Source organism: Chiloscyllium plagiosum, unplaced genomic scaffold (assembly GCF_037043375.1).
Source record: "Chiloscyllium plagiosum isolate Xiang-an unplaced genomic scaffold, Cpla_swu_hap1 HiC_scaffold_4, whole genome shotgun sequence".
NCBI lineage: Eukaryota > Metazoa > Chordata > Chondrichthyes > Orectolobiformes > Hemiscylliidae > Chiloscyllium > Chiloscyllium plagiosum.
This window is the reverse complement of record NW_028270142.1, coordinates 52347003-52491181: the sequence shown is the minus strand read 5'-3', so window position 1 is coordinate 52491181 and position 144179 is coordinate 52347003. Positions and strand designations below refer to the sequence as shown.

Here is a 144179-nt window from a genome sequence, read left to right as displayed (position 1 = left end):
TAACTTGATTTTCTCTGCACAGGTGATGCTTCCTCTCAATCTCCTTTGGTCCAAGGAGAACAATCCCAGATGCTTTAACCTGTTCTGGTAGACAGTATCCTCCATGTCTGTAACCATTATGGTAAATTTCCTATGCAACCTTTCAAAGACCTGACATCCTTAAAGTGTGGTGACCAGAACTGAATATTACTAGTTATTACCCTAATCACAGCTTGATAATGGCACAGCATAACTTCTCTGCCTTATATGTCTCTATTTATGCAACTAAAAGAAAAAAAAATAAGGTCAACACTTCTCATATTTCACGATTGAAACCTGGAATGCAATTGTGGAGTATAAGATCATAAGACACAAAATTTATAACAAAAGTTTACAGTGTGATGCAACTGAAACTATATATTGAGGAAGATCTGGATTGTTTGTTAAGTCTCTCATCTTTTAGAATGACCATGGTGATTTTAGTTCTTTCATATGTAAATCCCAGAGCATTTTTTTAAAGTTACATTTTCAACTGAACTTTAATCATAGGTGCCATGTCAGCCCAGATAATGCATTGAAGGTATGAGGTGCCTCTGTGAGGCTGTCTGTGCCCCAGTGTTCAGACTGATTCTATTTCTAGAAAAAGAGATTTACAGAATATTACATGGATTCATGTAAGTTTGTGGGGTGAATTTGTACTTGCAGAATTGCATTTTATTTTGCCCAACAACTGCATGAATCCATGTAAGATTCTGTAAATCTCTTTTCTTAGAAATAGAATCAGTCTGAACACTAAGGCACAGACTGCCTTACAGAGGGCACCTCACACCTTCAATGCATTATCTGGGCTGACACGGCACCTATTGTTAAAGTTCACTTGAGAATGTAACTTTAAAAAAAAGTTTACATATGTAAGAACTAAAAACCACATGGTCATTCTAAAAGATGACAGACTTAACAAACAATCCAGGTCTTTTTCAATATATAACTTCAGTTGTGTCACGCTGTAAACGTTTGCTATAAATTCTGTATCTTACGATCTTATATTCCACAACCACCCGATGAAGGAGCAGCGCTCCGAAAGCTAGTGCTTCCAAATAAACCTGTTGGACTATAACCTGGTGCCATGTGATTTTTAACTTTGTACACCCCAGTCCAACACTGGCACCTCCAGATTATGGAATGTAATTGAAACATATGTGCTGTTTGTAACCAATTTAAGTCATAATTCACAAGATAGCCCTCAAGATAGTATTGCATCAGTTCATTTTATGATTGCTTGATACTCTATTAGCTGGAATAGTAAAGTCTGTGGCCGGAATTAATCACAGTGATGGGAGTTTTGCCTGGTGCTAGTGAGCCGACTAAAAGGCGTACATTGCCATTTTTCTAGAAGATGCGCCCGCCAACAGATCCCCTGAATCAGGCATTTCACCGGAGAGCAGTGGGGTCAAGGACCATCGCATCTGAAGTCCCACTTTTTGTCAATCAGTCAGAGGTTAGGAGCATGACGTTGCTCACCCATGCCACCTTGATGACTGCTGCCAGTATAACACCCAGCTCGGGCCAGGATCATCACTGGACCAGGCACAAAGCATGATGACGTTGGTTGTTTGAATGGTTGTCCATTTAGAAATAGAATTAGAATTAGGTTTAACGTCACAGGTACTCAAGTTACAAAAGAACAGGAGTACATGAAAAATGTACAATGTTGCCAACTCACAGCACCATTTTAGATACAAATTACCTACGTACAAACCTTGGGTACAAAAATAGAGAAAGTAAAGAAAAAGTTACACTACATTACAGACATAGTTCAAGTTAGGAAAATAAGAAATAACGCTAAAAAAGTAGACATTACAGTATTTCTATGAAAGCTTCCATATGGTCTGACCAGGCTCCATTGGTTCCCAACAGTAGCCATCTTCGCTGTGGGCCACTGGCTGCTCCCACTTCAGGCCCACTGGCTACCCCCACTCCAGGTAAATACCACAATTAGTGCTGGGGCAGGAAAGCCATCTGTGGGTCATCCCACCATGGGGAGAAAGTGAGGACTGCAGATGCTGGAGATCAGAGCTGAAAATGTGTTGCTGGAAAAGCGCAGCAGGTCAGGCAGCATCCAAGGAACAGGAGAATCGACGTTTCGGGCATAAGCCCTTCTTCAGGAATGAAGAAGGGCTTATGCCCGAAACATCGATTCTCCTGTTCCTTGGATGCTGCCTGACCTGCTGCGCTTTTCCAGCAACACATTTTCATCCCACCATGGACTTAGTCAGGGCGAGAAGGTAGTGTGGTTTCCATTTGCTACTATTTTGTCTGATTCCATGCCTTACTGCCACTAAAACTACTTTGGGGAAGGACATCGAATTCTGCCCTGTGGTTCTCAATAAACAAATATGAATGCATGTATAATAATACATGGGAAAACCAGTGTTCCTGAAATGGCCAGGTATGTGTAACTGATGGACTAAGATCCCTCTTGGCTGCACAAACTGAGCACCGGAGATTCTATGGAGCACATCATAGGAAGCTGTATGGACTGTGAAAGGTGAACAATTATCATCATTTAACAACGTAATTGCAGTACAGACCAACCTCCAGTATCCTTCTTAATTATCCTCCTTATCCACCAGGATGGAGGGAGCAGTGCCTTCTTGAAGGTGTCATCATTTTGATGAAACAATAGGCCAATTTGCCTACTCAAGTAAATACGGGTGATCCCATGACACTAATTCTAAAAAGAACAATGCTTTTTGCTGTGCCATGATCAATATTTATCCTGTAACTAACTCTTGACCGACAGATGGGTTAGAAATTGGTAAGTTTTCCACTGATTTTTCTTGGGGCAAACTGAGCTTAACACTGACAAATTCAGCAGTGTGGTTGGATGTTCATGTCAACGTGTATGCTCAGGTCATTGCCAAATCATTAGGGCCATTTTTCCTGGACATTTTTCACCTGGCTCCTTACAAAGCTAATGTTTAAATTTGGTTGGTGACAGATGTATGGGTGAGTGGATGGAGCATGAGCCAAAACATCTCCATTTAGGATTCTTCAGCTACTCCTGTCATAGTCAGTATGGATTGGATTCTTAAAAACAAAATTCAGAATCAAATTACAAGGAAGCCTGGAATTCCACAGACCCTGTGTATTGCTGCCAGAGACATAGTCGGCCAATTTTTTTTTACTGAAAGTTAAAGGCTACCTGTGGATATAGGACAGGCAACAGAAAATACTACAGGGCGACGGACGAAGTGTGGAACTTCATTGTGTCTCCTGTTGGAACTGAATATGAACTATAACTAATTCCATCCTTACTTCAACCAATTATTCTTTGTGGTTCATTGTTGTGTATAAAATGGCTCTGGAGTGTTTGTTTTCTATGACTGTGCTTCCCACTTCATTGTGCAATGTTTTGGGTCATCCTGTTTATATGATGGTGCTATATAACTACATCTTTCTTTTCTATAGGAAGGGCTCATTATTGGAAATAGAATCCAATAACTTAATGAGAAGTGAATTTAGAATGATACAGCACAGAAAGTGGCTAGTTGGCTAATTGGGTAAAAAGTTGAAACTTTATTGCTGGAACAGCACAGCAGGTCAGGCAGCATCCAGGGAACAGGAGATTCGACGTTTCGGGCACAGGCTGCCCGAAACGTCGAATCTCCTGTTCCCTGGATGCTGCCTGACCTGCTGTGCTGTTCCAGCAATAAAGTTTCAACTTTGATCTCCAGCATCTGCAGACCTCACTTTCTCCCCTAATTGGGTAAAAACAATGACTGCAGATGCTGGAAACCAGATTCTGGATCAATGGTGCTGGAAGAGCACAGCAGTTCAGGCAGCATCCGAGGACCTTCAGCAAAATCGACGTTTCGGGCAAAAGCCCTGTTGGCATGTCCTGGGCTCTGCGAAAAAAACTATCAATTAGGCCCAACCCCCTCTGTTTTCCCCAGAGTCCTACATTTTTAATTTGTTTCCTTTCTATACATTTATCCATTGCCATTTTGGAAAATACTACCAAGATTGCTTTCACCAATCTTTCAGGTACAGCATTTCATATCACAACAAATTGCTGTGGAAAAAAATTCTCCTTATTTTACTACTGCCTCTGTCGCCTGTTTTATACTAACTATTTTCAAAATTTTAACAGAAAACTTTCGTGCATTACTAAGTCAGACAGAAAGAGATTGTGTTGTAGATTCTGCAACGAGAAATTGCTAGACTTTGTGTTCATTGAAATTAGGGTGAATAATTGTTTTATGATAGACATACAGGTCTGACTGCAGAGTTTTAATGTCATAGGTGTGGAAGCCACACAGGTTGGGAGTATACACTTCCAGATTCTCTGCCATATATCTGAGGAGTCATCTTGCATGTAAAGGTCCCTCCAGATGTTGTTGTAGATTAACTACCTGATTCAGCAGTGAAAAGTCCCTCTGCGAAAGACATTCGGGATGTTAAGGGAGCAATCTGGGTTAGCGGGAGCAACATCCTCCATGAAGAAAAATAATAAGATAAAAGGCCCTCTAGTGGAAAGACAGTTTTCAGTCTGTGCAAGATCGGTATAAGAACTGATGTCAACAATCCTCAAACCAAAGATCTACCGATCTTCGAAGTCCAAAGGGAACATGATCTGAAAGAATTATGAAATTTCTGGAACAGCTGAATTTGTAAAGTCAGAGGCATGTATAGAGATGGGGTTATGATAACTGAAATTAATTACATATACAAATATACAATTATTAACTGTGCGGGGGAAAATTGTAGGAAGATGTGTAAAATAATGGTTCTGAAAGGGTTAAAGTTGGATATTGCGTTGAGGCCCACCAACCTGATGATGTCACACAGTCTCAGGTGGAGAAATTAGGAGAATAGCACTGGATCTCAAAAGGTTTGGATATGTCACCTGTGTCTCCCAGTAGTCATGGCAACAATGTTCAACTAGTTAATGTAACTTTACAATTGCTATCATGCACTAAATGATATCTTGTTAGGATGTTCCTCTAACCCTATTACCAGTATCATATAGGGCCGCTGAGCTGCTATATTCATTTTGATTTGAAATAATTAACTCAACAATCACTTGCATATATGCAGCTCTTTTATTGTCATAAAGTTTACCAAGTGCTTTGCAGAGATGTTATTCACCAAAATCTGACATTTAGCCACATAAGAGGAAATAATAGAACAAAAACAAAGTAGGTTTTGAAGAGCACGTTAAAGGAGTATGGGGAGGTAAAGTAGCAGAGAGCATTAGGGACAGAATTACAGAGACCCCTTCTGAGTCTAGACAACAAAAGATGCAGACCCCCAAGGGTCAGTGGTGAAACAATTAAAACCAGGGATATGCCAGAAGCTAGAATTAGAGGAGCGCAGAGGTGTAAGGGTTGTAGAGCTGGAGGATATAGGAAGGAGTAAAACCATGGAACAATTTGAAGAAAAAGTTGAGAATTTTAACATAGAAGCATTGCTGGACTGGAGCCCATTGGAGGCCAGGGAATTCATTTTAATATAAGAGTGCCACACTGAGTAAAATCCAACTGCAGACACACATCTCATAGTCTTGCTAATAAAAACTGAAAATGCTGGAAATATATATCAGATCAGGCAGCATCTGTGGAGATGTTAACAGATTTGAGATTTCAAATCAAACATCCTTTCATCATGAGAAAGGGTGAACTGGAATCCTGTTCTTCTCTACATAGGTGCTGCCTGACTTGATGAGTATTTCCAGCGTTCTGTGTTTTTACTTCAGATTTTTAACATCTGTGTTATTTTGCTTTTGTGCTAGTTTTTATCCAGTACCAGGCACAGGTATGTGTCTGTCTTCTATACATTGCACACAGATAAAGGGCTACTATGAATGGAGTATGCCATATTTACTTTATTAAAAGATAATATTTGCAATGTAGTTGTTAAGGGTTAGAAAGTGGTGTTTTGTGAGATAAGGATAGATTAATTTAGTGAATAATCCAGGATTTGAGACCAGGGCAGACTGGAAGGATTTTTTGAGGAACCAGTATTCACCAAACAAAAAAAAGACTTAATGGCAAGGGACAGAGAGTGGTAGTAGTAAGTTGCTTTTCAATCTTGAGACATGACACCAGCAATGTTCCAGAGGGATTGGTTCTGGGTCCACTTTTGTTTGTCATTTATATAAATGATTTGGATGAGAATACAGAAAGACATGGTTAATAAGTTTGGGGACAAACCAAAATTGGTGGCACAGCAGACAGTGAAGAAAGGTTTCTCAAGGTTACAAAGGGATCTTGGTCAAATGGGTCAATGAGCTGAAAAATGGCAGATGGAGTTCAATCCGGATAGATGCGAGGTATTGCATTTTAATATAACAAACATGGACAGGACGTATACAATTAATGGTTGGGCCTTGGGTAGTGTTGTAGAACAGAGGAACCTAAGGGTGCAGGTACATAATTATTTGAAGTTTGTGTCACATATTGACAGGGTGGTTAAAAAGGCATTTGACACGCTTGCATTCATTGCTCATTCTTTTGAGTATAGGAATTAGGAAGTCATGTTGAGGTTGTACAGGACATTGCTGTGGCCTCTTCTAGAGTACTGTGACCAGTCCTGGTTGCCCTGTTATAGGAAAGATATTATTAAGCTGGAGAGAGTTCAGAGAGACTTACTAGAATGTAGCTGGGTAGAGTCATAGAGTCATAGAGATGTACATCATGGAAACAGACTCTTCGGTCCAACCTGTCCATGCCGACCAGATATCCCAACCCAATCTAGTCCCACCTGCCAGCACCCGGTCCATATCACTCCAAACCCTCCCTATTCATATACCAATTCAAATGCCTCTTAAATGTTGCAAATGTACCAGCCTCCACCACTTCCTCTGGCAGCTCATTCCATACACGTACCACTCTCTGTGTGAAAAGGTTGCTCCGTCGGTCTCTTTTATATCTTTCTCCTCTCACCCTAAACCTATGCCCTCTAGTTCTGGACTCCCCGACCTCAGTGAAAAGACTGCCTATTTATCCTATTCATGCCCCTCATAATTTTGTAAACCTCTACAAGGTCACCCCTCAGCCTTTGCCGCTCCAGGGAAAACAGCCCCAGCCTGTTCAGCCTCTCCCTATAGCTCAAATCCTCCAAACCTGGCAACATCCTTGTAAATCTTTTCTGAACCTTTTCAAGTTTCACAACATCTTTCCAATAGGAAGGAGACCAGAATTGCACGCAATATTCCAACAGTGGCCTAACCAATGTCCTGTACAGCCGCAACATGACCTCCCAACTCCTGTACTCAATACTCTGACTAATAAAGGAAAGCATACCAAATGCCTTTTTCACTATCCTATTTACCTGCGACTCCACTTTATGGAAGGTTTGAGTTATTAAGAAAGGCTAGCTGGGCTGGGACATTTTTCATTGAAGCATAGGACGTTAAGAGGCGATTATGTAGAGATTTATAAAATCATGAGGGGTTTATGTGAGGGGTATAGATAGAGTAATGGTAAGTGTCTTATCCCTAGTATGGGGGATTTCAAGATTAGGGGGCATATTTTTAAGGTGAGAGGAGAGAGATTTTAAAAAAGACATGAGCTTCAAATTTTTTACATAGCGGGTGGTTCGTGTGTGGAATGAACTTCCTGAGGAAGCGGTGGATGAGGGTGCAGTTACAATTTTTAAAAGGCACTTAGGCAAGTACATGAATGGGAAAGCTTGGAGGGATACGTGCCAGGAGCAGGCAGGTAGGTCTAGTTTAAGAATTAGAATTACAATCCCTTCAGTGTGGAAACAGGCCATTCGGTCCAACAAGTCCACACCGACCTTCTGAAGAGTAACCCACCCAGACCCATTTACCCCTGACTAATGCACCTAACCTACACATCCCTGAATACTATGGGCAATTTAGCATGGCCAATTCACATAACCTGCATATCTTTGGATTGTGGGAGGAAACCGCAGCACCCGGAGAAAACCCATGCTTTAGTTTGGCATTATGTTGGGCATGTACTGATTGGATTGAAGGGTCTGTTTCTGTGCAGTATGTCATTAAGACTCTATAACTGTGAATGCTGGAAATCAGAAGCAAAATCAGAAATTTGCTTGAAAAGCTCAGCAGATCTGGCAGCATCTGTGGAGAGAAAGCAGAGTTAATATTTCAGGTCAAGTGGTCCTTCTTCAGAACTCAGAAAGCCATGTTTTCAGCAATTTCTGATTTTGTTTGTGAGTCAGTATTCACCAATCTGTGCCAAGTGGGCACAACAGGCATACAAACAGGATGTGATTCCTGTCCAGATGGTTTAATTCTCCATCTAAATGTTATGTACACACCAGAGTTATCTTTGTGTGTGTGTTGTACATAGGAACTCAAGATAGACACCCACTTATACTTAACCAAACAGGGAGCCAGTGTAATGTCATTCACGGTATCTTAGTTCCATTCAGAGCATTCTCTGTTTGCAAACAAAGTGTCTTATATTGAACAGATTTGAGTCAAAAGCCACTATATCAATTTCTTTCTCAACTTACATCTTGCGACCTCAGGTCTGGCTCTGTACAAAGTGTCTGTTTGTTAACTGCAGCCTACCCAGGCAGGAGGCTGTTGTCTGTCACATGTGTGCATTGAAGTATATTGGCACAGAACTCAGTCGGACTCTGGGGTGAAGACAAAACAAGCCTGTACTTCTGGGGGCTTTACTTCTTTCATTGTGACTGTGGTGATCAGCAATGATAACTCATTCCCTGTATAGGTTACGTTCAATTGTTCTACATTGATGGACTGAGGAAGATCATTGTTATTGCTGGCTCTTTCCTGTCAGTCTATGGTTGGCAGAGATGCAAATTGACCTCATGGTGAAAAACAAATAGCTTCAATGCAAATAAAATAAGAATTGCCTCTAAAAATTGCAAAACAAAATGGCACTTTCCAGAACACAATAAGGGTGGGTTTGAAAACAGAACTATTAATCAAATACCCATTCCAAAAACTGTCTAATTTCATTTTGGATCAGTTTCTGAAATGGACAACTGATCATTGACACCAGTTTAATGCATAATCAGCCAATGTAGTTATTGGTGTTACTGTTGCTAGTCTGCATCTATCAAAACATTAGCCTTACAACAGCCTCATTTGAACTCTTACTTTCAATTTGTAATCAGCTGCTTTGCGGCCAAACACATGCAACACAACATTACAGTCAAATTCCTGAGCATCAGCTCTCTGAGCTCAACAGATATTATGGTATAGCAGAATTGACTGGTCAGTGGGGGGATGTTAGTAAAGTTACCACACTATATTCATGCAAGAGGTGTCCCTGAAATTTACCATTGAACCATAAACAAGAGTCCTTGTTGCCTCACCTACTACTTCACTTGTTGACCCATTGCCTGAGCGTAATGGTGAGTCAGGTAGTGAGGGTCGAAGTCAGCAGTGAAGACAGGGGACAGCAGCCAGCTGTGTTAGGGCAGCACAGGTGAGAGAGAGCAAGTACTTATCATTAAGTAATGTATGAATCCAGCACTTATTACCAGAAAAGTCAGATTCTAGACTGAAATCTGGCTTGATAGATCATATTTTGTTTATTTTGGCTTTAATGCAGCAATAGCTTAATGAAACACAAAAATGTAACACTGTGGATTTACGTTTAGCAAAAAAACAAAAGTTTATTATGAAAAAGAAATGAAAACAAAATAGAACAGACCAAACTATCTATTTATTACATAACTTTAAAGATTTCAGAACACAAGGTTAAACACAATCCCAGTAGTCCCAACAACACTCCTGTAAAGTACTCAAACCAGAGAGAATTTTATTCGCAGTCACATCTATTGGGCTTAGTTTAATTATTGCTTCCATTTCCCATCTAGAGAATCTGTTAGTGTCTTCCGAGAGTTTACACACAACTGATCTTTGACTTTCTCAGCTTCAAATTCAGGTCTTTACCCAAACACCAATGGCCTTGAACTTTTAAAGTAAACTCTTTACACTGCTTAAGCTCTTTCATAACAGGACTAAAACTACCTCATTTCTCAGGAACATTTGGTTTACACAGCCAGTTTCAGCCAAGTCTTCAGCAAACTGCCAACTAAAACTAAAAAAAAAACTTTCTTCCAAGCCATGGATGTTTCCTCAAGCCTGAAGAAATAATTCCAGAATATTCTATCTGAAAGCTTATGCCTTACTCTGTTTACTTTGATACACGTAAACTCTAACAAACCCCATTTCTCTCCAGGAAATCTCTCCCAAATATTATGACTTGACAGAAATCAACACGGCTGTAGAAATGTTAACAAGTTAATCACTAAAGCCTTTCAAGCATAAATAACCCACTTGCCACTAGTTATGATATTTGCAATATATATAATTCATACTTTGCAGGAAACATAGTCAAAATTTAGAGGAGTAACTCGGGTTCATTGCACTGATGAGACTGCCGGGAAAACTCGATCATCTTTCCAAAGGGTGCCCGGGCTATTGAAGTGGTAAACCGAAACTTAGGTGCACAATGTCAGGCCTCCCATAGAATTAATTCCCTCAGTAGGTTGGAAATCTGACTTGCTGAGAGCTGCCAGTCCATCAGAGACTAGCAGTTACCATTAGAAAGCATTGGCTGCTATCGGTAATGCTCTGAGGCTTTCAGCCAGGTTTGATCCCTGGAAGCAGATGAGCGCTGGGGGTTCATGGGCAGGAGGTCAGTACTTAGGCTGGGGTTGGAGGGGGTGAGGGCTGGTGCTGCAAAAGAGCAGCTGGGTGGCTTTCAATGGGTACCTCCTTTCGATGCCAGTTTCCTCCATCACTACATCCTCATAACACAGCCACATTGCAAGTATTATTGGTGAATTCAGGATTATATCATGTCCCATTCATAAATATCCCTAATGTGTGTATATTTCTACCCAGTTTATAGATAAATAGCATAGTCTGATGCTGCGTGAGGACTAGCTAACACCCAAAAACAAAATATCACAATGCTGGAAATTTGAAACAGAAATAGAAAGTATTGGAAAAACTCAGCCAGTCAGAATTTGTTAGGGAATTTTCAGGTCACTCAAGAGACCCATGTGAGCTCAAAAGAATCACTGAGCCATTCCTAAGTCAAGGTGGGCTCAGGAATAATGGCATTTTAACAGGCTCAATAATGAATTTAATTTGCCAACCGGCTGGTTGCCTGTGTAGAGCTCATTCCTGCCTCTGACTCCATGGAGTTCACGTTTCCTAATGGCAGGTATCGGCCACATGACCGTCTTTGTGAATTTGCTGGCCTCCCCTTTATCGAGGTCCCTCTGGTGGGTCACATCTGCAACTAATTCCAGAGTACATAAATTCATGAGTGCATTTGGAGAAGCAGAGACATGACTGTCAGGCTTAGTGTTGGCTGATATATTCATTTAGTTTAGTCACAGAGGAATGCTGGACTGTCGATATAGCCTTTCCCACATGGATGCATCATCCTGGAAGAGCTTGACAATGCTGAGAAAACACTTGTTCCTTGTGACTAAGATAAGTCACTGATTAGGGGAATGTAAATCTTAGGATTGTTATCACGGTAGGAACGTTTTAACCTCCATGCCCCATGCAATGCTTATTCAAATGCACTGACATGTAGAATTGGTCTGTCACTTAGTTTGGGTTAAAATGTATAAAATGCATCTTTGAACAAACCTCAATGCATTGGGAATGTAAAGAATATAATATAATCTTACATGTTACTCTCAATTTTGAAAACCAGGAATATTTTATATTAAAGAAAGTGGAAATGGAAAAGCCAGTTGTCTTGTTAACACTTAGCTATTGTCATTTCCCCTCAAATATCCTTGATTACAAACATATTGGGTGGGAGAAAAAAAACTCGTCAATCAAACCTACCCAAAACTGAATTGTTCAGACACCAAATTCCATCAAAGTAACTAAACTTCAAAAATGCTTAATTGTCTATGAAATGCCTTGAGGTGTTAAGAGTTTGCAGAAGGTAATACAGAAACTTTGGCATTTCCATCTTGTATGATAGCAACCAACTAATTTACCCACTATCAGCATCTTGGGAGTTACCATTGATTAGAAACTGGTCTAGCTATATAAATGCTATGGCTACAAGAGCAGGTCAGAGGTGAGGAATCCCGCAGCTACTAACTCATCTCCTGACTCCCCAAACGCCTGTCTACTATCTACAAGGCACAAGCCAGGAGTGTGTGGAATACTCCTCACTTGCCTAGATGAGTGCACATTCAACAACAGTCAAAACGCTTGACATATTCCAGGACAAAAGATATGCTTGATTGGCACCATATCCACAAACATTCACTCCCTGCATCACTGACATTCAGTAGCAACGATGTGTATCATGTAGAAGATGCACTGCAGAAATTGACCATGAGTCCTTAACCCACAGCAACTGCCATCTAGAAGGACAAAGGCGCTAGATACATGGGATGGACAATAGCTACAACTTTCCCTCCAAACCACTCACCATCCTGACTTGGAAATATGTCTCCTTTCCGTCAGTGTTGCTGAGTCACAATTCTGGATCTCCCTCCCTACTAGCATTGTGGATCTACATGCAGCACAAAGACTGCAGCATTTCAAGAAGGCAATTCAACATCAGCTTCTCAACAGCAACTAGGGATAGACAATAAATACCAGCCTATTCAGTGATGCCCACATCCCATGAAGGGATTAAAACATCTTGACATTGGTCAATCTGTGTCTTGTGGACTTGTTAATATATTTTGCTACTTTTAGTGATTTGTGTATCTATACCCAGAATACTCTACCCTATTCAGACAGTTATATTTCAACATTATTGTATCAGAAATGTCGCAGAGCTCTACAGGTCACTGAGTAAAACAGCATTATTTTAATTGCAGGCAGTCTGCATCTAATTTAATTTTCAGACAATTCATTTTAGAATTAGCCACATCCCCAGCTGTGTTTTACAGGTTATTTAATACAATCATCCTCACATCTCTCTATAAAGACCCCCAAAGTCTTCTCTGAAATGTAGCCAATTATCAAAAGAATGGTGAGCAGAGGGTTCTGGGTAATCCAAATTGGAGTACCTGGAAAAAATGGTAGTTGCAAGAACTGCTCCTTTTTTGAGGTATTTTCAGTGTTGGAACTGACTTTCTTGAATTCTAGGAGCAGAAATTAATGTTTTATAATGTGTGTATTGTTTTGGAACTTTTGGGGAAAAATATTAAAATGGCACTTTAAAAAGGAGGAAGAAAGATAAAGGGCAGTGATTCAAATGGAGAAAGAAACTTACATTGCTGTCTGACCCAGCAATAACCTGCACATCTGCTGTCTAGTTTCAAATATCTCTGGACAATGGAGTTTGGTCTAAGAATCTAAACAAACAGTGAAATTCACAGCTGACCTTGGAGAAACCTGTGTGTGGGAGCTCATAACAGGGGACCAGCTAAGTGGCTTTTTAAAGTGTAATCTTACTGGTTTTCTTTTGTAAATCTACAATAGTGAGTGGAGTGTTTTTTTCTTTGATTATATGTTGTTATTGAGATCTGTCTCTTGATTAAACTTTAAAAATATGAAAACATAGGTACTAAATTAGCCTGGAGCAGAGTTTTTAGAGCACCAAAACTGTGCTGTGTTCTGTAGATCAGTATATTGTTGAGGTGCAAAGATGGCCTTTAGTAGACTGATGTGCTCTTCTTGTTGGATATGGGAGATTAGGGAGAATTTCCATCTTACTAATGATTATGTCTGTAGTAAGTGTTTGGGTGCAAATCCAATTGAATCACATGGATTGGTTGGAGTGGCAGTTAGAGGCGATGAGGAATTTACAGGAGCTAGGGGGTGTGATGGATGACAGATGTAGGGAAGGAGATAAACCAAAGATACAGTCAGGTTGATGGATGTGCTCTAGGAGAGGGAGGCAGGTTGTGCAGGATTAAGTAAAAACAATGCCTGCAGATGCTGGAAACCAGATTCTAGATGAGAATGGTGCTGGAAAAGCACAGAAGTTCAGGTAGCATCTGAGGAGCAGTAAAATCAACGTTTCAGGCAAAAGCCCTTCATCAGGAATACAGGCAGAGAGCCTGAAGGGTGGAGAGATAAGTGAGAGGAGGGTGGTGGTCGGGAGAAAGTAGCATAGAGTACAATAGGTGAGTGGGGGAGGGGATGAAGGTGATGGGGAGGGTGGAGTGGGATAGGTGGAAAAAAAGATAGGCAGGTAGGACAGGTCATGGGGACAGTGCTGAGCTGGAAGTTTGGAACTGGGGTGAGGTGGGGGAAGGGGAAATAAGGAAACTGTTGAAGTCCACATTGATGCCCTGGGGTTGAGGTGTTCCGAGGCGGAAGATGAGGCGTTCTTCCTCCAGGCATCTGGTGGTGAGGGAGCGGCGGTGAAGGAGGCCCAGGACCTCCATGTCCTCGGCAGAGTGGGACGGGGAGTTGAAATGTTGGGCCACAGGGCAGTTTGGTTGATTGGTGCGGGTGTCCCAGAGATATTCCCTAAAGCGCTCTGCTAGGAGGCATCCAGTCTCCCAAATGTAGAGGAGACCGCATCGGGAGCAACGGATACAATAAATGATATTAGTGGATGTGCAGGTAAAACTTTGATGGATATGGAAGGCTCCTTTAGGGCCTTGGATGGAGGTGAGGGAGGAGGTGTGGGCGCAGGTTTTGCAATTCCTACGGTGGCAGGGGAAGGTGCCAGGATGGGAGGGTGGGTTGTATGGGGCATGGACCTGACCAGGTAGTCACGGAGGGAACGATCTTTGCAGATGGCGGAAAGGAGTGGGGAGGGAAATATATCCCTGGTGGTGGGGCCTTTTTGGAGGTGGCAGAAATGTCGGCGGATGATTTGGTTTATGCGAAGGTTGGTAGGGTGGAAGGTGAGCACCAGGGGCGTTCTGTCCTTGTTACGGTTGGAGGGGTGGGATCTGAGGGCGGAGGTGCAGGATGTGGACGAGATGCGTTGGAGGGCATCTTTAACCGTGTGGGAAGGGAAATTGCGGTCTCGAAAGAAGGAGGCCATCTGGTGTGTTCTGTGGTGGAACTGGTCCTCCTGGGAGCAGATACGGCAGAGGTGGAGGAATTGGGAATATGGGATGGCATTTTTGCAGGAGGTAGGGTGGGAAGAGGTATAATCCAGGTAGCTGTGGGAGTCGGTTGTGCAGGATTCCCCTGTGGCTATCCCCATCTCAAACAACTATGCTGTTTTGGATAATTGTAGGAGGTGAGGGAGTCTCAGGAATAGAGCACTGGCAGCCAAGTTTCTGGTACTGAGACTGGCTGTAATGTAATGAGGGATATGCCAGGTTCCAAGTGATTGATTGTGATAAGGGACTCTCTATTCCGAGGCACAGACTGACAATTCTGTGGCCGACAGTGAGACATCAGAATGGTGTGTTGCCTCCCTGATGCCAGGATCAAGGATACCTCAGAGAGGGTGCAGAACGTTCTCAAAGGGGGAGAGGGACCAGCAGGAACGAATGACATAGGAAGAAAAAAAGATGAGATTCTGAGGAGCGAAAATAGGAAGGTAGGCAGGAATTTAAAAAGGAGGTCCTCGAGAGTAGTAATATCTGGATTATTCCCAGTGCCTCGAGCTAGTGAGGGGAGGAATAGAAAGATAGAGCAGATGAATGCATGGCTGGTGCAGGGGAGAAGGATTCACATTTTTGGATCATTAGGATCTCGTCTGGTAGATGACACCAAAATTGGAGGTGTAGTGGACAGCGAAGAGGGATACCTCAGATTATAACAGGATCTGGACCAGATGGCCCAATGGGCTGAGAAGTGACAGATGGAGTTTAATTCAGATAAATGCGAGGTGCTGCATTTTGTGAAAGCAAATCTTAGCATGACTTATACAATAAATGGTAAGGTCCTAGGGAGTGTTGCTGAACAAAGAGACCTTGGAGTGCAGGTTCATTGCTCCTTGAAAGTGGAGTCGCAGGTAGATAGGATAGTGAAGAAGGCGTTTGGTATACTTTCCTTTATTGGTCAGAGTATTGAGCACAGGAGTTGGGAGGTCATGTTGCAGCCGTACAGGACGTTGGTTAGGCCACTGTTGGAATATTGCATGCAATTCTGGTCTCCTTCCTATTGGAAAGATGTTGTGAAACTTGAAAGGGTTCAGAAAAGATTTACAAGGATGTTGCCAAGGTTTGGAGGATCTGAGCTACAGGGAGAGGCTGAACAGGCTGGGGCTGTTTTCCCTGGAGCGTTGGAGGCTGAGGGGTGACCTTATTGAGGTTTACAAAATTATGAGGGGCATGGATAGGATAAATAGGCAGTCTTTTCGCTGGGGTCGGGGAGTCCAGAACTAGAGGGCATAGGTTTAGGGTGAGAGGGGAAAGATATAAAAGAGACCTAAGGGGCAACTTTTTCACGCAGAGAGTGGTACGTGTATGGAATGAGCTGCCAGAGGATGTGGTGGAGGCTGGTACAATTGCAACATTTAAGAGGCATTTGGATGGGTATATGAATAAGAAGGGTTTGGGAGGATATGGGCCGGGTGCTGGCAGGTGGGACTAGATTGGGTTAGGATATCTGGTCGGCATGGACGGGTTGGACCGAAGGGTCTGTTTCCATGCTGTACATCTCTATGACTTTAGAAGCGGCCTGTATAAGAAGGACGGGTTGCATCTTAATTGAAAGGGGACTAATATACTGGCAGGGAGATTTGCTAGAGCTGCTCGGGAGGATTTAAACTAGTAAGGTGGGTGTGGGGTGTGGGTTAGATTGTGAGGAAAGAGAGCAATTGAAGACTGGTACAATTGGGAAAAAGAGTAAGTCAAACAGACAGGGCAGGCAGGAACAAAACAGAAATGAGGTAGAACTGATAAATTAAACTACATTTATTTCAATGCAAGAGGCCTAACAGGTAAGGCAGATGATCTCGGGCATGGTTAGGAACATGGAACTGGGATATCACAGCAATTACGTGGCTCAGGGATGGATAGGACTGGCAGCTTAATGTTCCAGGGTATAGATGGAAAATTAAGAATTGAAAGGGGGGGCAAGACAGGAGCGGGAGTGGTGTTTTTGCTTAGGGATAACATTTCAGTTGTAGTTAGGGAGGATATTCCTGACAGTGCATCCAGGGAAGTTATTTGGGTGGAACTGAGAAATAAGAAAGGGATGATTACCTTATTGGGATTGCACTATAGACCCTCCCCCAACAGTCAGCAGGAAATTGAGAAACAAATTTGTAAGGAGGTCTCAGTTATCTGTAAGAATAATAGGATGATTATGGTAGGGGATTTTAACTTTCCAAACATAGACTGGGACTGCCATAGTGTTCAGGAAGGCTGGAGAGGAATTTGTTACGTGTGTACAAGAAAAGTTTCCGATTCCGTATGTGGATGTACCTATTAGAGAAGGTGCAAAACTTACCCTACTCTTGGGAAATAAGGCAGGGCAGGTGACTGAGATGTCAGTGGGTGAGCACTTTGGGGTCATTGACCAAAATTCTATTTGTTTCAAAGTAGTGATGGAAAAGGATAGACCACATCTAAAAGTTGAAGTTCTAAATTAGAGAAAGGCCAATTTATGTAGGCAAGAACATTTAAAGTTGATTGGGGCAGATGTTCACAGGTAAAGGGATGACTGGAAAATCGTAAACCTTCAAAAATGAGAGTCCAGAGACAATATCTTCCCATTAGGGTGAAGGGCAAAGCTGGTAGGTGCAGGGAATGCTGGGTGACTAGAGAAATTGAGGTTTTGGTCAAGAATAAGAAGAAAGCATATATCAGGTAAATACAGCAGAAATAGTGATTTCCTGGAAGAGTATAAAAATAGTAGGAGTGTACTTAAGAGGGAAATTAGGAGGGCACAAAGGGGACACTCCTTCAGGAAATAGGGTTAAGGAGGATCCAAAGGGATTCTATGAATTCATTAAGGACAAAAGAGTAACTAGGGGGAAAATAGGGTCCCTTAATGATCAGTAAGGCTGCCTATGTGTAGAACCACAGGAGGTGGAGTGATACTAAACCAATATTTTCATCAGTGCTTACTGTGGTGAAGGATTTGGAAGAAAAAGAACATGGGGAAATACATAGCACCACCTTGAAAAATGTCCATATAAAAGAGGATGAGGTGTTGGATGTCTTAAAACACATAAAGGTGGATAAGTCCATGGAACTTGATCAGGTGTACCCTAGAACTTTGTGGGTAGCTAAGGAAGTGATTGCTAGGCCTCTTGCTGAGATATTTGTATCATCGATAGCCACAAGTGAGGTGCTGGAAGACTGGAAGTTGGCTAATGTGGTGCAGCTATATAAGAAAGTTGGTAAGGACAAGCCAGGGAACTATAGACCAGTGACCCTGATGTCAGTGGTGGGCAAGTTGTTGGAGGGAATCCTGAAGGGCAGGATGTACATGTATTTGGAAAGGCAAGGACTAATTAGGGATAGTCAACATGGCTTTGTGCATGGAAACCCATGTCTCACGAACTTTATTGAGTTTTTTGAAAAAGTAACAGGGAAGATTGATGAGGACAGAGCAGTGGACGTGATCTATATGGACTTCAGTAAGGCGTTCCTCATGGTAGACTGGTTAGCATGGTTAGATCTCATGGAATACAGGGAGAACTAGCCATTTAGATACAGAACTGGCTTGAAGATAGAAGACAGAGGGTGGTGGTGGAAGGTTGCATTTCAGACTAGAGGCCTGTGACTAGTGCTGCGCCACAAGGATCGGTGCTCGCTCCACTGCTTTTCATCATTTATGTAAATGATTTGGATGTGAACATAGCAGGTCTAGTTAGATAAGTTTTCAGATGATACCAAAATTGGAGGAGTAGTGTACAGTGAAGAAGGTTGTTTCAGAGTACAACGGGATCTTGACCAGATGGGTCAGTGGGCTGAGGAGTGCCAGATGCAGTTTAATTTAGATAAATGTGATGTTGTACATTTTGGAAAGGCAAATCAGGCCAGAATTTATACACTTAATGGGAAGTCCTGGGGAGTGTGGCTCAACAAATGAATGTTCGAGTGCCGGCTTATAGTTCATTGAAAGTGGAGTCACAGGTAGAATAGTGAAGAAGGCATTTAGTATTTAATGGAAATTAATAATAGAATTGCTACAATCGCCATTTCACCTAACAAGTCTACACTGATCCTCCGAAGAGTAACCCACTATGACTCATTCCCCTACATTATTACTCTTATATTTCCCCTGACGAATGCACATAGTTTACACATCTGTGAACACTATGGGCAATTTAGCGTGGCTAATTCACCTAACCTGCACATCCTTTGGACTGTGGGAGGAAACTCGAGCACCCGGAGGAAACCCATGCAGGCACAGGGAGAACGTGGAAACTCCACACAGTCAATTGCCCGAGGCTGGAATCAAACCCGGGTCCCTGGCGCTGAGGCAGCAGTGCTTATAATTGCCTTTATAAGTCAGTGCATTAAGTATAGGAGTTGGGAGGTCATGTTTCGGCATTGGTTAGGCCACTATTGGAAAACAGCTTGCAATTCTGGTCTTCCTGTTATAGGAAGGATGTTTTGAAAATCTGCAAGTGTACAGAAAAGATTTACAAAGGCTGGGGCTGTTTTTCCCTGGAGCGTCAGAGGCTGAGGGGTGACCTTATAGAGGTTTAGAAAGGCATGAGGGGCATGGATAGGATAAGACGGCATAGATTTAAGGTTGGAGGAGAAATATTTAAAAGGGGCCTAAAGGATGGGTTGTAGAGGGTTTCCATGTGGAGGGTTGTGCATGTATGGAATGAACTGCCAGAGAAAATGGAGGTGGCTGGTACAATTGCAGTATTTAAAAGGCACCTGGATGTGTATATGAATAGGAAAGATTTAGAGGGATATCGGCCAAGTGCTGGCAAATGGGACTAGATATCTGGTCAGCATGGATGAGTTGGACCAAAGGATCCGTTTCTGTTCTATATTTTTCTATGACTCTAGATATAAAGAAATTGATTGGAAATATTTACGGTCGTAAATTTTGAGTGTAAAATTCCCTGGTAAAAATTTGAGAATGGAATGAAATGAGTTAAGCCTTCAGGAATTGGTAAGATATTTAGAAAAACAGAGAGCAGGCTGAAGAACTTTGACACGTAGAAGAGAGTGCAGTAGTGATTTCTGGAAAGTATGAAATATAACTATACATTCCTGGACTGGGTTTGCACTTTCATCAAATGCCTTGCTATTGATTATTGCAGAGAGCTTGTAGTTAACAGCTGAGGAAGAGTGGCAACAGATTTTTTAATTAAGGCATGAGCTGCAGCAATGCTGTAGGCACATTCATGCTAAAGGCAAGCCTCTCTCATCTTCAGCAGCTGAGGTTGCTTGAATCTGGCAGATCAGCAGCCTGAGAAACATCAAACAAATTTCAGCTTTGGTTCGCACTTGCATTCCCTCTGACTTGAACAAAGATGTACCAAAGCTGTACAGGGTCTGGCGTAAAGCAGGAAAATATAGATGCTTCGCAGGACATTGCAGAAGCGTGGCAGGAAATCACAAATACATTTGAGGAAATTGCTGGTGTGTTTCAGGAAATGTTAGGTGCAATGCAGGAAAATTGCAGCCTGCATTGTTGCACATGGAAGAGGAAGGTGTGATTTTCCTCTGTGTCTGATTCTCATATCTGATCTCAGGTAGATCATCAGGAAAGAAGATTAGGCTTTTCAACCAATGGGGTTTGGAGAAAGCAGCCTCCATCTTTTTGTCGGTACTGAGTGCTCAGAGAGATTATGGGGATAGAGATCCGGCCGTTTGAGAATTACACATAGGAAAGTAGAATGTGCTGTGGAAAAGGTTGAAATCTGTAGAAGGAGGAAGAGAGCTTCTTCAAGGAAGGCATCCTTGTAAGAGGATTCGCAGTAGGTTGAAATCCTGAAGAAGGGCTTATGCCCGAAACGTCGATTCTCCTGTTCCCTGGATGCTGCCTGACCTGCTGTGCTTTTCCAGCAACACATTTCCAGCCCTGTGCTGTGGAAAAGGAAGATTGAACTTGAGTGAGAGATGTTCATTGAATATAAGTTTTTTTTTGCCATTTCTTTGAAATATATAAAATGTACAACTCAGAAACAGGTTATTCAGCCCTGCTAGTCTGCCCCAATGTTTATATTCCATACAAATCTCCTCCTATTCTTCTTCATCTACCAGCCCTACCAGCCTACTGAACTATTCCTTTCTCCCCATGTATTTATTCAGCTTTCCTTAAGATAAATAACAGAGATGTATCTAAACCAGTACATTTGATAACCAGATCCACATTGTCACTCCTCTTTAGCAAAAGAGATGTTTCCTGATTTGGCCATTGGCTTCAGCAGTGGCTTTGTTATAATGTATTTATGGTTCCTACTTTTGGCATTGCCCACGTGTGAAAACGTATCCAAGTCAGGTGCTCTCTTGTTGAAGGATGATCATTGCCTGGCACTTAACTGCTGCCAGTGTTACTTGCCACTTGTCAGTCCAAGTCTTGATATGTCCTGGTCTTGCTACATTTGAACATGAACTATATTAGTATTTGAGGAATCAGGAATGGTGCTGAACATTGTGCAGTCATCCCTGCTTACTTACTTAACCCTACTTATGACCTTCTGAAAGAATGAAGGTCATTTATGAAGCAACTGAAGATGGTTGGGTCTCGTACACTACTTTGAACTCTTGCAGAGATATCCTGGCGCTGAGATGACTGACTTCTTAGAACCACAACAAATAACCATTTTCTTCTATGCTAGATATGACTATAACCAATGGAGAGATTCCCCTCCAATTACCAATGACTTAATTTTGTCAGGCCCACCAATGCTATGCTCAGTCAAATGCAGGCTTGATGTCAAGCGCTATCACTCTCTCTTCCCCTCTGGAATTTAGCTCTTTTGTCCATGTTTGAGCCAAGCCGGTAATGAGGTTAATTGTTGAGTGACCCTGCGGAATCCAAACTAAAAATCAGTGTGAGCTTGTTGCTAAGCAAGTGCTGATTGATAGCACTTTTGATCACACCTTCTATTTGGTGAATAAAAGCAGATTGATCTGCTGGTAATTGGCCAGGTTGGATTTGTTCTTTTTGTGTACAGGACAAACCTGGGGCAATTTTCTACATCACCAGGTAGATCCCTGTGTTATAGCAGTGTTAGAATAGCTTGACTAAGTTCTGGAGCACAAGTCCTCAGTACTGATGACAGGACGCTCTCTTTGCAGTTTCCAGTGCCTTCAACTGTTTCTTGATATGATGCTTGAGTTAATCAAATTGGCTGAAAACTGAGGACCCCTGAAAGAGTCATCTCTGTAACAAGTGCTTCAGCTTATTTTTGTGTGCTAATATGCTGGGCTCTCACACCATTGAAGATTGGGATATTTGTGGAGCATCCTTCTCCATAAGTGTGTTGCTTAATGGACTACCACTATGCTCTACTTAGACGTCACTGAACTGCAGACTCGGATCTGTTCTGTCGGTAGTGGAATCACTGAGCCATCATCTGCTACTTGTGCTGGCTCGCAGTTTGGGCCATTTGATCTATTTCTCTGCTACACATCTAGTGTCATTCTATTCAACCTAGCATTTCAGGAATGTTGTCTCCCGCACTGTATTGACAATAAATGAGTAGAGTCAGACTCCAAACTGTGGCTGGGTGAGACCAAACGTCATAAGATCTAAGGAAGGATCAACACCAGGGGCCAGACCACCAAAAGAGGATCTCCGAACAGCTGCTGGGGCTGACTCTGACATAACTGCTGGCTCCTCGAGGATCATAGCATTAAAAACGTACCGAATATTTTATATAGAAAGGAACCCCCATGCTCTCCACTCTAACCCTCACGCCAAATGGATCAAAGCATTCCCTGTGCTAATCAGGAAGCCAGATGGTTATAACTCCATCCAGAAGCAGAGTTTGAATTTCTTTTTAAATGTATAAAAAAACTTGCAGTACAGCATAGAAAGAATGACTTGCCTTTATCTAGTATTTTTCACAATTCTAGAAGGTTCCAAAGCACACTCCAGCTAACTAAGTAATTTTGAAATATTGTTCCTCTTCTAAGGTTGGAACCGTGGCCACATGCAGCAAAGTTTTACACATGGCAATTAGGTGAATAGTCACATAATCTGTTTTAGTGATTTAAGGTTAAATGTTGGTTCTCACACTCCCTGCTCTCCTTCAAAATATTACCATAGGATCATATCCATCACCTTTAAATGCTCATTCCCTCCGCTTCCAACATACAGTGTCAGCAGTGTGTACTACCTGTAAAATATAAAATAGCAACTCACCAAGACTCCTTTGTCAGAACCTTCAAGATCCATAATGTTTATCATCCAGAAGGACAAGTGCAGTAGATGTATGGGAGCACCACTACCCTTCAAGTTCTCCTTCAAGCCAAACACCATCTTGACCTGTAATTAAATTGGTGTATCTTCACTGACACAAAATCCTGGAGCTCTCTTCTTTTTTTATAAATATATTTTTATTGGAAAAAGATTTTTAAATATTACAACAAGTACAAAACAATACAATTCATAATAATACAAAAAAGGCAACATAATAAAAAAACCCAACCAACCCTCATGTACAAATGTATAAACATTTATAGAAAATTATAGAATTTTTAAAAAACCCAAACAGGCTATTTAACTAAATAAATAGATAATAAGCAACAACAAACTAATACATAGTAATAATTCAGCCCAGCCAAACAAAAGCTTCTCACATTCACAGTTTATCCTCCTTGGATATTGGACTCATGAAACACAATCGTTACGGCTATAAAAAAGCCCTTGTTAGTGTGGCAGATAAATCTGTATCAAGGTATTCCAAAAAGGGCTGCCATGTCTTATAAAAGCTCTCAGTTTTGTGGTGTACCACATTTATGAGAAAATCCAAGGAAATATGCTCCATAACAATCTTCTGCCAATCCAGCAGGCCCAGGGGGGTTTTCGGATATCCAACCTAGCAAGGTATTCTTTCTTGCACAGAATGTGAGAATATTGAAAAGATTTTTCTTATGCTTGTCTGCAGGTAATAGAATGGGCAGGCCCAGAAGGAGAGATATAGGGTCCTTCTCGACCCTTATACCCAAAATCCTCTCCATTGCACCCGCCACAGCACTCCAATATGTTTGAAGCCTATCGCAAGACCAGAGACAATGGGTAAGAGTGCCCTTGCAGATCTTGCACATGGAAATGTTGAAGATACCCCTGGTTTAAATTTTGACAAACAGTCCGGAGCCAGGTGGACCCTGTGGAGAATCTTCAACTGTAAACCATGGGTCCTATTGCAAATTGATATCTTCCTTGCATTCTCCCAAATATCCTCCCATGCCTCTAAGGAAACTTCAACACCCAGCTCTCTCCCACACCTTGTAGAGTCGATCAAACTCATCTGAGGGGGCACCCCCCCAATTGATGATATAAAGTACTGATGCAGAATGTACTCTTAACCCTTAGCACCCCCCTCTCTATGTCGGATTTGTAGGGATCAGTCAAAAGTGTAGTTTTTTAAAAATAAAATCTCTAACTTGAAAAAAATGAAAGCGGTCTCTATTAGATAACTCGTACTTCCGTACTAACTGATCGAAGGACATCATTACATCTCCCTCAAATAAACTGCCCATGCAAGACACACTCCTATGTGCCCAACATTTAAATCTTAAATCTATCATTCTTGGTTGAAAACCCGGCATATCCACTAAAGGTGTAAACAAAGATGTTTTGCCAATATTGCCTTCCCTCTGACAAATTACCCTCCATGCTTTAACAGTATTGGTGACTATTGGGTTGTGGCAATATTCCCTAACTGTCCTCATTTTGTCCAAAAACAACAAGCTAGTAAGGGGGCACCTTGTCTGGGAGGCTTCAATATCTAGCCATATTGAAAGAGGATCCCCACAAGCCCAATCACACACGTAGGATAAAAGCGAGCTTTGTTGGTAATTTTTAATGTCCAGAAGGTCCACTCCCTCCAATCTGTGAGGCAGTTGCAGTTTAACTAATTTAATGAGGGGCTGCTTACAATGCCAAATAAAGGAGCAGAACTAGCCGTTCAGCCTCCTGAATGTTTGCTCAATGAAAATCAGGGAGAGCATCTGTGTAGGGTATAGCAAACGGGAGAAAACATTCATATTAATTAGCACTATCCAACCTAACCAACAAGACCAGATGCACCTCCCATTTTTGAAGATCTTATTTAATTTTATCAAATAATTGAACAAAACTGGCTTTGTACAGCTGATCCAGAACTGGAGTAATGAATATGCCCAAATACACAAGACCCTGCTGTGACCAATTAAATAGGACTCGATATTCGCCTTCAAGACCTAGCACCGTCATAGGCATAACCTCTGATTTCGCAAAATTAATCTTCTACCACAAGAAAGCCTCAAACGCACGAATGCATTGTATCGGCGAGGCACTGAAACTGCTGGATTTGTCAAAAAAATTAGAACAACGTCCACGTACAATGAAATCTTATGTAAGTTTGATCCCACTTCTGCAGCTGATATATTGGGATCCCCATGAATGGCCTCCGCCAATGGTTCAATCACCAACATGAAAAACAGTGGCGAAAGGGGACAGCCACGCCGGCTGTCCCTAAAAATATTAAAATTGCTTGATTGTACCCAGTTGGTAATGACCACCACGAGAGGTATACTGTAGAGAACCTTTACCCCTTTTATGAAGACTTCGCCCAGACCAAACCGCTCTAGAGTATAGAAAAGGTATGGCCGTTCAAGTCGGTCAAAAGCCTTCTCTGCATGTAGAGAAATCACCAATCCCTGTATTGACTGTTGTTGACACACTTGAATTACATTAAGCAGCCTTCTAACATTATTGGAGGATCTGTCGCCCTCTATGAAGCCCATATGGTCCTCTTTAACAATAGAAGGTAACACAGTTTCCAGCCTTAATGCGAGAGTCTTAGAGAGGATTTTAATGTCCACGTTTAAGAGTGACATTGGCCTGTATGAACCACAGATTTCCAGGTCCTTGCCTTTTTAAAGAATAAGTCAAATATTGGCCTCTCTCAGAGATGGTGGGAGACAACATGACTGTATGAATCATTAAACATATTGAGCATCGAACCTGACAGTATACTTATAAATTCCTTCTAGAATTCACTGGGATGTCAGTCAGGACCGGGCACCTTTCCACTCTGAAACTGCCTCACAGCTTACTGTATTTCTTGCTCTGATAATTGGGCATTGAGAAAGGACTCTTGTTCAGGAGTCACACCCGGGAGCTTCCAATCCTTAAAAAAAAAAGATTCAATTTTGGTCTGCCCCTCCTCAAATTCCTCAGATTGGTATAAACTCAAGTAAAATCTCTGGAACGCCACATTAATCTTTTTGGAGTCACATGTTAGGTTCCCAGACCCTTCCCTAATCACCGTAATGGCTTGTGGGGCACTCCTTTTCCTGGCAAGGTATGCTAAGTATTTGCCTGGCCTGTCACCATGCACATATAACCTTTGCTTTGCAAAAACCACCTCCTTCTTTGCTGTTTATGTGAGCACGGAGTTTAATGCAGACCGCAGCACTGTAATCCTCTGTAGTTTGACTAATGTGGGTCTGTCAAAGAAAGCCTTCTCAGCTGCCTTCAACCGTGCTTCAAGAAGATGTTGCTGCTCACCCTTCTACCCCTTCCTACTGGCAGAATAGGAAATAACTAACCCCCTAGCATAGGCTTTGGCAGTTTCCGAAAGGATGGATAGACTAACAACTGAGCCTGAGTTAATGTCTAGGAATGCCCGAAATTCCCTTGAGAAATATTCCACAAACTTACTATCCTTGAAGGTAGAGGGATCCATGCGTCAGTGCCTCGAACCCACTATAACACCCTTCATCTTAACCATAAGGTACACTGGAGCATGATCAAAGAGGTAATATTACCAATTGCACAAGGTGCCACCAAATCCAGGGTTGCCATGGGGGCTCAGGAAAAAAATCAATCCTGGTGTGACATCTGTGCGAATTGGAGAAAAATGTAAAATCCATGCCTGACGGGTGGAGACACCTCCAGAAGTCCACCAACCCTAACTCCCCACACAGATCCACTAATTGTTTAGTTTGTACAGAGGGTATCGAGGGACCTTTGGTCAACCTGTCTACTGTGGGATCCATGAGACAGTTAAGATCTCCCCTATAATGATATGCCAGGACGCAAGACTGATCAGTTGAGAAAAAGCATCTACCAAAAATTTAAGGGGATGAGCTAGAGGGCAATAAACATTTAAAATACCATATTCTTCCCCATTTATCAAGGCTTTAAGAATTACAAACCTCCCATGTGTGTCTTTAACACATTCCAATAATTTAAATGGAAGATACTTCCTCACTAATATAGCCACTCCCCTACTTCTGGTATTAAATGCTGAAAAATAAACTCAGTCAAAGCCATTCTGCTGTAATTTCAGATGCTCCTTGTCATCCAAGTGTGTCTCCTGTAACAAAGCAATATCCACCTTCTCTTTTCTAAGACCTCAAGAGTACTTTCTTCCTTTTAATTGGTGAGTGACTTCACTTGATATTCCAGGTACACCATTTAATCAAGTCATTAGCCATAACCTTCTGCAATAACATTTAAATTCCAGAGAGGAGGAACCCGAACCACAAATCGCTGAGCCTTAGTGTCACATGATCCACCAAATATAAAAACTATATAAACTAAAACCATTACATTTAACAAACCTACAAAACTGTTAAAAATTAAAACAACAAAACCAAAAAATAAACCAACATATAAAGCGCCAATAGCACTGATAGGGGAACTCACCCCCTGTCCAGAGGGGGCAACTACCCATCCCAAACTGCCCATAAGTAGGCATCTAACCATCCTAGCCTCCTTCACTTCTCCCAGCTAGAGCAGCACCACAAATGCAAGCAGAAAAGAGTAAATGCACTAAAGGATACCAATATGAATAAAAAGAAATTTAAAAACAAGGAATAAATACCCCACCCATCCTTTGGTATATCCTAATTTAGAAATTGAAAATGTACATCTCAACCATCGCCAGACATAGTTTAACTCAAATTATTATCAATAGAGGAGAAAAAAACAAAGATAAAGCTCCAACTGGACGTCCTCTATTTCTTTTACAAAATGATAAAGACATACCCAAACAACACTATTTATATATACTAAAATTGTTCAAATTAGGTTAGTTTGTCCACAAAGTTTCTTGCCTTCTCCAATATGTCAAAGAGATGTATGGATCCATCTAAGGTGAATCGAAGCACCGCCAAATACCTCAGGGAGTACTGAATCCCAAGCTCCCTCAGGCTTCTCTTGACACTGTCGTAAGATTTTCATTCCTGGATCATCGTCGCTGAGAAATCCTGAAAGAACATGATCTTAGAGCCCTCGTAAATTAGGGCCTTCGGATCCTTCCCCGGACTCTGGAAGCCTCCATGACTCTCTCCTTATCCCGGTAATCATGGAACCGCACCAGGAGAGGGCGAGGATATTGACCCAGACCTGATCTCCGCGGTGCGACACGGTGAGCCCTTTCTATCTTTAATCCTCTCATGCCAGCCTCCAAGTCAAGGAATTTCAGCATCTAGTCCTCAACAAATTCCGCAGGCCGGTCACCTTCCTTACCCTCCGGCAGACCGATGATCCAAATGTTTTTTCTCCTGTCCCTGTTCTCAAGATCATCCACTTGGTCGCACAAATTACGGACCTGCATCTTCAGGGCTTGGATCCTATCCTTGGATGAACAGGCATTAGCTTCCACCACTGTGACCCTGTGCTCCACCTCATCCGTCCTCTTCTCCAGGTCTCCCAGCTGCTGCCCATGCTTCTACAGCATGAGAGAGATTGCAGCCAGCTTCTCTTCAATCTGTTTCCCCAGCTCATTCACCAGGTCCTGGAAAGTAATCGACTCCAAGGATCCTGCAGACCCGTCCTCAGACGCTCCTCCTCCCTTCTTTGGCATTTCTGGATGGCAGGAACCCCAGGTAAGTTAACTTTTAGAAGTTTCTTGGGACTCCATGATCTTTCCGGAATCCCAAGATATCGCGATGTCTGGGTTGGGTGAGTTGAAGGTTTATCCTGCTTGTGCTGCGATGTGGATATCTGCAGTGCGATCTTCTTAGATCGCCGCCATCTTGGATCCACCCAGGGGCTCTCTTCTTAACAGCACTGTGCCTGTACCCACACGGACTGCAGGATTTCAAGAAGGCAGCCTACCACCACCTAGAGGGCAATTAGAGATGGACAATAAATGCTGGCTTAACCAGCATTGTCTACGTACCATGAAACTATCAAATAAAAGTTTTCAAATTAATTAATAGTACTTGCTAACCTAACTGATCTTGCAATATCAGTCACATGGCAACTAGACACAACATTTAATAGATCATTAAATGTTGTGGCAACACTATAGAGCAGCGTATACTGATTCAATTGTTTTATATATATCTATCACTCACTGTTTCATTTGGAAATCCCCAGATGCTCGGAGATGCTGAAGCTCCTTTCTATTCAGTATTTCCTAAGAATATTTGAATGTTGGCCTGTTAGGTATTAATCGGGTAAAACGCAGCTGTGATTCCTCCACGTCTGAAATTTCTCCTACATCTGGACAACCAGTCAGTTCTCCCACTTAGACTTACAGATTAAGAGTGTTCAGTTAGGCATGGTAAGGAGAGCAGTCCCATATTGTGTAAAAGTCCTCTACAGAAGAAGAGAAAGATTGTTGAACATAACAACACAAATTAAGTTAGTCCCGATTCCTAGGCACCTTCTAGGTTAAAAACCAGGTCTAAAGACTGACTGAAGGCAAGTCCTCATAAGGTTTATTATACATTGGCTTGTAATAAGTCAAGGAGACCATAGTGTCATAAGTTCATTCATACTGTAGCCATTTTATCTGGGCTGGTTAGGAAGTTGACAAATTTCCAAAGAATTTCAGTTAGTTTCTTGGCTTCAATCCACCTTGCATGTTTGTGGAAAAAAATGATTAATACTGCATTGTTTGCAAACTGGCGTCTGAAAAAATTGGCATTATTCTTTCACACCAGACGTTGAGAGCGAGGGAGTGTTTCGCTATCGAGACATAGAGGCCTTTTTTGGTGGCAGGGTGTAATTGTTATATTTATTTCCAAGAGACCCACTTCCTCAGTAACTGGGAATTTACTGTTGAAAATATGTTGGACTGTCATGTTCAAGATGTCAAAGGATCTCCATCTCTGCCACATTAATAAGCTTAGAATAAAGGCCCATTTGACCCCTGTACATCAATGTGAGGAAATGCCAAGTGGATGGACCATGCGCTATAATCTGGCTAAAGATTGTGAAGACAATAAGCCAGACAGCAAGAATAAAGGAGAGAGGCTGATTGAGACAGCGACTGAAGTGTGTAAAAAAAAATCAAGGAAGAGGCAATAAATGGAAGAAAGGGAATTGTAATGCTTTTCTATGGAAATCAAAATTGACTCTTTAAGGGCAACATAATATATTTAACAAATTGCAAAAGCAATTTATTTACTGTAGTCATTCCATTATGTTGTTTGTTTTTTAGCCCTTGATGTTAATATTTTCCAGTTTTATTTAGATACTTTGCCAGTCAAAATGGTCAGTTGACCAAAATTCCTTCCATCAGACCTGTGGTCTCTCATTTGTTTATTGTACCAACCACAAAATTGAGTTATTAACACACATTTTCTACATTAAGTAGCTTGTGAACTGGTAAAGTGAAGAAATGTGTACATCCAGCAGTTCAGTTCACATCAATTTACTGAAAGCATGGTTTTAGAAAGTTTCCTGCGCTCACGTTAACAATCTTGGATATGTGTTCCACTCACTCGAACCTCGCCAGCAATGTTCTGGTCACTTCATTACAAACATTCATTCCTGTCCAGTTCAACCTACTGTGTCAGGTCTCAGCAGAATCTCGACATTCACAGAAAACGCCTACTGTCAGCCAAACCGTCTCAGAATTTCCCAGGGAAGCTCTGTGATGAATAGCTAATAAGTCCTGTTAACTCACATAGTTTGGCATCTTTCTTGACTAGAGTCTCTTGAGGCAGGAGTGGCAACTGAATTACAGCTCACGGGATGTGAAAACGTCGCCTTAGCAGTAGTGCAGTTCAAAAAGATATAGAAATCCTGTATATTTGAGAAAATTGGCCATAGAGCCCCACTTCGAACAGGTATATGTCCAAACAATGCAAACACAATCATGTTGTGTAATTGAGATGGGACTGGTTGCATGCCTAATGTCATACTGATAGTCCTATCTCTTTCAGTTGGAAAATGGTCCTCAGAAAGTGTATGCTACCCTTCACTGCAAAATTCCCCCCTTCAAGGTCTCTGAGATCCCCCAATCTACCGAACACTTCCCTGACTGGTATTTGAAATCAGGTCCTAAGTGTATGAGAGACACAACAGCAACAGGCTCTGAATGACAATCCTCTCTCTTGCACAGAACATTCATACCAGCAACGCTGAGGAATCTAGGGGTTTGTGGGAAGCTCAGTCATTGAATGTATTCATGACAGAGATCAATGAGTTTCTAGACATGACTGACATTGTGGAAATATGGAGACTGCCGAAAAATGGCATTGAGGTAGATACTCAGCCCTGAGCTGGTATAGAGAAGTGGGTTGGAGGTTATGATTTGATTTATTATTGTCACATGCACCTAAGGACAGTGAAAGGTTTTGTTTTGCATGTAGTACAGGTAGATCATAAAATACAAAGATCATAGTGTGATTGAACAGAGTGAGGAATACAAGTTGTGGTTGCAAAGAAGGTGCACAAAAAGCAAGATCAACATTAGATTTGAAATTTGAGAGGTCCATTCAAAAGTTTAATAACAGCAAGGAAGAAACTGTTTTTGAACCTGTTGGCGTGTGTGTTTAACTTTTGTATCTTCTGCTTGATGGAAGAAGTTTCAAGAGATTATAACCAGGGTGAGGGGTCTTTGATTATGTTGGCTGCCTTTCTGAGGTATTGAGAAGTCTGGATGGAGCCAATAGATGGAAGGTTGACTTGCATGATGGTCTGGGCTGTGTTCACAACTTTCTGTGGTTTGTTACAGTCCTGGGCAGAGCAGTTGCTGTAGTAGGCTGTGATGCATCCAGATAGAATGCTTCCTTTGGTCCATCTACAAGATTTGGTGAGAGTCCTTGTGGACATGCCAAAACCTGGAACAGGAATAGCTATTAGGCAAAGCTCAGAAAAAGCACTCATTCAGAATATTTCCTTTTATCACCTGCCTGCATCTATTAATGTTCCTGCCTCTCCTCTGTCTGCTCTCTTCCTTTTGTCATGCTAAAAGAATTCTTCACTGATCTACTTTTTCTCTGCGGCTGTGCTTTTCTTTTGAATATCGCTTTTAGCCCTGATGACTCTTTTAACATGTTTCTACATGAAATGCTGTTTGTAGGCATCATTTGTCTCTTCATTTCGCTTTCAAATCGTCAATCTATTTCTGGTCAGCCTTATTTATACTGCGGCTGACTGACTAAATGTTTGTCCTTGCTATACATGTTATTTTAAAAGTAGTACCAATCCTTTGAAAATTACAGCAGAGCCAGGTTAAATTCCAATCATGCCTTTCTGACACCCTGGCTGAGAGCTCATAGTTCCTCATGATGTAACCCTTCACAGAAAATAAATGTTCTCACAATAAAGGCCAACATTCCATTATCCTTCCCAATTGCTTTCTGCAAATGTGTCTTAGCATTTTGTGACTTATGAACATGAACACCCAAGTTCTTTTGGTCATCAACACTTCCAAATCTCTTACTTTTAAAGAAATATGCTTTACCATCTTTCCTGCTTCCAAAATAGTTAACCTTACACTTATCTATGTTTTATTCCATTTCTTCATTTTCTTGACCACTTACTCAACTTGGCCAAATCTCTTTGAGGCCACTTTGCATCATCCTCACAACACACCTTCCAACCCAGTTTTCTGTCATCTGCAAATTTGGAAATTTTACAATTGGCCTCCAAATCATCGAAGGACTGTCAATATCTGGAGCCCGCGAACTGATCTTTCCCATATGCCACTGGTCACAAACTACCAAGCCGAGAGTGACCTGTCTTTTTAGTCTGTCTTCTTTCCGTTCACCAATGCTCAATCCATGCCAGTATATTAACACTCATCCCAATTGCTCTACTTTTTTTCACTAACCACCTGTGTGCACCTTTAGGGAAGGCCTTCTGGAAATCCAAATACACCACAACCACTGGCTCCACCTTATAACACTCATTAAAAAAAAACTCAAATAGGTGTGCCAAATAGAATTTATCTTTGATAAGTTCCAGGCTGACAATGCCCAATCAGATAATTACTTTTTAAATACCAGGTGGCATATCATTTATTATGGAATCAAGAACCTTCCCTGCCTCACTTCCTCTCTCACTCTTTTCTTAAATAACGGCACCATTCAACCAGCAGGCACCGTTGCCGTATCTGTAGAATTGTGAAAGACCTTCAATGTTTCTTCCTCCGCCTCCGGGCCCACTTTTTCAACCAGGACACTTGCCCACCCACTGAGCACCCCTTATCCCGCCTCCAACACACCCTATCCACCTGGACACCAGTGACGGCATGTTATCCACCCTTGAACTCTTCGTTTCAAACTGTCACTATGACATTGACCGCCTCAACCTGTCCAGCCCCCTCACCCACTCTAACCTCCCGCCCTCACAATGCATAGCCCTCCACACTCTCTGTTCCAACCCCAACCTCACCATCAAACCCACAGACAAGGGGAGGGGGGTGCATTAGTAGTCTGGCGCACCAACATCTACACCACTGAAGCCAGAGGCCAACTCGCAGATACCTCCTCCTACTGCCCCTTGATCGCGTCCCCACCTCCCATCACCAAACCATCATCTCCCAGACCATCCACAACCTCATCACCTCTGGGGATTTCCCATCCACAGCCTCCAACCTCATTGTCTGTGCACCCCGCACTGCCCGATTCTATCTCCTACCGAAGATTCGCAAACCTGACTTCTGCGGTCGACACATTGTCTCAGCCTGCGCCTGTCCCACTGAACTCATCTCTTCCTACCCCAACACCGTCCTGTTCCCCCTTAATCCAGGAGCTCCCCACCTATATTCGTGACATCACCCATGACCTTCACCTCCTCCAAGATGTTCGGTTCCCCAGTCCCCAACACCTCATCTTCACCATGGACATCCAGTCACTGTACACATCGATCTGCCACGACAAAGGTCTCTAAGCCTTCCATTTCTTCCTCTTATGCCATCTGAACCAGTACCATTCTACCGATACCCTCATCCACCTTGCTGAACTGGTCCTCACCATCAACAACTTCTCCTTCCAATTCTCCCACTTCCTCCAAACCAAAGGGGTAGCCATGTGCGCCAGCATGGGACCCAGCTATGCCTGCCTGTTTGTCAGATACGAGGAACAGACCATCTTCCACAGTTACACCGGCACCAAACCCCTCCTGTTCCTCTGCTACATCGATGACTGTATCAGTGCTGCCTCATGCTGCCACAAGGAGGTTGAACAGGTCATCAACTTTACCAACACTTTCCACCCCAACCTCAAATTCACCTGGACCATCTCAGACACCTCCCTCCCCTTCCTGGACCTCTCCATTACCATTTCCAGCAACTGACTAGCCACAGGCATCTACTACAAGTCCACCGACTCCCACAGCTACCTAGACTACACCTCCTCCCATCCTACTTCCTGTAAAAATGCCATCCCTTATTCCCAATTCCTCCGCCTTTGTCGTATCTGTTCCCAGGATGACCATTTCCACCTCAGAAAGTCCCAAATGACCTCCTTTTTCGCAACTTCCCATCCCATGTGATTGACGATGCCCTCCAGCTCATCTCCTTCACTTCACGCACCACCTCCCTTGAACCCCACCCGTCCCAACGTTACAAAGACAAAACCCCTGGTCATCATCTTCCACTCCATCAACCTCCATATACATAGCATCAACATCCACCACTTCCGACACCTCCAAACAGATCCCACCACCAAAGATATATTTCCCTTCCTGCCCCTATCAGCGTTCCGGAGAGACCTTTCTCTCCGCGACTCCCTTATCAGGTCCACGCCCCCCACCAGCCCACACCCCACTCCAGGCACCTTTCCCTGCCACTGCAGGAAGTGCAAAACCTGTGCCCACACCACTCCGCTCACCTCCGTCCAAGGCCCCAAGGGATCCTTCCACATCCGTCGGAAATTTAGCTGCCCCTCTCCCAATGTCATCTACTGTATCTGTTGCATCCAGTGTGGTCTCCTCTATATCAGGGAGACAGGACACCTTCTTGCGAATCGTTTCAGAGAACATCTCTGGGACACCTGCACCCACCAACTCCACTGCCCCGTGGCTGAACACTTCAACTCCCCCTCCCACTCCATCAAGGACATACAGGTCCTGGGCCTCCTCCACCGCCAAACCATTACTACCCGACGCCTGGAGGAGGAATGCCTCATATTCCGCCTTAGGACCTTGCAACCACACAAGATAAATCATGGATTTCAACAGCTTCCTCATTTCCCCTCCCCCCACATTACCCCAGTCTGAAGCCTCCAATTTGGCTCCGCCCTCTGGACTTGTCCATCACTCCCCGCTCTGACCTATCATCTTATCCCTCACCTCCATCCACCTATCGCTTTCTCAGCTACCCACCCCACCACCCTCCCATTTATCCCTCAGCCCCGGCCAACTAGCCTCATTCCTGATGAAGGGCTTATGTCCGAAACATTGATTCTCCTGCTCCTCGGATGCTGCCTGACCTGTTGTGCTTTCCCAGCAACACACTCGACTCTGAATTGTGAAAAATGACTGCTAATACATCTACTATCTCTGTGGACACCTTTTTCAACACTCTGGGATGTAGAACATTGGCTTTGTTAATTTATCAGTCCCATTACTAATATTAACTTCTTTTGGTACCTCATTCCCACCAGACCCTTGGATACCTGTTATTTCTGGGTGATTTCTTGAACATTCCCCTGTAAAGACAGAATCAAAGCCATTATTTAGCCATTTCCTACCATTTCCCTATTTCTTATTCTAAGTTACCTGATCTCTGCCTATAATGGACTGATGCATATTTTAGCTAATCTTTTCTTTTGAATATACTTATAGAAACTATGATAATTTGTTTCTATGTTTATCACCAATTTAAAATCATCTTCCTTGTTTGTTGGTCTGCCTTTGCTGAATTCTAAAATGCTGTCAACTCTCTGACATTCTGCTTTTGTTTTGGCAAATATACAAACCTCCTCCATTTAGAGTCATAGAGATGTACAGCATGAAACAGACCCTTCAGCCCAACCCATCCATGTCAATCAGATATCCCAAACCAATCTAGTCCCACCTGCCAGCACCCACCCCATATCCCTCCAAACGCTTCTTATTCATTAACCCATCCAATTGCCTCTTAAATGTTGCAATTGTACCAGTCTCCACCACTTACTCTGGCAGCTCATTCTATTTACGAACCACCCTCTGAGTGAAAAAGTTGCCCCTTAGGTCTCTTTTATATCTTTCCCCTCTCACCCTAAACCTATGCCCTCTAGTTCTGGACTCCCCGACCCCAGGGAAAAGACTTTATCTATTCATCCTATCCATGCCCCTCATGATTTTATAAACCTCTATAAGGTCACCCCTCAGCCTCCGACACTCCAGGGAAAACAGCCCCAGCCTGTTCAGTCTCTCCCTGTAGCTCAGATCCTCCAACCCTGGCAACATCCTTGTAAATCTTTTCTGAACCCTTTCAAGTTTCACAACATCTTTCCAATAGGAAGGAGACCAGAACTGCACCTAATATTCCAATAGTGGCCTAAACAATGTCCTGTACAGCCGCAACATGACCTCCCAACTCTTGTACTCAATACTCTGACCAATAAAGGAAAGTATACCAAATGCCACCTTCACTATCCTATCCACCTGTGACTCTACTTTCAAGGAGCTATGAACCTGCACTCCGAGGTCTCTTGATTCAGCAATACTCCCCAAGACCTTACCATTAAATGTATAAATCCTGCTAAGATTTGTTTTCCCAAAATGCAGCACCTCACATTTATCTAAATTAAACTCCATCTGCCACTTCTCAGCCCATTGGCCCGTGTGATCTTCAGGAAGCATCTGAGATTTCTTGGTTATCTAAATCAATCTTTTTAATTCCACTAGCTTTAGCACCTCTTCTGTTAAATTGCAGAAAAACACAATTTTCCAGCTCCTTTCAGTTCTGAAGAAGAGTAATACTGGACTTGAAACATTAATTCTGTTTCTCTCTTCACAAGTGTTGCCAGTTGTCTTGGGCTTCTCCAGCACTTTCTGCTTTTACGTCTAATTGGTATTAGTCAACATTGCTGATGCCAAGTGGAAAAGGATACCCACACAAAGTCATAGGCCACAGAAAGGCTCAGTCATGATAAACAGAATATGCTTATTACCTATTACGTAATAGTTATGTTACAACTGGCCTCTCGTTAGATGTCAGATTCATTTAATGATTTGATGCACTTTACTGCTAATGAAACTTTCAAGGATCAACTAGCACTGCATTCACAGAACACCAACAGCTCAAAAACGGGTTAGATCGTCGCAGATGCAGCTTATTATATCTTGTTACGGGAACTTGTCACATGATGTCAGTTAACCCTTTCTTGAATACAACCTTTTAACTTTTTTTTGCCATGCTTGATTCACTTTTCCTGTTGGATTTTTATGTTTTAGAAGGCCCACATGTATTATTTTCACTGTAATATAACAGAATCAATTGTCTTGACATCTTACCTGGTGTTATCTTGATAATAACTTATAGGCAGCAGTCAACTAGCTTTAGAAGGGAAAGATCTCACTTGAACAACCAACTTGCTTTCTTTGAAGTCACGGTAAACCCTACAATAATTTGCATCTCACCTTTTAATAGGCTTTTCCTAAAGTTCAAAGCAGAAGGCTACAACTTAAGTTCGAATGTGTGGGGATCTAGGGTAAAATGTAGGTGTCAATGTAAAATTAGCTGCAAGGTATGAAACAATAAGTGACAAGTTCTAATAATTGGTTCAAAGAATTATATTGGGATGAGGTGAGGGTTTACTGGTTGGGTACCTGATGGGTCACTGCTGTTTCTAATAAATTGCCGGGGTTGAGAAATCCAAAGAAGAGAAAATGAGGTCTGCAGATGCTGGAGATCAGAGATGGAAATGTGTTGCTGGAGAAGCGCAGCAGGTCAGGCAGCATCGAGGGAACAGGAGAATCGACGTTTCGGGCATTAGCCCTTCTTCAGGAATGAGGAAAGTTTGTCCAACAGGCTAAGATAAAAGATAGGGAGGAGGGACTTGGGGGAGGGGCGTCGGAAATGTGATAGGTGGAAAAAGGTCAAGGTGAGGGTGATAGGACAGATTGGGGTGGGGGCGGAGAGGTCGGGAAGAAGATTGCAGGTTAGGGAGGCGGTGCTGAATTTGATGGATTTGACTGAGACAGGCTGGGGGGAGGGGAAATGAGGAAACTGGTGAAATCCGAGTTCATCCCTTGTGGTTGGAGGGTTCCTAGCCGGAAGATGAGGCGTTCTTCCTCCAACCGTCGTTTTGCTGTGGTCTGACGATGGAGGAGTCCAAAGACCTGCATATCCTTGGTGGAGTGGGAGGGGGAATTGAAATGTTGAGCTACAGGGTGGTTGGGCAAATAGATCAAATTTTCAGTTGTTACCAACATTGGTGGGACAGTAGAATTAAAGACAGCAGTCCAGCGATTACAGTGTGAACCAAACAAAATCCATCAATGGAGCAAACCTAGACTGACAAAATTAATAGACAAGTATAAAGATATTTGCAAATGTTACAGTTTGTGGTGCACTATTGGAGAAGAAAAATTATTGAGGTTCTCCACTTAAAGAGAGAGAGAGGCGAGGGAGAGAGAGTGCGTCCCCATAGTGCAGGAAGACATTGACTGGACAATGAGTGCTTCATGGGATTCATAATGTCACCTCTGCCACGTCCTGAATGCCACCATATTGATATCCAGCTGGAAGAGGCCAATGTACCATACAGGATTACACCCAGCGGCATGCTTCATTACTAGGACTGCAATAGAGGAGCTGTGCCATATTCAGTAAACCAACCTTTCAATTTCGATAGTTGTCTGTTGCATCCTGTACATCCTCGCTGTTGGCTAAATGTTGAGCATCTGAAGAGCTGGAGAAAGAGGAGGAGATGCAGCAGTCTAAACTGCCCTCTCCTGGCTGGCCTGTCCATTATCAACTCATTGTAACAAAAGCAAAAGCAACCCAATTTCCCCATTCACTAACCGGTATTGGCCTCTGTAGCCATCTGTTCCCATTACTTTGTGAGCATTTGTCTGGGAGTACTTCTGTCCTTGTACAAATGCAGAATATCTCTCCTTTTCATGATTTGGAGATGCCGGTGTTGGACTGGGGTGTACAAAGTTAAATATCACACAACACCAGGTTATAGTCCAACAAGTTTAATTGGAAGCACACTAGCTTTCGGAGCGACGCTCCTTCATCAGGTGATAGTGGAGGGCTCAAACCTAAGACACAAACTTTAGAGCAAAAATTTAGAGTGTGATGTAACTGAAATTATACATTGAAAAATACTTTGTCTGTTGAGCCTTTCATCTGTTTGAATACCATGATAGAGTTATAGAGTCATAGAGATGTACAGTATGGAAACAGACCTTTGGCCCAACCATGCCAACCAGATATCCCAACCTAATCTAGTCCCACCTGACAGCACCCTGCCCATATTCCTCCAAACCCTTCCTATTCATATACCAATCCAATTGCCTTTTAAATGTTGCAATTGTACCAGCCTCCATCACTTCCTCTGGCAGCTCATTCCATATACGTACCACCCTCTGTGTGAAAAGGTTAATGGAAATGAGATGCTTTGGTGAGAGAGAAAGAGTGAGAACACGGACCACAATGAGAAGTGAGCTGCAGAAACTGTTGGGAAATCTCAGCAGGTCTGTGGACAGAAAACAGAATTAATGTTAGGGTCCAGTGACTCTACTTCAAACTTTGGCAGTGCATTTGGCGGAGTGTAAGTCACTGTGCACTTAGTGAAAGTGAGAACACACGTGAACGATGAAGGTGTCCTGTGCTGTTTGACTGGGAAGGCGGAGTGCGGAGGCGGAGAAGTGAAACTATCATGGTATTCAAACAGACGAAAGACTCAACATTCAATCAAGGTATTTTTCAATGTATAATTTCAGTTACATCACACTGCAAATTTTTGCGATAAATTCTGTGCCTTAGGATTAAGCCTTCCACTATCACTTGATGAAGGAGCGACGCTCTGAAAGCTAGTGTGCTTCCAATTAAACCTGTTGGACTATAACCTGGTGTTGTGTGATTTTTTTTCTCCTTTTCATCTCCTCTACGAAGGTCACATGAGGAGCATGGAAAACTTTGGTATACATGGTCAACCAGAAATCTTTGTAGCACAGCACTATTCTGAATAAAAAGAAACAAAAACAGTTGCTGGGAAAGCTCAGCAAGTCTGGCAGCATCTGTGGAGAGAAAGCAGAGTCAATGTCTGAGCGCCAACTCACAGCTTCCTCCTCCTACCTCCCCCTGGAGCATGACCACACCACTGAGCATCAAGCCATTGTCTCCAACACCGTGACTAACCTCATTTCCTCTGGATGCCTCCCCCCCCCCCCCACAGCTTCCAACCTCATAGTCTCCCAACCCCAGACAGCCTGTTTCTACCTACTCCCCAAAATCCACAAGAAGGACTGTCCCGGCAGGCCCATTGTGTCAGCATGCTCCTGCCCCACTGAACTTATTTCCTCCTACCTTGACTCCATCCTCACTCCTCTGGTTCACTCCCTCCCCACCTACATCCAAGATTCCTCTGATGCCCTGCGACATATTGACAGCTTTCAATTCGCAAGCCCTAACCACTTTCTATTCACTATGGATGTGCAACCTCCATCCCACACCAAGATGGCTTGAAAGCTCTTTGCTTCTTTCTCGAAAAGAGTCCCGAACATTCTCCATCCACCACCACTCCCCTCCACCTGGCTGAACTTGTTCTGTCTCTCAAACTGTGACAATGGGCGTGCTGTTGTCGTCAACGTTTCAGGTCCACTGACCCTTCTTCAGAACTGATTGTAGCTGGGAAAGGTTTGGTATATATATGTTAAAGATGAGATGTGGGGGTGGGCAGAGAGTAAATGATAGGTTGAGATAGAGCTCGGAGAAAGAGAAATAGTTGGCCTGACTAAAGAATGAGTAAAGGTCAGTGTGGGAAATTTAATAGCTGCTAATGGGGACTGTTAGTGGCTGATAATGGTTTGTTTATGGTAGCAGCCCATGTGTGGGGCCTGGTGTGTGGGGCGTGGGGTAAGGACATGGAAGAAGGTGCTCAAGTCGCAAAATTATTGAACTTGAGATTGAGTCCTGATGGCTGAAAGGTTCCCAAGTGGAAAATGAGTTGCTGTTCTTCTAGTCTATGCTAAGGCTCCCTGGAGCACTGCAGAAAGCCTTAGACAGAGATGTTGGCTGGGGAACATAGTGGTGTGTTGAAGTGGCAGGTAAAATCATTCTGAATGATGCCAAAACTCCTGACACTGTGCTTCCCTTTAAGAGGTGAAGTCTAGCTTTAAGTAGTGCTAACGAGTGGGTCCTCTGCTAATTGCTGATAGTAAATAGACAGCACAAAGTTTGCATGTTGCTGATATTATACTAACCAGGCAAGGGATAAGCTTGCATTATGATCAAATATAGCCTCCTTTGGCTTTTAAATAGGGTATGGGGTGTCCAGATGCAGGGACAGATTTCAGCTCACATCTGCCTCCCACACCCCCTCTGGCCTGAACAGGCTATTGCAATCCTGTTTGACTGATCACATGGCTGGAATGTCTGGCCAATATTTGACAAGCATCTGACAACTTTCCCCATGGTATTGTCCATTAGCCCAGGCATTTGAGTGTTGGATAAGTGCATAGACCAATTTCAAAGTGGGATGTTCTGTTGGGGACCTCTTGTATTAAAAGGGACAATGTATCTCTGGAAAGAACATTGTCAAGTCACCTGATAAAGACATTGTCTGTTAACTACCAACCATTTTGCAGGAACTCAGGCAGTAAGTTCTGCTGGTTCTAATTTCCTTAGAGATTGAGATGAAGATACAGGTCTGGTTCTAGCTCTACTCTCGATCAAGGTGGAGACACGGCCCAGGTTTTCCGAGCTCTGCTTTACAGGATTGAGATGCGTGCCACCAATGCTCAACCACAGAAGAGGAATCTGTGAGATACATCAGCAGTTAGATCAAATGTCGAGAAGTTGCTACTGCATGTTGAAGAGTTCCATTCTCTTTGATTCACTGGTTATTATCATAATCCTCCAATAATTCAAACAAAACAAAAAACACAGTAAATGAGGAAGGCCCATGATAGGGTTAGAGAACCTGTCCCAATTTTGAAGTCCAGTGCCTTGACCCTTGAGATCAGTAGTCTCAATACAAATCACAAATTAGTACTATTCAATCACTTTCCACACTAGAGTCACCTAATACCATATCTCTCTCGAAATGATTAAAACCATGGTCTGAATTCTTAAAGAGTCTTAATTTCAGGCTAGTTACAAACAGAGACAAATTGTCACTGTGACAGGCATTGACTAGAAGTTTGTAGCAGTGGCAATTGTGAAGTTGCAATTTTGACACTAGTTGACTGCTGGATCCTGTTTGATCTCCTCAAACCTAACTAGAAAGTCAGTCAAGTTTTATCTATAATGTATCACTCAAAATTGTTGCTCCTTCTTGCTGCTACCACTGATTGAAGGTAAGAGTTTGTTGCTTGTTTTATATGTGTTATTGTACTAGAAAAGTTTCATCAGTTGGGATGAAGTTTGTTGTTCTGCTCCCAAGAAAACAAGAGATAGGAACAGGAGTGGCCCATTCAGCCCATCGAGCCTGCTCTGCTGTTCTGTCTGTTCATGGCTGACCAAGGGCTTCATCTCTACTTTCCTGCCTGCTCCCAGATTCCTTGATTCCCTGAGGCTGAAAAGATCTTAGCTCTTAAATATATTCAACAACGGAGAATCTACATGGGACAGAGAATCTCAGACTCACAACTCCTTAAGTGAAGCAAAAATTCCTCCTGTTTATCCTAAATAGATATTTTACAAACAGTGGTGAGGTTGCAAATATAAAGATTGTGCTGTGTATTGCTGCTGCATTTTCTCGAATTAGCCACTGAAAGGTACACAAAAACACTCTTGCCCTGACTACAGCCTCTCTGTCACTAGGTAGAAGTGAGGCCTAAATGCCAAATGTTATGTCGGTGCATACCATCCTAGTCCTATTTCCAAGCAGTGCAGCAGGGCTGGAAAGTGCATGCAGCTATATGTCAGATGAGAAGAGCCTCCTGTGAAGTCCCCTTCAGATCAATCATCTTGGTTCATACATGAAGGTTGAGGGGAAAGCCTCAACCACCTGATGAAGGAGCTGTCCTCTGAAAGTTAGTGCCTCCGGATAAACCTGTTGGACTATAACCCGGTATTGTGTGATTTTTAACTTTGTACACACCAGTCCAACACCGGCTCCTCCAAATCAATATTTTTCAAGGAAGTTTTTACTCAAAACTAGTTGCATGTTTTTAAATCGTCATCTGCACTCCAGCACACAGTTTAGTTCAACAATTCACCCCATCCAGCATTGTAACCATTGTAGGTGGCACAGTGGTTAGCACTGCTGCCTCACAGCGCTAGAGACCCGGGTTCAATTCTCACCTCAGGCTACTGTCTGTGTGGAGTTTGCACATTCTCCCCTTGTCTGCGTGGGTTTCCTCCCACAGTCCAAAGGTGTGCAGGTTAGGTGAATTGGCCATGCTAAATTGCCCATAGTGTTAGGTGAAGGGGTAAATGTAGGGGAATGGGTCTGGGTGGATTGCTCTTCGGAGGGTCGGTGTGGACTTGTTGGGCTGAAGGGCCTGTTTCCACACTGTAAGTAATCTAATCTCATATTTCTTCAGTTGGAGTATCAGTTTATCCTGTTTATGGTCAAACATATTGCTTATTCAATGGTGAACATGTATTTAAATGAAATATTTTCTGATGTTATTTGAGAAAAACTATTGTGCTTTCAGAAAGTTTAATTTACTTAAAAATATAACATTGTGTAGTATAACTTTCACAGTTCTACTGAATTTGTATATTTGCAGTGACATTGTCTCTATTTGTGTAAGTCTGACCTCTAGTGGCAATGCCCTTACACTGCAGCTTAGGGAGCTGAATTATTCTGACTGTTAAGGATTTTGAACAGTGACACTCTTCGTTTGTTATTGGTGGAGCAATAATGGACATTTTCTGTTCACATTTCAATTAAGTAGAGAGGAGAAAAAGCATCTTGTAACCTGCTGAGCTTGGTATTGATTGAAAGGGGGTGATGGTCACTAATATTACTAACCTACACAGTCATAACAACAAGATGCCTATGGATGAGAAAGACCATGTATTATTATCATTATAACATTATTATCCTGAACATTGTTTTGATGGTCAGTTTTACCTTTTCCGTTAATTATATAGGTGCATAGTTTTCCCCCTGTCCTGAGATGAAAATGCCATCTTTCTTATCTTGTTTCCAAGGATCAATTTCAAGCCTCTTCATTTGCATGATCTCCAGTGCCCAAGTATTTATCTCTCACAACCTGAGGTGAATGCAGCACCCACGTGATCTCTCCAGAGCATGGTACCGTTTGAGATCTTTCTTCCACTTACCATCGATTACTCTTCCCATGCAGTTCAGCTACATCCGGTTATTCCAGGATCTAATCCTTAGCCCATGTGGAGCTGTAGCTCACAATTCTGCCAGGCAAGAGGAAAATTATAGTGGCCCTTGTAATATTCCTGGTGTCACTGTACTGCTAAAGAATATTTACAGAATCTGCAGCAGTAAAAAAAAATATAAACTTTATTTAAGAAACATCTTACTGTGGCTTCATCGTGCCGTAAGGCAATAAGAGAACAAGATTATGTGATTATTTTCATCACCTCTGGTGATGATCTATACTGTGCATTATTAACATATTACACAGTCATTCTAAATCCTATTACTGCAATCTGAGCTGATGAACAACAGAAAACAACTACAATTGGCCTAGGTATGGTATCTGCTCTTGATCCTTCTTCATACCCAACAGGTTTGGTAAAAAGGAAACAATAAATGCATTTTCTTATTGACCAGTCAATAAAGGTATTAATGTGAGGTGGGTGTGGTGGATGATATTCCAAATGTATCTTAAATTTGGTTAATAAGTTAAATAAAAACTCAGTATAACCCAGCAGGGAGGGAACATTTGGAATATTGCATGAGGTTTTGATGCATTCACTTCTATGGAACATTCTCCTATGATCTTGGGTCACTTTGTAGGACATTCACCTCATGAGACAAAAGAAAGCTGGGTGCTCGTCATCCAACTCCAGAGATTTGAGCACAAAATATAAGTTGAGACTTCAGTCCAGTATTGAGGAAGGCTAAGTGCTGAAGGTGCTTTCTTTTGGGTTAGAAGTCCCGTCAGCCATCATGGGTGAAGCTAAAAGATCCTCATGGCATTATTGTTGATGAAAAGCAGGTGACTTTTCCCCAATGTCCTTGTCAATATTTATCCCCCAAACAACATTCCAAAATTCTCATTATCCACTCATTATCACATTGGTATTTGTAGGATCATTCTGTCCACAATTGGGCTGCTGCATTAACCACTTTACAACAATGAATAGGCTGCAAAAATTGATTTTTGAACATTCTGAAAGATGCTATTCAAATACATTTCACTCCTTAAGACATCAGATTAGATTACTTACTTCAGCCCAACAAGTCCACACCGACCCTCCGAAGAGCAACCCACCCAGACCTATTCCCCTACATTTACCCCTTCACCTAACACTGCATGGCCAATTCACTTAACCTGCACATATTTGGACAGTGGGAGGAAACCGGAGCACCCAGAGGAAACCCACGCTGACACGGGGAGAAGTGCAAATTCCATACAGACAGTGGCTCAAGGTGGGATTTGAACCTGAGTCTCTGGCACTGTGAGGCAGCAGTGCTAACCACTGTACCACCAAAGACAACATCGAGAAAACTGTGCCTTCTTTAAACTTATTGTGCAATGTCATCTTTAGTTAATAAAGGTATTTGTATTGCCAACATCATGTGGTTAGTGTCTGGAGTAAAGGCACCATTTAATCATCAGTAAACCCAGGGAAGCAAAATCCTGCAGATGCTGGAATGAATAAATGTAAACAGGAAGTGCTGGAAAACTTTGTGGGTTTTCCATGGAGAGAGAAACAAAGTTAATGTTTTGAACCGAGCGAGGCTTCATGTTGCTTCGAGCACCATTATGGGGAATAATGTTACACTGTCTCTTGCTCACTGAAGGAAGTTTTAAAATAAATCAAGACATATTAAAAAGAACAACTGCAAAGTCTATGGGCTTCACATTGTTATTTTGTCTGCCATTATCTCCTATAAACAAAATACTGTGTGGATATCCTCTGTTCCTTAAGGATGCTGTGACAATGTGAACAGTCAACACTAAGAATTTACAGGGACAAGGAACTGCAAATCTGATTATCAATCATTCTTGATCAAGATTTTTTCAGTCAACAAGCATATTTACCAAAGCTTCCCAGACTTTGAAAATATGTTTCATGACATTTTCACTAAAATTTAATGGACATGCTGCTGAAGTGTGGTGTTGACGACAAAAGTGTGACTTATCCAGAGCTTACACTGGGACCAAATAAAATACAGCAGGCTAGAAGAGGGTCATGCCTCAAGTGAAGAGAGGAATAGATTGAAGCCATGTTCTGTCCCCAAAGTTATTTAATCTGCACACAGAACAAATATTTGATGTATTTTATGGGGTGAAAACTGGAACATAAAGTTAAGAGCATAATTCTGAAATAAACATCAAAACAAAAATTACAGACCCGAGAAAGAAATATTGTCAGGTACCTTGCATTTCGTTGTTACTTTGATGTATTCCAACAATAAAGCCAGAGAAACAAAACAATGAGCCTGCATAGAAAATGCGGAGTTTTGGCCTGCCTCACAGTAGCAGGGCATTATACCAGATTGTAGTTAATAGGTTATGTGTAGCAACAATGATCTTGTCAGACAGCATTTAAAAAAATTAACAGTCCCATTGAAACTTTTGTAGCTCCTATCTCAGCCCACGCTGAGTTATTAAAGGGTTGTTGAATAAACTGCTCTGTCTGGTGATGCTTTAATTAATTGGGTAGAAAAAATACTCTGTAGGTGGATCATGAGACAAAAACATCTGCATTGTGATCAGTACTAAGTAATTTATCAGCAACCAGATGTTATTGCCTCATAAATTCTCCTTGCAGAGTATTTGTCACATAAAGAGGTAAATGAAATAGATCTCAGCTTATTGTGTTTTTGGTGTTCTGATAATCTATCTGAGCTGTAAATTGAGACTACAAGGATTGTGATTGATGGCACTGGGCTTTAATGTGCTTGCATAGCTTTATAGGGTGACCTCAGTCCCCCACAGACTGAAGTATTTAGTTGAATCTGGGAGATCAGTCAGACATTGGGCAGGAGTGCAGGATGGCAGAGCGATCTTGGGAATACAGTGACAGAGTCACAGCTCAAAGAGTCATAGAATTATAGAGATATATAGCACGAAAACTGATCCTTCAGTCCAACTTGTCCATGCCAACCAGGTAGATACAAATAAATTTATTCCTATTTGGCCCATATGAGCTGTACCCTTCCTATTCATACACCCATCCAGATGCCTCCAACATCTCCTCAAGCAGCTCATTCCATACATGCATCACCCTCTGCATGAAAAAGCTGCTCCTCAGATCCCTTTTAAATCTTTCCCCATACACTTTAAATCTATGCCCTCTAGTTTTGGACTCCCCGACCCTTGGCTATTCATGCTATCCATGTCCCCTCATGATTTTATAAACATCTAATTGGCCATTCCTCATCCTCTGACGCTCCAGGGAAAACAGCCCCAGCCTGTTCAGCCTCTCCCTATAGCTCAAATCCTCCAACTCTGGCAACATTCTTGTAAATCTTTTCTGCACTCTTTCAAGTTTCACAACATCTTTGCAGTATTGCAAAGGTGGCTTAATCAATGTCCTGTACAGCCGCAACATGATCTCCCAGCTCCTGGAATCAATGCACTAACCAATAAAGGAAAGCATACCGAACAACTTCTTCACCAACATGTTCAGTATACCTGCATCTCCAATTTCAAGGAGCTATGATCCTGCACCCAAAGGTCTCTTTGTTCACCACACTCTCCAGGATCTTATCATTAAGCGTATAAGTCCTACCCTGATTTGCCTTTCCAAAATGCAGCACCTCACATTTATCTAAATTAAACTCCTTCTGCCACTTCTCGGCACATTTGCCCATCTAATTGCTCATCTTGTTGTACTAAGAGCAATGCAGGTCAAAGAAGCTAACTGATGAAGAACACTAGATAGAAAGGAGATTTGAGAAAGTGGACGTATTCACAAAGAGCTGGGTGAATTAAGACAACAGTTTATATGGGAGCAGGTGATGCAAAGGTGGAAGTTGGCAGCTAGTAACACCTTCTTCAGCCCTCAGATAGTGTTAACTATTTTTAATGGGTGTCACTAGCTAGGCCTACATTTATTGCCCAACTCTCATTAACCTTCAGAAAATGGTGGTTATTCACTTCTTTGGATACAACTGAATGGCTTGCTGTGCTGCTCCAGGAAACAGTTTACAGCAAAGCCCATTATTCTGAGTCCAGAGTCACATGTAGTCCAGGCCAGTTAATGTCAGCATTTTTCCTTTCTTGCAGGGCACTGCTGAACCTTACTGGTTTTTATGAGAACTCAGTAGGTTCAGAATTAGTGGTATTGATACAAACTTTTCATTCAATTAATTGAATTTTGTCACCATGGTGGGATATGAATTTGTGTCTCTAGTCATTAGTCCAGTTGCTGGATCCAGTAATAAAAAGTTGTAGAGTCATACAGCACAGAAACAGACCCTTCAGTCCAACCAGTCCATGCTGAACATAATGCCAAACTAAACTAGTCCCATCTGCCTGCTCCTGGCTCATATCCCTCCAAATTGTTCCTGAATATACTTATGTGTCTTTTAAATGTTATAACTGTGTCCATATTCACCACTTCCTCAGGAAATTCATTCCACATGCGAACCACTCACTGTGTAAAATAAATTGTCCCTCGTGTCTTTTTAAAATTTTTCCTCTCAACTCAAAAATATGCCTCGTAGTTGTGAAATTCCCCCATCCAAAGGAAAAGACACCTCCATTAACCCTTCCTATCCTCTTCATGATTTTATAAACATAACTACTACATTGTCATACCTCAAGTCTTTGCATCTGCTCCTACCAGGAGACACTAAGACTCCATCACAATGCATTATCACTGACACAGAAACTGAGAACTACAAACTGTGGTGCATATAAACACATTTCAGTTACACATAAACATACAAAGTCATTAGTTGCACTGGAATGTCCACTAGTAGTGGTTACATTGAGGATACTATTACACACAGTCCGAAACATCAGCTGACCCCCCACCCTGCTCCCTTGCACAAAGTAAAAGCCACTCATATCTTGAGGAAACCAACTATTTATGGTGGAGAACTGGTCAGTTCCTGATTTAACAAACCTTAGCCTGGTCATTGGAAAGTCCAATTACAATTATTACATCCATTGTATGTATTCCTCAAAAATGATCAAATCATCTCATCTGCTGCCAAAGCACTCATGTTTTTGGCACTCCCAGGGCTCTCTTGGTTAATTTCCCACATTTCACCAGATACGAACTTTAAGCTCATTCAAAATTCTGCTGCTCATATCCAAAAGTTCTGTTTACCCATCAGCTCACTGACCAATCAGCAGCTACATTGAATGGTGGAGCAATCAAACAGCCGAATAGCCTACTCCTGCTCTTATTTTCTATGTTTACAGGTCCCCAGTCTGTCAGCACCATAATTTAAACATTTCATCCTTGCTTTTAAATCATTCAACACCCCCTTACTCCTGTTTCTGAATCGACTCCAGCCCTACTATTCTCATGATTCCTACTTTTTCAGCATTTCTGCACTTTCATATCTCTATTTCAGATTTTGAAGAAACAAACTCTGAAGTTTCCCCCTTCTCTCATTCATTAAATTAATTCCTCCAACGTATTTCTTTGACCAGGTTTCATAACACATTTATGAAGCACCATTTTATTCTGGTAACAGCTCCAAATAAAGGCATAGTTAGAATAAAAATTCTTTTGATCTTTCTGTGCTCCAATAATGACAAGTTAAACTTTCTTTTTTTTTTGTTCACTTCATGGGATATTGGTGTCTCTGGTCAGGACAACACTTATTTCCCATCCCTAATTTCCCAGAGTGCAGTTAAGAGCCAACCACATTGCTATAGGTTTGGTGTCACGTGGATCAGACCAGGTAAGGATGGTAGTTTTCTTCCATAATGTATATTAATGAACCAGATGAGTTTTTCCCCAATAATTGCAATAGATTCATGATCATCATTAGAATCTTAATTCTAGATATTTATTCAATTCAAATTCCACCATCTACTGTGGCAGGATTTGAGTCTGGATTCTCAGAACATTACCTGGATCTCTGAATCAACAGTCCAGCAAGAATTCCACTAAGCCCATTGCCTCCCCCCCATGTTTCTGGTTGCACCCTATTTGCTGATAAACAGAACTTCATTTATGCATACACCAAAGCAGCAAAACCAGGAGGTATAACTAACATATAATCAGAAATGTTAATGTTCCTTTAATTGTTACAATTCTAAAAGCAAAATTAGGCATCTTTCTTTCCTGTCAGGTTTTGTCAATTATTCATGATTTCCAATCCTTGTCTCATCTGTTGTTCTTTCAGTTTCCATTGAATGTACAAAATTGTAATTATTAGCAATTTTTCTTTGTTGCTATCTTTTTAAGTCTTTTTCCTAAATGATGCATCCCATCATTTAGATCACATTAGGTACTTACTTAATAAACACAGGTGTCAAACCTGCACAGAGATCTCCAACTGATAGTTATATCCAGATCCCAAAGACCAAAAGGGAAATTGTTTCAATTTTCTTCATCGTTCCTGACCTTTCCCAGATGGTAATGTAATCCAATTCCCCCATACTTCCTAGCTGTATATGAAGTTTTCAAAAATAAGTGTTGCTCACAGCTCCATTTGCTTTAAGAACTACCTAATGTTGGGGACTTCATGCAAAAAGCAATACGAGGAAAAAAAAAACCTTTTCACACAAATGAACGGTTAAGGGAGGATCACACAGAGTATGGAGAAGTCAGGTTCAATTGCGATATGCAAAGGGGAATTATACTGTTATTTGTAAAAGGATGTACAGGGTAGGGGATGGGGTGTGGTGCTGAACTGAGAGAAGGCATAGGGATGGCACTCATTCAGACAGTGGATACTGACACAATGGGTTGAATGTAGTGATTGGAATGAGGTCAGCTGGGTTGACCTGAGGATAAGAGTTTCCTGATTGGGGCTGCTAACCTGGTCCAATAAGGGAGTCCTGGCTGACAGATATAACAGGATTATCTTCCTAAACTGGCTGGTTTACAAAGCCAGTTTTATTAACAGGTATTCCTTTTTTATTGAGCACAGACAAAAAAAAAACATGAGTTTCAGAGGTCATGTTCACTCTAGGAGCTGGGTCTGAGCTAGCATGCTCGATTACATGCATTGTGAATATGTAAATAAAGGATGACTTGGTGATGGGGTATGACCTTCCTGGAGTTATTTCAGCCTCCCACACTGTAGCAATTCTGCGGTGCTGCAATGGTCTAAATACAGTGGCTATTCTGCTGATCAGACAACTAATTGCAACTGAAAACACTGCCAGAGAAAACACAAGGCATAGGTAATGCTCTAAATTAAGTCCATGCAATCCCCGACTCATCTACAAGACTGCTGTCCTTACTTGGAAAGTCTTATATTTTATTTGGTTCACAATTTAAGCTGCTAGATACCCTCAGCTTCAGTAGCTGGAGACAAGTCAGCTTCTATGTCCCACTGTCCTAAATTCCAGCTACTCTCCACACCCCAGTCCATTTCCTTCCTCAAATTCCACTGCATTAAACACACACTGATCTGAAATAACATGTAAAATGTGGACACCCCACCCCGATAAAATCCAGTCTAATTGAAAAGAAACGGTTTGCAGCAGGAACACTAACGAAGGGGCTTAGTTAGCTGGACAGCAGAGTGGTGCCAACAGCATGGATTCAATTTCCACACTAACGGAGTTTACCATGACAGGGACACTCCTGCTCAATCTTTTCTCTTGTCTGGTTGTGGTGACAGTCATGTCGCTCTGCCTGGTAAGACTAAAAAATTTTCCATTTACTAAAAACAACAGTCAAGTCTTGGAGTCCTTTGATTTAATCGGCAACTGGATTTAAATGTGGGCTCCTATTAACTGCTGGATTACAATAATTATACAATAAACAAGATCTCTGATACAACCTGCTTGCAGACAAAAGAGTTAAATGTTAATTGAAAATGAAAAGTATTTACTCTTTCATACAGGTCAATCGGAAATGTTGCAATAACAATCGGGGATCAGAGATCTTATTAGGAAAGTAATTAACATCCAAAACCAAAGCTAATTGCAACATGTGTTAATTAGCACACATTTCAGAAGTGGGCAGAATATGTTATGATACTGCAACTTGAAAAATTTCAAAGCTAGGCAATCCCAGCACTGATTTTCATGTAATGGAAATACAAGTTTAAGCAAAAAAAAAGCATGATACAGAAAACTCTGGTAAAAACAGGCTAATGGCATAAGCCTTGTGAAGAGAAAATGATTGAACACCTACAAATGCCTCAAGGTTTCACAAAACACTGACGAAGGAGTTGATGTTATACAATGTTACATTGTGAATGTTTATATTCACTTTACATTTTCTTTAGAAGCACAAACTGAAAAATAGGTTAAGCAGCTGGTTCTAATCTGTGATGAACACATTGGTTTGCTCTAAGCATGTGATACTTCTTCACAAGTGAAAAAGTCAAGATAAAATAAGTTCTGTTGAGTTTAGATTTCAAACACATCCTTTAATTGTTATTTCAAAGGATCTTAGTTTTTACAAGCGACAGAGACACAAGCCAGTTGAGTGAGGAATGTCTGGAAATCACCCAAGCTATTGATTCAATGTCAACATCTTTTTGATAGGACACAAAGCCTGGACTTAGTCAGTCAGATGCAAATATCACATCTGGGTCAGAGTTGTCAATCATTCAGGGCCAACTCCACATCTGGGTTAGGGTAGCTCAATTTTCAAACTTGGGAAATTAATCACAGCCAAATTTCAGATAATTAATTTAACACAGAGACTTAACATTGTTTATTGAAACCCTCTGGACCAATAAAAAGATGCCACAACAGGAATCTTCCCATTCCGTTTGACAGGTGCGTGACTGAATGAATTACACTCAAAAGGACTACCACTAGGTATTTTTCATAACATTTTAGGAGTACAGAGCAAGTTGAACAGCAAGTCTGAAAGAACTTCCACCTGCTTCGAGTCAGGGTTTCACATTTCAGTCTTGCTGTTAAAGTTTCTAAGAGAGCTCTTTAAGCTCAACAAGAGAATAAGGATTCTCATTTCCCTCCAGCCCCCTCATTGACACGACAAAGTTAAATAACCCCAAACCTTTTGCTTTTATCTCAAGTTACACAATAGTGGGCTTCTAACACCCCAAGCGACTATGTGCTGGTAGTGTTTTTACTCTGGGTACCAGCAGGTGATCGATGAGGCTGTCAAAACACTGTGGTAGATGAAAAACTTGGCTTTGGCTCAGTGTTATCAAAACTAATCTAAAATATTTATTCCATCTGCTCCAGTACTTTAATCACCATTTCAACATGCTGCCAAGAATGTGGCTTAACAATAAGCCATAAATTCACAGGCAATTCCTTTCATAAGCTCATATTTTCACTTATGTTCTAATGTCTTGGAAATAAGGATCATATAAATTTTCAAAGTTTAAATTCAGCAGAACATTTAAACATGGAACAGATTCTAAAGTATTGAAAAATCTTATTGCAATTTGAAGTTAAATCATAATCATAAGCTATTTACATATTAACAGTCACTGCCTTTTAAAAATAATTACAAAGCCCTTCAGGATGTTGGTGATAAAGCTTATGGAAATATTATCATTTCTCACTCAGCTAATTTGTAAATATTTAGGAGTCAGATGCAACTTGATGGAAAATTCTGTATAATCTCTTCTGTTGACAGAATCAAAACAATTTTAAAATCTGCATTGCAGGCACCAAATATAGACTATTTGAAGAATGACATTATTTTAAGTGTTATATTTCTTTACACACCCGAACAAGCAGGTAGGTTTAGAAGATATTGAATGTCATCATCACTTTCAACAGCCGTAGTCAGCTGTGGGCACAGGCCAAAAATGACATTGTGAAGTCAGAAAGTCCTGAACTTTGCCAAGTCCTTTTCCATTCTCACATATTGTTCTTTCAACCATTCCGCTGCTTTCACATGTTCCTCATCCACCTCTGCACTTTTGCGGTGCTGTTCAATCACAAAGGCTTCCCATTCAGCCTTGCGCCTTTCTCTATTGGCTTGCAGCCGATCATTCTGTAAACAACAAGGAGGAAAGGCGTATTTGGCCAGATGTAAATATCTCGGACTTTCTAAAGATATAAGCTGGCAACTTTTATAAACACATTCTTGTTACCCATTCTTGTTCAGAACGCAAAATTAGCCTTGGCCCTTTACCTGATTATGTAAAACTTGCTTTGCAGCAATCAGTCTTCAGCAAAAGAAAATCTCACTTCCAAAACTGGAGAGCTTTATGAAGTCTAATCCCACTAAACTGTGTGCACTTTGCAAAAACAGACAGTTCAGATTTGAAACTGTTGTCTGCAACTTAGCTCATATTGTGCAACTCAACAAGTAACCATGATTTTAGCTCAGAAGTTACTAAATTTCAATGAGAACACCACAAAATTTAAAAAAGTCAATTTCCTAGCAGTTCCTTGTACTGTTGTAATTTTGGGAGTGTTGGAGCATTGGATCAAGAAAACCGTCATGTTAATTTTCTGAAAACACATCAAGTGTGCTATTTTGACAACAGTCATTACACTTCAAACTAATTCATCGGCTCTGAAATGTTTTGGGACATCCTCAGGATGTCCAAGGCATGAATGTATATGCAACTCTTTCCTTCTGTCTGCTTTCCTGTCAATTCAGAAACACAACTGTTAAAAGTGACATTACTTCAGAAGGTTAAGCAAGTTCAACTTAAAATCTACAGGAATGGTGAAACATATCCTGAATTGTTAACGCTACTTTTTACAAAGACCCTCATTTTAGGTGATCTGTAAATGGCTGCCTTTGTAATTCAGTTTTCTTCCTTCCTAGGTTTGCCTTTTCTATTTCTTGCCGAACTTATTTTTCTGTGCTTGCTCTCTAACTGTTTAGTTTTCATCTGTGACACAAACATTTATTTGTCAGAAGTACTGAAGGTTGAATTCCACCATGATTAGTAAATGATTAGTAACTCATTCAAAACTAATAAAACAACTTACATCTATAAAAGACCTTAAAAGTAAAAAGGAATATCAAGATGCTGCTTGGAAGAAATGAAACAAAATATGAACAGAGACACACAAGTAGTATTAGGTCAGATGACCAAAATCTTGGTCAAAAAGGAAAAGAAGTGATATCTTAAAGAGGAGGATAGCCAGCCTTAGGGATCTGAAAATAAAAATGGAAATTTTATACAGAAGATGAAAATCTCACACAGTACTTAGATAACTAAACAGATCAAGCCAGACTGAGGAACTTTATTTTCTAGATAGGTTATGCAAAGTGAGGCTTACTTTGAGGCACACTTTGCCAGATGAAGCCCAATATGAACAAGGTTGAGCATAGATTTCAGTTCGGTGGCGAGTCAAAGATAATCAATATTCTTCATTAAGATAAGAACAATAAAAAGTTGACCCACACCCCTTCAGTGTGGTGAACCAAAAGTACAAATCGATGTTTCGGGCATGAGCCCTTCTTCAGGATTCCTGGGGAGGAGCTCATGCCCGAGGTGCGATTCTCCTACTCCTTGGATGCTGCCTGACCTGCTGCGCTTTTCCAGCAACATATTTTCAGCTTTTAAGTAATATAAGGTAAGCACAGAATAAAAGAGAACAGGATCACACTTCCTCTGGTTGCTGGTCACTGAAGGTGCAGTGCTCATGATCATGAGAGCCTGTGCACCTGAGAAGTTGATTGCCATGCCAACCCTAACATGCATCTTTTCATCTTCATTCACTGGAATCATCCTTCAAAAAAACATTTCCAGGGTGTTTGAATGCAGGACTTTATTTTGAAAATATTTTCCTTGAATGATGGAGCCGTCATCAGTAGATTTGCCAAATTTAAGTGCATTTAAGTTGTCATTGAACAGGCATATGGACATACATGGAATAGTGTAGGTGGGATGGGCTTCAGATTAGATTGACAGGGCGGCGCAACATCGAGGGCCGAAGGGCCTGTACTGCGCTGTAATGTTCTATGTTCTACAAAAAACACCTTCGTTCCTCACAATAAGGTATCCTAAAGGTGAATTGTTAGCTGCAAGCTTCCACAGTAAGCTAGATTCATTTAGGTCAGTTTCTGCAATCTCAGGAGTGGACTATTGACTATACAAAAACAAAGTTATGTGATTGCATAGGCCACTCACCATTTGTATCCAGGAGATCTGATTAAGTGAGCACATCTAAAAATTGTAATATATTTTTACTTCTTATAGAAGCAGACAGACCGTGGGCGGCACGGTGGTAGTGGGTAGCACGGTGGCTAGCCCGGGTTCAATTCCCGCCTCAGGCGACTGACTGTGTGGAGTTTGCACGTTCTCCCCGTGTCTGCGAGGGTTTCCTCCGGGTGCTCCGGTTTCCTCCCACAGTCCAAAGATGTGTAGGTAAGGTGAATTGGCCATGCTAAATTGCCTGTCGTGTTAGGTAAGGGGTAAATGTAAGGGTATGGGTGGGTTGCGCTTCGGCGGGTCGGTGTGGACTTGTTGGGCCGAAGGGCCTGTTTCCACACTGATGTAAGCTAAGCTAAACTTGCTCTACATTTTCAATTTCTGATTTCTAGTAATTGCGGTGTTGAAACATTAACTCTTGCATTCTCCATAGACGTTGACTGACTTGTCAAGCATTCTGTTTTTGTTTCAGATTTCTGGCTACTGCTGTTTTCTTTTTATTTGCCATCTCTCAATGGAAATTTCCAGAAGCCAATGCGATCAATTTGGCCACAAACAAACAGTCACTCAGACCTCTAATGGACCAAGAGGTCAAGGCAAAATAGCAGGGGCACCCAAAGTTACTGCTAATGCATGCACATGTGTGCCGTGGGAGTGAGATCTGTGTACTTAATGCAAATTGCCAATCATGTAAAAATGGGAGAAAGCTCTATGAATGGATTTTCGAACTAAAACTTTCAACAGCAAAGATCAGGATTCTAAAAACACAATTTAATTGGACATAGTACATAAAACTAACAATACTAAAGACATCTGTGTCTCTCCTTGCATTATAAAACCCAACAATTCTATTTCTCACCAATAAAAACTCTTCACAATGTATATGCCAGCATTTAGGAAGTCCATCCAACGCAATAGGAAAACATATGGAGAAAAACTAGTGAAAGCTGGCAAGAATCAGTTTTCCCACAGTTACTGTGTCAAACCCAGTCTGTACTACATTTCCCCTTTTTACTGTTACTGCAAATACTAACTGTAATATTTTAAGCCAACTTATGGGCCTAAGTATTCTCCATATAAACTCGAGAAAATTTGTATTCTATTTATATTTTGAATGGCAGTTGCGTCAAAATCCTGGTATTCCTTCCTTAATGGCATTGAGTTTACTTACAGCACTTGGGAGGCAGAGGTTCAAGAAGGCAGATCACCACTACCTTTTCAATGGCAAGTAGGAATGGGCAATAAATGCTGGTCCAGTCAACAATGCTATGTCCTGGAAAGTCTATTTAGTAATATGTATAAAGACTGTTAGCTGGTATACATAGCAGAGTAGAGTACAAATAGGTTTGGACATTTGCACTACAAGCAATGTACCAAATCAAAACACAAATATCTCCTGATCCATTGTATTGTCTTGTACTCTATCTTGCATGTGATGTGAACTGCTTTCAACTTAAAGCCTCTCTTCCTCAAAAGCTTCTTCCCACCTAAAGCCGTTCTCCAAGATATATTTAAACCACCCTCAGAATTAAAAACTTGCAAGTTTTACATACAGAAAAATGACTTCAAAAATCAGCAAACAGATTTATTTTTTTTAAAAACTCAGCAAATTCTCAAGTTTGAAAATCACTTGCTAATGGTCAGCGTGAGATACACTGCTTGTAAATCTTTTCACCACATGTCCACTAAAGAAAAAGATAGCACTGAACAAAATTAAGTCAGGGTTACTGCCAAAACAATAAGCTAGTGACAGTCTCAGTAATTTGTTTTATTCTTTCATGGAATGTGGACATTGCTGGCAAGGATGCCATTTGTGGCTCAACTTAGTTGCCCTTCAGTTAAATGCCTTGTATGGCCTTGACAGAGGATACACAGGAGTCAACCACATTACTGTGGGTTGACAGTCACAAGTACATTAGTGGTGGCATGGGCTTTTGCAACAATTGATGATACTTTCATGGTCACCATTACTAAGACTAATTTTCACTTCCAGATTTGAACCCATTTTCCCAAAGCATTAGCCTGGGCTCTGGATCACTAATCCAGAACTCAAATCAATCAACTTCAAGCTATAACCATAAGATTGAACAGGCTTTTTTCTAAAGGACACAGAGATGACCTAATCAAGGCCTTCGCAATTATGAAGGGATTGAGAACTTAGAAGTTACAAAAAAAATTCCGTTTGTGGGGAAGACCAGAATCTGGGATGATAGATAAGACCACTCGCAAATACAATAATGAACTCAGGAGAAATTTCAGGGTGGTGAGAATTGGAACTTCTTACAAGGAAGGAGAAGAGATGCCTTAAAAGGGAAGACAAGACAAGCATGAGGAGGAAGAAAGGTATAGAAGGGTATACTGATGAGGTTAAGTGATGTTAGGCAAGGTGGAGTATGAAGTGCAGCCTTAATAAAAGTATAGACCAGTTGGGCTGGATGATCAATTCTGCGATGTAAGTGCCATGTAGCTGATTTTAAAAATTACATGATTCTAATTTCCTTCATTTCCTAGACTATTCCTTCAGCAGACTGATTGGACTCCCAGTACATGCTGTTTGGAGCATGAAGAATGATAAATTTTGATTTGCCTCAGAGTCGTGCTGACTGTTTAAAATCATTCTTGCTGTGAGATTGTTTCACACGAGTAAACAAACCAAGTCTACATGCAATGGAAATTGGATTGCCCATATATCAAAATTCCATTATAGCATGCGATTCTTGGTGTGTGAACAATTGCTTCAGAGATTGATGCTCCATTTGTACTGCACTGATGCTGCCGAAACTGGATAATATAAAATGATGCTGTCAGCTCACGAGACCTCAGTGCCAATTCATTCCTACCAAGTCATGAACCTTTTCCATATAACCAATAGCAAATAGGAAATGTGGTCTCTGGAGCTAGCTTGCAAGGTCTGCGAGTTGGCAGAGTGCTCAGCCGAGTAATTCACTTTGCCTTCTGCGAGCCTACATGGATCTTTCTGGAGCAGCTGGAAAGATTCATTCCCTAAAATATTAACATTGCATTCAATAACTGCTCCAGAATCTATTCCAGTATACAGAAAATTTGGTGGCTTCTGTCAAGATTTCAGTCAAGAATGACTACTCTTGCTTTCAAGTCACCAGGGGCTCTGGAAAAGGTGCTGTAAGTCAGATCTGCGAGCCATGGCCAGAGGTGAAATAAGAGATGTTTTGGTGAGGAGGGCAGAAGAATTAGACCAGAGAGATAATGGCTACTTACAGATAGAGAATGCTATGGGAAGGGGTTCTGTGATTTCTAAAGAAAGTATACAAGAAATGCAATGGGGGAAACCATCTCATGTTAATTGACCCTTTTGCTGGAAAAAATATAATTTGATCAAAGCTTTTCAGTTTTCACTTATTAGGATAGTCCACAAGAAAGCCAATGAAATGGAAAACCATACTGAGAGGAGGGTACAGTTTGGTTGACATGTTGACTGATTGGCAGGGGCACTGCCAAAGGTAACAGAACAGTTAATGATTGATCATAAATATTAAGAACATGAGCAGGCCATTCGGCCCCTGAAGCCTGCTCTGCCATTCACTAGGATCGTGGCAGACCTGACATTTCTCATGGTCACTTTCCTGCTCTTGCCTCCAAACTCTCGATTTCCCGACTGTTACGATAAGAGGCAAACCCCTCTTAATTTAAACCAGCAACACAAAAGATTCACCCAGTGCTGTATTGTTAAAATTAGAGGGGCAAAGAACTATCCCAAAAGTCACTATTTAAAGTAAAAGTTAACAACTTTATTCTTTAAGGCGAACAGAGAATATTAACTAGTAACTATTTACAACTCCTTTCTCTTAAATCTATCTTTTACCCCCTAATCTACAACACCTAGTCCAATAAAAAAATCCCAATTACGATTTATGAAAAACAAATCATGTTTCAAATCCAATTTTGCCGAATCTCCTTTATAGATTCTCTCCAGGTCAGTTTCTATGTTTTGTGTGCAAACTTCTTCTACAGACAGGTACATCTCAGACAGCTCTTAAACTAGCAGCCTTAATCTGTTGGCCTTTTGGCAGTTCTCTCTCAACTGTTGAGAAATGTCTGGTTTTATACTCCAAAACTTCAGATCATTTCATTGCTTTTAATATTACCAAAATACTAAATTCAAACTTGATTGGTATCTTGGGGCATAATTTAAAATGATTGGCCAAATTTGAATTTGTTTTGTCTCATGGCAAACCAGCTTCTGCTTGCTATTTCAACAAAAGTTTACATTGTTAACTTGTTCAGAACACTTTATGCTGTATCATGCAGGCCTTGCTAGCTTTTCAACTCTCAAAGCTACAGGATGTCTACACCTTCATAACACTATTGTTCAAGAGTCTATCAATCTCAGCCTTAATTTCACACAAAGACACTCCTTCTACAGCTCTCTGTGGCAAGCAATTCCAAAGACACTCAACCCGGAGAAGAAATTCTGCTTTACCTCTTAAATTGTACTCCTTTATTCTGAGGCTCTATTTTCTATTCCTAGACTCCCCATGAGGGGAATCATCCTCACAGCATTAGCCCTGTCAAGCCCCTTAAGAATTCGATACGTTTCAAATAGATCACCTTTCATTATTCTAAATTCTAGTGAATAGCAACCCAAACTGTTTAGCCTTTTCTCATAAGGCAATAACTTCATACTGGGAATCAGCCTATCTGAACTTAGAGTCAGAAGTGTACAGCATGGAAACAGAACCTTCGGTCCAACCCGTCCATGCCGACCAGATATCCCAATTCAATCTAGTCCCAACTGCCAGCACCCGGCCCATATCTCTCCAAACCCTTCTTATTCATATACCTATCCAAATGCCTCTTAAATGTTGCAATTGTACCAGCCTCCACCACATCCTCTGGCAGCTCATTCCATACGTGTACAACCCTCTGAAAATGTTGCCCCTTAGGTCTCTTTTATATCTTTCCCCTCTCACCCTAAACCTATGCCCTCGAGTTCGGGACTCCCCGATCCCAAATAAAAGACTGTCTATTTATCCTATTCATGCCCCTCAATTTTGTAAACCTCTATAAGGTCACCCCTCAGCCTCCGACGCTCCAGGGAAAACAGCCCCAGCCTGTTCAGCCTCTCCCTATAGCTCAAATCCTCCAAACCTGGCAACATCCTTGTAAATCTTTTCTGAACCCTTTCAAGTTTCACAACATCTTTCTGATAGGAAGGAGACCAGAATTGCACACAATATTCCAACAGTGGCCTAAGCAATGTCCTGTACAGCCGCAACATGACCTACCAACTCCTGTACTCAATACTCTGACCAATAAAGGAAAGCATACAAATGCCTTCTTCACTATCCTATCTACCTGCGACTCCACTTTCAAGGAGCTATGAACCTGCACTCCAAGGTCTTTGTTCAGCAACACTCCCTAGGACCCTACCATTAAGTGTATAAGATTTGCTTTCCCAAAATGCAGCACCTCACATTTATCTGAATTAAACTCCATCTGCCACTTCTCAGCCCATTGGCCCATCTGGTCCAGATCCTGTTGTAATCTGAGGTAACCGTCGTTGCTGTCCACTACACCTCCAATTTTGGTGTCATTTGCAAAATTACTAACTGTACTTCTTATGCACGCATCCAAATCATTTACATAAATGACAAAAAGTAGAGGACCCAGCACCGATTCTTGTAGCACCCCACTGGTCACAGGGATCCAGTCTGAAAAACAACCCTCTGCCACCACCCTCTGTCTTCTACCTTTGAGCCAGTTCTGTCTCCAAATGGCTAGTTCTCCCTGTATTCCATGAGATCTAACCTTGCTAATCAGTCTCCCATGGGGAACCTTGTCAAACGCCTTACTGAAGTCCATATAGATCACGCTCACCACTCTGCCCTTATCAATCCTCTTTGTTACTTCTTCAAAAAAAAAATCAAGTTTGAGAGATATTATTTCCTATGCACAAAGCTATGCTGACTATTCCAAATATTTCAAATACATGTACATCCTGTCCCTCAGGATTCCCTCCAACAGCTTGCCCACCACTGACATCAAGCGCACTGGTCTATAGTTCCCTGGATTGTCCTCACCACCTTCCTTAAATAGTGGCACATTAGCCAACCTCCAGTCTTCTGGCACCTCACCTGCGACTATCAATGATACAAATATCTCAGCAAGGGGCCCAGCAAACACCACCCCAGCTTTCCACAGAGTTCTAGGGTACCCCTGATCAGCTCCTGGGGATTTATGCACTTGTGTTTCAAGACATACAGCACTTCCTCCTCTGTAATATGGACATTTTGCAAAATGTCACCATCTATTTCCCTACATTCTATATCTTCCATGCCCTTCTCCACAGTAAACACTGATGCAAAATACTTGTTTAGTATCTCCCCCATCTCCTGTGGTTCCACACAAAGGCTGCCTTACTGATCTTTGAGGGGCCCCATTCTCTCCCTCGTTACCCTTTTGTCCTTAAAGGATTTGTAAAGACCCTTTAGATTCTCCTTAACTCTATTTGCCAAAGCTATCTTATGTCCCCTTTTTGCCATCCTGATTTCCCTCTCAAGTATACTCCTATGCCTTTATACTCTAAGGATTCATTAGATCTATCTTGTCTATACCTACCTGACTAGGAGAAAGTGAGGACTGCAGAAGCTGGAGATCAGAGCTTAAAAATGTGTTGCTGGAAAAGAGCAGCAGGTCAGGCAACATCAAAGGAGCAAGAGAATCGACATTTCGGGCATAAGCCCTTCTTCAGGAATCCTGAACACATTTTTATACCTATCTGACATATGCTTCCTTCATTTTCTTAACCAAACCTTCAATTTCTTTAGTCATCCAGCATTCTGTATACCGATCAGCCTCCTCAAGGCTATTTTTGCTTCCTTCAATCTACAGACCCATAAAATAGAAAACGGTCTTATTCCACTACAAAACATTGCTCCAGGCTAACTTAATACTTATGGCTTATATTTTTAAGTTTAATCAAGAAACATATCTCAGTGAAACATAATCAAGAGAGAACCCACTCTACTCACTACTGCAAATTTAGTGTAAGGCCACACTCAATACATTCACTTATCAGTTTCTGCACTGTCACCTCTCCCAAACAGGTTCCTCCAAGATTAGTTGTGAATTTCACTTCATATTCCTAGACGCACTACGATGTCCAGCCATACACTAATTCAAACACCAAAGGCAATAACTACGCAGGTTCACTGCACTGACTGACCATTTGCTGCCTTTGTCTGCCCTCTCCCTTTCAAAAAAATGCTGTTGTTTTGACTTTTTTTTTCCCTCCACAAAGTTCCAAAACAATGCAGTACCATCTAAAACAGTAACTGCTGCTCCTGGAATTCGAGGAAATCACCTCCAACACATAAAATACCTCAAAGAAAGAAAAAGCAGCCTGTTACAGCCAGAAATTTTTCCCATCCTCTGTTCTTTTGTTCTTCCTTCTAAAATGAAGAACTTCACATTTTCTCACATTATACTCCATTTGCCAACTTTCTTAACCTATCAACATCTCATTTTACTCTTGTAACCATTTCACAACCTGCCATTCCACCGATTTCAGTGTCATCTCTGCAAATTGGGCTACAATACATTTACTTCCTTCCAAGTCATTAATGTATATTTTAAACAGTTGTGGTCCCAGTACTGATCCCTGTGGTACCTACTGGTTGCAAATGCCAACCCGAATAAGAACCCCTTAAGTACAACTTGCTGTTTCCTGTCCATTAGCCAAATCTCTACCCTTGCTAGTATACCATCTTCAACACTATGGGCTCCTAACCCATGATTTAGTCTTTTGACAAGTATCTTGCAGAATGCCTTCTGGAAATACAAAATCTATAGTTCCCCTCTATCCACTCTCATTGAGACTTCCTCAATAACTCACAATAAATTAGTCAGACATGATTTCCCATTCATTAAACCATGCTGACTCTGCTTGAGTAATTATCATGTGAAGGAGCCAGTGTTGGACTGGGATGGAAAAAGTTAAAAGTCACAACACCAGGTTATAGTACAACAGGTTTACGTGGAAGCACTAGCTTTCAGAGCGCTGCTCCTTTTTCAGCCATCTGATGAAGGAGCAGTGCTCTGAAAGCTAGTGCTTCTAAATAAACTGTTGGACTATATAATCTAGTGTTCAGATTTTTAAACTGAGTAGATCATGAGTTTCCAAATGTTCTGCCATTACTTCCTTAATAATTGATTCTAATACTTTTCCAACAATAGATTTTATGTGAATTTTGCCTCCTATTTTTGAATAGGGAGATCATATTAGCAGTTTTCCAATCCTCTGGTACTTCTTCATAATCTAATGATTTTTAGAAAATTACAAGCAACAAATCCTTTTCCTTAGGATCCAAGCCATCAGGGCTAGGGAACTTACCTGCCTTTAATCCCATTGGTTTGTCTAATTGATTCAGTCAGCTGTCAGGTATTGTTTATGCCTGGTGCTCAGGTACATGCAGCTTCCAGTAGATGCAGCTGCACCCCAATGCAAGTCTAACTGACAATCCAAAATTGGTTGACAATGTAATTTTTCATATAATCAGAATTATCCAGCAAATGGTGTCCGACTGCAGAATTACATCCAATATTGGATACTGTGCTGAAAGGTTTATAAGTGCACACTATTTGGGTACAGGCAGTATCTTGATTGATGCAAATAGTAAAAGGAAATGCTGTTTGGTTTGATTGATCAGTCTTTGGAACATAAGGACCAGATATCTGGCATCACATGAGCACCAAAATTCGTATACCACATCAATAATTTTTGTTTTAGGCAGATGTCTTTTTGCTAGTGTCGAGTTTAATTTGTGCTGTTACTGCATAGTAGCAATGTGAAACAGCTAGCTTCACCTGGTTTTCAAACTTCTGAGATAACTTAAACAAAAACAGAAAATGCTAGAAAACTCTGTAGGTAAGACTATACGACATAGGAGCAGAAATTAGGCCATTCGGTCCATTGAGCCTATTCTGCCATTCAATCATTGCAGAAAATCTGGTTGAAAAACCTTTCTGCCATCTCCCCATAACCTTTGATCTCCTTGGCAATCAAGAACTTGTTTCTGTTTTAAATATACTCAATAACCTGGCCTCCATAGCCTTCTGGGGCAATGAATCCTACAGATGCATCACTCTCTTACTAAAGTAGTTTCTCCTTTTGTGTTCTAAAGGGTCTTCCCTTTATTCTTAGGCTGCGCCCTTGGGTCCTCATCTCTCCAGCAAGTGGAAACATCTTCCTAACATCCACTCTGTCCAGGCCGTTCAGTATTCTGTAAGTTTCAATCAGATCCCCCTTCATCCTTTTAAACTTCATCAAGTATAGTCCCAGTGTCCTCAAATGTTCCTCGTTTATTAAGCCTTTCATTCCTGGGCTTATTCTAGTAAACCTCCTCTGGATCCGTTCCAGGGCTAATTTATTCTTCGTGAGATGTGGGGCCCAAAATTACTCAATACTCCAAATGTGGTCTGACCAGAGCCTTATAAAGCCTCAGAAGTACATCCTGTTTTTATATTTTAGTCCTCTCAAGATGAATGACAACATTTGTATTTGCCGCCCTAACTAACAACTCAACCTGCAAGTTTTTTACCTTAGAACATAGAACATTACAGTGCAGTACAGGCCCTTCAGCCTTTGATGTTGCGCCAACCTGTGAATCCAATCTGAAGCCCATCTAACCTACACTATTCCACTATCATCCATATGTTTATCCAATGACCATTTACATGCCCTTAAAGTTGACAAGTCCACTACTGTTATAGGCAGGGCTTTCCACACCCTTACTGAGTAAAGTACCTACCTCTGACATCTGTCCTACATCTATCACCCCTCAATTTAAAGCTATCTCCCCTTGTGCTACCCATCACCATCGAAGGAAAAAGGTTCTCATTGTCCACCCTATCCAACTCTCTGATCATCATGTATGCCTCTAAGTAGCCTCTTAACTTCCTTCACTAAATGAAAACAGCCTCAAGTTCCTCAGCCTTTCTTCGTAAGACCTCCCCTCCATACCAGGCAACATCCTAGTAAATCTCCTCTGCATCCTTTCCAATGCTTCCACATCCTTCCTATAATGCGGTGACCAGAACTAAATGCAATACTCCCAAGTGTGGCTGCAGAGTTTTGTACAGCTGCAACAGGACCTTGTGGCTCAGAAACTCAATCTCTCTACCAATAAAAGCTAACACACTGCACGCCTTCTTAACAACCCTATCAACCTGGATGGTAATTTCCAGGGATCTACACATATGGACACCAAAATCTCTCTGCTCATCCACAATAACAAGAATGTTACCATTAGCCCAGTATTCTGTATTTCTGTTACCCCTTCCAAAGTGAATCACCTCACTTTTCCACATTAGACTCTTAGCTCTGCAGCTTCTCTATGTCCCTCTGTAACCTGCAACATCCTTCTACACTGTCCACAATTCCACAAATTTACAAACCCATCCTTCGATGCCCTCATCCTGGTCATTTATAAAAATGACCAACAGCAGTGACCCCAGTACACCACTAGTAACCGAACTCCAGGCTGAACATTTCACACCACTTACAGCTAGCCAAATTCTGATCCATACCACTAAACCACCCTCAATCCCATGCCTCCATATTTTCTGCAATAGCCTACCATGGGGAACCTTATCAAATGTTCTGCTGAAATCCACATACACCACATCAACTGCTTTACAGCACGGGGGGCACAATGGTTAGCACTGCTGCCTTAGCGCCAGGGACCCAAGGTTCGATTCCCACTTCAGGCGACTGTGCATCGAGTTGGCACATTCTTCCCATATCTGCGTGGGTTTGCTCCCATAATCCAAAGATATGCAGGTCAGGTGAATTGGCCATGCTAAGTTACCCATAGTGTTAGGTTCATTAGTCCAGTGATAAATATAGGGTAGGGGAATGGGTCTGGGCGGGTCACTCTTTGGAGGGTCAGTGTGGACTCGTTGGGCTGAAGGGCCTATTTCCATACTACAGGGAATCTAATCTACCCTCATCCACCTGTTTGGTCACCTTCTCAAAGAACTCAATGAGGTTGCGAGACACGACCTACCATTCACAAAACCATGTTGACTATCCGTAACCAAATTATTCCTTTCTAGAGGATTATAAATCCTCTTGTAATCCTTTCCAAAACTTTGCCCATGAGCGAAGCAAGACTCACTGTTCTATAATTACCAGAGTTGTCTCTACTCCTCTTCTTGAAGGGGACAATATTTACTATCCTCCAATCATCTGGCACTATTCCTGTAGACAATGATAATAAAGATCAAAGGCAAAAGCTCTGCAATCTCCTCCCTAGCTTCCCACCCAGCCCAGCGGACTTATCTATTTTCATACTTTCCAGAATTACTCACACCGCTTCCTTATGAGCCTCAATTTCCCATCAAGTATCTAAGTATTCACCTCGACAACATTGTTTTTTTGTCAGTCTTCACATAGGAGAGATGCTAAATGAATGACTTTTCCTATCTCTTCCGATTCCGCACACAACTTCCCACTACTGTCCTTGGCTGGCCCTAATCTTACCCTGGTCATTCTTTTATTCCTGATATAACTTGAAAAGCCCAAGGGTTTTCCTTGATCCTACCTGCCAAAGACTTCTCATGTCCCCCCACTCCCTGGTTCTTCTTACTCTTTCTCTAGGTCTTTTCTGGCTTGTAACTCTCATGCACCCTGAGTTTTCACATCTCATATTTACATAAGCCTCTTTCTTCCTCTTGACAAGAAATTCAACTTCTTTAGTAAACCATTGTTCCTTTGCTTGACTACTTCCTCCCTGCCTGACAGGTACACACTTGTCAAGGACACACAGTAGCTGTTCCTTGAATAAAGCTCCCCATTTCAATTGTGCCCATCCCCTGCAGTTTCCTTCCTCATCGTATGCACCCTAAATCTTGCCTAATCGCATCATAATTGCCTTTCCCCCAGCTATAACTGTTGCCCTTAAGAGAAATATGGACGAGGACTCCCAAGTCACTTCGCATTTCAGATTTCTGAATTTTCTCCATTTAGAAAATAGTCCAAGCTTCTATTCTTCCTATCAAAGTGCACAACCTCACACATCCCCACACTATTTCATCTGCCACTTCTTTGCCCACCTCCTAACCTGTCTAAAGTTTTCTGCAGCGTCCCTGCCTCCTCAATACGACCTGCCCCTCCACCTATCTTTGTATCATCTATAAACTTAGTTTGGTAGTATAAGCGTAGAAAGAAGCAGCGTTAATGTTTTGAGTCCGCTATGACTCTTTCAGTGTGAGATACCTTACCCATCTAGGATAACTGGAGGTAATGCATCACCTACCATCAACATATCATAATTTGAAAAGCTTCCACTGCAGTTTTGTAAAATGTTCCTTTAAAAAGGGATTGCTTATGAGTTAATTCAATTTTTTTTTGTGGGTTTTCAAAATAGTATTAAAGAAGAATCTTTCTACTGCCTGACTTTCTTTTACAGCTACATTCAAGTCTACACCTTGCCCACCTATACACTCAAGGACTTCCACAACTGCTGGTGCTGCATGGCCTGGAGTACATCATTAACCTGGAAATGATATTGTAATTTAAGCTATATTTAATGCCAACACCACTGTGAAATGGAGCAATTTCCATGTGCTAGGTGTATTAGTCAGGGGTAAATATTGGATGGGGAATGGGTCTGGTTGGGTTACTCTTCGGAGGGTCAGTGTGTACTTGTTGGGCCAACTGACCTGTTTCCATATTGTAGGGAATCTAATCCAAACCATTAACTTATTTGGTTATGCTCCAATAAAGTTTTTGTTCTTTTTACTATATTACTTGTTTAAGGGGTTTTTCTTTATTTGTTTAGTAGATAATTGTACTTTCAAAATAAAAAAAAAAAAGAGTATAAAGAGATTCTTATTGATATTGGTCATAGGTTAAAGAGTTATTTGCAATTTTTACTTTGTGTAAATAAGTCAAAAACAGACTAAACAATGACTTTGGGACTTTTCCTTCAACTGGTTGTAAGAAGCTCAGTATTCTTTTTATTGTAATACTGCTTACTGAAATTGAAAATGGGAAACATCTACAAGCAATTGAACAGAAAAGCATACGTTGCAGGTCCTGGAGAAATGAGCAGAGAACCCGCATTCAGGCAGGTCACTATAATGAAGACAATCACTGGGTTTATTCAGAATGCAGTTTTAATTACAATAACTAAGGAAAACAAGACTACTAACTGAAAATTAAGCACAGCCAGCTTGTCAACTATGCATGGAGTCCCAGCATCCCAATTCCGAAAAATATTTGGATGTGGAAAAGATTTGTTTTTGAATACAATATATGAAACAATAACACTAACCTGATCTTCTTCCTGCTCCCTCTGTTGGATCCTGTTGGTAATTTGCTTTGCAGCTTCCACTGAAAAGAAATCCCACACACAAAAGCCAATGAACAGTGAGCACCAAGAAAAATATTAGGAGACACACCAATTTTAGCAAACTAAATCAACCACTGGAAACCAGAGTTCAAGATTATGTGCACAGATCATGGAACATAACAGGAAAGGTGGAGAAAGCAGTAAATATATCAGTGTTCTCAGCTTTACTCACGGGGGCAAGGATTGATTTTGAACTTGTACAAGACATTTGTTAAACCTCAGCTGGAATACTGTGTAGTTATATATGGGAAATATAGGAATGTATTAATAGTGCAGAACTAATTTACTAGTATGATTCCAGGTATGAAAAACTTCAGCTATAAGGACAGATTCAATAAATTGGAACTGTGCTCCCTGGAGACAAGGTGGTTGAGAAGATCTTAGTGAGATTTTTAAATCATGAGTAGGCTAGGCAGTGGATAGGGCAAAGCTGTTTTGCTTATCACAGAAACAAGAATGAAAGGGCATAGATTTAAAGTGATGTGCAAACAAAGCAAGAATAGGGGAGGAAAAAAAAACTTTTCAGCTAGCAAGTTAGAATGCTCTTGGAAATGTGCTGATGCAGGTTTCATTGAGGCAGTCAAGGGGACATGGGATTTTTTATTTGGACAATAATGATATGTAGGGATATGGGGAAAAGGCAAGAAATTGGCATTGGATTAAAGAGTTGGTGCAGGCATGATGTGCTGGATGGGCCTTCTTCTGCACTGTAATAATTGCAATTATCCTGCACACGGATGTGGATCGATGTATATTCTACAATAGTCGCAGCAATTGTACAGGGAGTGAAAACAGCCTATAAGTCAGAAAGAATATGGCTGAAGACTCTTCGTTTATTCACTGCAAAGAGCTGTGCATTACAGAGTGACATGTTCCAAAGTCCAAGACTATGTGTTGAGGGATGCACTAAAGCTTGCAGAAGGTGCTACAAAGTCTCACTGGAGGAAAAAAAAAGTATTGACCTCATGCTAATGGACTGCAACCCTTACAATCAAAGGAGTTTTTGTGTACCAGACAAGGTTCAAAACAAGTTATTTTTAAAACTTTGTTCATGGGATGTAGATATGGTTAGTTAGATCAGCATTTATTGCCCATCCCTAATAAATGTGAATGTATAGTGTAAACATAACTCTCAATCATATGTGCAGGAGGCATTGAGAGTTGACTTATACGGTTGAAAGAAATGGACCAGTGTGGCACTTCATGTAAAATTTGAGCCGTCATACAATTCACCTCTACATATTTTATGAATAAAATATATTTCTTGAAAAACGTTAAATATTTGTAAGCCAGCTAACCACAGCCCATTCTTCAGATGATTACACACTGTTTTAGAAACAGAGCCCTAGCTACAAACAGGTGCGAATATCGATGTCTATTGCTTTAGCCCTTTCTCCAGTCTTGGGACAGAAAGGGAAGTTGTTTCAGCCATGACCCATTCATAACAGAGAAGCTGACCAGCTCATGCCTCACTGTAGAGTAATCCGACTGGTCTGATTACTCCAGCAGCCCTGTAAAGCTTCAACTTATTCAATTCCTTTCCAAAAGCCATGATTGAATCAGTCTCCACCACACTCTCAGGCAGTACATTCCTGACCTTAATCACATACTATGCAAAATATAATCTCCCTCATATTACAATGTTTTTCTTTTGTTGCTGGTCATCTTAAAGTTGCCTTCAGGTTACTGATCTTCCACCACCCAGAACAGTTTCTCCCCATCAACTGTCTATAGACTCATCACTGGCTGGCCAGCATTTATTGCCTGGCCCTAGATGCCTTTGAAAAGTGGTAGTGAGCTTCCTTTTGTGAAACGTCCACGTGCTGTACGTTAACCCACAATGCTATTACGGAGGGAATTCCAGGATGCTAACCCAGCAACAGTGAAGGAACAACACATATTTCCAAGCCAGGATAGTGAATGGTTTGGAGAGAAACTTGCAGGTAGTGGTGTTCCCATGTATCTGCTTCCCTTGTCCTTTTAGATGGAAGTGATTATGGGTTTGAAAGGTGCTGTCTAAAGGATCTTTGGACAATTTCTGCAGATCCTTGTAGATAGTACATGCTGCTGCTACTGAGTATCATTGGTAGAAAAAGTGAATGCTTGAGGATGTGGTGCCAATCAAGCAGGTGGCTTTGCCCTGGATGGTGTGAAGCTTCTGAAGTATTGTTGGATCTGCAGCTATCCAGGCAAGTGGGGAGTATTCCATCATATTCCTGACCTGTGGACAGGCTTTGGGGAGTGAGGGGAGTTACTCACCACATTACTCCTCACTGCTGACCTGCTCATATAGCCACTCTGTTCATGCTTAGATTCTGGTCAACAGTAACCCTCAGGATTCGGTGATGGTAACACCATTGAATATCAAGGGGCAGTGTTTTAATTATCTTTCTAACTGAAGATTGCCTGGCATTTGTACAACACAAGTGTTATTTGCTACTTGTGAACCCAAGCCTGGATATTGTCCAGATCTTTTTAAATTTGAACATGAACGGCTTCAGTATCGGAGGAGCTGCAAATGGTGCTGAACATTTTGCAATCATCAGCAAACATCCCCAATTCTGACTTTTTTTTAAATTGGAGGGTCATTGATGAAGCATCTGAATGTGGGCGGCACGGTGGCACAGTGGTTAGCACTGCTGCCTCAGCGCCAGAGACCCGGGTTCAATTCCCGCCTCATTCTCCCCGTGTCTGCGTGGGTTTCCTCCGGGTGCTCCGGTTTCCTCCCACAATCCAAAGATGTGCAGGTCAGGTGAATTGGCCATGCTAAATTGCCCGTAATGTTAGGTAAGGGGTAAATGTAGGGGTATGGGTGGGTTGCGCTTCGGCGGGTCGGTGTGGACTTGTTGGGCCGAAGGGCCTGTTTCCACACTGTAATGTAATCTAATCTAATGAATATGGTTGAGCCTAGGAGCGGAGATAACTGACTTCCAACAACCACAATCTTATGCGTCAGGTATGACCCCAACTAACGGAGAGTGCCCCTTCATATCCAATGATTCCAGTTTTGTTAGGGCTTCTTAACGTCACACTCAGTCAAACGTGGACTTGCTTTTGAGGGGGTCACTCTCACCTCACCTCTAGAATTCAGTTCTTTTATCCATGTTCAGACCAAGGCTGTAATGAGGTTAGGAGCTGGGTGGCCCCGCTGGAACCCATACTGGGTGTGTCATTGAGCAGGTTATTGCTGAGCCAGTGTTGCTTGATAGCACTGCTGATGACACCTTTTATCACCTTACTAACAAGTTAGAGCAGCCCAATAGGGTGGTAATTGGCTGTGCTGTCCTGCCTTTTGTGTACAGGACATAGCTGGGCAATTTTCAACTGTCAGGTAGATGCCAGTGTTGTAACTGTACTGCACTAGCTTTGCTAGGGGAGTGCAGGTTCAGGAGCACAGGTCTTCAGTATATTGCCAGAACGTTGTCAGGGCCCATAACCTTTACACCATTAATGCCTCCAACCAGTGATTCGAATTAGCTGAAGACGGGGATCACCGAGGATACTAAAAAGACCAAGATGGATCATCCAATTGACACTACTGACTCAAGATTGCTGTGAATGCTTCAGCCTTATTTTTCGCACTAATGATTTTGCACTTTAATTTGGAACACCTCCTCCAAATCTGCTATTTTCAATTCTTTGCTCCAGCAATACCAATTTATCCATGCCAACACACCCCTACTCCTGTCCAATGTTCCTGGGAAAACACCCAAAGTCAGAGCCTCCATCTTGACAAATGGCACAACCTATTGACAAAATTCAAGATCGAATTGTCCATCTCCAAGAGTCAACTAACATGGAATACATATCTCTCCAACTCAAATCATCAATAGAGATGGTCAAGTAGGGAAACGAGGGAGAGAAAATGAGGACCCTAGATGCTAGAAAGTCAAGAGTAGTTAAAAAAAACTGTGGCACCTGGAAAAGCACAGCAGGTCAGGCAGCACTTGAGGGACAGGAGAGTCGCCGCTTTGGGCATAAGCCCTTCATCAGGAAAGGGAAGCAAGGTGACAGGGAGAGAAAAAGGACAACTTATATTGAGCACAAGGGAGAATAGATAGAGCCATTCAATTCTGTGCAGCCATTCAGCACAGCTGTGAGTGTAAGTTTCCAGATTCAATTTACTGTTGTATGTCAGTAGAATGGAAGCACTAGAACAACGTCCACACAACAAATCCTTTGGTAACATCCTGCATATTTCTGAGCAATGTTCTCACTAATGTTTCTTTGTTGAGAACTACACATTAACAATAACATTTGTTACACTAGGTATATTCTGGATCACAACATGTCCGTACATCCACACATTCAGAAGCTACTAGCCTTTGCCAGTAAAGGAGAATTTAACTTTTTAGTTGTAGGCTGTTTGAAAAAGGTCAGCACAATGGGAACTATAAAACAATGGCTAAACACATTGTTGCTGAGGGGAATGTGTGTTCCAGACTCATCTAGACCTAAAGTTTTGTAACAAATTCACGATAAATATCAACTACAAAGAAAAAAAGTCTCTGATTGTGACCAGATGAGACAAGCTATTGAAACTTTTCATCTTACACAATTATTGACTGACACGAAGAATGTCAAATTCCAAAGGGAGCACCAATTTAATGTGCAAGAAAGTGCGCTGATTGGTTGAGATGTTGTCTTCGAAAATGCATAGTCGTTCCTGTGCTTTTAAAAAAAATTATTAGACAAGCATAATGCCTGGACATGCCCATTTTGCCTACAGAGTACAGGTCAATGAATACGACTGTAAGTAGCTTCAAGCACAAGTGAGCCACATTAGGAGCTTGACTGACAATCTTTAATTTGTTGTTTGCATAATTCTTAGCACAATCTTGGGATTGTTCAGCAAGTATCCAATTGCAGTATCACATCTAATGATCGACATTCCATTCTGATGGTTGAGTGTAGTCAGCAGTCTAAACAGCTAAAGGAATATACTGTTTGACATGACTTGCCAACCGTTGGGATGCAGTGCCTACGTACCTGGCAAGACCTCAACACTGAAATTCCCATGTTAGAATTATTCCTTCTTTTCACTATTGAAGCTAACACAAAGTTCAACAGATTTCTTCCTTACGTCTACTGCTCCTGCAAAAGCAGTGAGCTGAATCTATAATAGTAGAATCATAATAGAACCAACCCACTAGCACATTTGACCCATATCGACACTCTAAAAGCTGTCAAAACAGTCCCTCAGCAAATGCTTTCCCCTCATAATCCCACACACTATGTGCTTTCTCCATAGTCCTTAAAATTCTCCCTTTTACACAAATTAATTCAATTGCCTTGTGAAGCGGATTGTGAAATCTAATTCCAACACACCACCACAGAGTGCATTCCAGGCTATTAAAACTTAATGCATTAAAATAAATTCCTTTCATCAGAAATCACATCTCCACCTACCCAATTAAGTCAGATATTTGGGCTCCTGTCACAGGAAACCATTTCTAGAAAAGCGAAGAGCAGTGCTTAAGTTATATATATATATAACTGTGTAAACTCACATTTGGCAAGGACACTCAGAATATTGCTGCTCATCGATTCTTGAGTTTGAGGAAGGACCTGATCATTGAGCTTGATGATCAAATTGTTCACACATGCCAACCCTCTTTGTTCTCGAAATCCACGCTTCTCCTTTCAAGGTATATAAAGGTATCAACTGTAAAAACTTCATATTTTTACCAGTTCAAAAAAAAACAAGCAATATTATTATATAGATAAACTACAATGACACTGGAATTCCCCATCACCTCAGAAAGGAATGTTGAATAGGGAATGCTAGATGACTAGAAAAATTGAGGTTTTGGTTAAGAAAAAGAGGAAGGTATATGTCAGGTATAGACAGCAGAGATCGAGTGAATCCTTACAACAGTATAAAGACAGTCAGAGTATACTTAAGAGGGAAATCAGGAGGACAAAAAGGGGACATGGGATAGCTTTGGCAAATAGGGTTAAAGGAGAATCCAAAGGGTTGTTATAAATACATTTTGGGATTGTTCAGCAAAAAGGTAGCTAGGGAGAGAATAGGGCCCCTCAAAAATCAGCAAGGCAGCCTATGTGTGGAGCTGCAGGATATGGAGAGAGATACTAAACGAGTATTTTGCTTCAGTGTTTACTGTGGAGAAGGACATGGAAGATATAGAGAATGTGGGGAAATAGATGATGACATTTTGAAAAATGTCATATTACAGAGGTGGTGCTGATATCTTAAAATGCATAAACCTGGATAAATCCCCGGGACCTGATCAGCTGTACTCTAGAACACTGTAGGAAGCTAGGGAAGTGATTACTGGGCACCTTGCTGTGATATGTGTAAAATCAATAGTCACAGGTGAGGTGCCAGAAGACTGGAGGTTGGCTAATGTGGTGCCACTATTTAAGGAAGGTGGTAAGGTCAAGCCAGGTAACTATAGACCGGTGAGCCTGACATCAGTGGTGGGCAAGTTGTTGTAGGGAATCTAGAGGGACAGGATTTACATGTATTTGGAAAGGCAAGGACTGATTAGGGCTAGTCAGCATGGCTTTGTGCGTGGGAAATCATATCTCACAAAGTTGATTAAGTTTTGTGAAGAAGAAACAAACTGGATTGATGAGGGCAGTGTTGCATTGAGTATAGGTGTTGAAAGGTCATGTTGAGGTTCTACAGGACATTGGTTAGGCCACTTTTGGAATATGGTGTGCAATTCTGGTCTCCCTCCTATTGGAAGGACGTTGTGGAACTTGGAAGGACGTTGTGGAACTTGAAAGGACTCAGAAAAGATTTACAAGGATGTTGCCAGGGTTGGAGGATTTGAGCTACAAGAAGAGACTGAATAGGCTGGGGCTGTTTTCCATGGAGTATCAGAGGCTGAGGGGTGATCATATAAAAGGTTTATAAAATCATGAGGGGCATGGATAGGGTAAATAGACAAGGTATTTTCCCTGGGGTGGGGGCATCCAGAACTAGAGAGCGTAGGTTTAGGGTGAGATGGAAAAATTTAAAAGGGTCCTGAGAGGCAATCTTTTCATGCAGAGTGTGGTGCATGTATGGAATGAGCTGTCAGAGAAAGTGGTGGAGGCTGGGACAATAACATTTAAAAGGTGTCTGGACAGGTATATGAATAGGAAGGGTTTGGAGGGATACGGGCCAAGTGCTGGCAAATGAGACTAGATTAGGTTAGGATATTTGCTTGGCATGGAAAAGTTGGACCAAAGGGGCTGTTTCCGTGCTGTACATCTCTATGACTGTTATGAGTAAACCCATGAGGATTAAAAAGAGGTTTCACAAAATGAAAGGAAGGGTATGTCAATGTCACATCCACAAATGATCAAACAAGTTTGTGGTCACCCTCCATAAACGATAGTGAAAGCTATTCTAGTGACAGAAGGGTGGGCAACCCGAGAACACAAAAAGGTGGTTAGCTTATGTTAGAGGTAACATGAGGGAATAGTTACTTCTGAAAAATGCAGATGGGAATACATTATGCACTTGCTGAATGGGCAATAATACCAGATTCAATAGAACATGAGCATTTGATAAATACTTGAAGGGAAAAAAGAGCAATTGTGAAAAGGTAGGACAAGTTTAATTAATTAGTTAACTCTTTCAAAGGGATGGCATAGGCATTATGGCCTCCAAATATGCTATACACTTCTATGTTCAATATTTATTCTTATGCTTTCATTTAGAAAGAGAATTCTATTTCAGGATTAAGTACTCAGAGTTGAGTTAATACAGGATTAACGTGTAGTAAGATGACAGAAAATGGTATTTTTGTTATTGCGCCTTTTCCTCCAAAATTGCTTCTGAAAACCATTCCTACCATGTTCACCAAATAACTTACTGGTAGTACATCAAAATTATTTTTTTTTAAATGGAAGTATATATGCAAATGATCACTGATGGAAGGCTGTTTCACCATAGACAGCATTTCAAAGTATGACAAAGTATCTGAAAGTATCATTACTGACAATTCCCAAAGGAAAATAAGTAATTTGGAAACACAGATCATAACTGCCTTTACACTTCCTTATCTCACCAGGGTTGACATCCTTTCAACTATTCATTTAAGATCACCACAGGCTCTGGTGCATGCGGTCTGTTATTTATTCATTCAGTACATTAAATAACAATAGCTGGTAGGCTGGAGCTGTGAAGTTTTTGTAGTACAGTCCCAGCTGTACCTTTTAAATTTAAGTAGTTACTAATTAAAAGAAACGAAGACAGCGTTCCCTGTTTTATGCTGATCACTGTGTTCAGACTGTTTTGAGCACAAGGATGATACAATCATAAGGACAGTTGACTAGCAATTCAGAGGAACCAGCCCAATACTGTACTTTTGGGGCACAGGTTGAAACCCCAGCTGACACAGTTAATTATCAATCAAGAAATCAGAAATATAATGGTGACCGTAAGAATATCGATTGTTGGAAAAACGCATCTAGTTCACGAATGACTTTTAGAGAGAGTACCTGTTGCCCTTACCTGGTCTGGTCTACGTACAACTTCAGTCACTCTGTAATGTGATTGATTTGTCATCTGAAATGATCTAGTGAGTCACTCAGTTCAAGGATAGTTAGGGATGGACAACAAGTGTTGGCACTTCCAGCATGCCCTTATTCCATGACAGAATAAAGAAAGCAAAAAGTTGTCATGATGCAAAAATTTCTTTATTAACCCTTCCAGGTTCATGCCCTACTCAACAAAAAGTCCAAGAGAGCCAGCTCGAATCAATTTTGCTTCATTACGCAAAAGGGTAAAAAGCTGCAGAAACTCACATATTTAAATAATTATGAAGCAAATTGCTTACCCTGCAATGCATAACTACAAAAATAGATAACATCCTTAATATCATCAAAGCTGCTTTCCTTAAGGGGAGCAGCTTCAGAGCGCAAATTCCAAAACTCTGACTACATTAAGCATGAATTCCAAATCAACCAGAAGACAGGCACTGTGCTATTGGACCTCTCAGCTGTGATAAAGTGTACACTCAGCACTGACAAAGGAAGATTGCTGAGGTGAACTACCCAAACTAAAATACATCATGAGAACAACAGTAGCATTTGAATATATGTCAGCTGCCATATCCTTTGCCTTTTGTTCTACAGTACCTTTGAGGTCTAATTTTCCTTCCACTTGCCTATCAAACCTTGTCCTGACAGCATAAGACACACCTTATTTCCACCTCTCCAGTTCCATAGGAGAGAGTCTTATTGGACATGAAATATTGACTGTTTCTCCTTCCACAGCTGATGCCAGCAATGCTGAATTTTGCCAATACATTACTTTTTTCTTAAAATTCAGACCTTCAGCACCACTGCAGCAGTTTTATTTTTACGTAGATATGGCAGGTTAACATCAGGTGAACAGCCTTTTTAATAAAAAAAGGGCAGAAGTACACAAACGCAGCAAGAAATTACAAATGGAGTCAGTGCCAGAGAAGTCCATTTTAGTTTGTACACATTGTTCACTTATTATTTTATGGGTGTACTGACCTCAAACTCTTTAATGAAATAGCGAATTTCTGCCTGAATGATGGGTCGATGATCAAATAACCTGGAATGAATCTCACACAAATCTGCAACAGTAATGAAAATTTCTGTAAATTTAGACTGATTACACACAATGAAACAAGATGAAGGAAGGAGCAGGAGTGAGAGACAGAAGAAAATAAAGGGTGAGAAAGAGAAAGCAGAAAATAGTCAAAGACAGTTGATGCTGTTGGGTCAGATGGTCTGGAACTAATTTCCCGTATCCTACACCAAATACACTTAATGACAACCATGATGGGCTTACTAGACACCCTATCGACAAACCATCGCCCAGATTCCCAACCAACTTTCACCCCTACACCCCAACCCACAACCAACACCCCCCTCCACAGACCCTCACCGACCTGGCCCCCAAAACCCTCACCCACCCCGACCTGGCCCCCAAAACCCTCACCCACCCCGACCTGGCCCCCAAACCAGAGCCTCACCCACCCCGACCCCCCCCAGACCAGAGCCTCACCCACCCCGACCCCCCCCAGACCAGAGCCTCACCCACCCCGACCCTCCCCAGACCAGAGCCTCACCCACCCCGACCCTCCCCAGACCAGAGCCTCACCCACCCCGACCCTCCCCAGACCAGAGCCTCACCCACCCCGACCCTCCCCAGACCAGAGCCTCACCCACCCCGACCCTCCCCAGACCAGAGCCTCACCCACCCCGACCCTCCCCAGACCAGAGCCTCACCCACCCCGACCCTCCCCAGACCAGAGCCTCACCCACCCCGACCCTCCCCAGACCAGAGCCTCACCCACCCCGACCCTCCCCAGACCAGAGCCTCACCCACCCCGAGCCTCCCCAGACCAGAGCCTCACCCACCCCGAGCCTCCCCAGACCAGAGCCTCACCCACCCCGAGCCTCCCCAGACCAGAGCCTCACCCACCCCGAGCCTCCCCAGACCAGAGCCTCACCCACCCCGAGCCTCCCCAGACCAGAGCCTCACCCACCCCGACCCTCCCCAGACCAGAGCCTCACCCACCCCGACCCTCCCCAGACCAGAGCCTCACCCACCCCGACCCTCCCCAGACCAGAGCCTCACCCACCCCGACCCTCCCCAGACCAGAGCCTCACCCACCCCGACCCTCCCCAGAGCCTCACCCACCAAACCCTCCCCAGAGCCTCACCGACCAAACCCTCCCCAGAGCCTCACCGACCAAACCCTCCCCAGAGCCTCACCGACCAAACCCTCCCCAGAGCCTCACCGACCAAACCCTCCCCAGAGCCTCACCGACCAAACCCTCCCCAGAGCCTCACCGACCAAACCCTCCCCAGAGCCTCACCGACCAAACCCTCCCCAGAGCCTCACCGACCAAACCCTCCCCAGAGCCTCACCGACCAAACCCTCCCCAGAGCCTCACCGACCAAACCCTCCCCAGAGCCTCACCGACCAAACCCTCCCCAGAGCCTCACCGACCAAACCCTCCCCAGAGCCTCACCGACCAAACCCTCCCCAGAGCCTCACCGACCAAACCCTCCCCAGAGCCTCACCGACCAAACCCTCCCCAGAGCCTCACCGACCAAACCCTCCCCAGAGCCTCACCGACCAAACCCTCCCCAGAGCCTCACCGACCAAACCCTCCCCAGAGCCTCACCGACCAAACCCTCCCCAGAGCCTCACCGACCAAACCCTCCCCAGAGCCTCACCGACCAAACCCTCCCCAGAGCCTCACCGACCAAACCCTCCCCAGAGCCTCACCGACCAACCACCCCAGAACCCACTGATCAGTGTTCCCTGATTCTTATCTAGCTACACCCCCCAGACCACACCGACCAACCCCCCCAGAGCCTCACCGACCAACCCCCCCCAGAGCCTCACCGACCAACCCCCCCCAGAGCCTCACCGACCAACCCCCCCCAGAGCCTCACCGACCAACCCCCCCCAGAGCCTCACCGACCAACCCCCCCCAGAGCCTCACCGACCAAACTCTCCCCAGAGCCTCACCGACCAAACTCTCCCCAGAGCCTCACCGACCAAACTCTCCCCAGAGCCTCACCGACCAACCACCCCCAGAGCCTCACCGACCAACCACCCCCAGAGCCTCACCGACCAACCACCCCCAGAGCCTCACCGACCAACCACCCCAGAACCCACTGATCAGTGTTCCCTGATTCTTATCTAGCTACACCCCCCAGACCACACCGACCAACCCCCCCAGAGCCTCACCGATCAACCCCCCCACAGACTCTCACCGACCAACCCCCCCCAGAGCCTCACCGACCAACCCCCCCCCAGAGCCTCACCGACCAACCACCCCAGAACCCACTGATCAGTGTTCCCTGATTCTTATCTAGCTACCCCCCAAAGACTCTCACCGACCAAACCCCCACAAACTCTCACCGACCAACCCCCCCACAGACTCTCACCGACCAACCCCCCCAGACCCCACTGATCAGTGTTCCCTGATTCTTATCTAGCTACACCCCCCAGACCACACCGACCAACCCCCCCCCAGACTCTCACCGACCAACCCCCCCCAGAGCCTCACCGACCAACCCCCCCAGAGCCTCACCGACCAACCCCCCCCCAGAGCCTCACCGACCAACCACCCCAGAACCCACTGATCAGTGTTCCCTGATTCTTATCTAGCTACCCCCCAAAGACTCTCACCGACCAACCCCCCCACAGACTCTCACCGACCAACCCCCCCACAGACTCTCACCGACCAACCCCCCCAGACCCCACTGATCAGTGTTCCCTGATTCTTATCTAGCTACCCCCCAAAGACTCTCACCGACCAACCCCCCCACAGACTCTCACCGACCAACCCCCCCAGACCCCACTGATCAGTGTTCCCTGATTCTTATCTAGCTACCCCCCAAAGACTCTCACCGACCAAACCCCCACAAACTCTCACCGACCAACCCCCCCACAGACTCTCACCGACCAACCCCCCCAGACCCCACTGATCAGTGTTCCCTGATTCTTATCTAGCTACACCCCCCAGACCACACCGACCAACCCCCCCCCAGACTCTCACCGACCAACCCCCCCCAGAGCCTCACCGACCAACCCCCCCCAGAGCCTCACCGACCAACCCCCCCCCAGAGCCTCACCGACCAACCACCCCAGAACCCACTGATCAGTGTTCCCTGATTCTTATCTAGCTACCCCCCAAAGACTCTCACCGACCAAACCCCCACAAACTCTCACCGACCAACCCCCCCACAGACTCTCACCGACCAACCCCCCCAGACCCCACTGATCAGTGTTCCCTGATTCTTATCTAGCTACACCCCCCAGACCACACCGACCAACCCCCCCCCAGACTCTCACCGACCAACCCCCCCCAGAGCCTCACCGACCAACCCCCCCCAGAGCCTCACCGACCAACCCCCCCCCAGAGCCTCACCGACCAACCACCCCAGAACCCACTGATCAGTGTTCCCTGATTCTTATCTAGCTACCCCCCAAAGACTCTCACCGACCAACCCCCCCACAGACTCTCACCGACCAACCCCCCCAGACCCCACTGATCAGTGTTCCCTGATTCTTATCTAGCTACCCCCCAAAGACTCTCACCGACCAACCCCCCCACAGACTCTCACCGACCAACCCCCCCAGACCCCACTGATCAGTGTTCCCTGATTCTTATCTAGCTACACCCCCCAGACCACACCGACCAACCCCCCCCCCAGACTCTCACCGACCAACCCCCCCCAGAGCCTCACCGACCAACCCCCCCCAGAGCCTCACCGACCAACCCCCCCCAGAGCCTCACCGACCAAACCCTCCCCAGAGCCTCACCGACCAACCCCCCCCAGAGCCTCACCGACCAACCCCCCCCCAGAGCCTCACCGACCAACCCCCCCCCAGAGCCTCACCGACCTACCCCTCCCAGAGCCTCACCGACCTACCCCTCCCAGAGCCTCACCGACCAACCCCCCCCCAGAGCCTCACCGACCAACCCCCCCCCAGAGCCTCACCGACCAACCCCCCCCCAGAGCCTCACCGACCAACCCCCCCCCAGAGCCTCACCGACCAACCCCCCCCCAGAGCCTCACCGACCAACCCCCCCCCAGAGCCTCACCGACCTACCCCTCCCAGAGCCTCATGAACCAACCCCCCCAGACCCTCACCGACCGACCCCCCCCGAGCCTCACGAACCAACCCCCCCCAGACCCCCACCGACCTACCCGCCCAGACAATCCCCCACTGACTTGACTCTTACCGACCTTACACCCACCCCCCAAACGTCGAAGTCCCTCACCGACGTGACCACCTCCCCCTCCCAAACCCCGAGATGAACTCTGACCTCTTCTCGCGCGCTCCATTCCGGCTCCGCCGATCCGCTGCTCTAGTAGCCAGAACCACCGGCCCAGCCGCGGGGAGGTGCAGAGGGAGAGTGTTCAACACGGTCCCGAGGGGAAACCTCACTCAGCGCCAATTAACACTGACCGCAAATTGGAGGGGGTAGGGCGGGGAAAAAAAAAAGTCAGAGTCAGAACAAGTGAAACGTGCTCCCAGTTCATTCAAACATTTTAAATCGTCCACAACACCACCCCCTCCTCCCTAGATATGGACAATAATAGTTCCTCCGATGTTGATTGGTGGACAGCCTGGATAGAAGGCGGTTTCCGATTGGTTGTTGTGCCAGGTACAAATAGAAGCTTTGTGATTGGCTGATGCAGTCTCCCCATCCCTGCAGTGGGAATGCATTGCCGATAGGGGGAGGCGGGATACTCAAGGTACTCAAGTTGTGTAGTTCCAAACTTCCAGCTCAGCACTGTCCCCATGACCTGTCCTACCTGCCTATCATCTTTTCCACTCCACCCCCTCCCCCACTCACCTATTGTACTCTATGCTACTTTCTCCCCACCCCCACCCTCCTCTAGCTTATCTCTCCACCCTTCAGGCTCTCTGCCTTTATTCCTGATGAAGGGGTTTTGCCCGAAACATCGATTTCGAAGCTCCTCGGATGCTGCCTGAACTGCTGTGCTCTTCCAGCACCACTAATCCAGAATCCGGTTTCCAGCATCTGCAGTCATTGTTTTTACCAAGTACTCAAGTTGTGTTCCTGTTTCTATTCGAGCGCCTGAATTATATCAGGCCAAACATTTGTGGGGTGAATTTGTACTGGCAGAGTTACTTTGCTCAAAAACTGCATGAATCCATGTAAGACTCTGTTAACTCACTTTTTAGATTAGAATCAGTCTAAACATAATGGCACAGAGAGAACACAGGGGGCTAACACCTTCAACATCTTATCTGGGCTGACACCAATTGTTACAGTTAACCTGAGAACGTAACTTTAAAAAAAAACAGTTTTGTGATTCACATATGAAAGAAGTGAAACTATCATGGTATTCTAACAGATGAAAGACTCAACAAAGAATCAAGGTATTTTTCAATGTATAATTTCAGTTACATCACTTTGTAAATTTTTGCTATAAATTCTGTGTCTTACAATTGTGTCCCCCACAACCACCTATGAAGGAGCTAGTGCTTCCAATTAAACCTATTGGACTATAACCTGGTATATTAGATTAGATTATTTACAGTGTGGAAACAGGCCCTTCAGCCCAACAAGTCCACACCAACCCTCCAAAGAGCAACCCAGACCCATTCCCCTACATTTACCCCTTCACCTAACACTACAATTCACCTAACCTGTACATCTTTGGACTGTGCAAGGACACCGGAGCACCAGGAGGAAACCCATAAGACACAGGGAGAATGTGTAAACTCCACATAGACAGTGGCCCGAGGCGGGAATTGAACCCAGGTCTCTAGCGCTGTGAGGCAGCAGTACTAACCACTGTGCCACCCCTATGTTGTGTGATTTTTAACTTTGTACACTCCAATCCAACACCGGCATCTCCATATCATACCACAATGCTGGTCACATTGTCCTTCAAGGAATGAAATCTGTCATCCTTGACCAGACTGGTCCATGCTTGATGCTTAATCATGCTCAGAATTGGCCCAGCACAAACAACTCAGCCAGAGCTACTCGTACTGGGTGATAGATTCCAACCTCTGCCCATGGTGACTACAACAATTTATCCTCAGACTTGACCACTTCCCTGGCTCCAGGTTTCACCTAAAGTTAGCAGGAATTGAAGATTCAGCTCCATGACATGGCTGTGAGGAACAAAGGGAGAAAAACCACAGGGAAAATAAAAATTAACCCATACCTATCAAAACTTGTTTGAAGTCTTCCACTAATTTGCAAAGAAAAATTCCCCGCTGTTCCCCTTGCAACAAAGGCAGACAGGACAAGGCATCATTTGGTGACACTTACAGGAATTTATGCAATCAGAGGTGGTAACTGAATACTTGGGCATGAACCTAATGGCAGTCAAATGATTTTTTTCTGCCACATGGGTATTGAAATAGAGCCACAGAGGCTGGTATCCCATCAGCAAGTCACCTTTCATTTACACATGGTAAACATCAGACTAACAACTCAAAACAGGGAACTCATATTTCAAGAGGTTCATGGGCTGACTTCTTTACAATTGCTACAACTCTACCCTTTTAAGTCCAGGGATGTAAGCCAATTCTTTTTCTTGTAGCCTCTCCTACGGGAGTTTTCGCACCAGGTCCGGTTGCTCCGACTTAGCCTCGGATTCTGGCAGTGTGTACTGGAACATAGCCTGCCTTTTTCAACTGGAGCAATTTGGAAGAAATTCATTCTCTTCTACAGGTGGTAAAGGTGTCGAACCTGCAACATTCACTGTGTCGATCTCAGACTCTGAGGTTTCTTTGACGCTAGACAGAGAGAGTGAACCCACAGGTTCCGATAGCCTTATCGGCTGTTCTGAGGGACCAGGCACACGTTTTGCTCACATCCAGTTTACAATTTTGCAGCTTTCATGAGGTACATGTGCTTGTTCAGGACAGCCTCACCTACTCAAACTTTGTGTGGCAAGGGGACCTGACCTCGCATCAACAATGCCTCTTACCCATGCAGGGGCATCTCTTTGGTTTCAACACCACACTTAGTCCCCTGAAGTAACCTGACTGTCTTGCTTAGAAGAGTGTGTCTGGCATTAGAGTTCCAGATGCCATTTCACTCACTCCTCCCCAGGTCTGGGAAGATCAGATTTGACCTGGTGCATTAACAAATCTGCTGGAGCTATCCCTGTAGTTGCATGAACCAATAATCAAATAGGAAATGGGACAGTTTGGTATCAGTTGATGATATTGATGAGTTGTTTCTTTAAGCCTGTCTTCAAAGTTTGGAATGCTCTTTCTGCCAGACCATTCGACAATGGATGGTTTGGAGCTGTCATTGTATGTCAAATGATATTTGACTTAGGAAGTACTCAAATTCCTTGCTGGTGAATGATGGCCAGTTATCTGTTATCAATACGTCTGAGTATTGTAATCAATGCTTTCAGCTGTTTCTATCATCTTACCAGTGTTTGATGAATTAACTCAATGAACGTTCAACCACTTTGAATGGGCGTCCACATGACTAGGAAGAGGGTGATAGTGGAGGGTTGTTTTTCAGACTGGAGGCCTGTGACCAGTGGAGTGCCACAAGGATTGGCGCTGGGTGCACTACTTTTCGTCATTTATATAAATGATTTGGATGTGAGCATAAGAAGTATACTTAGTAAGTTTGCAGATTACACCAAAATTGGAAGTGTAGTGGAAGTGAAGAAGGTTACCTCAGATTACAACAGGATCTTGATCAGATGGGCTAATCGGCTGAGAAGTGGCAGATGGAGTTTAATTCAGAAAATGTGAGGTGTTGCATTTTGGGAAAGCAAATCTTAGCAGGACTTATACAGTTGATGGTAAGGTCCTGGGGAGTGTTGTTGAACAAAGAGACCTTGGAGTGCAGGTTCATAGCTCCTTGAAAGTGGAGTCGCAGGTAGATAGGATAGTGAAGAAGGTGTTTGGTATGCTTTCCTTTATTGGTCAGAGTATTGAGTACAGGAGTTGGTAGGTTATGTTGCGGCTGTAAAGGACATTGGTTTGGCCACTGTTGGAATATTGCGTGCAATTCTGGTCTCCTTCCTATTGGAAAGATGTTGTGAAACTTGAAAGGGTTCAGAAAAGATTTACAAGGATGTTGCCAGGGTTGGAGAGGCTGAACAGGCTGGGGCTGATTTCCCTGTAGAGCTAGAGGCTGAGGGGTGACCTTATAGAGGTTTACAAAATTATGAGGGGCATGAATAGGATAAATAGACAAAGTCTTTTCCCTGGGGTGGGGGAATCCAGAAGTAGAGGGCATAGGTTTAGGGTGAGAGGGGAAAGATATAAAAGAGACCTAAGGGGCAACTTTTCACACAGAGATTGGTATATGTATGGAATAAGCTGCCAGAGGAAGTGGTGGAGGCTGTAGAATTGCAACATTTAAAAGGCATTTGGATGGGTATATGAATAGGAAGGGTTTGGAGCGATATGGGCCATGTGTTGGCAGGTGAGACTAGATTGGGTTGGAATATCTGGTCGGCATGGACAGATTGGACCGAAGGATCTGTTTCCGTGCTGTACATCTCTATGACTCTAATTGTTGACATTTTATTGAGTCCATGGTTTACCTGACCATTCCCATGAATGTGGGGTAACTGCTGGCAGTAACGTTTGTCTTTGTTGGCACTCTGGACACTACTCCACCAATGCGGCTATGTCCACATCAATCTTGGCCACCAGACATAACTTCTCGCCAATATTTCATTTTGGAAATCCCTGGATGACCCTGTTGGAGTTCAACCAGTATCTGGTGGCGATATTTGCTCAGGACAATCACTCTTGCTCCCCAATAATATGCGGTTGATCTGGTCTCACCGAGTCCAGAAAGGTTTCAATTTGGGTTGTGATAGCCCTTTTGTTTCCCTCATCACCGCCAACTGTTTTAGTTTTGCCAGGACTGGATCTGTTTGCTGCCACAGTCTGACATTGTCATCGTTGACTGGAAGGTGACCAGAAATTTTAAAACCAGAATGGATTCTTCCCGTGGCGGCACCAATGGCGGTGTATCTGCCAGTGGGAGGCAGCTCAAGGCATCTGCATTTACTACATGGCCACCCAGATAGTATTCAAACTTGTAATTGTATGTACTTAGAATGAGAGTCCACCACTGAATTCAACCTGAAGCAATGGGTGACATGGCCTTGTCCTCTTTCAATAGCTCTGGTTGGGGTTTGTGGTCTGTTACTATTATAAATTTACATCTGTAAAGGTATTAGTGGAACTTCTTTATACCAAATATGACTGCCAAACCTTCCTTCTGTATCTGGGCATATTTGCGCACCACATCAGCCAAAGTCATGCAACCATATTCTATTAGGCATTCCTCTCCTTTTAGCATCTGTGATCCAACACTACTTCAATACCGTACGAGGAGCTATTGCATGTGAGCACCAGATCTCGCTTGGGATAATAGTGTGCTAATACTTTAGCAGCTAATGATAGCTGCTTCCTCACTTCCCTAAAGGTTACATTTTGGCTATGAGATCATTTGCAAGACTGATCCTTTTTCTAGATGTAAGAATACCAGGATGGAGGCCAGGTAACATATAAACTTTCTGTAATAAATTCACCAATCCAAGGAAAGACCCAATTTCTGGTACAGATGTGTGAACTGAGGCACCTTTGATTGCCCTCGCGTCTTAAGGGTGTAACCCAGTCTTTTTGACTCTTTATCTCAAGTAGGTCATTTTGGGGTCTGATACATTTTTCCTTCTAAGGCATACACCCACCTTCAGGAAACATACAAGGTCTATTTCCAAGGTCTCCAAGTGTTCTTTACTGGTCTTCTCTGTTAATGGTTAAAAATTCATCAGGTTATAGTCCAACAGTTAAAAATCACACAACACCAGGTTATAGTCCAACAGGTTTAATTGGAAGCACACTAGCTTTCGGAGCCCCGCTCCTTCATCAGGTGATTATGGAGTTTGTAAGACACAGAATTTATGGCAAAACTTTACAGTGGATGTAACTGAAATTATACATTGAAAAATACCTTGATTGTTTGTTAAGTCTCTCATCTGTTAGAATGACCATGTTAATTTCACTTCCATCATATGTAAATCACAAAACATTTTTTAAAAAGTTACATTCTCAAGTTAACTGTAACAATTGATGTCAGCGCAGATAAGATGTTGAGATGTTGCCCCCTGTGTTCCCTGTCTATGCCATAATGTTTAGACTGATTCTAATCTAAAAAGTGAGTTAACAGTCTTACATGGATTCATGCAGTTTATGTGCAAAGTACAATGTAACTCTGCAAGTACAAATTCACCCCACAAACGTATATGTGTGCATGTGTGTGTGTCTCTGGGGTGGGGGTTTGTGAGTGTCTGAGAGAGAGTGTATATGTGTGTCTGTGAGTGTAAAGTGGTTTAAGTCTGTGGGACGGTGCATGTGTGAGTGTGGGAGTGTGTGTGTATGTAGGAATATGTGTGTATGTCTAGGGTGGGGGGTTGTGAGTGTCTGTGAGAGTATATAATTGTGTGTGAGTGTAAAGTGTCTAAGTCTGTGAGAGGATGCATGTGGGAGTGTGTGTGTCGGAGTGTGTGTGTGTGTGTGTCTGGGGTGGGGGGTTGTGAGTGTCTGTGAGAGAGAGTCTATATGTGTCTGTGAGTGTAAAGTGTCTAAGTCTGTGAGAGGGTGCATATGTGAGTGTAGGAATGTGTGTGAGTGTCTGTGAGCATGTATGTGTATAGGAGTGTCTGTGTGTGTTTGTATATAGTGGCAATGGCGGTCACCTTTAGTATGACATGAACTCAAGGACCCGGTTGAGGCCCTCCCTATGGGTACCGAACTTAGCTATCAGCCTCTGCTCGGCCACTTTTCGCTGCTGTCTGTCCCAAAGTCTGCCTTGGAGGATGGTCGCCCGAAGGTCCGAGGTCGAATATCCTGGACTGCTAAAGGTGTTCTCCAACTGGGAGGGAACCCTCCTGTCTGTTGATTGTTGTGCAGTGCCCATTCACCCGTTGCCGTAGCCTTTGCTCAGTTTCCCCAATGTACCATGCCTCAGGGCATCCTTGCCTGCAGCGTATGAGACAGACAATGTTGGCTGAGTTGCATGAGTACATGCCACGTACATAGTGGAAGGGTCCCCACCCGTAATGGTGGTATCTATCTCCACACCTTTGGCTGACCAAATCCAAGATGGACTTGGGGACCGACAGCAACGAAAAGTGGCTGAGCAGAGGCTGATAGATAAGTTCGGTACCCATAGGGAGGGCCTCAACCGGGACCTTGGGTTCATGTCACACTACAGGTGACCACCATTGCACTATACACACACAGAGACACAGACACACAGGCACTCCTTTACACAGACTCACAGACAGACACTCACATACACTCTGACAGACACACATACTCCCACACTCACACATGCACCCTCTCACAGACTTAGACACTTTACACTCACACACGTATACACTCTCTGTCACAGGCACTCACAACCCCACACACTCCCACACGCACCCTCTCACAGACTTAGAGCACTTTACACTCACAGACACACATATACACTCTCTCTCACAGACACTGACAAACCTCCACCCCAGACAGACACACGCACAAAAACCCACATGCACACATACACATATGTTTGTGGAGTGAATTTGTATTTGTAGAGTTACATTATACTTTGCTGAAAAACTGCATGAATCCATGTAAGACTCTGTTAACACTTTTTAGATTAGTCTAAACATTATGGCATAGACAGGGAACACAGGGGGCTAACACCTCCAATATCTCAACATCATATCTGCGCTGACACCAATTGTTACAGTTAACCTGAGAATGTAACTTTTTAAAAAAAAAAGTTTTGTGATTTACATGTGAAAGAAGTGAAACTATCATGGTCATTCTAACAGATGAGAGACTTAACAAACAATCAAGGTATTTTTAATGTATAATTTCAGTTACATCACACTGTAAACTTTTGCTATAAATTCTGTGTTTTACAATTGTGTCCTCCACAACCACCTGATGAAGGAGCGGCGCTCCGAAAGCTAGTGCTTCCAATTAAACCTGTTGAACTATAACCTGGTGTTGTGTGATTTTTAACTTTGTCCATCCCAGTCCAACACTGGCATCTCTAAATCATTCCCTATTAGTAGCATGTCATCTAGACAAATGGAGACCTAAGTTAGATCTTGTAAAATTTTCTCCATTGTCTGTTGAATAATGACACAGGCTAACGATACCCAAATGGCAGTCTCGTATATAGGTACAAACTTTTATGAGTGTTAATTATAGCATGCGTCTGGGAATCCTCGTCCAACCACAATTGCAGGTACACATGACTCATGTCCAGCTTCATGAAGGACAGCTCCCCCCTGCTTTGCATATAACTCCTGTATTGGTTATTTATCCAGCTGCAAAAAGTCATTTACAGTTTATTTAAAATCCCCACAAGTGAACTGACCTGTGGGGTTTCATAAGCAGCAAGACTGGTGATCCATGTTCCACAAACTGGGCCAGTTTGATGATTCCTTTACTTTCCAGCCTCCTGATTTCTGCCTCTACTTTTGCCCATAAAGCAAATGGTACTAGGTGGGCCTTGCAGAATCGTGGAATTGCTTCCTGGTCAGCATGCAAGGTGTCTTTGGCTCCTTTGATAGTCTCTAGACCTTCCTGAAAAACCCCAGGTATTTAATTAGGATTTCACTTAGGCAGCTAATTTCTAATCAAAAAATGTTGGGCCAAATCAAATGAATCTCAACCAATTTTGCTCCATCAGGCTTGGGCCTAAGCCTTTTACTGCCATAATGTTTAGACTGATTCTAATCTAAAAAGTAAGTTAACAGAGTCTTACATGGATTCATGCAGTTTTTGAGCAAGGTATAATGTAATTCTACAAGTACAAATTCACTCCACAAACATATATGTATATGTGTGCAAGTGGGTTTTTGTGTGTTACTGGGTTTTACTGGGAGAAAGTGAGGGCTACAGATGCTGGAGATCAGAGTCAAAAAGCATGGTGCTGGAAAAGCATAGCTGGTCAAGCAGCATCCAAGGAGCAGGAGAATTGACGTTTCGAGCATAAGCTTTTCATCAGGAATGTGGGGGGAGGGGGCCCAAGGGGCCTGACAGATAAATGGGAGGATGGTGGGGCTGTGGGAAGGCAGCTAGGAATATAGGTAGATGAAGGTGGAGAGTGATGGTGATGGGTCGGAGGGGAGTGTCGAGCGGATTGTTGGGAAGGAAGATGGACAGGTAGGACAGTTCAAGAGGGCGATGCCGAGTTAGAGGGTTGGATCTGGGATAAGGTAGGTGGAGGGGAGATGAGGAAACTGGTGAAATCGACATTGATTCCATGTGGTTAGAGAGTCCCAAGGTAGAAGATGAGGTATTCTTCCTCCAGGCGTTGGGTGGCTAGGATTTGACTGGAGGAGGCCCAGGACTTGCATGTCCTCGGTGTAGTGGGAGGGGGGAGTTGAAGTGTTCGGCTACAGGACAGCGGGGTTGATTGGTGCTTGTGTCCCGGCGTTGTTCTCTGAAGCGTTCCACAGTTGGCATCCTGTCTCTCCAATGTAGAGGACCATATCCCGTCCATCTTTCTTTTCACCTATCTGCTCCACCCTCCACTCCAACCTATCACCATCACACCCGACCTTCATCTACCTATCCCATTCCTAGCTACCATCACCCCCTAGCCCCACTGCCCTCTAATTTATCTCTCAGCCTCCTTGCCCCCCCCCCCCCCCCCCATCCCACATTCCTGCTGAAGAGCTTATATTCGAAATGTCAACTCTCCTGCTCCTCAGATGCTGCCTGACTGGCTCTGCTTTCCCAGTGCCACCCATTTTGACCCCAAGCCTTTTATTACAATCTGTTGTAACTGAACCAGCTGCTTCTAGTACGACACTGGAACGGACATTGTACCTTTAATCTGTAAAGGTTCCCTGGTGTAAGTTCTTAGTGTAGCCAAGGTCTACGCAAACTGTAGTCCAGAGCGAGTTTTGTTGAAGACTGATTCTACAATTGCTGATACAGCTAGCTAGATTTCAATCGCCATTAGAACCTGGTGACCAATAAACCAGACGTTTATTTTGATTAGTTCTGATTTGGATGTTGCTGAGCAATTGAGCTGTTCCAAACCAGATGTAGGTGGAGTTTCTAGGGTGTGCACTCTTCTGGATACCAGCCTATGTGTTCTCTTACTCAGTTTAGATTAAGTGGGACACTTTTGCTGTCTCAAGTCTGCATACTGGCAGCAAATATGGCTTGCCAACCTGGATCCTGAAGAAACTTTTAATTGTTTGGCCGCAGCTTGGCTTTGTTTTGAGTTTTGTTGTGGGCTGACCCAGAGTCCATCTGTTCAGGATATGTCTTCAGTAAAGGTATGTAATTGCCTTCAGTCATGGCAAGTGTATCCACTTCAGTTGGCATACCATGTAACTCATCTGCTCTGATTGCTGCATTTTCTAATGTTGAAGGCAATTGTAGTGCCTGTTTGAAATCCTTTTGGGCTTCATCTAGTGGGTGCTTTTGCATGGTCACATCACTAATCCCACATACCAAATGTTTTCTCAGCATCTCACTTAAGGTTAAACCAAAATGACATACTTCTCCCAATGGTCTTTACCCCATCAAAAATCTCAACACGGTTTCCCTTGTTCTCGAACTGCCGAGTAAAACCAATAGCATCTCAGAATTAGAGACTTGGGTGTCATAATATTTCTTAACTAAGTAAGGAATTTAGTTCTTGGAAGGTTTTAGTATCTGGTGCTTCATGAAATGTTAGACTCCTAATAACTGAAAAAGCTGTGGGTCCACAAGTTGTCAGGAAAACTACTCTTGCTTTTCATCTGCTCCAATGTCATTTGCCAATGTCAATGTCAAGTGGAAAGTATCTTTCCGCAAACTGGGCCCAGTCTTCGAAGGCAGGATCAAACAAATCAAGATTCCCAAATAACAGCACGATGCCAGAAATGCTTACCCCAACCTAAGAACGACTGTTGCGAGTGGATTTCTTCAGGAGCATTTTTTCTCTCTCGTTGCAACTGAAATACCTCCTTAGAGTCCATCAGCAAGCCACTCTTTATTTATATATGTTTCGTACTCAACACGGGTCTGGCTTTCTCAGAGCCAGATCTCAGAGTGAACAGAACCTCTGACACTCCTGTATCTATATATTTTTTGCCTTGTGAATTGTGATGTATTCGAGGAGAAAGTGAGGTCTGCAGATGCTGGAGATCAAAGTTGAAACTTTATTGCTGGAACAGCACAGCAGGTCAGGCAGCATCCAGGGAACAGGAGATTCGACGTTTCGGGCACAGGCCCTTCCTGAGGGCCAACATGTAGAGCTGACAGGTAGCACTCTGCTACTTTAAAGTTGTGATCTCAACCTCATTCAGCAAGAGATTCAGAACTACAATACACCATTCCTGAAATAACTCCACAGAGGCCGGTATTCTGTCATTGAGTCACGCTTTATTGAAATGTGCAGAGTCCTTGATACTGATCTAACTCTCAGAGTGAACACAGCGTCTAACACTCCTGTTTATATCTGTCAGCCAGTGCTCCCTCCATTGAACCAGGTTAACAGCCCCAATAAGGGCACTCACATTCTGTGAAGTTACAATCCCTACAGGCATCCTGACTTTCTTGGTTCTTGGCAATGAATTTATGTCAGGTGGTGTGGATGGTGATGGAAGCAAAGATGAGCAGCCATGCGAAAGGAAGACCAAAATACAGCTGTTCAAATGATTTTTAAATATCATTGTTTCATGGGATGTAGGTATTGCTGTTCAGGTCAGCAGTCATTGTCCATCCTTAATTGTTCTTAACCTGAGGAGTTTGTTCAATCATTTAAGGTGACCTTAAAGAGTCGGCCATATGATTGTAGCTCAATAGGTGTGGAGTCACCTACAGATAAGGATAGCAGATTTCCTTTCCTAAATGATATTAATGAACAAGATAGATCTTTACAAGAATGAGTGATAGTTGTCCCAGTCACATTACTAAGACTAACTTTATATTCTAATTTACTAATTGAATTTAAAGTTCTTAGCTGCTGGTATCACATTTCAGCCCAAATTCCCAGAGCCTCTGGACTACCATTCCAGTGACATTTCAAAAGAAGCAAATGCAAGATGAGTAAATAACCTATTCACATAGCAAGTATAGCACATATATTCCAGACTGGTGTGCACTGCCTGGAAGTGTGATGGAGGTAGGTTCAATTCAGTCATTCAAGAGAGTATGGTGATGGTCACAAGAGAAAAGGCAGGAGATTGGCACTAAGTCAAAATGCTTGAAAGCCTGTGTAGATATGATGGACCAAATGTGATCTTTCTGCACTGTAACAATTCATTAATTAGCAATACACCGTCATCTTCCCCATGAAAGAGATTAGGATTGAGTGATAACAGATATAAAATAGAAACTTCAAGGAGTACTGAGTAGTCACTGAGGATGGGTTCAGTCGTGAGAATTTACAGCTTCCTGGATTGTGGTAACTGTCTTGTAGAGTGAACTCAAAAGATTCATGGTCTTTTGACTGAAAAAAAATCTCATTATCTCAGTCCTAAATGATTGATTCCTCAGTCAGGGGAAACATTTCAGTGTCTACCTTGTCAAGTTCCTTCAGAATCGTATACAGTTAAATTAGATCACTTCTCATTTTTCTGAACCACAGGGAAGGTAGACCCAATGTACCCAGAATCTCATCATTTCACTTTTGGGACCATTTGCTGTACCATCTGCAATGGAAGTATTTCCTTCCTTAAATAAAGAGACTAAAAGTACACACAATATTCCAAATGTGGTCTCCACCAAAGCTGTGTGCATTTGCAGCAAAACTTCTTTGTTCTTGTACTCCAATTCCATTATGATTACCAACATGCCATTTTCCTTCTTAGCTGCATTTTGTACCTACATGCCAACTTTGTGGTTTCTGTGCAAACACATGAAACATCCTCTGAAATTAAACTTCTGCAAGTTTTCCACATTGTAACATTTTAACAAGACTGTTTCTCTAATCTTAGAACCAAAGTGAATAACCGACCCATTAAACTTCATCCCCAAGGTTGATGCCCACTTCTTTAACCATTCTATAGTGCATAACCAAAGTTTGTTGTTGTGGAAACCCTTGTCCATGTTCTTGTTCCTTGATTACTGCAGTGTTCTCTTGGTCGGCCGCCCATTTTAATATCCTGTAAGCTTCAGATTATCTAACACTCTACCTTCTCAAATCCTGATTCACACTGCCCCCTTCACCCTCCACCCTCCCTTAAACATGCCAGTAAAAGTGTCAGCTTTTCTTTCTATTTCAGTTTTCAAAAACAGTTCCCTCCATCCTCTGAGATACTCCCATTCTGATCTCTCCAACATCCCTCATTTTCATTGCTGCACCATTGGTGGCCATTGGATTTTCTGACTCTCTCTCTCTTCTCCTTTCAGACAGTCCTGAAAACCTATCATCTCTAAGGAGGAGATAGGTAGATTTTTAAATTAATAATGGATTCAATAATTTTGAAGATGGCCAGTAAAGTGGAGTCAAAGTCAGGATGTGGTCAGCCGTGATCATATCAAATGACAGAATCGAGAGTGTGGTGCTGGAAAAGCAAAGCAGGTCAGGCAGCATCCGAGGAGCAGGAGAGTCAACGTTTCAGGCATAAGCTCTTCATCGTTCAAGGGGCTCAAGGGGCTGAATTGCCTACTCCTGTTCCTGGTTTATATGGTCTTAATGAGCAGACCTTTGGTTTCTGCTGTAATCTCTGCGTGGCCCCGTGCCTGATTAATGTCTTGGAGCACGTGCATAGATCAAAGGCACTCCAATTTTGAGTTGTAAAGCATTGACCATTGACTATTGGAAATGTAAACACAAGTGATTGCAGAAACAGATGAGGCTATTTTCAGGAGACTTCAAAGAGTCATAACGATCTATAGCACAGAAAAATGGCACTTTGGCCCATATGTCCAAACTGGTCAGAGTCTTGCCATCAGAAGCGCACATATAAATATTTCTTAAATGTTATGAGAATTTCTGCTTAAGGATTATACCCGAAATGTTAACTTCTCCACCTCCTGATGCTGCCTGGCTTGCTGTGTTCTTCCAGCCTACTGCTTGTCTACCTCCCTCTGGGCAGTGAGTTCCAGATTCCTACCATGCTCTGGGTGAAAAGGCTTTTCCTCATATCCCCTCTAAACCTTCTGCTTCTAACCTTAAATCTGGTCACTGCTCCCTCCAACAGGGAAAATGTTTATTTCTCTCTAGCTTATCTGGGCCATCTCATCATTATATATATGTCAATAATGCCGCCTTTCAATCTCCACTGCTCTAAGGGAAACAACCTCAGTCTGTGCAATTTCTCTTCATAATTAAAACTAGCCAGCCCAGGCAACATTCTATAAATCTCTTCTGCACCCTTTCCAGTGTCATCATGTTCCTCCTGGAATGTAGATTCCAGAACTGCACACAATTCTCTTGCTGTGGTCTAACAAACATTTTATACAGTTCCAGCAGAAGCTCCCTGCCCTTAAACTCCATGCTTCAACTAATAAAGGTATGTATACCTTCTTAAAAACTTCATCCACCTGTCCAAATATGCTAAGGAACCAGCGTACATGCACACCAAGGATGATGTGATCTTTGGTGCTTCCCAGGGTCCTATCATTCATCAAGTATTCCCAAGCATTGTTTGTCCTGCCCAAGTGCATCACCTCACATTTATCCAGATTGAATTCCATTTGCCATTGATCAGTCCATCTTACCAGCCAGTCTATATCTTCCTGTAATCTAAGACCATCTCTCTCACTATTTCCCACACCACCAATTTTTGTATCATCTGTAAACTTACCGATCAACCTTCCTACATTCAAATTCACATAATTTAAATAAACCGCAAACAGCAAGGGCCCCAAAACTGCTCCTTGTGGGATCCCATTGGCCACAGACCTGCAATCAGAAAAAAAACCATTAACCAGCATCCTCTGCTTCCTGTCATTCAGCCAATACTGGATCCAATTTGCTAAATTTGTTTTGACAATAGACTGTTAACAGTTGTTTGTTAACAGTCTCCCATGTTGGACTTTATCAAAAGTCTTGCTGAAATCCAAGCAGACGACATCAAAAGTATTGCCTTCATCTGCCCACCTGGTCACCTAGAGTCATAGAAATGTACAGCACAGAAACAGACCCTTCGGTCCAACTCATCCATGCCGACCAGATATCTGAACCCAATCTAGTCCCACCTGCCAGCACCTGGCCCATATCCCTTCAAACCCCTCCTATTCATATACCCATCCAAATGCCTTTTAAATGTTGCAATTGTACAAGCCTCCACCACTTCCTAAGTCAGCTCATTCCATCCGCGTACCACCCTTTGTGTGAAAAAATTGCCCCTTAGATCTCTTTTATATCTTTCCCCTCTTACCCTAAACCTATGCTCTCTAGTTCTGGACTCCCCTACCCCAGGAAAAAGACTTTGTCTATTTAGTCTATCCATGCCCCTAATGGTTTTATAAACCTTTTATATGGTCACCCCTCAGCCTCTGATGCTCCAGGGAAAACAGCCCCAGCCTATTCCTATAGCTCAAATCCTCCAACCCTGGCAACATTCTTGCAAATCTTTTCTGAACCCTTTCAAGTTTCACAACATCTTTCCGATTGGAAGGAGACCAGAATTGCATGCAATATTCCAAAAGTGGCCTAACCAATGTCCTGTACAGCCACAACATGACCTCCCAACTCCTGTACTCAATACTCTGACCAGTAAAGGAAAGCATACCAAACACCTTCTTCACTATCCTATCTACCTGCAACTCCACTTTCAAGAAGCTATGAACCTGCACTCCAAGGTCTCTTTGTTCAGAAACACTCCCCAGGAACTTACCATTAAGTGTATAAGTCCTGCTAAGATTTGCTTTCCCAAAACACAGCACCTCACATTTATCTAAATTAAACTCCATCTGCTACTTCTCAGCCCATTGGCCCATCTCATCAAGATCCCGTTGTAATCTGAGATAACTTTAGAGCAGTGGAGATTGAAAGGCAGCATTATTGACATATATATAATGATGAGATGGCCCAGATAAGCTATCCACATACCTCCAATTTTGGTGTCATCTGCAAACTTACTAAGTATACCTCTTATGCTCACATCCAAATCATTTATATAAAAGATGAAAAACAGTGGACACAGCACCTTTCCTTGTGGCACTCCACTGGTCACAGGCCTCCAGTCTGAAAAACAACCCTCCACCCCACCCTCTATCTTCTACCTTCGAGCCAGTTCTGTGTCCAAATGGCTAGTTATCCCTGTATTCCATGAGATCTAACCTTGCTAACCAGACTCCCATGGGGAACCTTGTCGAATGCCTTACTGAAGTCCATATAGATCACGTCCCCTGTTCTGTCTTCATCAATCCTCTTTGCTACTTCTTCAAAAAACTCAATATCAAGTTTGTGAGACATGATCTCCTGACAAATTTGTTTCTCAATTTCCTTCTCACAAACGTTTCTCACAAACCTCTTTGAACAATTCAATCAAGTTGGTCAGGCATGATCTGCCCATAACCAAACCTTGCTGACTATTCTTGATTGATCTCTGCCTGTCCAAGTGCAGATTAATTCTGTCTTTCAGAAATGGTTCCAATAGTTTCCGTACAATTGAGGTTAGATGAACTGGGCTGTAGTTTTCTGGTATACCCGAAAACTACAACCCAGTCCGTCTAACCTCAATTGTACAGTAACTATTGGAACCATTTCTGAAAGACAGAATTAGTCAGCAAGGAACTAAAATTACCGGAGAGAAAAGCGACGATTTCTCCAATATCCTAATAAAATGTTTACTGCAAAGTCGTGGTCCAATTTCAGTGCTGTGGTGACATTATCTGTAATTATTAACCTTCATTAGCTTCACTGCTATTTACAGAATAGCATGGTTACCTTTCTTAAGTGAATGTAAGCAGACTGCATTTGTACTCTGATAACACAGGTCTGCATCTTTGCATTTGGTTGTAATAATTATGGGATTTGACTTGCAGGTAATCAATTTTTCCACCAAGAAGGAAAGGACGTTAGTTCCAAACTGAATCACAGACTTAATGCTGTAAATCAAATGCTATTGCAATGGGTCAAAAATTATTGAGAAAACAACTGTGTAAATGTCATAATATTGTAGGTTATTTTCAACAAACCCTATAAAAACAGACTAGATAAGTCCAAAACAAAATGTTCTTGAAGCTCTACTGGTCACGTGGTATTAAAAATTCATCTAAGCATAAAGAATTATGGTAGTCTCAGTTGCTTAGAGCGTATATATCAGCATATGTGGTCATCATCATTTTTTAAAGAACAAAAGATATCCACAGCAAATTCTGTCACTTTTCTCCTCCTTTCAACATACAGCGTCTTGTCCTCCAGAAACTATTGTGTCATTTAGGATTAGTGTGCAGGACATTTTATTTAGAAATCTCCCTATACTCATTTGCAGAGTCTTGTCATGTTTACCCACAGGCGATGTAACGATGATCATCTACTGCAGGATTTTGTCATCCAAATGGCTGTGTCCAGGTCAGCTGCTTGCAACAGGCGGGGAAATCCAAACCTGTTGAGGCAGACTTCATCAGCGATAGGAGTAATGTGAATGACAACTTTAGAGCATGGGGCACACTTTGCTTGAGCAAAATAGGTCCATGGGCGGTATTTGCCATGGAAAGCCGAGGCCACAGTCATGACGGTTATGCAATGGTGGGGTCCGATCTTGATGCTGGTAGAAAGAAGACCTGAGGCACCAGCATTTGGAGGCGTGCCGAGTCCAATCAAGTATGTGGCTCCAACGTTTGATGGTGAACTTGGACAGACAAGGCCTGAGGCAGAAGCTGTTCAAGCAAATGATGTCAGAGGAACAGGAATTATCCACTGTGAGACGGTGGAGACAGATGACACCCAGCAGGAGCAGCAAACGGAATCTGCAGATTGTGTACTACAGCTGGTTTGCCTTGGGGGCTCCTGCCTGCTGCAACTGGACTCGACATTGTCAATTCAATGTCAAGTTAACACACCAGAGTGGGGAGGATGAAGTGATTTGCATGCTCGATAAAGGCAGGGTTTTCAAAAGTTTATTGAAGGGAATCCTCCAATAGGAAGTATAAAATGAAAAACAGGGACAATGCTAAATGAAAATTAAGTTCAGGATTGTATTTCGCAATTGTTGATATAGAGCTGAGTGCCCCATTCTTAACAATAACTAAGGAGATTACATGTAGATTATGTATGACTGCATGTTGACAATTTATGACGATGAAAAGCTTAAAATATTATTAAACCTGTTAATCTTAAAGGGGGGGACAGACTATTGAACTGTGATATATAGTAATATAAAGTGATTGAAGGATCAAGCTGAACATGGGGAATCCCATGATGGCTGGCTCAACTGCTGATATTAACTTACACTGAAAAAAAAAGACTGAATCTTACAACACAGCCTCTCCGTACAGCCAGCTTTCTCTTCAAAATAAATGATTATATTGTCTTACTTTGTCAATATTCCTTTCTCCCTTAGCTCAGTGGGCAAGCAGTGAAAGATGTTCAATATGGCACCATTGGCCAAACACACCAGTAACCAGAACATGCAGCACGGTTTGTGGGAATCAAAGGCTGCCACACCCAAGTTGAGATGCCAATTTGAAAGATGTCAAATGCATTTGCTGATAACTTGGTGCACTTAATCTAGATTGACCTGGGAATCAGTAACATTAGGAATCGAAAGATAAGTAATGAAGACTCTGGAGAGCCAGTAGGGAAGGCTAAAAAAGGTCGAAGACTGTCATTATTCTCATGTAAAGTTGACAATTCCTGTACATTTGCTCCCAAATAATTTCTAGGTGAGCTAGTTTATATTTAAATAATTTATTATCTCAAAGCTGTGCTGCTGCCTAAAACATATAGTGTGATAAGGTCATTCATTCAATTCATATTAGTTCCAGTACATTTGGCAAAGTGAAGTTCATTATCAAAATAAAACAAATCTCTGTTCTCCCAAAGCACTTACAGCCAATGAAGTACATTTGAAATACAGGCACTGTTCTAACTTAGGAAATGCAGAGTCAATATGTACACAGCAAGCTCCCACAAAAAGCAAAGTGTTAAAGCATTGTCATGTATGGAATGAGTTCAGACACTCATTATAATGCCTCCAATGCTGTCCTGTATAAAATCTCTGCCTCAACCAGTTATAAAAATACTAACACCAGGTCATGTACTGAATGATGCCATTTCCCAAAAGAGTTTTAACTGTATATATAAAACTAGAAAAAAGTTTACTTGTGATAGCTGTAACTGTGTCAGGAGCTCACATTCCATTGCAAAATAAAAATCGATATTTTCATAATTTGGTAGCTGTACTTCATATTTTAGTCACTAAATGTTAATCTTTACATTTCTGTAAATGATATTTGTGCACGTATGTGATATCCCACCTTCATTGACTGCTGACAGAAAGATAATCTAATTACTTTAATTAACCTGTTCAGATTATGTGAGGAAGCACCTCCAGCACAGATGGGACTTGAATGTGAACGTTTTGGCTCAGAGGCAGGGGCACTACCATTGTGCTGCTATACCTTTATGATTAACCAAAAGGAAGAACAGCATTCACCAGTGACATCACTATGAACCACAAAACTAAATATGCCCCCTTTTTACAGAGCTTCAACAAAAGGAAACTTAATAAACTTAATCATAATGCTGCTATCAGCATCCGTCACACGCTAAAACCTCTGACGTATTCACTAAACATGGAAGATATTAATCGTACTGAAACACACTACATGCTTCCTCTCCATGGATACCCAAGGCCATGCAGTGAAGAGAGGCACAGGTTGAGACCTACCTCTTCTATCTCCCACAGCCCGTTTCAACCTAGTCCTTGACCTATTGTAGATCACTTTGTTCGGATCCGCCAGAGGTCCTCAAATCAGCCTGCTCCCCGCTCCACACTTGCTGGTCACAGACAGTGTATGAAAAAGGAGCCACAACACTTACTTATAATGCCTGGCACACTGGGATATCCCTAATACAATTAGGTTTGACCTAATGATTATCGAAGTTATGTTTGCTCAAGTGCACATTACAAGTTATAATTCAACATTCATTGTTATTAAGTGGCCTTATCGTTCTAAATATTCCACATTAAAGGTGAAGATTTTGTGCTTTGGAAGTGCTGATTTGACAACAAACACCAACTTTTGTGGAACACAGGAATGTAGGGCAGAAGAAAATTAGTTCATATAACATTAGCCTGCAGAGAAAACCCATCTGGTAAGGTGCTACACCATTAAAGTCATTTTCTCCTTACATTGGTATCACACACCAACATTCACTAAAGATGGTTTGGAGATCTATTAGGCATCTGGATGGGTATATGAATAGGAAGGGTTTTGAGGGATAATGGGCCAAGTGCTGGCAGGTGGGACTAGAATGGGTTGGGATATCTTGTCGGCATGGACAGGTTGGACCGAAGGGTCTGTTTCAGTGCTGTACGTCTCTATGACTCTAATACATTATAGCTAGCCAATGGGATTGTATGGAGACAACCCAGAGTGACTGAACTTGCAATTTTACAAAAAAATCTAGGGGAAGCTTCTGGGCTTTACTTAATACTTCCTTATTTTGGTAATTTTGAAATCAGGGACTCAACATGAGCTAGCACAGGAACAAGATCATATCTCCAGACTCAATGGTGTAATGTGTTACAGTTCTCATGCGCCACAGTCACTTTAGACTGTGTATCAAAACGCAAACAAAATTGCATAAGAACATAAGAAAAAACAGTATCTATATTGTCCCATGAGCCTGCTCCCTCATTCAATAAATTACATTATATCGCAAGTGTCCTTTTCTTAACCAATCACCCAGCTGATGTGTAATCCATTAAAACTCCTTATTTGACCCATAATCATAACCTTTTTTTTCCATTTTCCCTGTTTCCAGTTTCCTATTTGAGTATTGTAATTTCATTTTGAATTGTCTGTTAGCATGGGCAATTTTCACATTAAGCTAATGTTTGCCATTAATTTCTCACATGTAATCTTTTATTGGATATTGCCCAATATGGCATTGCTCACTACAGTAGTTTTTCTGGAGGCCTTTTAGTCTATTTCAATTTTTATGGCTCTTCCAAACAGCAGTTGAATGAATCCCTACATCTGTCCTTTCCCCATAGACCTGTAAATGTTTCCTTTTCAATTGTACTATATGTACAGTTCCCTTTCCAGCATTACTATTGGATTGTTTTCCAAGTTTTTTTCAGGAAATACATTCAAGTGTAGCACAACTCACTGTAAAAATAATCTTCTCTCTTGTTCTTTTACTAGTTTGCTTAATTTCATGTCCTCTGGCATCCTTGATTATGTAATCACTGAATATGAATGCCAGATGTAAATGCAGCTACAGAGATGTTAGGGTTAAAAATATTTATTTGCAATATTTACAGAACACACATCATTACTTAGAGCAGTGAACAGAAGTGGTGTAAAGAGCTCCTTTATTCATAGCTCTTCTCTGAAAGTAGCTCAATCTCTTCAATTTCTGCCTAACCTGCATTGCATTAAGCCATCTATATCTCTTACACAGGAGTTCCACTTTTCTGCATTAATTCAAACATGAAGATAACCTTTTAAAACATCCTCCGGCTGCATTGACAAGTCAGTGTATCAGGTCACTATCTGAGACACTCACTGGCATTGCAGCTGCAACCAGGCTACCATTTTGCCCTGCTAACAGTAACTGCGAAAAACGATTCAGTGTTCAAAGAACACTGCAGTGCAACAACCAATAATGACCAGCTTAATGTAATCTCACCAGTCTGCAGTGGGATTGCAAACTCTGCTTAGATGTATTTCTGTGTTAAGACTCAATCTTCTATCTCCAGCCACCCAACCTTACATTCCCCTCATTGATCACCTAAAAATTCCACTCTTGCTGATTGACACCCTGTCCTGCCAATTAGAAGGCAAACAGATTCTTCATTATCAACTGGATAATTCAGATTTTGTCAAACAACTTTTAGTTCAATCTCCAATAATAATATGAAAATCTTCAATGTAAACCACTTATTTGCAATGCCCCTATTACTTGTTTTCATTCAACTTAACTTACAGTAATGTCTTAATGATGGATCTTTCATGCTTGGAAACTTTAGGTTAACAATCCTAATCTCCAGCAGGCTTCTTCTACGGTAAAATAAAAATGTTACTGTGTTATAATATTAAGACTGGAAGAATTCTTAATGTTATTTCAATGTTATATCCAACCGATACCACTCCCCTGCACTTTTCCCATACACCTGTAATTTGTTTTACTTTTGAATAAAAAGATGTCTAGAATTCCCTTTCAAATTTACTATAAAGTCTGCTTTCAGGTTCACATACTTGAGTACTCAATGGCAACACAGCATTTTTATTTAATTTTTTAAAAAATCATCTTCGAACACATCTTATGATGGCATTTGAGAATACTAAATATTGATTTATCATTCTTAAATGTGGAAGATTCAATAATTACACATCGCTGAAGGTGGAGGTAGGGGGAAGGTGCAGGAGAGTATTCATTGTCCATATGTTTCCTAAAGCTACCCAAATTGCTGGCCTAGAATTTGACTGAAATGGAAAGTAATGTATTTTACACGAGAAAATGAGATATAATTCATTATTATTTAAAGTTACTGAAAAAAGGACATTTTGTTGAAGCTTTTCATCTTCCATTCATCACGACATTTTGCAAGAATACAAATTCAAGGGAAAAATCAACATTTATAGCACATGAGCACGTGATTGGTTGGCCAATGCTCTCTGATTGCCAGAGTTGTTGCCATGGAGCACACTGACATTCCTAAATTGGTTGTCAGTATAATTCCTCGCACATTCAGAATTATTCAGCCAGGGTGGAGAGGTACTAGTTATTGTAGAAGAGGTTACAAAAGGACCATAAATATAACAGTAATAGATTTTTGTGCGTATATAAAGTTCTCAACAAGAGTCATACTGGACTTGAAATGTTGCCTCTGTTCTTCACTCCACAGATGCTGCCAAAATGAAGTTTCTCCAGCATTCTGTGTGTTTGTTTACATTTGCGTGCTGCCTCTGGTGATATGTGCTCAACAGTTTCTTTGTCCATTTCCAACAGATGTCTTTGTTTTTCATAGATTCTGTTTAAAGAAAATACAACACTTAAGTGCAATAGACAACAGATAGATATGTGAAGGAGTTTAATGACATAGAGAGTAAAGTCATTGTAGTCTTACCAGACCAAACGGCTGCTCTCTCATTAAAGAGAGATGACTGGTGGTGGTGTATCCGGAGGGTCACCATGCCTCAGGTAAGGGGAAAGATTGAGAAAGCTGGTATGGGAATTGAACACACTTTCAGCATCATTCTGCATTATAAACCAGCCATCCAGCCAGTTATACAGTCATTGAGATCTACAGCATAGAGATAGGCCTTTTGGCCTAGACTGGTCCATGCCAAACAAAATGTTTATCTATGCTAACCCCATTACCTTGTACTTGGCCCATATCCTTCTAAACCTTTCCTATCTATGCATTCGTTCAAATGCCTTTTAAATGTCATCAATGTACCCACCTCAACCACTTCCACTGGCAGCTCATTACATATTCAGAGGAATCTCGATTAACCGAAGGACATTGGCGGGGAATATTTCATAGGGAAATAGATGGTGACATCTTGCAAAATGTCCAGATTACAGAGTAGGAAGGGCTGGATGTCTTGAAACGGTTAAAGGTGGATAAATCCCCAGGACCTGATCAGGCGTACCCTAGAACTCTGTGGGAAGCTAGAGAAGTGATTGCTGCGCGTCTTGCTGAGATATTTGTATCATCAATAGTCACAGGTGAGGTGCCGGAAGACTGGAGGTTGGCAAACGTGGTGCCACTGTTTAAGATGTGTGGTAAAGACAAGCCTATAGACAAAACTATAGACCGGTGAGCCTGACCTCGGTGGTGGGCAAGTTGTTGGAGGGAAACCTGAGGGACAGGATGTTAATGTATTTGGAAAGGCAAGGACTGATTCGGGATAGTCAACATGGCTTTGTGCGTGGGAAATCATGTCTCACAAACTTGATTGAGTTTTTTGAAGAAGTAACAAAGAAGATTGATGAGGGCAGAGCAGTAGATGTAATCTATTTGGATTTCAGTAAGGCGTTTGACAAGATTCCCCATGGGAGACTGATTAGCAAGGTTAGATCTCATGAATACAGGGAGAACAAGCCATTTGGATACAGAACTGGCTCAAAGGTAGAAGTCAGAGAGTGGTGGTGGAGGGTTGTTTTTCAGACTGGAGGCCTGTGACCAGTGGAGTGCCACAACGATTGGTGCTGGGCCCTCTACTTTTTGTCATTTACATAAATGATTTGGATGTGAGCATAAGAGTTACAGCTAGTAAGTTTGCAGATGACACCAAAATTGGAGGTGTAGTGGATTGCTAAGAGGATTACCTCAGATTACAACAGGATTTGGACCAGATGGGCCAATGGGCTGAGAAGTGGCAGATGGAGTTTAATTCAGATAAATGTGAGGTGCTGCATTTTGGAAAAGCAAAGCTTAGCAGGACTTATACACTTAATGAGGTAAAAACAATGGCTTTTGCCCAAAACGTCGATTTCGAAACTCCTTGGATGCTGCCTGAACTGCTGTGCTCTTCCAACACCACTATTCCAGAATTATACACTTAATGGTAAGGTCCTGGGGAGTGTTGCTGAACAAAGAGACCTTGGAGTGCAGGTTCATAGTTCCTTGAAAGTGGAGTTGCAGGTAGATAGGATAGTGAAGAAGGCGTTTGGTATGCTTTCCTTTACTGGTCAGAGTATTGAGTACAGGAGTTGGGAGGTCATGTTGCAGCTGTACAGGACATTGGTTAGGCCACTTTTGAATATTGCATGCAATTCTGGTCTCCTTCTAATCGGAAAGATATTGTGAAACTTGAAAGGGTTCAGGAAAGATTTACAAGGATGTTACCAGGATTGGAGGAGTTGAGCTACAGGGAGAGGCTGAACAGGCTGCAGCTGTTTTCCCTGGAGCGTCAGAGGCTGAGGGGTGACCTTATAGAGGTTTACAAAATTATGAAGGGCATGGATAGGATAAATAGACAAAGTCTTTTCCTGGGGTCAGGGAGTCCAGAACTGGAGGGCATAGGTTTAGGGTGAGAGGGGAAAGATATAAGAGCGACCAAAGGGGCAACTTTTTCACACAGAGGGTGGTACGTGTATGGAATGAGCTGCCAGAGGATGTGGTGGAGGCTGGTACAATTGCAACATTTAAGAGGCATTTGGATGGAGACATGAATAGGAAGGGTTTGGAGGGATATGGGCCGGGTGCTGGCAGGTGGGACTAGATTGGGTTGGGATATCTGGTCGGCATGGACGGGTTGAACCGAAGGTTAATCAAATGCTGGATAACATAGTTTGCCAAGCATCGAGACTTTCTGATCTTGTTATTCTGATCGGATAATGCTGAATAATTGAGGTGCCTCTGTATGTACCACTCTATGTAAAAATGTTGCCACCCAGGTTCCATTTATTCTCACTCCTCTTACCTAAAACTGATGCCCTCTAGTCCTCGATTCCCCAACCGTGGGAAAAAAAAGAGTACACTCACCCTATCCATACCTCTCATGATCTTAGATACTTCAATAAGATTCTCCCCTCAGTCCCCAATGTTCTAAAGAAAAAAGTCCTAGCTTGTCCAACCCCTCCTCCCTATAACCCAGTCCCTTGAGTCCTGGAACATTCTTGTAAGTTTCTTCTGCACTCTTTCTAGTTTAATAACATTCTTCCTATAGCAAGGTGACTAAAACTGAACACAATACTCCAAGTGTGGCCTCACCAACATCCCGTACAACTGCAACATAATTTCCCAACTTATATACTCAATGTCCTGATTGATGAAGACCAGTGTGTAAAAGCCTTCTTCACTCCCTGTCTACCTGTGACTCCACTTTCAGAGAACCATGCACCTGAACCCCAAGGTCCCTCTGTTCCACTATACTCCTTAAGGCCCTACCATTCACGATGAAACTCCTACCTTGATTTGACTGTCCAAAATACAACACTTCACACTTATCTGTAATTGAACTAACCAAACACCTATATACCAAAAACAGAAGACTTGGATAAAAGCAACAGAATGATTGACTAAGAAAAATACAAATTACAAAATAATGGGCAAGTTTATATTACTTATGATTAATAAAGCATTTATAACAGTATTTAGTGCTGGGAAGTTGACAATTAATATGACAAAACATTGACATAAGGATTTTCCAGTATAAATGATGCCACAAAAAGTATAGCACAAAAATCATAACACTGCAACCAAACTTTGTGCCAGTTCTCTGAATGAAAAAGCCATTCAGCCTTGTTAGCACATGTAATGCACGAAGATACAATATGAAAGAGCAACATAACTTGTGAATCTGATACACAAGTACAAATAGAATCATAGTTGAATGTTATAGTGCAAAAGGTAGCCATTTGGCCCATCCTTTTTGAAAGTGTAATCCAATTTGTCCCTACCCCATGCTCTTATCACATGATGTTCTGTCAGTAAATGTATTTTGCAAATTTTGATGCTTCTACAGCAATCAATATGAGAAATTATTTTTCAAAAAAGTAATCTCTCAGATGTAGTTATTAGAGAACGATTGCTGGCATTTCATGTTTCCTAAACTATGAGTTCTAATGCAACAGTTGTAAAAGGTTTCAGTGATTTAAGGAGAAATCTGAAGGCATCTACAATGCCAGCAATGTTCACCTGGTTTGCAGTGCACACTTTTTGATCATTGTTCATCTTTCGGAGGACATACATAGTGAAAATAGCACGAGTTAAAATATTTCAACCAGTCAGTTCCTTTCAAAAGTATTTTATCAGATTTCTGACAGACACAATGGTCAGGCCAAATCAAGCCATCCATGGGCCCAAATACAAAGTGACAGAGTCCATGATTGTGCCCTGTAATTTAGCTCTTTGCCAAAAAATAGCTTGTGGGCCTCGGATCCCAAGACTGGAGAAAAACCTCAAATGCATTCAACTCTTGCAACAAACTAAGCAAATTTACTCTGAAAAGATTTTCATGTCAAAATAAAACTGAGAGATTATTGTGCCCATTAATTCTCTAATTAACCAATCAAATTCTTCCTCTCCAACAGTAAATGAACAAACTTGGCTGACTTTTAGTTATCTGCATAGCATTAAAAGACACAAACTTGTGTCTTTTCTGAATGAAAGGTGGATTGGCTTACAGCGTGAACTTGTCTCTAATATTTACAAAGATAGAGGATTTTGACAACTGTAGAATTTAGCCTCACTGAAGTATATTTGGGATTTGTGTCTTGTCCACTATCTTCCAGATTTCATTATCTCAATTTAACCTAATATATTGTACACCATAAATGCAGTATTAAAAACTGCTTACTCACCTTGAGTTTGATTATTAATTTACTCCTAATTATAATGAAATTTTTTTTAAAATTCCAATATAGCAACAGTCTCCTTTAATAGTGTCAAATTTCATTGATAATTGCTGTTGAAAAACTTTGGAATGTTTTAAGACATTAAAGGTACTGTAATAAGTACAAAGTGTTGTTCAGTAAACTTATGGAATGTCTTTACCAGTCTGCATTAACAAAAGATATTGCTGATAGGATGACACAAGTTCCTATAAGAAAAGTCACTCTTACCAATTTTCTTGTTTAGTGACAAGAAAATGAATAATGGATGAAAATCATTGCTCTTTTTACAGCAGCACATTTAGAATTGGAGGGACTATACCAACAGATGAAGTCATGCAGTTTTTGTAACAAACAATATTTAAATGAACATCTTGCCTGGAAACTGCCTAAAATAGTTGACTCAGTTTCATTTCAGTACAATTCCTGCCCAGTGTCTCAATCTTTACAGCATGAATCCTGAAAAGATAAGGACCTTAACAGACACTTCTGTGTCTGCGGGGTTGTAATTTAATCCTTTCTCCCTGCTGGGAAGAGTTGATTTTATGACAGCTCGTAAATACAGTCAAACCTATGTTGGCAGAGAACGTAAATTGAAAGACACATGGGTAATGACAACATAGTAATGCACTTTTACTATGAACAAAATCATTAGTATAATTATCATCATGGATATAACCTGATCCAAATTGTCTATGCAAACTGCATTACCTTCTTTGTAATTCAATTAAATGCCATACTGTCCAAATCCTCACAATCATCAACAACTTTAAGAGTGTTGCCATTTTAACACTAGTGGTTAGCAAGCACACAATATGTCAATGAGATAATGTAAGTTAATGTATTACATTGCTTATGCATATCATTATGTGGAAAATGAGGCATAACTGATCACTTTCCAATGTAATTCAATGCACCTTTAAATGGTACAAGCTATAATGTAAAAGCAGAGATTGGCCAATTGATGGCACTTATGCCTCTTATTAGCTGTGGGACTGTGTCACATTTGGCCCTTTGAGCTTGCTGCATCATTCAACAAGGTTATGGCCGATCTGGTTGAAATTGTAATTCCACTTTCCTGTCTGCCCTTACAAACCTCAACTTGGTTGTTTGTCAAAAGTGTCTCAAACTCAGCTTTGAACGAACTCAATATCACTGCTTTCTGGGGAAGAGAATTGCATACAGCCATAACTTTGAGAAAAAAAGTTCTCATTCTCATCATAAAAGAGAGACTATTATTCTTAAACTGTGTCTAGTTCTAGTCTCCAAAATATCATTTGGCATCCATCCTATTAAATCTTACATATTTCAATAAGTTTACCTCGCATACCTTGAAACTCTAATGGGTACAGAAACAGAAAATAACAGGAATCCTCCATTCAATTCTTCGCACCTATGCCACCATTCAATTGGGCCGTGGCTGATAATCCAACTCAATACCCTGTTGCTGCTTTCTCCTATATCTAATTCCTTCTTGCAAACAGTCAGTCCTTCAGCCTCAACCGCATCCTGTGGCAGAGAACTCCACAGGCTAATTACTTTAGGTGAAGAAATTTCTCATTTCAGTAATAAATGACTTACTCTGTATCCTTACATTATGACCCTTAATTCTGGACTCCCCAGTCATCGAAACATCTAGAATTTCATAGGTTTCTGAGAGCCCTCCTCATTTGTCTAAACTCCAGTGAATAAACTCCTTACTTATCTAATTTCTCTTCATATGTCAGTCCTATCATACCAGGAAACTCTTTCTCCATAGCCAGAATATTCTTCCTCAGATAAAGAAACCAAAACTGCACTCAGTAACCAAAAGTGGTCAATATTTCCTAATTAGATTAGACCGTCATCCCATTCCCTGTTTTCAGTACAGAATACAGATGGACATTTCAGCACAGCACTGACAGCATCACAAGGATCAAACAATACTATTCAAAGAGCAGGCTTTTTTCAGTAGGCACTGTTCTTCAGTTTACCAACAGCATCACGACTAGTCACTCAGTTATTGTAGTTAATGGATCTTGCTCTTTATAAAGTGATCGTCTCATCTACACAGCGAAAGTAACTACTTGAAATGATTCAACGTATGCAAGATGAAAAATCTAAAGCGTTAGTTAGAGAAAAGCACAGAGTCATACAGCACGGAAACAGACCCTTCAGTCCAACCAGTCCATGACGACCATGTTGCCAAACTAAACTAGTCCCACCTGCCTGCGCTTGGCCCATAACCTTCCAAACATTTCTTATTCATGTATATGAATAAATATATAGCAAACCGTTACACTCAGTACCTTCATAGTGTAATTTTATAATACCCTGTCAGAAAACTGCCTTGTGAAAGACAAAACCTTATCCTTCTTAACATTACCGAAGAAAGATTTGACTTTCTAAATTAACTGTTCCACCCCACTGGGGTGGTGCACTAATAAACAAGCCCCAATATTCCTGGAGTCATCACAAAGGCTAAAGGTTTATAAAAATATGCAGAATTGTCTATTTTATTTCTTTTTTAAATTCAGACTGACAGAAAGCACTGACCAGGTTTCTATATTTTAGAAGAATTATTATTTTTAACACTGAATCAACCCACAGATAAACAATTATGAATGATTGATATATAAAATTCAAACTCTATACAGACAGTAAAAAAAAGGAATTATCGACACAAAGGAAAAACCGGGAAGATTTAAGTGTTCCCTGTTCGTAGAGTCTGCTGGGACCAGAAATACTGACTTCTCCCCTCCTGATGTTGCCTGGTTTGCTGTGTTCTTCCAGCCTCCTGCTTGTCTACCTTGGATTCCAGCATCTGCAGTTTTTTTTTGTCTCTAACCAAGGTTGTCCTTTTGGCTTGACAACACAGGATGTTCCTAGATTCCCCTTCTCCAGATACTTTCACTTGCTTGTAGAAGGTACAAGGTGGTTAGTTTATATTTATAAAATCTCAGACTTACAGTTAAAAGCCACAACTTACAGCAACTGCTGATGGAAAAAACCAACTGCTACCTCCAGGCTTCATTTACTTTTAAATGTAGGGCAGAAACAGATCCTTTTCCCCCAAGATGTCAAACAACATATTTGTTGCAGGCAGAAGGTCATTACCATTAATAACTGGTTCTTAGACCTCAGGCTGATTTGCTACCAGTTGTCAACCAAAGGTCCATTTGTACACACAACTTGGTTCCATCTCACCTGCAAACAAAGCCCTCCTCCATTGTGTGAACAGGCAGCTGTGTAAGAAGCACTTAGACTGAGTCAAGCCGCTTGATTTCAAAAATCCTTAAAAAAAATCAATGTTTTTTTAAAAAGGTTCTTTACTCATTTCAGTCCATAACGAAAAAGAAATAAAAAGATGTGGTCTTTCCATAACTTTGCAGTAATTCTATTGATGAAGGTTGCATAATCATTCCCATTCAAAATACAGGAAATAAAAGGATTAGGCAGGTGTTGTCAAAGCTCAGCAAGCCTGTGTTGTTTGTGTAAAGATATCATCTGTGCAGTTCACTTTGTGTGTTTGGGCTGGAGGTTTAATCGGATTTTTATTGTTTTTTTAAAAAAAAGACATTTGCTCTATTTGATCCTGATTAAGAACTTATCCAAAGACCCATAATTTGCAATTATTGAATAGTAAATAGAATCTTTAAGGGAAAATAAAGTATGCACAGTATATAAGGGAAAAAGAAATAGAAGGACATCGTGGTAGGGTAGAGGACATGGTCAATAAAAACAGGCAAAAACCAAAATGGCCAACTTCTCTGGTGTGTAGGTCTACTTGGCTTTCTTTTACTAGAGTATATGTTGCAGGGTTTGATAGTAATTGGGTGGAGGTATGGGACAGAGTGGGTAAACAGCAAAGAATTCCTGTTCTGTCCTCCCCAGGGCACATGCCAGGTACACCGCTATAACTAAACTATGACAAGCCTCAAAAAGAGCCCTTCTCCACCAGATCTATAAAATAGCCACTTGCAAAGCTTACTTCAACAGCTATTTTATTAGTATGCCAAATCACCATAGTCCTGGAAGACTACAGAGCTGTTCTCATTATCCAGAGGGTCACTACACCCCAGGCAGAGAGGTAGAGAAGGCGGGACTTTCATGGGAACTTCAGCTGGTATAGGAATTCAACTTGTGCTGTTGGCACAGCCCTTCATCGAAGCCAGCCATCCAATCAACTGACTAAAACAATTTGTGGATTGGTTAACCATTAGTTTTAAAGGGCAAAGTTTGAATTGCTGCTCTCAATTGATAATACCATCCACAAAAGCAGAGTTATCCATGGGGGGTTGCAGAGCCCTGGAAGCTGCCCACAACCCAGGCTAACTCACATTGTGTGCCAAGCTCTAGATATCTTCTCCTCATGGCTTTTCTGTCCATTCACCAAATTAATGTCACCAATTCAAAATGTCACCCTATCCTGCCTTCTAGTTCCTCCCAGATGTTTTTGATCCAGAATGGATCCTTCAAAACACAGAGCCTCAGTAGCTGCCCAGATTTGCCCTCTCTTAGGACCATTCTGCACCAAAGAACTGTGAAACTATGAAGTGAAAATTGGTGAGTTAAATTTAAGTTGAAAGAGTACTTAGCTTAAAACATGTGCCATTGTACTTGAAAATCCAGCTTGATATGTCTTATTCATACCTTTCACACTCACGATGCAAACATTGTTCAATTTTAATGATTTATTTTCACATAGAGAATGAATTCCAAATACCCATCAATAAATATTGATAAATTTGCTGCAGACACACTCCAAGAGATTACCATTATTATAGTCAAATGATATAGCTACACATAAGTAGGAATCTTCACAGTCAAGCTAAGGTTGTTGGCACCCTTTGACATGTTCTTCAGAATTGGCACTTTTCCACAAATTTTAGAGTAAAATGATGTAAAACAACATATTTTAAAATAATTTCAAAAGCTTGCAAAAACATTTGTTGGTTATGGAACTTGAGTCACAATGAGAAAAAAAGTGCTATGGCTGGTTGAAACATTTAGAAAAATATGTTCAATGCACACTTTCATTTTCCAGAATTAAACAGAATACTCCAGAGCAAGTGTTATTGTATTTTCATTGCCAGCATTAGGTAACAGTTAAAAATGTTTCGATCTTTCTTCAGTGTTATGCACCAAAAGCATCACCATATTTCACTCCACTTAGTGGAGTGGCACTTAAAAATTCAGCCTAAACATTTGATTTCCAGACACTTGCCTTTGCTAACTGGAATTGTTATTTAGAGACTTCTAAGTTATTTAGTGCCTGAAGTAAACCAACACACACTTTGTAAAATAGACAAGGTTCTGCTCAGAAATAAGACTCATGTTAACTTTGCATAACCATTTTAAACACGATTTACTAAAACAGAAATGGTAGCACAATAAAGCCTGTAACATTGACACCTGAACCTAATTTGAGTTAAATAAAAATGCAAATGAAATTTTAAAAATAATTTGCTGTATGTTATGTTTTCACCAAAACCAAACACAGCAAGCAGACAAAAGAACAACAGGCATGTTCTCCTGTGTGCTAGAATCAGAAGATGTGCCCATGTCAACCTTCTCTACTTCAATTCTGACAAGCAGATGTTCCAATTCGGCATGACTGAAGAAGACCATATGCAGCTTTCCTAGTGGATGGTAGGATAGAGCCTGTTCCTCATGAAGACAATCGCAGCAGAGTGTTGTCGGACTCCAGGACAGTGCTGGATGTGGTTGAACCACCTTGAAACATTTACATATCTCTCTCGCTCCTCGTGGTTTAGTTCAGCCTAGAAACAGATATCAAAAATAGTTAAGAACAGCAAGTGTAGCTTAACATAGCGAAACATCTTTTGTTACAAATGGATAGATAGTCAAAATGAATATGTCTGACAATCACACAGATTTGAAACTGTCTCAAGTTTGATTCCTGCTAAATTAATTGACCATTGCTGAGGATGTAGCAGAGGGAATTAAAGTGTTCTTGTCTACAGAGAATCATTACTTTTTCACTATGGGGTGAGGAAGTAGGATACTTGGACAATGACAGCTAGGATTTCAATTCCCAATTATCCTAGTGATTCCATTTAAAAACTACTTAAGAAAACACAGGATTGGATTCACCTGTGATGTATTCATGGTTAAGCTGCCTGCTAATATTTACCTAGAGTGCTCATGTAAGAAATAATCTTTTGGATAAAATGCAAGATTGGGCACTTTTTAAAGGAAAGATCAAAAATAGTCAGTAGGTAAATGAGATGCAAGTGTAGTAGGAGCTGGAGTGTGCTTTTTCACACAGGGGAAAGCTTTTAATTAAAAAAAAGGTATGGATGAGAATTCTGTTCTATACAGAAAGCCAAACTTAATCCCTTACACTTAAGTGTGACCAAATGGAAAGGCAACTTGTAAATGCCGACCTATGCATTAATAATCTACACTCCATTGCTTTCATATTCATTGCACAAATTGTAAGACACCTGCAAATTAACTACATGTCTACAATAACAAGAGAGACTTGTTCATGTTCTATCCAGAATATACCACAGAGCAACAGATAGGCCACACAACAACATGAGGGATTGTGCAGTGCAATAGACAGACTTCATGGTCTAGCTGGTCATTTCTTGTCTTTAATATTTCTATGTTTACACACAATATTAAAAGTATGAAAGTTCTAAGATCATGCTTTAGCAATGTACACTTAATTAAAAAGGAATGAAGAGAAACATGTGACCTGTTGTGGATTTTGCCACAAAGATTGGACTTTGACAAGGGTTGATTCTGTAGGGTTGCAAGTTCTGAAAGATCTCTGAACATCTCAGATAGGAGTCAGCAAGAGTGTGACAGAGCGGGAGAGAATCAGAAGCAGGTCTCTGTACAGGACATAGGTTACAGTGTGCTTGGATTGAAGACAGCTTGTATGTGAACATTTAATTGCACCTGGATCATTTGCCTATCCTTGGCTAAAGGGGTTAATCTTAAAGTTGTTCTCACTGCAAAAGTCAGTTTTGTATCAGGAATTACTTGGGAAAAGATAAGAAGCAACCCTTGAAGTGATGAATCCTATTAAGCTGTCGAAGGGACAGAGACAAATTTTCAGTAATCTTAAAAAGTTAATGGGAATCATCTTCTGAAGCTTACAGTACAAGTTGCCCTTTGAAACGCTTTAGTCTATGTTGCTTTTAGCTGCAGAAAATGTTTGAAAACTCGAAATATTATCCTGTAATCCTTTCAATCACTAAAATTTGGGAAAAGGAGTCTCTAGGGGGACCATAACATGATTAAAGTATGTTCAAACATAACAGTTTAAAAACAGTAGACAGCCACTGCAACTGTCTAGAAATAATGACACAAGTGCTCAGAATTGTAAGAAGCTTACTGAATGGTCAGTTAACTGGATGGCTGGTTTGCGATGCAGAGTGATACAAGGGCTCAATTCCCATACTGATTGAAGTCACCATGAAGGCCCCACCTTTCCAATCTCACCTAAGGCATGGTGACCATTAGGTTTAACCTCACTACCAGCTGCATCTAATGACAGAGCAATCCTATGGTCCTCTGGGACAATGGTGACTTTATGTCTTTTGTGTACGAATGGACGTTTCTAACTTTAAGTACTGGACTTTCTGTAAAATCATTACTGGTAGAACTAATCCACCAAATGTTGCTCTCTGCCAAACACTGGAAAGTGTATGACACTCATTTAAAGTAGCTCCCTAATAATTCAAAGCTATGCTATTAAGGTAAAGAACCAAGAAATAAAACATTGATATTGTAATTCAAGACTAAATTTGCTTTTTAAAAAATTTTCATTACTTAGCCTCTTTCTTTAATTCCTTTCCAAATGTCTTACTAACCTCTCAACTACATCACTCCACCTCCACAATTTCTCATTGCTTGGAAAAATTCAGAGGTTAGCTCCAACAGACATGTCATAAAAAGTGAATCAGTGGCAGACTGAACTTCAGTCAACCAAATGTTAAAAAGACCTGGGTTTATCAAGTACAGAGTTTGTGCACACTTGGACAGCTATGTAAGGGAGACTGAAGGCAACATAAGGAATAGAACGATCAGGGGTAAGTTGAACAACAAGAGATAGAATTCTGAATGCACCATCTTTACGTTTTCTCAGGGCATGTTGACCAGCAACAAAATCTTTGCCCAAATCTACCCAACCTGAGCATAAAGTATTTAGGGGTCAGTGATGATGCGGAGCAAGAAATCAGTTAATTACAAATAATGCAATTTCCTTAATGTTTGATAAATTATTGGATAGGAGAAAGTAAGGACTGCAGATGCTGGAGATCAGAGCTGGAAATGTGTTGCTGGAAAAGCTCAGCAGGTCAGGCAGCATCCAAGGAGCAGGAGAATCGATGTTTCGGGCATGAGCCCTTCATTATTGGATACTCTAGACTGCTCAGTGTTGTAGCTTGACATTTATGATTTTATGAAGCCGCCAGCATTTGAGGTGGTTAATCTGGATTTTGTCACGCAAATGGTTGCCAGCTGTGGCAGTTATGGCATGAGAACAGTGTGATCATGACTGGCATATAGTAACAACTGTGAAGTGAAATTTGGTTTATCTGTAGTATGGAGCTAAATAACAAACCACATCTGTTTCATGTACAACTCAGCTCCTGCAGAACACTGAGTCTCACACAACAGATATTCCCAAAATTCTGAATGCAAAGCCATTCATCATGACTGACATAATGGAATAAGTACTTTATGGTGGTTGTGAAGTGATCCAGACAGATCAAGGCCTGTCAACAGCTGTGGTATCCACAAGATGGTTCAGATTGTATTTCACTGCAAACCCTGTTCAAAAAGTGTAAAAATGTTTTAATCTAAAATAGAAGTAGAAAACGATGGCATTACTTTGCAGGGTTAACCACTATCTTTGGAGAGAGAAACAGAAAAAACGTTTCAGGTCAATGACCTTTTGGAACTAGAAAATGTTACAGACATAACAGGTTTTCAGCACGCACAGCAGCTGGGCAGAGTGGCTGCTGGGTCTAAGAACAAATGAGAAGATCTGTACTAGGAGAGAGAGATGGAATTACAAAATAATGACAGTGCAAGACAAAGATGGTAATGAGACAAGTAAAAGAAACCAAAGATGGGTCTAGAAATGTTCATGGCCAGAGCAGAACGATTGAAAGGAGTAAAATGAACACTTCACCTGGATACTAATAGGGAGGTAAAACTTCAAATCCAATTTGGACTTGGGAACTGGGTGTTGTGGCTAGGTCAGTATTTATTGCACATCACAAATGCCCAGACAGTAGTTAAGAGTTAATCACATTATTGTCAGTCCAGAGCTATGTGTAGATCAGACCAGGTAAGGACAGCATATTTCTTTTTTAAAGAACATTAGTGAAACAAATGAGTTTTTAAAACAACAGTAGTAGTTTCACGGCCACCATCTAATTCCAGTAGTTTTAGTGAATTGGAATTTCACCATCTATCATAGTGAGTCTCAAATCCATGTCTCAAGAACATTAAACTGGGGCTTCGGATTACTAATTCATTACCACGCCATCACCTCTCCTAAATATTGCACTTCATACATTTACCTGGGACGATAACATATCAAGGACAGGTGCTGGGGTGACTTAGGAGTGGATCAGGATGTTGGTAAGAAATGTATTTCAACAATGTCAAAAGGGAGGTAAGGGAAAGTGTGTCGGTGTTTGCATTAGGTTGGGAGTGGCATAAATGGGCGCCATTGATCACAGAAATTAGTATGATGAGAGACAGTGACAAGGGGAATCCTATCATAGTGCTGGGAGACAGAAAGTGAGGACAGATCAAAAGCATCAGTGTAGCATTTCCAAATCAGGTAGAATAGAGGCAGAAATTAGAAAAGAATGGAAAAAACTGAATCATTATGGCAAGGGGTGGGGTGAAGGTAGCAAGATTCACTGAGTTTACAGTGGCTATTAATCAATAGCCTATTCCCAGAAATGGAACCAGAGATTTCAAGGAAGGAAATGGGACAATTGCAAATTAGCCAAGCGATGGAAGGAAATGTGGAAATAGGAATCATAGTTAATTAAACTTTTCAGTCTGGCATAAGAGCAGGAAATAAGTATCAATAGTCAGGGCGATACAACATTGAAAGAGACGCTTCGATCCAACTCGTCCATGCTGACAACATTCCCTAAATTAATCTAGTCCCATTTGCCAGCATTAGGCCTATGCCCTTCTAAACCCTTCCTATTCATGTACCCATCAAGATGCGTTTTAATTATTGTAATTGTACCAACCCACCACCACTTCTTTTTTTTTAGATTACATTAGATTACATTACAGTGTGGAAACAGGCCCTTCGGCCCAACAAGTCCACACCGACCTGCCGAAGCGTAACCCACCCATACCCCCTACATTTACCCCTTACCTAACACTACGGGCAATTTAGCATAGCCAATTCACCTGACCCTGCACATCTTTGGACTGTGGGAGGAAACCGGAGCACCCGGAGGAAACCCACGCAGACACGGGGAGAATGTGCAAACTCCACACAGTCAGTCGCCTGAGGCGGGAATTGAACCCGGGTCTCTGGCGCTGTGAGGCAGCAGTGCTAACCACTTCCAGCAGCTCATTCCATTGATGTGCCAACCTTTGCATGATAAAGCTGCCCTTTAGGCCCCTTTAAATCTTTTCTCGGTCACCTTAAACCTATGCCCTCTAGTTTTGGACTCCCCTACTCCTGGGAAAAAGGACCTCTGCTACTCATCCTATCCATGCCCTCATGATTTTATAAGCGTCTATAAGATCACCCCTCAGCCTCCAACACTTCAGGAAAAATAGCCTCAGTCTATTCAGCCTCTCCTTATAGCTCAATCCTTCCAACCCTGGCAATGTCCTTGTAAATCTTTTCTAATCCTTTCAGGTTTCATAACATCCTTCCTATATCAGAGAGACTAGAATTGAACGCCGTATTCAAAAAGTGGACTAACCATTTCCTATACAGCTGCAACATGACCTCTCAACTCCTATACTCAATTCTTTGAACGATAAAGGCAAGCATACCAAAAGCCTTTTTAACTATCCTGTCTATCTGCAACCGTAATTTCAAAAGAACTACAAACCTGCATTCCAAGGTCTCTGTTCAGCAACAGTCCCCAGGACCTGACCATTAAGTGCATAAGTCTTGCCCTAATTTGCCTTCCCAAAATGCAGCACCTCACATTTATCTAAATTAAACTCCATCTACCAATCCTCAGCCTATTGGCCCATCTGATCAAGATCTCATTGTACTCAGAAGTAACCTTCGCGATCCACTACACTTCCAATTTTGGGGTCATCTGCAAACTTATTTACTATATCTCCTTTGCTCACATCCAAATTATTTATATAAATGACGATATGTAGTGGACCTAGCACTGGCCGTTGTGACACACCACTGGTCACAGGCCTCCAGTCTGCAAAGTGATCCTCCACCACCAACCTCTGTCTACTTTCGAGCCAGTTCTGTATCCAAATGGTTAGTTCTTCCTGTATTCCATGTAACCTAGCCTTGCTGGCCCATTTCTAGTATTTGGAGCATTTTGCATTTGTACAAGTGTATATTTACTTTAGACAAACTAGCAACAATAGTGCAAACAAAGTCTTCAATAAAATCTACTTAGACACACAATAACAAGGGTATCTCACCACTAATCAAATATGTGCGTTATTTGAATTCTCACCTTCCTTTATAGGGAAAATGCTCATGAAGGCATTTATTGCATTATATTAAAGTTTCAGCTGAATTCAAAATTCCTGCACAGGAATGCATATCTCCAGAATAAGATCATAAGAAGGAACAGAAGTATCCATTTGGCTCATCCAGTCTGTTCACTATTCAATGAGAGAATAGCTGATCTTATAATCCTCAACTCCACTTTCCTGCCTTATCCACAAAACATTTGATCTCCATACATATTTTAAAAATTTGCTAATCTCAGATCTAAATCTGGATAGCTAAGTAGATTCAACAGGCCTCTGCAGTTTAAAAAAAATGACAACCCTCAGAAGAAATTCTCTCTCATCGGCGTTAAATAGGTGACACTTTTTCATACTGGTACTGTTATTCCCCATGAAAACTGAAAGCTGTCTGATTCAAGGATTCTGGAAGGCTTTTGATTTCCACTGAAAAATTCTCACTCCATCTGCTGAATTCATATTATGTAAAAGATTTTTGTAATGAAACCAAAACAAAACTAGGTGAACTTCCATGACTGGCCATGTTTGCTCCATACATTCATGCAACACCTATTCAACTTGGTAAAAAGGACTCCAGAGGGAATTTTTTGGATTGTCAGAGTCCTATCTGGCAAGGCTCATGACAAGAAAATAGAATCAGCTCCACTTAACATTCTTGGCAAGCAAATCCTGGTAAATGTTAGTCAACTCTACTGATGCACACATATTTTTGAACAAACAATTGGGTTTGTGGCTCATTAAAAAACAGAGAACCATGTATCAAATGAATTGTTTGCTTCTATCATCCTTTCAGTGTGTACACTCCAGACACAGCACATGGTTCATTAAAAAAAAGCTATTTTTCCCATACTGCCTTTGATTCTTTTGTCAATCGTTTAGATCTACACATTCACATTTTGATTTTTCTCATGCAGAACTGGATTAATTTTTTTTGATCCCAGAAATCCACTAAGTGTTTGATTGTTCTATATAGAAAAATCTAATCCAACTTTAGACTATTTAGAACAGCAAAGACTTATTTCATTAATAACATTAAGGACTGGTGATACTTTAAGCTTCAAAATAGTTGATAACTGCAGTATTTCTATGGTGGCATTTTATATGCTTTATGAAAAAATAAGTCACATTTTAGTCCTAAATGCAATAAAATGCCTGCTCAATTTTGAATCAATGCTGACTTTAAGGATAATCTCTGCTTTGCATATTCATTTTAAGTACAGATTTGCACATCATGTTTTGAGGCATATCTGAGGGAAATCCAAATTTCACTATAAACAAATCTTTGATTTTGTTTTACTGTTGCTAATACAAATTATTAAATATGAGAGATTGCTGTGCAAGGTATTTTCAATATAATTTGAACATTTTCTGCTAAAAATTACTGTGGCACATTCATAATGAACCTAAAAGACAACCAATGACAGTTTTGGTTAGATAAATTGTTCCACATTCCTCTTTCTTACACAATCTATTGTATAGTTGAACCAGAGAATATTAGCATCAGTTGTACCTATAGGAGTCTAGAAGTGGTTAAAACAGAGTGTTGTCAGCTAGTTAGTTTAACTGGAAGTGGTCAAGGAAGAAAGTAGATATAGTATAATCAGGTTTTTTTAATTTGCTAGCATACTATTTTGATTGCTACTCTGGAGATATTTTCTATAAGAATTTTAATAAAAGTCATATTTTGTGAATAAGTTAACATTATACAGCAGTTGAATAGATTCCTCAAACTAACTAAATCTCTGGGTAAGGTTAAGAGCCCAGTCTCTAAGGTTCTATAAATCACTCACCATGACAGGATGAAGACCATTGTACACCATGATATCTGCTAATGTCAAGCTGTTTCCAGCAAGGTATACTTTATCTTCAAGGTAACAATTGAGTTCCTGCAGAAACAAACCAAAAATTGGAGGGAGGCATACACATAATTGCTAAGTTAGAAGTCATTGCTTTACAAATTCAGGACATTCTTCATCACCCAAGCCAGAGATTGGTTACAGTGGCTCTTCACTGACATAATCCTGCTTAACAAAATTGAAGACCAGAATTTAAAAAAAGGTCAAAAATTAAATAAACTGTGGTTAAAAATTGCCCTGGTTGCAATATTAATGGATCTAATAACATTAAACTTTCAATCTGCAGTACCATCAAGCTTGTGCTGGCATTGTTGCTGCTGTTTAGAATATAGCACCACAGTTCTCCCAACAGTACCATAAATCATAACATTCACATCAGTAATTCCTGGACTGGGAAAGCTTTGCAAAATATAGTACTTCATATTTATTAATAGTTTTATGTATGCAGTCAACTTAGTTGCTCAGCATTGTGATGAACGTACAGAGAAATGTCCAGATGCTTAGTTATTACGTTTTCTTAAAAAAATCATTTGTATTAACATCCTTGGGCAAAGTTACAGAATATGTATTGCTAATTTTAAATTGCAATTATTAATTTAATCAGATCTCAAAATGGAGACTGTTAGAAAACAACTATCAAGATACTTGTGGCTTGTTTTTAATTCAGTTGGTGCTGCCGCTAAATAATTTAGGAATGTCAAAATGGGAGGCTACAAGTGCTGGACTTTTGTGCATATAACTGTAATGGCCACCTTTCAACAATCACCCACTTTTGAAAATAACATTCAGTACAGACAGGTAGCATTTTATGTACTTTGGTGTATCACTGGTTAGTGTAAAGTCCTTTGTGGTACAAGTTCAATTGAATTAATTTGATCCTAAAATGGCATGCTTAATTTATGTTCAAATTTTAAACTCCTCTCCCTTGGTGAATCTGATGAGGCGTCAGACAAAACATCTCAATTTTAAAAAAGAAACCAAAGAAACATTTCAGTTACAGCCAAATCTTCAGAAATGAAATTAACCATACCTTTAAAACCATTCTTCTATCCTCTTGACTGTTACAACTGTCTATTCGAGTGATTCTATATTCGAGCCACTGCTGAACTATAGCACTCTCCTCTGCTGTGCTTCCCAAGAGTGCCTCTTTTTTTGCCACTTTTACAAGATGGGATGCAATGGTAGTCAACCCCACTAAACCAGGACCATTATTAGTCTGTAGTACAGGGACCTGCAAAGTTAGAAAGAGCAGAGTAATAAATTATCTTCCTACAATGGAATAAAAAACTAAATTTAGAAATACAAATCAAAAGAACAGGTCAGAGTGAAATAAATGACAGCATACAATGTCACAAGACAAAAAGACAAGCTGACAGAGATCAGGTGCATAAGTTAGTGAAAAATTGAACCGTTTAATAATGCATCACCTCAAATTTCACATACCATGAATAGTTCGCTTGAGGAAAGAAATAAAAATTGTAGATGTAAATTTGGGCTATTTAAAAAAGCAGTTCAAGTCGAAACTTCACGCGGATAAGATTTTTAATTTTGAAACCTTAGAAACATGGTAAACAAATAAGATACCAAGAATAGCTCGATTCTTCTAATAAAATCATTATAATTATGCTTAAAGAATATCTAGTATTGTAACAGCTTCGGATTAACCAAAATTGAACACAACAATTCACTAATGAGCAAACTAGGAGCAATTCAAACGATGCATACGTTGTTTCTGTGGAAGAAATTTCACTTCAAGTCTCTTGCCTGATTTTCAGATAGTAAATTGGACAGAATACAGAATTTTAAATGTTGATGATGTTGATGGAAACGTGTCCATGCGCACACTAGGGAGGAGGGAAACCAATAGATGCGCGCTTACAGGTCTTGTTCTCGAGTGGTGGAACTACAATGCAGTTGGAATGTCTACTGACACTCCAAACCACATTCAGTGTGCATGTGCAAAACATGCATGCACGGTATCCTGTCAGTACATTTTACTTTGCTGGGGAAGTCAGAAGTGACAGGATACACAGCTGGTAATAATAATTAACAACACACAAGTGATATTTTTAAGATTAGATTAGATTAGATTCCCTACGGTGTGGAAACAGGCCCTTCGGCCCAACTAGTCCACACCGACCCTCCGAAGAGTAACCCACCCAGACCCATTTCCCCTGGCTAATGCACCTAACACTACGGGCAATTCAGCATGACCAATTCACCTAACCTGCACAGCTTTGGACTGTGGGAGGAAACCGGAGCACCCGGAGGTATTGTGCAAACTCCACACAGAATTTGCACAATACCTCCCGAGGGTGGAATCGAACCTGGGTCCCTAGCGCTGTGAGGCAACAGTGTTAACCACTGAGCCACCGTGCTGCCCATAAGTCTGTTATTATGAGTTAATGGATAAAAACATTGGATGGTGGGGAAGTCTCTCAGATGCATATGATAACCTTTTGGGGTAAATAAATAAAAGGTGATGTTTCTCTATGACACGGATTCAAGTACCACCAGAGTATGAATTGAAATTAATTAAAAAAAAATCGGATTTAAAAAGGTGATGTCATTTTCTTTTGGGTGAAATTCAGATTGCCTTGGCCAAAAGCTAAGTCTGAGAAAGCAAAACAAAAGCTGACCCAGAAAGTTTGCTTCAGGGTCCTGCTGCAGTAGTAATACTCCTACATATGGGCCACAAAGTCTGGGTTCAGAGTTGTGTCATAAGTATCTAAGCAAATTGAATAAAAGAATAATTACATTTGTCACAAATGTACAGAGAGTTATTCTGCCACCAAAAAGTAACACTGGATTGCTGCTGATATAACTGCTTAGGAAGGATGATCAGGCAGTGGACTCTGGCACTCAGATTACAACGTTGCACCTTCAGACCCTGCAGCAATACCTTTTATTAAGCCTCCAAGGTGGTGGATCCTGATGACCAGCATTTCGGCTAAGTGTTTTCCCAGCTGCATAGGCTTTCAAAGCCTGTACGCAGCACAAGTCAAAGTCACGAATGGCATGCTGTTGCTACTGAGTAGGGAACTCTGGCGCACAGCTTACAAGAAAAGTATTTCTTCTGCTGGATACATGGCCTCATACAGTACATGCACTTTCGATTTATGGAGTGGATGAGTCCTTTGACATTTTTCCAGGAAATGCCTCATCAAGGTTGAGGACATAGTCTGAGATTTCTCCCCATGAAAGTGGTGGCTGTAGTAAGAAGGCCACTGCTCAGGAGTGGGTTCCTTCATCAGCAATGTGGCTAGCAGAGGACAGGGCTTGAGACGCTAGGGTGACCAGACTCAGTGATATGTTTGATGTCTCAGGAGTAGGTCGTTAAGGCATCAGTCAACATCCAGGATATATCCGGAGTCAACTAACTGTGGTATTCAGCCCTGAAAATGCACAGTGGATAAGCAGTTTAGGCAGATACTGACCCCCACCTGTCCAGAATTTGACAGGACACTCTGATATGATCTCTATGATTTGAGCTGTATTGGACAAATTCCCTCCATGCCCTTTAAACATTGTGCAGGAGTTTTCCAAGTGATATGCTTCTGTATACTTATTTTTCAAAAAGTTCATTATGGGATGTGGGTGTCAATGGCTATGCCAACATTTATTGCCCATTCCTAATTGGCCTAGGACTATAAAGAGTCACCCACATTGCTGTGGCTCTGGAGTCATACAGTCAGAGTTGTACATGGAAACAGACCCTTTGGTTCATCTCGTTCATGCCGACCAGCTATCCTAAATTAATTTAGTCCCATTTGCCAACATTCGACCCATATCCCTCTAAACCCTTCCTATCCATGTACCCATCCAAATGCCTTTCATTAATATCAGGAGAGGCATGGATAGGATAAATAGACAAAGTCTTTTCCCTGGAGTGGGAGAGTCCAGAACTAGAGGCATAGGTTCAGAGTGAGAGGGGAAAGATATAAGATGGGACTAATGGGGCAATTTTTTCACAGACAGTGGTGTGTGTATGGAATGAGCTGCTAGAGGAAGTGGTGGAGGCTGGTACAATTGCAACATTTAAAAAGTATCTGGATGAGTATATGAATAGGAAGCATGGGGGGATATGGGCCAAATGCTGCCAAATGGGACTAGATTACATTAGGACATCTGGTTGGCATGGATGAGTTTGACCGAAGGGTCTCTTGCCGTGCTGTACATCTCTATGACTCTGACTCTAAGTGTTGTAATTCTACCAGCCTCCACCCTTCTACCATGCACCACCCTTTGCATGATAAAGTTGCCCCTTTCTTCTCTCACCTTAAACCTATGCCTTCTAGTTTGGATTTCCCCCACCCTAGGAAAAAGGATCTTGGCTATTTATCCTATCCATGCCCCTCATGACTTTATTAGATCACCCTCAGCTTCTGATGCTCCAGGGAAAATTATGCAAGCCTATTCAGCCTCTCCATATAGCTCAACGCCTCCAACCTGGCAACATTCTTCTGAGTCTTTTCTGAACCCTTTCAAGTTTCATTATTACCCTCCCATTGCAAGAAGATCAGAGTTGAATGCAGTATTCCAATAGTGGCCTAACCAAAGTCCTGTACAGCTGCAACATGACTTCAACTCCTATACTCATTTCTCTGACCAATAAAGGCAAAGATACTAAATGCCCTCTTCACCAAGTACATGTGACTCCACTTTCAAGGAACTATGAACATGCACTCCAAAGTTTTTGTTCAACAACATACCTCAGGACCTTACCATTAAATAGAATCATAGAGATGTACAGCATGGAAACAGACCCTTCGGTCCAACCCATCCATGCTGACCAGATATCCCAACCCAATCAAGTCCCATCTGCCAGCACCCGGCCCATATCCCTCCAAACCCTTCCTATTCATATACCCATCCAAATGTCTCTTAAATGTTGCGATTGTACCAGCCTCCACCACATCCTCTGGCAGCTCATTCCATACACGTATCACACTCTGCGTGAAAAAGTTGCCCCTTAGGTCTCTTTTATATCTTTCCCCTCTCACCCTAAACCTATGCCCTCTAGTTCTGGACTCCCCGACCCCAGGGAAAAGACTTTGCCTATTCATCCTATCCATGCCCCTCATAATTTTGTAAGTTGGAGATGCCGGGTTGGACTGGGGTGTACAAAGTTAAAAATCACACAACACCAGGTTGTAGTCCAACAGGTTTAATTGGAAGCACACTAGCTTTTGGAGCAACGCTCCTTCATCAGGTGATTGTCGCTCCGAAAGCTAGTATGCTTCCATTTAAACCTGTTAGACTATAACCTGGTGTTGTGTGATTTTTAACATAATTTTGTAAACCTCTATAAGGTCACCCCTCAGCCTCCGATGCTCCAGGGAAAACAGCCGCAGCCTGTTCAGCCTCTCCAACCCTGGCAACATCCTTGTAAATCTTTTCTGAACCCTTTCAAGTTTCACAACATCTTTCCGATAGGAAGGAGACCAGAATTGCACGCAATATTCCAACAGTGGCCTAATCAATGTCCTGTACAACCGCAACATGACCTCCCAACTCTTGTGCTCAATACTCTGACCAATAAAGGAAAGCATACCAAACGCCTTCTTCACTATCCTATCTACCTGCGACTCCATTTTCAAGGAGCTATAAACCTGCACTCCAAGGTCTCTTTGTTCAGCAACACTCCCCAGGACCTTACCATTAAGTGTATAAGTCCTGTTAAGATTTGCTTTCCCAAAATGCAGCACCTCGCATTTATCTGAATTAAACTCCATCTGCCACTTCCCAGCCCACTGGCCCATCTGGTCAAGATCCTGTTGGAATCTGAGGTAACCCTCTTCGCTGTCCACTACACCTCTAATTTTGGTGCCATCTGCAAACTTACTAACTGTACCTCTTATGCTCGCATCCAAATCATTTATGTAAATGACAAAAAGTAGAGGGCCCAGCACCGATCCTTGTGGCACTCCACTGGTCACAGGCCTCCAGTCTGAAAAACGGATAAATCCTGCCCTGATTTGCCTTTCCAAAACACAACACCTCACATTTGTCTAAATTGAACTCCATCTGCCACTCCCTGGCACATTGATCAGAGGGGTCAAGGTCCCATTGTACTCAGGTAACCTTTGCTGTCCACTGCACCTCCAATTTTGGTGTCATCTGCAAACTTACTAACCACACCTTCTATTTTCACATCCAAATCATTTATATAAATTATGAAAAGGAGTGGACCCAGCAACGATTCTTGTGGCACACCACTGGTCACAGGTCTCCAGTCTGATAAGCAACCCTCCAACATCCTCCAGCTTGAACGTAGAAGACAGCTCTGTATCCAAATGACTAGTTCTCCCTGTAGTTCACGTGATCTAACCTTGCTAACCAGTCTACCATGAGGAATCTTGTTGAAAGCCTTGCTGAAGCCCACATAGGTCATGTCCACCGTTCTTTAAAAAAAACTCAAATCAAGTTTGTGAGACATTATTTCCCACGCACAAAGCCATGTTGACTATCCCTAATCAGGCCTTGCTTTTCCAAAAGCATGTAAATCCTGTCCCTCGGGATTCGCTCCAACATCCTACCCACCACCGATGTCAGGGTCACTGGTCTATAGTTGCCTGGTTTTTCCTTGCCACCTTTCTTAAATAGTGGTACCACGTTAGCCAACCTCCAGTCATCAAGAACCTCTCCTGTGGCTATCGATGATACAAATACCTCAGCAAGTGGCCAAGCAATCATTTCTTGAATTACCCATAAAGTCCTACGATTCACCCGATTAGCTTTTGGGGATTTATCCATCTTTGAGTTTTAAAATGTCCAGCACCTCTGTAATAGCAGCATTTTTTAAGATGTTGCTATTCATTTCCAATTTCTCTAACTTCCATATCCTTCTCCACAGTAAACACGGATACAAAATACTTGTTTAGTATCTCCCCCAGCTCCTGTGACTTTACTGCTCTTTAAGGGGCCCTATTCTCTCCCTTTTGTATTTATAGAATCCCTCTGGATTCTCCTTCACCCTATTTGCCAAAAGATGTCTCTTGTCCTGTTTTTGTCCTCTGATTTCCTCTAAAGCATACTCTACTGCCTTTATACTCTAAAAGATTCACTTGATCTCTGCTGTCTATACCCGCCATATACTTCCTTATTCTTGACCAAAACTTCAATTTCTCTAGTCATCCAGCATTCCCTGCACCTACCAGCTTTGTCCTTCACCCTATTGGAAAGATAGTGTCTCTGGACTCATTACCTCATTTTTGAAGGCTTCCCATTTTCCAGTCATGCCTTTACCTGTGAACATCTCCCCAATCAACTTTTGAAAGTTCATGCCTAATACCATTAAAATTGGCCTTTCTCCAATTTAGAACTTCAACTTTTAGATCTGATCTATCCATTTCCATCACTACTTTGAAACAATAGAATTATAGTCTATGGCTCCAAAGTGCTCCCCCACTGACAGCTTAGTCACCTGCCCTGTCTTATTTCCCAAGAGTAGGTCAAGTTTTGCACCTTCTCTAGTTGGTTCACCCACATACTGAATTAAATTCCTATCCATCCAAGCCCTTGATACAATGGCAGTTCCAGTCTTTGGATAGTTAAAAATCCCTTACCATTAGCACCCTATTATTCTTCTTACAGATAATGGAGATCTCAGAGTCCCTATAGAGTAGAAACAAGCCCTTTCGTCCAACAAGACCACACCATCCCTCTGAACAGCAACCCACCCAGACCCATTCCCCTATATTTTACTCCTGACTAATGCATCTAATCTACATATCCGTGATTACTATAGGCAATTTATCGTGGCCAATTCACCTAACCTGCACATCGTTGGATTGTGAAAGGAAACCCTTGCAGACACGGGGAGAATGTGCAAACTCCACACAGACAGTCACCCAAGGCTGGAATTGAAGCCGGGTGCCTGGCACTGTGAGCGAGCGCGAGAGTCAAGTAAAGGAGCTCTAGTACAATCCCAGTAAAATGAGCATTCCTTTCTTAGTTTTCAGTTCCACCCAAATAAGTTGCCTGGGCATACTCCCAGGATCATCTTCCTTAAGTACAACCATAATGTTATCAAGTAATCAAAAACGCCACTCCACCTCCTCTTTTGTCCCATTTTCTATCCTTCCTAAAGGATCTATACCTTGGAACATTAAGCTGCCAGGCCTGTCCATCCCTGAGATAGCAATCACAGAGACTATGATATCCCAGTTCCAAATGTTCCCAACCATGCCCTCAGTGCATCTGCCTCCCCTGTGAGGCCTCTTGCATTGAAATAAATGCAGTTTCGTTTATCATCCCATCTGCTTTGTTCCTGCCTGCTCTGTTTAACTTGCTCCTTTTCCCACCTACATAAATCAGAAAAGAGATCTGTCTGAGACTATCTCGTTGGGTCCCAGCCCCCACACCCCTTTACTAGTTTAGAGCAGCTCTAGCAAATCTCCTCACCAGGATATTAGTCCTCTAATTCAGGAGCAATTCATCGTTATACAGGTCACTTGTACTCCAGAAGAGATTTTAATGATCCAAAAAAAAGTGAATCCTTCTCCACTGCACCAGCTCCTCAGCCACGTATTAATCTGCGATATCCTCCTACTCCTACCCTCACTAGGTAGGCACACTGGAAGTAATCCATATATTCCTAGCCTCGAGGACCTACGTTTTAAATTCTTGCCTAACTTCCTATATTCTCTCCTCAAAATTTCGTCCTTTTCTCTTCCTATGTCATCAGTTCCAACATGCGCAACTCATGCTGGTCCCTCTTCCCTTTGAGAACATTCTGCACCCTCTCAGAGACATCCTTGACCCTGGCACCGTGGAGGCAACACACCATTCTGATTTCTCGCTGTCAGCTGCAGAAACCTCCGTCTGTGCCCCTAACTAGAGAGAGTCTCCTATCACATTCGATCGTTTGGAACCTGACGTAGCCCTTGTTACATTAGCCAGTTTTCTGGTACTGAGACTGGCTCTATCAGTGCTATATTCCCGAGAGTCCCACACCCCCTACATTTTCCATTTGAAATAGGGATAGTCACAGGAGATCTGTGCACTATCTGCGCACTCTCCTACCTGTCCTGGAGGTAACCCAGCTATCTGTTTGCAGTTTTTCTACTTTCCTGCAAGGTATCCATCACACACCCTAGCTCCTGTAAATTCCTCATCACCTGTGACTGTTGCTCCAACCAATCCAATCAGATTCACAACCATATATCCTACAGTCGTAATTATCAGTAACATGAAAACTCTCCATAATCTCCCGCATCTGACAGGGAGAGTGCATCACTCTACTAAAGGCCATCTTTGCACAAAAAACACCCAGAAAATAGCACCGTCTTGACTGCTCTAAACATAAAACATAGGAACTATATTATATTTTTGAAGTTTAATCAAGAGATAAAGCATAATAAAAAAAACCCACTTTACTCACTATTGTAGATTTACAAAAAATAAGTTACACTTTAAAACTAGCCACATAGCTGTTCCCCTTTTGTGAACTCCCTCAATCAGCGGTGAATTTCATGATTTGTTTATTTTTCTTAGAATAAACTGATGTCCAGAGATACTTGAAACAGCAGAGACAGTTAGCAGTAAAGGTTCACTGCCTGGTCAGACAGCTGCGCAGGTTTACTGCGGTTTCATCTCCCTGCTTTCTCTTTGTTCCCCTTTTTAAAAGTGCCTTTTTTTGGATTATTTAGTTTGCACTTTCCAAAACAATGCAACAGTTTATAAAACCGTAACTACTCTTCCTAGAATGAGGAAATCAGCTCCCCCTCCCACTTTGCCGAGGACATGGAGGTCCTGGGCCTACTTCACCGCCGCTCCCTCACCACCAGATGCCTGGAGGAAGAACGGCTCATCTTCCGCCTGGGAACACTCCTACCCCAGGGCATCAATGTGGACTTCAACAGTTTCCTTATTTCCCCTTCCCCCACCTCACCCCAGTTCCAAACTTCCAGCTCAGCAATGTCCCCATGACCTGTCCTATCTGCCTATCTTCTTTTCCACCTATCCACTCCACCCTTCCACCCCCGACCTATCACCTTCATCGCCTCCCCACTCACCTATTGTACTCTATGCTACTTTCTCCCCACCCCACCCTCCTCTCACTTAACTCTCCACCCTTCAGGCTCTCTGCCTGTATTCCTGATGAAGGGCTTTTGCCCGAAATGTCGATTTTACTGCTCCTCGGATGCTGCCTGAACTGCTGTGCTTTTCTAGCACCACTCTAATCTAGACTCTGGTTTCCAGCATCTGCAGTCATTGTTTTTACCATGGAAACCAGGTTGCCAGTGGAAAAATACAAACCAGTTTCTACCACAGCCTCCAAGTAAACTTCATCTGTGTGCCCTAAAGGTGTGCAGACAGTTCTGCAACAAACTGTAAATGATTGCAACTGGTAATAATGGTACTTTTTTTTCCTGGATATAGAAGTTTAATCAACTTTCTTTGAAACAAATCAAACCATCTCTTGTGGAATATGACGATTTCTTTGAGTTTAATCATTTCAAACTCTACTGTTTTTGGAAGCAGTATTTAAGAATGGACTGTACCAATGCAGAATTTCAATTTTTACTTTCTCTCCCATAATGAGAACAAATCTAGCAACTCAAAATTAAACAACCGTAAAGCTTAAACTATCAACATCAGAACCGCTTTCAAATGTAAATCTGTAACCTCATGGTGTGGTATATCCCCAATACTTTTGATCTTTGCCAGTAATCCAGTGACCTGGACTGAAATAATTATAACCACTAGATTACTGTATTAGTTTTACTTGTGACTTGAATTACTGTTCTCAGATTTCCTAATTCCTGATCTGTTCTTGTAGCCATAATATTGGTCTAGTTCACTTTCTTGTGAATAATAAGACCTTTGTGGCATATCCCCATCAACATCGAAGTTTATATTTGGTCAATGAAGAGCACAGAGGGCCTGTCAGAAGCAGTACCAGGCATAGTTAAAATGAGGTGACATCATGGTGAAGGGACAACACAAGAATACGTGCATGCCTGACAGGGCTAAATGATACTATGACTAAGAGATCAGATCCAAAAACTGCAGTTTTGCTGCATCCAGTGATAAATAAGTTGTGTAATTTGCTTGTTTACTTTTGATCCACTAAAGTCATATTATTGGTAAATTGCTAAGTTTTTGTTTAAGCTACAAGCTTATGTCAAGAATTGATTATTTGCGCAATCTGGGATCAGTTCTTCAAGTAAAGTCTGGTTAGGAATCAGGGAGTTAATTTTGCAGGTATTTGAAGATTTTAATTTTACTGTGTTGCAAATCAGAGGTAGAAAAGCTGATTTGGTTCAGCTATCTGTATCTATGTCATAACACAAGTATCATTTAATAATCATCTCCAAGAAGAGAGAATCTAACCAATGCCCCTTGATATTCAAAGGCATTATCATTACTGAATTCTCCACCATTAACATCCTAGGTCTTATTATTCACGAGAAAGTGAACTAGACCAATATTATGGCTACAAGAACAGATCAGGAATTAGGAAATCTGAGAACAGTAATTCAAGTCACAAGTAAAACTAATACAGTAATCTAGTGGTTATAATTATTTCAGTCCAGGTCACTGGATTACTGGCAAAGATCTAGAGTCATAGATATGTACAGCACAGAAATAGACTTGTTAGTCCAACTCATCCATGCCAACCAGATATCCTAAATTAATCTAGCCCCATTTGCCTGCATTTGGCCCATATATCCCTGAACCCGTCCTACTCATAAACCCACCCAGATGCATTTTAAATGCTATAATTGTACCAGCCTGCACCACTTCCTCTGGTAGCTCATTCCATACACACAACTGTTTGCATGAAAAGCTGCCCTTTAGGTTGCTTTTAAATCTTCCCCCTTTCACCCAAAACCTATGCCCTCTAGTTCTAGACTCCCTCATCCCAGGGAAAAGACTTTGTCTATTTATCCTTGCCATGCTCCTCTTGATTTTATAAACCTCTATAAAAGGTCACCCCTCAGCCTTTAATGCTCCAGGAAAATCAGCCCCAGCCTATTCAGCCTCTCCTTAGAACTCAAACCCTCCAACCCTGGCAACATCCTTTTAAATCTTTTCTGAACCATTTCAAGTCACGCAAAATACATCCAATAGAAAGACCAGAATTACACACAATATTCCAAAAGCAGCCAAAACGATGTCTTGTAGAGATAGGAGTTCAAATCCCACTTCAGCAACTGGAAAAGTTAAATTCAAATGATTAAATAAATCATAATTTGGGAAAAGTTAGCATAAATAGTAATGACAATAAACTTTCCACTTTGTCACAAATGCCTCGTATTAGACTAATGCAATTCCAAATTGGTCTTCCTTATTCAGCCTGTGATTCATAGACCCACAGCAAAGAGGTTAGCTCACAATTTGCCTCTGAATTGTCCTAACAGGGCATTTTGTTTGTAAACCTTAAAAAGGCTGCACTCAGCAATATGTGTAGCAATCACAGAGGTTCATCAGGCATTGGTGCCAATAATCTGGGCATGTTCTAGGCCAAAGTGAAGATCACACAAATACCAAGGGAGATAGATAATAACTCTGAAATCCATCATTCAGAAGTGTTTCACAAGGAGATAACACATTGTGTCAGAGACACGTGTATTTAGACCGCAGGTTGTTACTGACAGACGGGATCTCCTGAGGCAGTCACCATGACCACCAGATACCGGGATGGTGATGGAGAGGTGGGGGTTGGGGTGGGGAAGGGATCCCGAATTTAAACCGCCCTTCCCCTCTCCTCCCGACCTCGCCCCTCAGCACAGCGGGATCGTCGCTCACCGAACTATCGCCCTTGCTTTGCGCCAGTTTGCTTCGTGTCCGAAATCCCAACGTCTTCTCAAGCGACTCGAGCTCGACTATCGGGGACGCCATGTTTCTGTCGCTGCTTCCTTGGCCCCGCCCCCAGTGTGCGCTTACAGCGCCACCCGCGGTCACAAAGAGCACCCGCACTCAAGCTGCTCAGGTAAAAACAATGACTGCAGATGCTGGAAACCAGATTCTGGAATGGTGGTGCTGGAAGAGCACAGCAGTTCAGGCAGTATCCGAGGAGCAGTAAAATCGACGTTTCGGGTAAAAACCCTTCATCAGGAATAAAGGCAGAGAGCCTGAAGGGTGGAGAGATAAGTGAGAGGAGGGTGGGGGTGGGGGTGGGGAGAAAGTAGCATAGAGTACAATAGGTGAGTGGGGGAGGGGATGAAGGTGATAGGTCAGGGAGGAGGGTGGAGTGGAAAAGAAGATAGGCATGAGGTGGCGCCAATGCAGTCATCAATGTAGCGGAGGAAGAGGTGGGGAGTGGTTCTGGTGTAATTACCTCATGCTCTCGCAAGGAGGTTGAGCAATTCATCAACTTCACCAACACATTCTACCCTGACCTTAAATTTACTTGGACCATCTCTGACACCTCCCTCCACTTCCTGGACCTCTCCATCTTCATTAATAATGACCTACTTGATACCGACATTTTTTACAAACCCACAGCTACCTGGAAAACACCCGAGTGGCCAGTGACAAGCAGTGCCCTTCACAAAAAAGGGCAATGCTGTGTGATCAGAGACTCCTGTTTGTTTATTTTTTTTTAAACGAATCTTTATTCAATTTCCACCACCAGGAAGAAAGGAAACACCCGAGTGGCCAGTCACAAAAGGCAATGCTGTGTGAACGGTCCTGTTTTTAAAAAAAAATTTTTCCCCAGCACCCATGGTGTGTGTGTGTGCGCGCGCAGGTGTGAGACACAGTGAAAGACAAAAGGTGCATGAATCTTTATTCAATTTCCACCACCAGGAAGATAGGAAAGCACCCGGGTGGCCAGTGACAAGCAGTGCCCTTCACAAAAGGCAATGCTGTGTGGTCAAACAGTGAAGGGGAGGGTAGGGACTAAATCAAAATAGAGTTGGAGGGGGAAATAATGCACTCCACTCCCTGCGGCGCCAACCATTCCCTGAACGACTCCAGGGTGTTGGTGGACACCGTGTGCTCCTTCTCCAAGGACACCCGGACCCTAACGTAACCGCGGAAGACAGGCAGGCAGTCAGCCCTAACGACCCCCTCCACGGCCCACTGCCTGGACCTGTTTATGGCAGACCCACGAGGAGGTCTTCAGACCTGCCCTACCCCCTCCCCTCTCCGTACCGGGTGCCCGAAGATCAGGAGAGTGGGACTGAAGTGCAACCAAAAGCAGAGGAGGAGGTTTTTAAGCAAGTCAAAAAGGGAGAGCAAACGCCCACACCCAATATACACGTGGTCCACGGACTCCACAGCGCCACAGAACAAGCAGTTGGGCTGGGAGTTCGTGAACCACCGCAATCTGCGGTTGCAGGGGACTGCCGTGTGCAGCACCCTCCACCCCAGATCCCCGAGAGAAAGGGGGAGGACTCCCACGTAGAGAGCCCTCCACTGGGGATCCCCACTGCCCGGTGGCAAATGGGCACGCCAAGGCGTGTCCGGACGGTGGGTGAGGGAGAAGAGGTGGACGGTGTGCAGCAGCAGTCGATACAGGGCCCACCTTTTTACATCCTTAAAAAGGGACAAAATGAAAATTCCGGAGGTGGCTCAGGTTGTGGGGCACAGGCTGTTTTCCTGTTCTTTTTTTTTATGGTGTGTGTGCGCAGGTGTGAGACACAGTGAAAGACACAAAGTGCACAAATCTTTATTCAATTTCCACCACCAGGAAGATAGGAAAACATCTGGGTTCACAGTGACAAACACTGCCCTTCACATCAAAGGGCAGTGCTGTGTGATCAAAACAGTGAAGGGGAGGGTAGGGACTAAATCAAAATAGAATTGGAGGGAGAAATGATGCACTCCACTCCCTGCGGCGCCCACCTCTCCCTGAACAACTCCAGGGTGTTGGTGGACACCGCGTGCTCCTTCTCCAAGGACACCCGGGCTCTAACGTAACCGCGGAAGAGGGGCAGGCAGTCGGCCCTAACGACCCCCTCCACGGCCCGCTGCCTGGACCTGTTGATGGCCAGTTTGGCCAGGCCCAGGAGCAGACCCACGAGAAGGTCTTCAAACCTGCCCTCCTTCCTCCGTACCGGGTGCCCAAAGATCAGGAGCGTGGGACTGAAGTGCAGCCAAAAACAGAGGAGAAGGTTTTTCAGAAAATCAAAAAGGGAGTGCAAACGCCCACACCCAATATACACGTGGTCCACGGACTCCACAGCGCCACAGAACAAGCAGTTGGGCTGGTAGTCCGTGAACCACCGCAACCTGCAGTTGCAGGAGACTGCTGCGTGCAACACCCTCCACCCCAGATCCCCGAGAGAAAGGGGGAGGACTCCCGCGTAGAGAGCCCTCCACTGGGGATCCCCACCGCCCGGTGGCAAATGGGCACGCCAAGGCGTGTCCGGACGGTGGGTGAGGGAGAAGAGGTGGACGGTGTGCAGCAGCAGTCGATACAGGGCCCACCTTTTTACATCCTTAAAAAGGGACAAAATGAAAATTCCGGAGGCGGCTCAGGTTGTGGGGCACAGGCTGTTTTCCTGTTCTTTTTTTTCTTTCTTTTTTTCTTCTTTTTTTTACCAATCTTTAACCCCCCTTTTTTTTCCCACACTACCACCTAAGTGTGGTAGTGCTTATTTTATCCCCAGCACCCATGGTGTGTGTGTGTGTGTGCAGGTGTGAGACACAGTGAAAGACACAAAGTGCATGAATCTTTATTCAAATTCCACCACCAGGAAGATAGGAAAACACCCGGGTGGCCAGTGACAAGCACTGCCCTTCACATCAAGGGACAGTGCTGTGTGATCAAAACAGTGAAGGGGAGGGTAGGGACTAAATCAAAATAGAATTGGAGGGAGAAATGATGCACTCCACTCCCTGCGGCGCCCACCTCTCCCTGAACAACTCCAGGGTGTTGGTGGACACCGCGTGCTCCTTCTCCAAGGACACCCGGGCTCTAACGTAACCGCGGAAGAGGGGCAGGCAGTCGGCCCTAACGACCCCCTCCACGGCCCGCTGCCTGGACCTGTTAATGGCCAGTTTGGCCAGGCCCAGGAGCAGACCCACGAGGAGGTCTTCAGACCTGCCCTCCTTCCTCCGTACCGGGTGCCCAAAGATCAGGAGCGTGGGACTGAAATGCAGCCAAAAACAGAGGAGAAGGTTTTTCAGGAAATCAAAAAGGGAGTGCAAACGCCCACACCCCATATACACATGGTCCACGGACTCCACAGCGCCACAGAACAAGCAGTTGGGCTGGGAGTCCGTGAACCACCGCAATCTGCGGTTGCAGGGGACTGCTGCGTGCAGCACCCTCCACCCCAGATCCCCGAGAGAAAGGGGGAGGACTCCCGCGTAGAGAGCCCTCCACTGGGGATCCCCACCGCCCGGTGGCAAATGGGCACGCCAAGGCGTGTCCGGACGGTGGGTGAGGGAGAAGAGGTGGACGGTGTGCAGCAGCAGTCGATACAGGGCCCACCTTTTTACATCCTTAAAAAGGGACAAAATGAAAATTCTGGAGGCGGCTCAGGTTGTGGGGCACAGGCTGTTTTCCTGTTCTTTTTGTTTTCTTTTTTTTTTCTCTTTCTTTTCTTTTTTTTCTTTTTTTTTTAAGACACAAAGTGCACCAATCTTTATTCAAATTCCACCACCAGGAAGATAGGAAAACACCCGGGTGGCCAGTGACAAACACTGCCCTTCACAGCAAGGGACAGTGCTGTGTGATCAAAACAGTGAAGGGGAGGGTAGGGACTAAATCAAAATAGAGTTGGAGGGAGAAATGATGCACTCCACTCCCTGCGGCGCCCACCTCTCCCTGAACAACTCCAGGGTGTTGGTCGACACCGCGTGCTCCTTCTCCAAGGACACCCGGGCTCTAACATAACCGCGGAAGAGGGGCAGGCAGTCGGCCCTAACGACCCCCTCCACGGCCCGCTGCCTGGACCTGTTGATGGCCAGTTTGGCCAGGCCCAGGAGCAGACCCACGAGGAGGTCTTCAGACCTGCCCTCCTTCCTCCGTACCGGGTGCCCAAAGATCAGGAGCGTGGGACTGAAGTGCAGCCAAAAACAGAGGAGAAGGTTTTTCAGGAAATCAAAAAGGGAGTGCAAACGCCCACACCCAATATACACGTGGTCCACGGACTCCACAGCGCCACAGAACAAGCAGTTGGGCTGGGAGTCCGTGAACCACCGCAATCTGCGGTTGCAGGGGACTGCTGCGTGCAGCACCCTCCACCCCAGATCCCCGAGAGAAAGGGGGAGGACTCCCGCGTAGAGAGCCCTCCACTGGGGATCCCCACCGCCCGGTGGCAAATGGGCACGCCAAGGCGTGTCCGGACGGTGGGTGAGGGAGAAGAGGTGGACGGTGTGCAGCAGCAGTCGATACAGGGCCCACCTTTTTACATCCTTAAAAAGGGACAAAATGAAAATTCTGGAGGCGGCTCAGGTTGTGGGGCACAGGCTGTTTTCCTGTTCTTAGTGCAATGGCCTATTTTATAATTAATTGGGCAGTTGGGGTTTGCAGTTTCAGGTTCCATTTGAAAGAGTATTACAAATATTGTACTACTCCTATACTGGCACTGGAGTATCAGCTCTGACATTTGTTCTCAAGACCTGGAATAAGACTTTAACCTATAACTCTTAGACAAGAGTGTTTACAGGGCTGATTTTGAATACAAAAAGAGAAAAACAAATTACAATGGTGCAACTCTTATTAATAAAGTTAAATGACAGAAGTATGACATAAAAGTGTCTGAGAAGTAATTACATTTAAGAAAAGCAGTATTGTCATTTAGTCATAGAGAACTTGAATACTGCTGAAACAAAAGACACTTTGTTAAGAATACCAATGCAAAGGAAAAACATTTATTCTGTTTGATGGGGCAATGCTGGTTGATTAGCAAGTGGGCTCTGATAGGTAGAGACATTGCCATGGAAAAAGTGCCATTTACATGGTGACCTATAGATAACCGCTAAGCTTGATTTAAATTTTAAGTGATTAGGAGAATGTGGGGACTGCAGATGCTAGAGAGTTAGAGTCGAAAATTGTGGCGCTGAAAAAGCACAGCAGGTCAGGCAGCATCCGAAGAGCAGGAGAGTCGATGTTTTGGGCATAAGCCTCTCCTGCTCCTCGGATGCTGCCTGAACTGCTGTGCTTTTCCAATGCCACACTTTCGATTTTAAATTTTAAGTGCACAAATTTATATCACTTTTTGATTTGAATTCCGGGCAGTACCTTAACTAAACAGAGTCAAGCAGCCTGGTTTGAAATGTAAACAAAGCTTAGTGGTGAACTGTCAGTCAGCATCCAACTTGTGCATTCAATGTGATGTCTCTATCAATCAGAGTCCACTTTCCAACAAATCTATTATACAGTATAAATATTACTTTCCATTTACATTAAATGTCTTATGAATTGTCCTGATGAGTGCAAGTTGAAAAGCTTCAATAAAATGTGTATTTTGTCAGCAATAAATGATATCTGCATAGGTCACATTCAAACATTTGAATCCATAATTGTCATTATTGACTACACCTTTATGACATGAGTGACATGGGGCATTTGAAAAGGAATTGGAAAGGCACCCGATAAAAAAGAAATGAAGGGTAACTGGCACAGTGACACCTTGCTGAGTTCTTGCTGAGTGCAGGCACAAACACAGGGATCTGAAAGACCTCCTTCTGAGCTGTAATCAATCTATAATTCTATGATTCTAAACAATGACTGATTATCTTACCACATATTCTATGGAATATTACTGGATGAATGCGACTTCAAAAATTACTCAAGAAACTCATCCAGGAACAAGCAATTTGTGTGATTGGCACCCTATCTACACTAAGCATTTACTCCCTCCACTACTGATGCATAATGCATCAGTGTGCATTATTATCTGCTAGATAGAATGCAGCAATTCAGCAAGGCATCTTTAGTGATATCTTCCAAAGCTGAAAAACCTATCGCCTAGAAGGTCCAGAGTAGCAGACATGTGAAACAACACTACAGTCATAGAGTCATACAATACCAAAACTAACTCTTCAGTCCAACCAGTCCATGCCAACCATAATCCCAAATGAAACTAGTCCCACCTGTCTGCGCTTGGCCATATCCCTCTAAACCTGTCTTATTCATGCATTGATCCAAATGTCTTTTAAATGTTGTACCCGTATCTACATCCACCATTTCATCTGAAAGTTCATTCTACATGCAAAGCACTCTCCTTGTAAAAATGTTACCCCTCATGTCCTTTTAAATCTTTGTCCGCCCATCTTAAAAATATGTCTCTGAGCCTTGAAATCCCTCAACACAGGAAAAAGACATTTGCCATTCACCTTATCCACACCCCTCATACCTTTAAAAACCACTTACGCTCCAGTTAAAAAAAGTCCTAGCCTACTCAGCCTCTCCTTATGATTCAAACCTTCCATTCCCATCAACATCCTGGTAGATCTTTTCTGAACCCTCTCCAGCCTGACAATATCCTTCCTGTAATAGGGTGACCAGAACTGGGTGCAGTATTCCAGAAGAGGCTTCACTAATGTTCTGTATAACCTCAACATGACTTCCCAACTCCTATATTTAAAGGTCTGAACAATTAAGGCAAGTGCGCTAAATACCTTCTTAACCATCTTGTCTACGTGTGATGCAAACTTCCAAGAATTATGTATTTGAACTTCTAGGTCTCTTGTTCTTCAACACTACCCAAGGCCCTACTTTTAATTATATAAGTCCGGCCTTTGTTTGTTTTACCAAA

The 144179-nt window shown here is 42.3% G+C and overlaps 2 protein-coding genes across 3 annotated transcripts; both read right to left on the bottom strand.

Annotated features, from left to right (window-relative positions):
* Window positions 1-46686: 46686 nt before the first annotated feature.
* bloc1s5 (biogenesis of lysosomal organelles complex 1 subunit 5) lies at window positions 46687-84070 on the bottom strand. 2 transcript variants are annotated; one of them, XM_043688586.2, is made up of 5 exons: window positions 83834-84070; window positions 79527-79609; window positions 75557-75686; window positions 69969-70027; window positions 46687-54530 (listed from the first exon to the last, which is right to left on the bottom strand). In XM_043688586.2, the coding sequence occupies exons 1-5, from the start codon at window positions 83850-83852 to the stop codon at window positions 54357-54359; spliced, it is 465 nt and encodes a 154-aa protein (XP_043544521.1). In that variant the 5' UTR covers window positions 83853-84070; the 3' UTR covers window positions 46687-54356. The 2 variants fall into 2 exon arrangements, with proteins under 2 accessions (XP_043544521.1, XP_043544522.2); XM_043688587.2 differs by lacking the exons at window positions 79527-79609; window positions 83834-84070 and adding an exon at window positions 78517-79479.
* Window positions 84071-115618: 31548 nt separating this feature from the next.
* Window positions 115619-137407, bottom strand: eef1e1 (eukaryotic translation elongation factor 1 epsilon 1). Its single transcript, XM_043688588.2, has 4 exons — window positions 137269-137407; window positions 125540-125740; window positions 124444-124539; window positions 115619-116733 (listed from the first exon to the last, which is right to left on the bottom strand). The coding sequence occupies exons 1-4, from the start codon at window positions 137359-137361 to the stop codon at window positions 116593-116595; spliced, it is 531 nt and encodes a 176-aa protein (XP_043544523.1). The 5' UTR covers window positions 137362-137407; the 3' UTR covers window positions 115619-116592.
* Between the last annotated feature and the right edge of the window lie 6772 nt (window positions 137408-144179).

What these genes read in the sequence shown, in the direction of transcription:
- bloc1s5 (XM_043688586.2), bottom strand. An exon ending in TCTGAGTGTCCTTGCCAAAT is followed by an intron (nt 70,028 to 75,556) that starts GTGAGTTTACAC and finishes ATTTCTTTTCAG; the next exon opens with TGGAAGCTGCAAAGCAAATT. An exon ending in GGGAGCAGGAAGAAGATCAG is followed by an intron (nt 54,531 to 69,968) that starts GTTAGTGTTATT and finishes TGTTGTTTACAG; the next exon opens with AATGATCGGCTGCAAGCCAA.
- eef1e1 (XM_043688588.2), bottom strand. Translation starts at nt 137,361, where the DNA reads ATGGCGTCCCCGATAGTCGAGCTCGAGTCGCTTGAGAAGACGTTGGGA. An exon ending in ATAGAAGAATGGTTTTAAAG is followed by an intron (nt 124,540 to 125,539) that starts GTATGGTTAATT and finishes TTGTTTCTGCAG; the next exon opens with GAACTCAATTGTTACCTTGA. An exon ending in ATGGTCTTCATCCTGTCATG is followed by an intron (nt 116,734 to 124,443) that starts GTGAGTGATTTA and finishes ATCTGTTTCTAG; the next exon opens with GCTGAACTAAACCACGAGGA.